Source organism: Phyllobates terribilis, unplaced genomic scaffold (assembly GCF_046119375.1).
Source record: "Phyllobates terribilis strain yellow unplaced genomic scaffold, ASM4611937v1 Scaffold_4__5_contigs__length_816908805, whole genome shotgun sequence".
Taxonomy (NCBI): domain Eukaryota; kingdom Metazoa; phylum Chordata; class Amphibia; order Anura; family Dendrobatidae; genus Phyllobates; species Phyllobates terribilis.
In genome coordinates, this window is record NW_027362764.1 from 551,251,584 (window position 1) to 551,395,762 (window position 144,179).

The window sequence follows — 144,179 nt, forward strand, 5'->3', positions numbered from 1 at the left end:
ATCCGTATTTTATTTATATAAAACATTAACAGAAAATGAATTATATGTTAACTTAACTTTATATTGTAAGCTCTATGTGTTCAACAAAATAGAAACAAATTGTTGAAAGCTACCTATGTACACTTAGCATCTATAAAATACATGCCAAAGGGAGTATTTTTTTTCAGCTTAGACATATTTAATGTTTAGGGCTATGGCTACTACTAAGAGAGCAGTTAGCACTTGAAGTGCATGGATTTGGGTTGCATAAGATTGAGCCTCCATTTCATCACTTGGATTTTTTTTAAGTCACTTTTTTATTTCTACTTGTATTCGTTGAAGTTTTTGTGCAAAATTCTTCAAAAGGGTGAACAATTGAATAGGTAAAAAAGATTTTTAAAAAATAGCACAAATGGAAAAATAATAAAATAGTTAAAAAAATAGGGCACAAATGGAAAAATTAATATGGTGCAATAAAAAAGGCACAAAACTCTAAAAACTAGACAAAAAGCAGACCCAGATGCAATAATGAATTGGGTCCTAAGCCATTTATATTTTCAATACAGAATGTAGAGCTACAGTGCTGGCCAAAAGTATTGGCACCCCTGCAATTCTGTCAGATAATACTCAGTTTCTTCCTGAAAATGATTGCAATCACAAATTCTTTGGTATTATTCTCTTCATTTAATTTGTCTTCAGTGAAAAAAACACAAAAAGAATTGTCCTAAAGCCAAATTGGATATAATTCCTCACCAAACCTAAAAAAGGGGGTGGACAAAAGTATTGGCACCCTTTGAAAAATCATGTGATGCTTCTTTAATTCGTGTAATTAACAGCACCTGTAACTTACCTGTGGCACCTAACAGGTGTTGGAAATAACTAAATCACACTTGCAGCCAGTTAACATGGATTAAAGTTGACTCAACCTCTGTCCTGTGGCATTGTGTGTACCACATTGAGCATGGAGAAAAGAAAGAAGACCAAAGAACTGTCTGAGGACTTGAGAAACCAAATTGTGAGGAAGCATGAGCAATCGCAAGGCTACAAGTCCATCTCCAAAGACCTGAATGTTCCTGTGTCTTCCTTGTGCAGTGTCATCAAGAAGTTTAAAGCCCATGGCACTGTGGCTAACCTCCCTAGATGTGGAAGGAAAAGAAAAATTGACGAGAGATTTCAACGCAAAATTGTGCGGATGGTGGAAAAAGAACCTCGACTAACATCCAAACAAGTTCAAGCTGCCCTGCAGTCCAAGGGTACAACACTGTCAACCCGTACTATCCGTCGACGTCTGAATGAAAAGGGACTGTATGGTAGGATACCCAGGAAGACCCCACTTCTTACCCCGAGACATAAAAAACCCAGGCTGGAGTTTGCCAAAACTTACCTGAGAAAGCCTAAAACGTTTTGGAAGAATGTTCTCTGGTCAGATGAGACAAAAGTAGAGCTTTCTGGGAAAAAGCATCAACATAGAGTGTACAGGGAAAAAAAAGAGGCATTCAAAGAAAAGAACACGGTCCCTACAGTCAAACATGGCAGAGGTTCCCTGATGTTTTGGGGTTGCTTTGCTGCCTCTGGCACTGGATTGCTTGACCGTGTGCATGGCATTATGAAGTCTGAAGACTACCAACAAATTTTGCAGCATAATGTAGGGCCCAGTGTGAGAAAGCTGGGTCTCCCTCAGAGGTCATGGGTCTTCCAGCAGGACAATGACCCAAAACACACTTCCAAAAGCACTATAAAATTTTTTTAGAGAAAGCACTGGAGACTTCTAAGGTGGCGAGCAATGAGTCCAGACCTGAATCCCATAGAACACCTGTGGAGAGATCACAAAATGGCAGTTTGGAGAAGGCACCCTTCAAATATCAGGGACCTGGAGCAGTTTGCCAAAGAAGAATGGTCTACAATTCCAGCAGAGCATTGTAAGAAACTCATTGATGGTTACCGGAAGCGGCTGTTGGCAGTTATTTTGGCGAAAGGTTGTGCAACCAAGTATTAGGCTGAGAGTGCCAATACTTTTGTCTGGCCCTTTTTTGGAGTTTTGTGTGAAATGATCCATGATTTGATTTTTGCTTCATTCTCTTTTGTGTTTTTACCTTGCAAGCAAATTAAATGAAGAGAATAATATCAAAGAATTTGTGATTGCAATCATTTTCAGGAAGAAACTGAGTATTATCTGACAGAATTGCAGGGGTGACAATACTTTTGGCCAGCACTGTATATTGTTCATTTGGATCTTCAGAATAATAATATTAATATAAATAAAAACAAAGAGTTATAGTCAAAAGTTTTACTATGGTATGCCTAATCATGGAATCATAGAATAATAGATGAGAACTGCTGTTCTAAATATTTTGTAAATAGTGATGAGCGAGTGTGCTCGCAACTGCTCGGTACTCGCCCGAGCATCTCACTGCTCGAGATGCTTGGCAAGTACTTCCTGGTTGCTGGGGCCGGAACTCGGGTTCCTGTCCTGCATGTTTGACGCTCTTTGAACAGCGAATAAACTTTCGGCGATTGCCTGCCACTCACTGTAATGTGGTAGCCATGTTGGTTGTGGCATTACAGTAATTGGCTAGTCGCATAGCGCCATCGGGTCTATATAAGTCCCTGTGACCCTATGCTCATCACAGTCTACCCCGGAAACAGGCAGAGTAGGGAGAGATGCTGCTGAGTGAGGGAGAGAATTGGAGGATAATTAGTTATGTTCAGGTATTCCACAGCAAGATACAGTGAGGGAAATAAGTATTTGATCCCTTGCTGCTTTTGTAAGTTTGACCACTGACAAAGACATGAACACTCTATAATTTTAAGGATAGGTTAATTTTAACATTGAGAAATAGAATATCCAAAAAAAATCAAGAAAATCACATTGTATAAATTTGATAATTTTTTTGCATTTTGCACTGAGAAATAAGTATTTGATTCCTCTGGCAAACAACACTTAATACTTGGTGGCAAAACCCTTGTTGGCAAGTACAGCAGTCAGACGTTTTTTGTAGTTGATGATGAGGTTTGCACACATGTCAGGAGAAATTTTGTTCCACTCCTCTTTGCATATCATCTCTAAATCATTAAGATTTTGAGGCTGTAGCTTGGAATCTCTGAGCTTCAACTCCCTCCATAAGTTTTCTATGGGATTAAGGTCTGGAGACTGGCTAGGCCACTCCATGACCTTACGGTGCATCTTATGGAGCCACTCCTTTGTTGCATTGGCTGTATGTTTTGGGTCATTGTCTTGCTGGAAGACCCAGCCATGACCCATCTTCAATGCTCTTATTGAGGGAAGGAGATTGTTGACCAAAATCTTGCTATACATGACCCCATCCATCTTCCCTTCTGTACGGTGCAGTCATCATGTCCCCTTTGCAGAAAAGCACCCCCAAATGTAATGTTTCCCCCACCATGCTTCACGGTTGGGATGATGTTCTTAGGGTTGCACTCATCCTTCTTCTTCCTCCAACCACGGCGAGTTGAGTTAATGCCAAAGATCTCAATTTTTGTCTCATCTGACCACAGCACCTTCTCGCAATAACTCACAGAATCATCCAGGTGTTCATTGGCAAACGGGCCTGCACATGTGCCTTCTTGAGCAGGGGGACCTTGCAGGCACTGCAGGATTTTAAACTTTTAAGGCTAGTGATGAGCGAGTGTATTCGGTACTATTCGCTATTCGTACGAATAGTACGGTATTCAGGTTAATAGTTATTCTAGGGGTATTTGTATACTCTCCTCGCTATATTCGGATGTCCTGCCCTGCAGTTTTGGCACCTCCTTTGCAGCCACTAAACATTCTGGGTTTCTTAACTAATCACAGTAGTGCCACAGACATCTTGACTGTGGCATTTCAGTGATTGGCTGGCCGTCCAACGTCATAGGGTCTATTTAAGCCCTGCCGCCGCCATTTTGTGCACATTGCGTCTGGAGCCTGCATTCTATAAGCATAGGGAGCGATCTCTGAGCTGCTAGGGAGAGTGTTTAGGCCTCTTGATCAAACAAAAGCCCTTGTAAGGGCTACCTGCAGTGTGTACTAGTTCTGTGTTTAAAGGAGCCTTTCACTAGCTCCATAATACCACAAAAAAATGCTCTTTTTAGAGCTGAAGTCTCACAACAAAGTCAGAGTACAGGGGAGAGCTTGTGTATTAGCTAGGGAGTGGATAAAATATTCTTCCAGTGTCCATCTTAAAACAGCTCTTGTTAGAGGCAAAGCAATATTTTTCCTGCACACACAGAATTAGCATTGTGTGCTGCCTTTTTTTTTTAAGCACTGGTCTATTTTCTCTGCTGTTTTAGGGGTCAAAGCCAGCCTTCTGTCCTAATTAGTGTACGTAAAAAATCTTTGATTACCCTGCACAAAGTAGTAGTCCAAACATTTCCTACTGCCTGCTACAACAAGCACCAGGCCATTTTAACCACTATTTTGGGGTGTCAGCCGGCCTTCTGTCCTTATTAGTGTACGTAAAAAAATTTTGATTACCCTGCACAAAGTAGTAGTCCAAACATTTCCTGCTGCCTGCTACAATCAAGCACCAAGCCATTTTAACCACTATTTTGGGGGTCAGCCTGCCTTCTGTCCGTATTAGTCCACTTAAAAAATCTTTGATTGCCCTGCACAAAGCAGTAGTCCAAACATTTCCTACTGCCTGCTACTCAAGCACCAGGCCATTTTAACCACTATTTTAGGGTGTCAGCCTGCCTTCTGTCTGTATTAGTCTGCGTAAAAAATCTTTGGTTGCCCTGCACAAAGCAGTAGTCCAAACATTTCCTACTGCCTGCTACAAACAAGCACCAGGCCATTTTAACCACTATTTTGGGGTGTCAGCCTGGCTTCTGTCCATATTAGTGTACGTAAAAAATCTTTGATTGCCCTGCACAAAGCAGTAGTCCAAACATTTCCTATTGCCTGCTACAAGCAAGCACCAGGCCATTTTAACCACTATTTTGGGGTGTCAGCCTGCCTTCTGTCTGTATTAGTCCACTTAAAAAATCTTTGATTGCCTTGCACAAAGCAGTAGTCCAAACATTTCCTACTGCCTGCTACAAACAAGCACCAGGCCATTTTAACCACTATTTTGGGGTTTCAGCCTGTCTTCTGTCTGTATTAGTCTGCGTAAAAAATCTTTGATTGCCTTGCACAAAGCAGTAGTCCAAATATTTCCTACTACCTGCTACAAAGCACAAACCAGGTAATTTCAAACATTATTTTGACTGTGACAGCTAGCTTGGCTTGTGCCATCAACATATGAAAATCTGTCAACAAAACCCAAAATGCCAAAAAAGCCTGTTGTTAAGGGACGTGGACGTGGTGTTGTCCGTGGTGCGCAAGATGGCACTCAGTCTGTGTCCGGTCAGAAGAAGCTTGATGCATCCACTATGTTCCTGGAAAAAATTCCCGGTCTCTAACGTAAACGTGTGTGAAAGCCTGAAGAGCGAAAGCAGATTTTGTCTTGGATAGCAGACAAGGCCTCTACGCATTTGTCAAGCAGCAACAAATCTTCCACGACCACACAGTCTACTGTGGATACACAGAAGGCTGGCCCATCCAATCCTGAAGCTGGTTCTCCTTCCTTCCACCATTATCAGTCACAGCAGACTTATGACCCCAAGCTTGGCCACTCCGAGGATCTGTTAGGCCAGAGCCAACCAAAGGATATTTACCAATCACCATGCAGCATTGAAGAGGGACAAGAGGAGGTGGTGTGTGCTGATGCTCAAGTATTTGAGAACCTACAGCCAGAAGAAACCAACTTGGCGGAACCTCATTTACTGTCTCCAGAGGTGGAGGTTGATGATGATGAGACACAGTTGCCATCAGGTCAGCCTACAATGTCAACTGGGAATGACGAGATGGAAGATGAGGTGGTCGATGATAAGTCCACTGATCCAACCTGGACCGTTGGCATGCATAGCCATAACAGCAGCACAGAGGAAGATGGATATGTAGCACCAACACAGGCACCAAGGGGTAGTGGTTTGCCCAGAGTGAAAACTGGGTCAACTTTTCCCAAGAGCAACCCCGCTGTGCACCAAGGCAGGGCAAGGGGGCGTTCAGCTGCTGTGTGGAATTTTTTTTCTGAAAGTCCTTCAGAGAAAAATATTGTAGTCTGCAGCATCTGCCATATCAAGTTGAGCAGAGGCCAGGGAAAAGGCAACCTAAGCACCACCAGTATGCAAAACCACATGGCAGCCAAGCACCCCAGAAGGTGGGCGGAACACCAGGGTACCAAATCTGCATCTGCGGGTCAAACCAATGCTGTGTCGCCTGGGCTATGTCCTTCATAATCTGCTGTTCAGGAAGTAGGCGCTCATACCTTCTGCCCACAAGCTGCGGTTGCTCAAGCACAACAAACATCAACCACATCCACTTCCTTGTCCCGGCAAAACATTCCATTGTCCGTGCCTGAGAGCTTGGAAAGAAAGAGTAAATACCCAGCCACGCACCCACAGGCACAAATGCTAAATTCGCAGATTGCCAAATTGCTAGCTGTGGAGATGTTGCTGTTTAGGCTTGTGGGAACATAGTCTTTCTGTGATCTCTTGGCTGTGGCTGCCCCACAATACAGTGCTCCCAGCCGCCACTATTTTGCCCGGTGTGCCGTACCTACTTTACACAAGCACATGTTAAACAATCTGAACTGTGCTCTCACCAACGCCGTAACCAGGAAGTTCCACATAACAATAGACTCCTGGACAAGTTGTTGTGGACAGGGATGATACATTTCTGTCATGGCATACTGGGTAAACCTGGTGGAGGGTGGGACAAAGACGCAAACTGGAACAACACGCATCCTACCTACGCCAAGAATAGTGGGCCCAACGTCTGTCAGGGTTTCCGCCTCTTCATATTCCACTTCCTCCTCCTGCTCATCATCCTCTGCTGAATTACCCTCCCCATCACTGCAATGCTGGGACCTGTGCAGCAGTGCATCGGCAAAGCGGCAACAGGCTCTGCTGAAGCTGATTTGTTTAGGTCAGAAAGCACACACTGCAGCACTGCTGTGGCAAGCTTTAAAACAACAGACCGATCAGTGGCTCTCCCCGCTGCACCTCCAACCCGGTCTGGTCATCTGCGATAATGGGCATAACCAGGTGGCGGCTTTAAAGGTTGGCAAGCTGCAAAAGCCTATCAGTGATGATTGCCCCAGCGGAACTAAAAACACGCTCAGACACCACACTAGCAGCCAGGGAGGCCAGCACCTCAAGGGCATATAAGGAGAGGTCGGGTCAAGTGTTCAGCTTAGACACCCAATAATTAAAGGGAACTGAAGCATCAAAAAGGATGCACGTATGGTCACTTAAGTACCCCTTGACCATGTCCTGCAACTTATCCCTCCTTGGCATTATTACAGGCACAGCTAGCCCTTGCTGTTGTGCTGGTTTATTGAAAATCACCCAATTTGTGCACATTTTCCCCCACCTCTGTTGGAGCTGGTGTTCGTGTCCCTCCCCATTATCCCTTGGTGTTGAAAAGAGCCGGTACCTCTGCCACCAGCATTGTCTGAGGGTGATGCTTTCAGCAACTGATCTACAACAATCCTCTTGAATGATCCCATTGTAAAACTATTTGGTGACTCCAAAAGGAGAGAAGGAAATTTCTTCTTGTACCAATATTTTTTATACTCATTTCACAAATGACCTACACTAAAGAGCAAGTGTCTCACATTGCCATTTAATTCTTAAGGAGTAGAAACAGCATCCTCAATAGTCAAAAATACTGACAGCCGCCACGCAGGAACCTATAACTTTTTTTTTCAGTTTACCCGGTAGCCCAATTAAAAAAAATACTGAACCGTATGAGAATGCAGAGCATGAAAATACTATGCAAACCAAAAATTTGCTTCTACAGTGATGGAAAATTCAACAAAAATAAATTACATAAACTGTGTCCCTAAAAGAATTTTGAGAGTCCAGATTACAGATTCAAACACATTGGAATATGGAGCTTAAATGTTGAGATCCCGGATATGAAGAAAGGTGAGTATGGAGGTCAGAGACACCAATTTTTATGTCACAGAACAATTCTTCAAAATAATTCACAACAAATATTACATGACACTGCAACAGGAAAACATCAAATCAAAACTGCTAAGTACATATTAGTAGTTGAGGCATCCAAAGAATCGCAAAATTCCTTTCTTGGTTTCTTTCAACTTTGCAAAAAAAAATGTAACATTGTACCTAATTCTGTCATAGGAAATTGCACAAAAATAGTTTCCTATCTGTAATTTGTATTCAATCAGTAAAAAACTGATTTGTAAATGAGGTCTCCTCTAGGTTATGAGAGCATCTTAGTGTGGTACACTGATTATTCCCCAACAGTCAGGATTAGAGATGAGCGGTGTTCGACTCGAACTGTTCGCCAATCTCAAATTCGAGCTGTTTTGGGCGGTATTCGAGCCGTTCGACGAACCCGAACGATTTGCAAAAAATCCGGCTGTTCGAGGTTATGTTCAATAACTGTTCGTGCACCAAAATCGTAACTGGATTTTTTCACAGTAATACTGTTAATTAATGTTAATACACATTTTCAGTGTACAGCTGGTGGGGTGAGGGGCAGGGGATGGATCTCTGCAGAAATAATGCCGATCTCCATTTTTTTTCTTTCCCGCATTTACAGTGGGGCAGTGCAGTCTGTCAGCCTATCAGCAGCACACACACGCAGCAAAGTGCTTTTTTTTACACAAGCAAGGGCATGTGTCATTGGCTGTGTATGTCACATGTCCTTGCCCTATAAGACCCAGCCATTTTCCCCATTGCCACCATTTTCTCACTGCTGCAGCCTAGTGTTAGATGGCACCGCTGCTGCTGTTAGCGCTATATTGTGTAACTGTGAATTGCAAGCAAATTTTCTCTTAAATAGACAGATGGGTTTAGGGAGTAGGGACAAGTTTGTAATTGCAGCCCTATTAAGGGCTAGGTTACAGCAGTTCCTAGCACTTTTTGCCAGGCAGGTCTGTGCCAGTGCTGTGCAAGTGTTTTTCACAGCATTTGGCTAAATCTAACTAAGCCAATCCTTTTGGGCCTCTAGCAGTGTGTGTTAGTCAGTGGAGTAGTCTATCGGTGTTGCAAGCTACACCACCTGTGTATCTAATACCATTTTTTTTACTGCACCTAGCCAAGTAAAACCTTTTGGGCATAGTAGCAGTGTCTGTTACTCATTGTAGTAGCCCATCTGTACCAAGCTCCACCTTTGAATTTAATAACATTTTTTTACTGCATCTAGCCAAGTAAATAATTTTGGGCCAGTAGCAGTGTCTGTTACTCATTGTAGTAGCCCATATGTACCAAGCTACTCCACCTTTGAATTTAATAACAATTTTTTACTGTATCTAGCCCAGTAAATAATTTTGGGCCTGTAGCAGTGTCTGTTACTTATTGTAGTAGCCCATCTGTACCAAGCTACACCACCTGTGTATCTAATAAAATTGTTTACTGCATCTAACCCAGTCAATCCTTTTGGACTAGTACCACAGTTTGGCCACTCAGCTCTTCTCGGTTTCCATCCATCGTTTTTGGTGCAAACAACTACAGAGTTGTCAATTAGTTAACCACCAAAATGAGTGGCAAATGGCCTGCTGCTGGTGGAAAGGGGAATAGGCGTATTGGAAAGAGAAAAAAAGGTTGTGTCCATGGGGTAGGTGTTAAAGCAACAGTAACATCTGCAGAAGAAAGACCATCTTTCAGCCAAATTAAGATGTCTACTTCTTTTCGTGGACAATGTGATACGATCCCTTTCTTACGAACACGCCCATCGCTACAAACTCCAGATGAGCCACAAAAACAGCAGGTGCTCCTTCAAGTAGGCTCTCATCCACCTCAACTTCAACATCACAAATACTCCAGTCCTCAGAGGTGTCATCCCAATCACACTTGCTTCCTCACAGCTCCCAAGTCTCCAGCTGCCTGTCTGAGTATGGGGTAACACAGATGGTTGAGTCTGCAGAGCTGTTTATTCATACTATAGCCTGGGAATCGGAGGTCTGCTCCAGAGCTTCTGTAAATCCAGACGAGGAAATGATCTGCACTGATGCCCAGAATCTTTATGAGTCGGATCCAGGACCAGATGAAGAAGGTTCTGAGCAAAATGTAGACCCTCGTTCCCAAACTGTAACTCCTGTTGGTGAAGACAATGATGAAGACGATGATGAGACTCAAATACCTGATTGGAGCGACAACTTGACTTTTCGGTCAGGGCAGGAAGAGGTTGGCTCTGAGGACGACGGGTGTGAGAACACACAGGGTGATGATGACGAGGTTGGAGATCCCACTTACTGTCAGCCCACAGTCAGCCAGTCGATGAGGTCAGCAGAGGAGGTGGAAGAGGATGATACTGACGATGAGGTTAGGTTGCGCCTTCCTGGACAGAGACGGAGTACTGGAAGCATGTCAACAACTGCATCCTCAACCACAACTCTGCCTCTGACCACGAGTCGTGGTGGCTCTTCAGGTCGCATGGGCTCAAAGCCTTGCATAGCTTGGGCATTTTTTCAGATCGATAAGGATGACCCAACTCGTGTTATCTGTAATATTTGTCACCAAATACTAAGTAGAGGCCAAAAAATCCATAGTTTGAGTACTTCATGCATGAACCATCACATGTATATGAAGCATAAGTTGCAGTGGGAAGCTCACTGTGCTAGAATGCGGCCTAGCGGGCCGGGCCAACCACCGTCTGCCCCATCTTGTACATCCGTGGCCTCTTCATCCTCTGTGATTGGGGGAACAGCAGTCACTCATGTTTTTGGACGCAGACCTGCCACCTCAATACCCGCAACAGCCAGTGTCATTGGCAGGTCATCATTACGTTTGGAAGTGGAAACACCAGCTGCTGTTGAGCGCTCTCTGACATCGATAGCACCACCTTTGGATCAAGGCAACCTAACATGTCCGCCTGCATCTTCCTCACAGACCGGCAGTTTGCCGGGGACACCCTACTCAACCCCGTCTAAGCACAACAGCCAGCCCTCGGTCCCACAGATGTGGACAAGTAAAAGACCATTTCCTCTAAGCCATGACAAAGCTAAAAGGTTGAATTTCACCATCTACAAGCTGTTGGCTACAGAAATGCTGCCTTTCCGCCTGGTGGACACAGAGGATTTCGAGACCTTATTTCCGTCGCAGTGCCCCAGTACCAGATGCCCAGTCGGCACTACTTCTCAAAGAAAGGTGTGCCTGCGCTACACCAGCATGTCACACACAACATCACCGCTTCTTTGAGAAACTCTGTGTGTGACAGGGTGCATTTCACCACAGACACTTGGACAAGTAGGCATGGACAGGGGCGTTACATGTCGCTGACAGGGTACTGGGTAGCTATGGTGACAGCAGGACAAGGGGCTGCTGTCCAAGTCTAGCCGTCCCCATGAGTTGTGCGTCAATCCTCTTTATCTAGAAGTTCCTCCACTGCTTCTGCCTCCTCAACCTCCTCTCGGTCCTCCACCTGCACCCAAAGCCTGTCTGGTAATGCCACCCGCTTTCTAACTGCGCAGAAGGAATCATGCACACCTCCTTACTATGCTGGCAGCAGGGCTCAATGGCATCAGGCGGTGTTTACTTTGAAATGTCTGGGAAATGTGAGTCACACAGCTAAGGAGTTGTGGTCAGCTCTGGAGACCCAGTTTCATGAATGGTTGTCTCCACTGGACCAGCAACCAGGGAAGGCCGTGTGCGACAATGCTGCAAACCTCGGTGCAGCCCTTCACCGGGGCAATGTCACACACGTACCTTTTATGGCTCACGTGTTGAACCTGGTTGTCCAGAAATTTTTAGCCCACTATCCTGGACTAGATGGCCTTCTGCAGAGGGCACGGTCGCTGTGTGCTCACATCCGCCAATCGCATCCCGCAGCTCACCGACTTACATCTCTACAGAAGTCATTGGGCCTGCCAGTTCAGCGGCTGAAATGCGATGTGCCGACACAGTGGAATTCAACTCTGCACATGTTGCAGCGACTGTGGCAGCACCGACAAGCCCTGGTGCAATACGTTCTGACGTATAGCCTGGGCCAACGAGATCCAGAGGTGGGGCAAATCACGCTGCAGGAGTGGTCTCAGATCAGGGACCTATGCACCCTTCTGCACAGTTTTGAAATGGCGACGAACATGTTTAATGCTGACGATGCCATTATCAGCATGACTATTCCGGTGATTTACATATCTGGAGCACACGTTAAACAGAATTCTGAGTCAGGTGGTGGGACACGAGGAGGTGGAGGAAGTAGAGGAGGAGTTGTATGCGGAAGGGATAGCATCTCCAAGGTCCAGACGGTCGGCAGCACCAAGGTGGCAGGCATGGGAGGGTGGGGGAGAGGGATTAACCAGGGCGCATGGTAGCAGCCAAACTGTTGAGGAAGGTGCAGGAGCCCAGGAAGAACTGGAGGACGAACTGCCAATGGGCATGGAAGACTCATCAGATGAGGGAGACCTTGATCACATTTCTGTTGTGCGAGGTTGGGGGGAGGGGGCAGAGGAAGGAAGCATGATTCTTACCTCACCACCAACACAACAAGGACTTGGTGCTCCTGGATGCGCAAGACACATGAGTGCCTTCTTGCTGCACTACCTGCAACATGACCCTCGGATTGTCAGAATTCGAAGTAATCCTGACTACTGGGTTGCCACACTCTTAGATCCCCGGTACAAAAGTAAATTTGCCAAAATAATTCCTGCCATAGAAAGGGATTCACGCATGCAGGAGTATCAGCAGAGGCTGCTGCAGAATCTTACATGTGCTCTTCCACAAAACACCAGTGGTGCACGTAGTGAATCTCACAGTTCTAACTTGCCAACCGTGGGACTGTCGAGTCTTCACAAAAACCGTAACAGTAACACAGTATCTGCTGGTAACAGCAATTTTTTGGAATCATTTCACCACTTTTTTAGACCATCCTTTGCAAGGCCACAGGAGACAAGAAGTCTGACACATAGTCAACGCCTAGAGAGGATGGTACAGGAGTATTTCCAAGTGAACATTGAAGCCATGACTGTGTCACTGGACCCTTGCTCATTTTGGTCTTCCAATCTGGAAAAATGGCCTGAGCTCGCCACTCACGCCTTGCAGATCTTGTCATGCCCCGCAGCCAGCGTTCTCTCTGAACGTGTGTTCAGCACTGCTGGTGGTGTGCTGACAGATGAGCGCACGCGGCTGTCCACTGAGAATGTAAACAGACTCACGTTCATAAAGATGAGCAAATCATGGATCCGCAAGGACTTTTCGACCCCTGTGTCATCCTGGGAAGACTAAAAGCTTGAGGATTTGGTAAAATCACCTCAACAACCGTTTTAAGCAACTCTGGGGCAATTGATGCCACTTAAGTGTTGCCTGTGCCACAATTTTTGGAAAAAATGGAGACTCTTTTTGGAGTCCCCTTGCTGTGTTTTACGTGACGTTGGCAGCGTCAATTCCAGGTGGGTTGGGTCGCCCCCCCCCTTTTAACCGTAAGAAAATACATACAGTATGGCTTGGGGTAACACAGATGGTTGAGTCTGAAGAGCTGTTTACTCAGAGGTCTGCTTCAAAGCTTCAGTGTCTGCTAGTCAGCGTAGTAGCCCAGCTGTGAAGCAAGCTGCACCGCCTGTGTTTCTAATAAGAATTTTTAACTGCATCTAGCCCAGGCAATGCTATGGGCGTAGTAGCTCAGCTGCCAAGCAAGCTGCACCGCCTGTGTATCTAATAAGAATTTTTAACTGCATCTAGCCCAGGCAATACTTTGGGCGTAGTAGCCCAGCTGCCAAGCAAGCTGCACTGCCTGTGTATCTAATAAGAATTTTTAACTGCATTTAGCCCAGGCAATACTTTGGGTGTAGTAGCCCTGCTGTGAAGCAAGCTGCACCACCTGTGTTTCTAATAAGAATTTTTAAATGCATCTAGCCTAGGCAGACAGTGGGGACCCCCAACCAAACCCAGACGCTCAGTCCCCCTACTGCCCCCCTTTCCTTGACAGTACAATAATGTAACTCTTACAACTGGATGGGTGAGGATCGGTCACAGCTTTATTAACTCTTTATACACATTCCATAAGAAAGGCATTTTATTTCTAAAATAATTCAGCTTGTTGCAGCATGCCCTGTGTCTCCACACCGGTATGTTGGCCAACAAGTGTAACTCTCCAACATGTCCTTTCTATTTCCAGGCCACGGAGGATCCTGCGTACTCGTATGCAGGACTCTGACCCCCATCCATCACTCTTAACGCTTGTTCCACTCCGTCCTGGAGTCCTGACCGGAATATGTCCAGTCCAATATCCATTAAGTGAACACCATCGGGCCGTATGAGGCCTGCTTTATCTCCTTCCAGTTGTCGGTGTCGTATCACTACACCGCCTCTGTCTCTTATACATTTTGCCATCCGAATATTTATTACCTGCCTTGTCCGTTCGATGGCCGTGATGTCTCGCGCATCTTGCCATACCGCTATCGGCACAATCTCGGACCATACTATAGTTAGTTTTGTGAAAATTTCTCTGAAGCGCTCAGTGTCTAGTTTCATTATTGCCATTAGTTCTGCGCTCTTGTGATGACCTAGGTCGTTTCCCCCGGCCTGTATAACTAAGATAACCAGACCTCTTGCCTCTTTCCCTACCTTGATTACTTCCATTAGTACCAGTGGCCATTGCAGGCTTCTAATACCTCTCCAGTTGAAATATGTGTTATGAAACTCTAATTTCCTCCCGCCTGGACGGACTTTCTCCCTTTTTTCTGCCCAATATATATACGAGTGGCCTATCACCCACACTGTTGGCTTAGCGTAACCTGCAAAAGAAACAAACCACGTTAGGATAACAAGTCCGGTCTTATGTATCTCACCAAACACGTGGATCGCCATCTCCCTATCCTCTGAACTTCCGTTTCTGACAGTCCTGCTCTTGCTGCTTCCATGGCCACGCCTATGCGGAATCAGTATGTCCCGTAATCTTTGGGGTGGTTCCCTGCTGATGTTAGGTATTTATTAAATATAGCTTGGAACTGGCATCTTGATAATGGCATTCCATCAATGTGTGATAGGAAGAAATTACTTTGTGATCTGATGGTTATATATGTTTTTACTATTGTTACCTGACTCAGTGTACTGTTTGTGGGTTGTAGAAGAACCCAAGTGCCACTGCCCGCTGGAACCGTTTTCGATTTGCGCATGCTTAGACGTATTGCATTATTGGCTATGACTACGTCCTGGTGTAATAAGCCTCCACTGGTGGTAATTTTGGTTTGAGGGACTAATTTGCTTATGCATAGCGCCCCAAAGAAGGTGATCGCAAATGCAGTAGACAGTAGTGTTGCTTCAAATTGTGAGTGTCATGTTAATGGTGTTAGGGATATGATGTGAGAAATCAGTTTTAGTGACACGGGACGTCTACACTCCTGACTTGGCTGACCCCTTTTCCACCCTTTTATGGAATGTCTGATGATGAATCTCTTTGTCACATCTCCCCAATTCAGTAGTTGGAAGTGAAATGCTACTCCGGTCAGACACCGCTGCGCTGACGCCCCTGATATGCCCCTCATCATTAGCTGATGGAGAAATTCTATGGTGACTTGTAATTAGTGTTGAGCCACCCCCGTAGTGTTCGAGTTCGGTTCGGTTCGTCGAAAACCCGTGTGTTCGCCGAACTGTTCGTCGAACTGTTCGTCGAACACCTTCGAACACCGTTAAAACCAATGGCAGGCAAACAAAAACACATAGAAACACATAGAAAACACCTTCAAAGGTGTCCAAAAGCTGACAAACTGCTCAGAAGACACAACTAACACATGGAAAAGTGACAAGTACATATAGTCATGCGAAAAGAAAAGAGGTGGAGGAGTAAAAGGAGGGGGAGACACAGATATAGGCATGTCATGCCCTTCTAAAATCCAAAAAGTGAGAAGCCGAGACGGCCAGTCCGCTCCTGCCCGTGCCACCTCCGTGTCGCCGGGTTTGTGCCAGAGCCGCGGTGAACCCTGACGGCCAGCCCCCCTCTCCCAATACTGGTGCCTGTCCGCTGGTGGGTCGAGAGAGCCCCCCTGTGGTGGAGGCAGCTCTAAGCTTTTTAATTTAAATTGTCCCTCTAATTTGAATGAATACACTTTAAATCCATTTACAAGGATCTATTGGAGGGCAAGTCTCATGCCAGCAGCCGCGTAATTCCAGCTCCAGTAGCGTCCACTAAAGCTGCTGCAGTTAAAAATCTTTTATAAGGATCGAGCTCGGCTGTCCACCGCAAGGCATCCTAGTGCCAGTCCCTGCCCCTATGCCTTGGGGTGCCTCCTGATGCTCTTCACTAAGTATCCCGTGGTCCCGAAGCATTTCCTTTGAAAAAATTAAGTGTCCAAACTACAGGTGGTGTAGCTTGCTTAACAGCCGGGATAATCCGCTGACTAGCAGACACTGCTACTAGGCACAAAGTATTTCCTGGGCTAGATGCAGTTAAAAATTTGTAAGTAGATACTCTCGTTGGATGCTGAGAAAGCATTCCATAGAGTCTCCTGGCACGCCATATATAATTCTCTTAAAAAGCTTGGGGTAGGGGTCTAGGGGACCCTTTTATAGCCAAAATCACGGCCCTGTATCACAATACGTCACCTAGGCTGAAGATAAATGGAACTGTAGCACCGAGGGCTCGGTTGCTACAGACGTATTGCACCTCACCCAGAGGTGTGATATCTCACTCTCAGATAAGGATGGAGTGTGGATCAGGACCCGACACCTGCATGCATTACACCACATTGCCGTGGGGCAGGGCGACCAATATGCCCCTGAGATGGGCACGACAGTCCCTGTCCCTGGCTGGAGTGGGGGGAGGGAACACTGAGGAAGGGGAACCCTGCAGTGCAGGAGCAGGGAGGAAGCAGTGCCTGGGTGCATTGAGAAGGGAGTATAAAAGGTGGGCACCATCTTAGTTCAGTGCAGAGAAGTCTGAGCAGAAGTGGCAGGGAGCAGGGGCTCTGCATGAGCTCTGCTCCGGAGGCGGGCCTAGTAACAGGCCCAGGCCTGCAAGAGGGAGAAGGAAGGAAGAGGAGCGGAGAAGGCTCCAGGAACGAGGAATGAAGGGATCCCAGGGGTGCGGACGGGCGAGTCGCCACCGCACGCCCGAATCCACCTGCGTGGAGGGGTCAGGCCAAAGGGGGAGACCGGTCCCCGAACTAGTGGAGGCAGGAAACGACCCTCAGCTAGAAACCGGAGGCTCTGACATTTTATGTGGCGCAGCCCCTTGCTCCACCCGCTAGGAAGGCACCACATAGGGTCAGGGAAACTGGCGCCAAGTTTACCAAGAGGAGGCCCGAGGCAGCCGGACAGAAGTGTTGGTAAGAAAGGCCAGACAAAGGACACACAAAGGGGGTCCTATGAAGCGCTCCAAAGTTATCTGGGAGTTGTCTGAGCCCCTCACCTGGTGAGCACAGTACGACGTGGGCAGCCGTTACCTGCAGACGTGGTCTGGATAATAAGAACTGTGAGTAAAGGCCCTGAACTGCATCACTGACTCCGTGTCGTTACTGCTGCTGCCCTGCACCATCACCCCCATCCTCCGCATACACTGCCCTGAGGCTATACTCCTCCCGTGGGGAGTTATGCTACGCTCTGCTGCACCCACAACACCAGCCTTAGCGGTCTGCCCTGTAGCGGCGGTTCACTCTGACCGCAATCCACGGGTGGCGTAGTCGGACATTTAAACATCAAAACCACATAAATAGTTCCGCCACTGGTTTGACCGCCCTGAGCCACGGAACCGGATCGCCGCCACGAAGACTACAACCACCAGCATCCACCAAAAAGTGTCCGGCTCCGGGTGTCCCAAGGCCCAGGGGGTGCGTCAGAACATTTTCATCACCTTTCACAATCACCAATGGGACAAGGCAGGGATGTCCTCTGTCCCCTCTCTTATACATCCTAGTGACGGAGCACCTGTTCTCATCAATTCGCCATAACCCCAATATTAGGTGGATTGAGGTGGGAGGCACCGAGTACAAGTGCTCTCTATTTGCTGATGATGTCCTAGTATATATCACTCAATCACATATATCCATCCCTGCTGTTATGGCTGAAATAGATCACTTTGTTACATGGTAAAATTTTAAAATCAATGCAGCGAAGTCTGAGGCCCTCGATGTCTCCCTCCCTAAATCCATATAGGATTCCATCCAGTCCAACTTTCCCTTTGCCTGGCCCTCACAGGGTATCAAATACTTAGGAATTCCTATTCATAGAGACCTCTCCCATCTATGTTATCTTAATTTTGGGCCCTTTATTGAACAATTCCATACAGACCACGGTTGGCAAGTTAGAACTGTAAGATTCACTACGTGAACCACTGGTGTTTTGTGGAAAAGCACATGTACACCGCGTTCCAAATTATTATGCAAAAAGTGTTTAGGAGTGATAAGGGAAGAATTTGTTTGTTTGTCAGTTAAACTCATTGATGGTGATGTGTGTCAGGGCTCTTTATATCACTGTAAGCAATTGCTGACACCTGTGCTAATTAGTTTGGCAGGTGTGTCCAATGAAAGGCAAGACTACTTAAGAAGGCTCTCTCACATTATTAAGCAGCCTACATTTTCTGCCAAAATGGGAAAGAAAAAGGATGTGTCGGCTGCTGAGAAGCAACAAATTGTGGAGTGTTTAGGTCAAGGCATGACTACAATCAACATTGTGCGATGATCAGGATGAAGTGTCTTGGCAATCAAGAAGTATGTAGCTGATTCACAGTACACACGTGTGCGTGCTGATAAGGGCAAATTGAGGACTCTTTCCTACAGGCAATTACGTCAGGTTGAAACAGCAGCGGCAAAAAAGCCTTGTCATAGCAGCAGACAAGTTTTTGAAGCTGCTTGTGCCTCCAACGTCCCCCGAACAACAAGATGCAGGGTCCTTCAGAGGTTTGCAGCTGTGCATATGCCATCCTGTCGACCTCCTCTATCCACTTCACACAAGCAGAAACGGCTCCAGTGGGCCAAACATTACATGAAGACTGATTTCAAAACTGTTTTGTTCACGGATGAGTGCCGTGCAGCGCTCGATGGTCCAGATGAATGGAGTGGAGGATGGCTGGTTGATGGACACCCCACGCAAACACGGCTACAGCGCCAACAAGGAGGAGGTGGAGTAATGTTTTGGGCTGGAATCATGGGGAGAGAGATTGTCGGCCCCTTTAGGATCCCTGAAGGCGCTAAAGATGAACTCCATAATGTATGTGGATTTTCTCAAACAGCACTTCCTGCCATGGTTCAAGAAGAAGAACCGTGTATTTCACAGCAAGATCATTTTTCTGCATGATAATGCACCATCTCATGCTGCACATAAAACATCTGCATCTCTGGCTGATATGGGCATAAAATGGGACAAACTTATGGTGTGACCCCCATGCTCCCCTGACCTCTACCCCATTCAGAACCTTTGGAGCATCATTAAAAGGAGTGTCTATGATGGCGGGAGGCAGTTCACATCTAAGCAACAGCTCTGGGAGGGTATTCTGTCCTCATGCAAAACAATTGAAGCAGAAACCATCCAAAACCTGACAAATTCAATGGACGAGAGAGTTCAGAAGCTCCTTTCGAACAAGGGGTCCTATGTGAAAATGTAACATCACCTAGAATAAAGTTTTGAGTTGAAAACTGTTTGATTTCAGTTTCTAACAACCTGCTAATGCTTATAATTTCAAAAATGACCATTTTTTTGGTCTTTATTAAAATGAAAAGGTTGATCGAAAAGTTTGGGGGATCTAAGAGTGTGGCAACCCAGTAGTCATGATTACTTCGAATTCTGACAATATGAGGGTCATGCTGCAGGTAGTGCAGCAAGAAGGCACTTATGTGTCTTGCGCATCTCGGAGCCCCAAAATTATTTTCCGGGCTAGATGCAGCTAAAAATTATTTTTAATTTTAAATCTGGTGAAGCTTATTATAGATGGCCTAATAGGATCAGTGCTGCACACTGCTACAAAGCCCAAATTATTTTCCAGTCAAGATACAGATAAACATGATTAGTAATTTGAAAGCTTAAAACGGTTGGTAGGGTGATTTTAACCAATCATCAAGCTTTTACTCTCCCCAGGATGACACAGGGGTAGAAAAGTCGTTTCGGATCCATGATTTGTTCATCTTTATGAACGTGAGTCTGTCTACATTATCAGTGGAGAGCCGCGTGCGCTTATCTGTCAGCACACCACCAGCAGCGCTGAACACACGTTCAGACAGAACGCTGGCTGCGGGGCATGACAAGATCTCCAAGGCGTAAGTGGCTAGCTCCGGCCATTTATCCAGATTGGAAGCCCAAAAAGAGCAAGGGTCCAGTGACACAGTCGTGGCTTCAATGTTTACTTGGAGATACTCCTGTACCATCGTCTCTAGGCGTTGACTATGTGTCAGACTTCTTGTCTCCTGTGGCCTTGCAAAGGATGGGCTAAAAAAGTGGTGAAATGATTCCGCAAAATTGATGTTACCAGCAGATACTGTGGTTCTGTTACGGTTTGAGTGCTGAACACTTGACGGTCCCACGGTTGGCAAGTTGGAACTGTGAGATTCACTACGTGCACCACTGGTATTTTGTGGAAAAGCACATGTAAGATTCTGCAACAGTCTCTGCTGATACTCCTGCATGCGTGCATCCCTTTCTATGGCAGGAATAATTTCTGCAAATTTACTTTTGTACCGGGGATCTAACAGTGTGGCAACCCAGTAGTCAGGATTATTTCTAATTCTCACAATTCGAGGGTCATGTTGCAGGTAGTGCAGCAAGAAGGCACTCATGTGTGTTGCGCATCCAGGAGCACCAAGTCCCTGTTGTGTTGGTGGCGAGGTAACAATCATGCTTCCTTCCTCTGTCCTCTCCCCCCAACCTCGCACAACAGAAATGTGATCAAGGTCTCCCTTATCTGATGAGTCTTCCATCAGTTCGTCCTCCACTTCTTCCTGGGCTCCTGCACCTTCCTCACTAGTTTGGCTGCTACCATGCGCCCTGGTAAAACCATCTCCCCCACCCTCACATGCCTGCCGCCTTGGTGCTGCCGACCGTCTGGACCTTGCAGATGTTAGCCCTTCCGCATACAACTCCTCCTCCTCTACTTCCTCCACCTCCTCTTGTGCCACCACCTGACTCCGAATTCTGTTTAACATGTGCTCCAGCATGTAAATCACCGGAATAGTCATGCTGATAATGGCATCGTCAGCACTAAACATCTTCGTCGCCATTTCAAAACTGTGCAGAAGGGTGCATATGTTCCTGATCTGAGACCACTCCTCCAGCGTGATTTGCCCCACCTCTGAATCTCGTTGGCCCAGGCTATACGTCAGAACGTATTGCACCAGGGCTTGTCGGTGCTGCCACAGTCGCTGCAACATGTGCAGAGTTGAATTCCACCGGGTAGGCACATCGCATTTTAGCCGGTGAAGTGGCAGGCCCAACGACTTCTGTAGAGATGTAAGTCGCTGAGCTGCGGGATGCGAACGGCGGAAGTGAGCACACAGCGACCGTGCCCTCTGCAGAAGGCCATCTAGTCTGGGATAGTGGGCTAAAAATTGCTGGACAACCAGGTTCAACACGTGAGCCATACAAGGCACGTGTGTGACATTGCCCCGGCGAAGGGCCGCACCCAGGTTTGCAGCATTGTCGCACACGGCCTTCCCTGGTTTCAGGTCCAGTGGAGACAACCATTCATGAAATTGGTTCTCCAGAGCTGACCACAACTCCTCAGCTGTGTGACTCACATTTCCCAGACATTTCAATGTAAAAACCGCCTGATGACGTTGAGCCCTACTGCCAGCATAGTAAGGAGGTGTGCAGGATCCCTTCTGCGCAGATAGAAAGCTTGTGGCATGACCAGACAGGCTTTGGGTGCAGGTGGAAGACCGAGAGGAGGTTGAGGAGGCAGAAGCAGTGGAGGAACTTTGACATAAAGAGGATTGACGCACAACTCGTGGGGACGGCAAGACTTGGACAGCAGCCCCTTGTCCTGCTGTCACCATAGTTACCCAGTGCCCAGTCAGCGAGATGTAACTCCCCTGTCCATGCCTACTCGTCCAAGTGTCTGTGGTGAAATGCACCCTGTCACACACAGAGTTTCTCAAAGAAGCGGTGATGTTGTGTGCGACATGCTGGTGGAGCGCAGGCACACCTTTCTTTGAGAAGTAGTGCCGACTGGGCATCTGGTACTGGGGCACTGCGACGGACATAAGGTCTCGAAAATCCTCTGTGTCCACCAGGCGGAAAGGCAGCATTTCTGTAGCCAAGAGCTTGCAGATGGTGAAATTCAACCTCTTAGCTTTCTCATGGCTAGGAGGAAATGGTCTTTTACTTGTCCACAACTGAGGGACCGAGGGCTGGCTATTGTGCTTAGACGGGGTTGATAAGGGTGTCCCCGGCAAACTGCCGGTCTGTGAGGAAGATGCAGGCGGACATGTTAGGTTGCCTTGATCCAAAGGTGGTGCTATCGATGTCGGACAGCGCTCAACACCAGCTGGTGTTACCACCTCCAAAGAAAATGATGACCTGCCAATCACGCTGGCTGTTGCGGGTAAAGAGGTGGCAGGTCTGCGCCCCAAAACAGGTGTGGCTGCTGTCCCCCCAGTCACAGAGGATGAAGAGGCCGCGGATGCACAAGATATGGCAGACGGTGATTGGCCCAGCCGGCTAGGCCGCATTGTAGCACACTGAGCTTCCCACTGCAACTTATGATTCATGTCCATGTGCCGGTTCATGCATGAAGTACTCAAACTATGTATTTTTTGGCCTCTACTTAGCTTTTGCTGACAAATGTTACAGATAACATGAGTTGGGTCATCTTTATCGATCTGAAAAAATGCCCAGGCTATGCAAGGCTTAGCACCCATGCGACCTGAAGAGCCACCACGACTTGTGGTGAGAGGCAGAGTTGTGTTTGAGGATGCAGTTGTTGACGTGCTTCCAGTACTACGTCTCTGTCCAGGAAGGCGCAACCTGACCTCGTCGTCACTAGCATCTTCCTCCACCTCCTCTGCTGACCTCATCTCTTGGCTGACTGTGGGTTGACAGTAAGTGGGATCTCCGACCTCATCATCATCACCCTGTGCGTTATCACACCCGTCCTCAGAGCCAACCTGTTCCTGCCCTGACAAAAAACTAAAGTTGTCACTCCAATCAGGTATTTGAGTCTTATCATCGTCTTCCTCATTGTCTCCACCAACAGGAGTTACAGTTTGGGAATGAGGGTCTACATTATGGTCAGAACCTTCTGCGTCTGGTCCTGGATCCGACTCATAAAGATTCTGGGCATCAGTGCAGATCATTTCCTCGTCTGGATTCACAGAAGCGCTGGAGTCGACCTCTGATTCCCAGGCTATAGTATGAGTAAACAGCTCTGCAGACTCAACCATCTGTTCTACCTCATACTCAGACGGGCAGCTGGAGATTTGGGAGCTGTGAGGAAGCAAGTGCGATTTGGGTGACACCTTTGAGGACTGGAGTATTTGTGATGTTGAAGTTGATGTGGAGGAGAGCCCACTTAAAGGAGCACTTGATATCCGTTGAAGCACCTGCTGTTTTTGTGCCTCATCTGGAATTTGTAGCGATTGGCGTGGCCGTAAGAAAGGGATCTTATCACATTGTCCGCTAAAAGAAGTAGACATTTTAGTTTGGCTGGAAGATGGTCTTTCTTCTGCACCTACCCCACGGACACAACCTTTTTTCCCCTTCCCAACACGCCTATTCCCCTTTCCACCAGCAGCAGGCCTTTTTCCACTCATTTTGGTGGTTAACTAATTCACAACTCTGGAGTTGTTTGCACAAAAAAACAATGGATGGTAACCGAGCAGAGCTGAGTGGCCAAACTGTGGTATTAGGCCAAAACTATTGGCTGGGCTAGATGCAGAAAAAAATTATTTTTAATTTGCAACCTGATGGAGGTCAGTATAGATGGACTAATAGACCAAGTCCCACACACTGCTAGAAGCCCAAATATTTTTTCAGAGCTAGATGCAGAAAAAAATTATTTTTAATTTGCAACCTGATGGAGGTCAGTATAGATGGACTAATAGACCAAGTCCCACACACCGCTAGAAGCCCAAATATTTTTTCAGAGCTAGATGCAGAAAAAAATTATTTTTAATTTGCAACCTGATGGAGGTCAGTATAGATGGACTAATAGACCAAGTCCCACACACTGCTAGAAGCCCAAATATTTTTTCAGAGCTAGATGCAGAAAAAAATTATTTTTAATTTGCAACCTGATGGAGGTCAGTATAGATGGACTAATAGACCAAGTCCCACACACTGCTAGAAGCCCAAATATTTTTTCAGAGCTAGATGCAGAAAAAATTATTTTTAATTTGCAACCTGATGGAGGTCAGTATAGATGGACTAATAGAACAAGTCCCACACGCTGCTAGAAGCCCAAATATTTTTTCAGAGATAAATGAAGAAACAAATTATTTTTAATTTGCAACCTGATGGAGGTCAGTATAGATGGACTAATAGACCAAGTCCCACACACTGCTAGAAGCCCAAATATTTTTTCAGAGCTAGATGCAGAAAAAAATTATTTTTAATTTGCAACCTGATGGAGGTCAGTATAGATGGACTAATAGACCAAGTCCCACACACTGCTAGAAGCCCAAATATTTTTTCAGAGCTAGATGCAGAAAAAAATTATTTTTAATTTGCAACCTGATGGAGGTCAGTATAGATGGACTAATAGACCAAGTCCCACACACCGCTAGAAGCCCAAATATTTTTTCAGAGCTAGATGCAGAAATTTTTTTTATTCAATTTGCAACCTGATGGAGGTCAGTATAGATGGACTAATAGACCAAGTCCCACACACTGCTAGAAGCCCAAATATTTTTTCAGAGCTAGATGCAGAAAAAAATTATTTTTAATTTGCAACCTGATGGAGGTCAGTATAGATGGACTAATAGACCAAGTCCCACACACTGCTAGAAGCCCAAATATTTTTTCAGAGCTAGATGCAGAAAAAAATTATTTTTAATTTGCAACCTGATGGAGGTCAGTATAGATGGACTAATAGAACAAGTCCCACATGCTGCTAGAAGCCCAAATATTTTTTCAGAGATAAATGAAGAAAAAAATTATTTTTAATTTGCAACCTGATGGAGGTCAGTATAGATGGACTAATAGACCAAGTCCCACACACTGCTAGAAGCCCAAATATTTTTTCAGAGCTAGATGCAGAAAAAAATTATTTTTAATTTGCAACCTGATGGAGGTCAGTATAGATGGACTAATAGACCAAGTCCCATACACTGCTAGAAGCCCAAATATTTTTTCAGAGCTAGATGCAGAAAAAAATTATTTTTAATTTGCAACCTGATGGAGGTCAGTATAGATGGACTAATAGACCAAGTCCCACACACCGCTAGAAGCCCAAATATTTTTTCAGAGCTAGATGCAGAAAAAAAATATTTTTAATTTGCAACCTGATGGAGGTCAGTATAGATGGACTAATAGACCAAGTCCCACACACTGCTAGAAGCCCAAATATTTTTTCAGAGCTAGATGCAGAAAAAAATTATTTTTAATTTGCAACCTGATGGAGGTCAGTATAGATGGACTAATAGACCAAGTCCCACACACTGCTAGAAGCCCAAATATTTTTTCAGAGCTAGATGCAGAAAAAAATTATTTTTAATTTGCAACCTGATGGAGGTCAGTATAGATGGACTAATAGAACAAGTCCCACACGCTGCTGGAAGCCCAAATATTTTTTCAGAGATAAATGAAGAAAAAAATTATTTTTAATTTGCAACCTGATGGAGGTCAGTATAGATGGACTAATAGACCAAGTCCCACACACTGCTAGAAGCCCAAATATTTTTTCAGAGCTAGATGCAGAAAAAAAATATTTTTAATTTGCAACCTGATGGAGGTCAGTATAGATGGACTAATAGACCAAGTCCCACACACTGCTAGAAGCCCAAATATTTTTTCAGAGCTAGATGCAGAAAAAAATTATTTTTAATTTGCAACCTGATGGAGGTCAGTATAGATGGACTAATAGACCAAGTCCCACACACCGCTAGAAGCCCAAATATTTTTTCAGAGCTAGATGCAGAAATTTTTTTTATTCAATTTGCAACCTGATGGAGGTCAGTATAGATGGACTAATAGACCAAGTCCCACACACTGCTAGAAGCCCAAATATTTTTTCAGAGCTAGATGCAGAAAAAAATTATTTTTAATTTGCAACCTGATGGAGGTCAGTATAGATGGACTAATAGACCAAGTCCCACACACTGCTAGAAGCCCAAATATTTTTTCAGAGCTAGATGCAGAAAAAAATTATTTTTAATTTGCAACCTGATGGAGGTCAGTATAGATGGACTAATAGAACAAGTCCCACACGCTGCTAGAAGCCCAAATATTTTTTCAGAGATAAATGAAGAAAAAAATTATTTTTAATTTGCAACCTGATGGAGGTCAGTATAGATGGACTAATAGACCAAGTCCCACACACTGCTAGAAGCCCAAATATTTTTTCAGAGCTAGATGCAGAAAAAAATTATTTTTAATTTGCAACCTGATGGAGGTCAGTATAGATGGACTAATAGACCAAGTCCCACACACTGCTAGAAGCCCAAATATTTTTTCAGAGCTAGATGCAGAAAAAAATTATTTTTAATTTGCAACCTGATGGAGGTCAGTATAGATGGACTAATAGACCAAGTCCCACACACCGCTAGAAGCCCAAATATTTTTTCAGAGCTAGATGCAGAAATATTTTTTATTCAATTTGCAACCTGATGGAGGTCAGTATAGATGGACTAATAGACCAAGTCCCACACACTGCTAGAAGCCCAAATATTTTTTCAGAGCTAGATGCAGAAAAAAATTATTTTTAATTTGCAACCTGATGGAGGTCAGTATAGATGGACTAATAGACCAAGTCCCACACACTGCTAGAAGCCCAAATATTTTTTCAGAGCTAGATGCAGAAAAAAATTATTTTTAATTTGCAACCTGATGGAGGTCAGTATAGATGGACTAATAGAACAAGTCCCACACGCTGCTAGAAGCCCAAATATTTTTTCAGAGATAAATGAAGAAAAAAATTATTTTTAATTTGCAACCTGATGGAGGTCAGTATAGATGGACTAATAGACCAAGTCCCACACACTGCTAGAAGCCCAAATATTTTTTCAGAGCTAGATGCAGAAAAAAATTATTTTTAATTTGCAACCTGATGGAGGTCAGTATAGATGGACTAATAGACCAATTCCCACACACTGCTAGAAGCCCAAATATTTTTTCAGAGCTAGATGCAGAAAAAAATTATTTTTAATTTGCAATCTGATGGAGGTCAGTATAGATGGACTAATAGACCAAGTCCCACACACCGCTAGAAGCCCAAATATTTTTTCAGAGCTAGATGCAGAAAAAAATTATATTCAGTTTGCAACCTGATGGAGGTCAGTATAGATGGACTAATAGAATGATGCTATGCCCAAAAGATTTTACTTCACTAGGTGCAGTAAAAAAATTGGTATTCTATACACAGGTGGTATATCTTGCAACACATATAGGCTACTCCACTGACTAACACACTCTGCAATAGGCCAAAAAGGATTAGCTTTGCTAGATTCAGCCAAATGCTGTGAAAAAAACTTGCACAGCACTGGCACAGACCTGCCTGGCAAAAACTGATAGGAACTGATGTAACCTAGTCCTGAAAAGGACTCCAATTACAATTAGTCTTTAGTCCCACAATCTATCTATTTAAGAGCACAGACCTGCCTGATAAAAGTCGTAGGAAATGCTGTAACCTAGTCCTTAAAAGGACTGCAATCACAACTATTCCCTACTCCCAAGCTATCTGTATATTTGTGCGAAAATTGGCTTGAAATTAACAAGGTATAGCGCACACAGCAACAGCGGTGCCGTCTAACACGCAGCTGCAGCAGTGAGAAAATGGTGGCGACGGGGAAAATGGCTTGGTCTTATAGGGCAAGGACATGTGACATACACTGCAAATCACACATGCCCTTGCTTGTGTGAAAAAAAGCACTTCGCTCCGTGTGTGCGCTGCTGATAGGCTGACAGATTGCACCTCCCCACTGCAAATGCGGGAAAGAGAAAAAAAAATGGAGATCTTCATTGTTCCTGCAGAGATCCATCCCCTGCCCCTCCCCCCGCCCCGCTGTACACTCAAACTGCGTATTAACATTAATTTTCATCATTACTGAGAAAAAATCCAGTTATGATTTTGGTGCACGAACAGTTATCGAACATAACCTCGAACAGCCGAATTTTTCTCAAATTGTTCGTGTTCGCCGACCGGCTCGAACACCGCCCAAAACAGCTCGAATTTGAGATTGGCGAACAGTTCGAGTAGAACAACGCTCATCTCTACTTGTAATCTGGCTTGTTCACATTGGTCAAATCAACTGCCTGCTACTAGCCGTGTCCACTGTTCCCATGCCTTACCGTATGCTTGCCACGTCGACGGGGCAACTGACGCTCTGATTAATGGCATCAACTATTCGCCACTAGATCCCATAGGGAGGGTGGGCAACTATTGCCCAATGGGTGGGCGTTGGGGAGGAACTCTGTGAAAATCTGCCAATTGAATTGTGATAAAGCGTTAGCAGCAGCGTTAGACCCCTCAGCCTCGAGGCTAGCGCGGACCCATATATTGTGTTTTTGGCACAGGAATGCTAGCCGGCGTAGTAGGCCTAGCACTGGGAGAGACGATGATGCCATCTTATTAATGCAATGCGCTAGGCTGGTGTTTTTTGTTATGTAGAGTATATTTTTGTTAGCCAGGCGCGTGCCCCATATTTCTATTGCTACCACTATTGGGAAGAGTTCCAGGAGTGTCTGCTTTTATGTCAGCACTTGTTCTGCCCAATACGGAGGCCATAAGCTTGTGCACCATTGGTTATTTAGTATCGCTGGATATCCGCCTGATTCCGCCTCCCTGGTGAATAATCTTAGTTCAATGTTGGACTGTTCTTCTGACATAAATATCGTGTGACCATTGAATGATTATAAGAAGGTTTTCCACACCTCTAAGTCCGCCCGTAGCTGCCTGCTGATTCTGATGCTATGACTCGGTTTTGATGCCTCTTTTTTGCGGGCGATAAATGACGAGAAAAAACCCTTCCGACTGCCATCACCCGGTTCGCAAACACGAGGAGACCTAGTAATACTTGCATCTGCTGTATTGTTACTTTCCATACTGCGCAAAAACCCTCGACCAGGTGTAATGTTTTGGTATTTTTTCCCATGGGAGGCGGAACAACCTTGCTGTGGTGTCGATTTCGATGCCTAAGAATGATAGCTTTGTTGTGGGGCCTATGGTTTTTGTTGGGCATAATGGGACTCCAAACCGACGGGAGATGTTTGTGAATTCGTTGATTAAGGAGCAGCGAAAGGGGATGACCAATCGCCACGGCCCGCGGCGGGGCCACCACAGTCAGTGAATCCTTCCTTATTTAGTATAGAGTCTACCAATACTTTGGGCGTAGTAGCCCAGCTGTGAAGCAAGCTGCACCGCCTGTCTATCTAATAACTGATTTTTACTGCATCTAACCCAGCCAATCATTTGCTAGTATTGCTAGTAGCAGAGTCGCATGGGCTCTAAACCTTGCATAACCTGGGCATTTTTTGAGATCGCTAAAGATGACCCAACTCATGTTATCAGTAACATTTGTCACCAAAAGCTAAGCAGAGACCCAAAAAACAATAGTTTGAGTACTTTATGCTTGAACCGTCACATGGATATGAAGCATAAGTTGCAGTGCGAAGCTCACTGTGCTACAATGTGGCCTAGCGGGCCAGACCAACCACCATCTGCCCCACCTGTGTCATCCAGGGGAGACTAAAAGCTTGAGGATTTTGGAAAATCACCTCACCAACCATTTTAAGCAACTCTGGGACAATTGATGCCACTTAAGTGGTGTCTGTGCCACAATTTTTTGAAAAAATGGAGACTCTTTTTGGAGTCCCCTTGCTGTGTTTTACATGACGTTGGCATCATCAATTCGAGGTGGGTCGGGTCTCTCCCCCCCTTTTAACCGTGAGAAACTACATACACTATGGCTTGGGGTAACACAAATGGTTGAGTCTGAAGAGCTGTTTACTCATACTATAGCCTGGGAATCAGAGGTCTGCTCCAAAGCATCAGTGTCTGATAGTCAGTGGAGTAGCCATCGCCTGTAGATCTAATTTCAAATTTTTAACTGCATCTAGCCCAGGAAATACTTTGGGCCGAGTATCAGTGTCTGCTAGTCACCGGAGTAGCCCAGCTGTTAAGCAAGCTACACCACCTGTGGTTTCGACACTTAATTTTTTCAAAGGAAACACTTTGGGCCCCCGGGACACTCAGTGAAGAGCATCGAGGAGGTGCCCCAAGGCAAGGGGGCTGGGACTGGCGGTATCACGCCTTGCGGTGTTCCGCCAAGCTCGATCCTTATAAAAGCTTTTTAACTGCAGCAGCTTTAGTGGACGCTACTGGAGCTGGAATTACCGTGGCTGCTGGCATCAGACTTGCCCTCCAAAAGATCCTTGTAAAAGGATTTAAAGTGTACTCATTCAAATTAGAGAGCAAATTTAAATTACAGAGATTAGACCTGCCTCCACCGTGGGGGGTCTCGTCCCACCAGCGGACAGGCACTAGTTTTGGGAGAGGGGGGCTGGCCGTCAGGGTCCACCTCGGCTCTGGCACAAACCCGGCGACACGGAGGTCGCACGGGCAGGAACGGACTGGCCGTGTCAGCTTCGCACTCCAGCATAGTCCCTCTGCCCGCTCACGCCCATTACCTCAAAGGGATGCGCAAGCGGCTTTTCTTCCAAGGGCTGTTCCCCGTCCAGCAGGAACGTGGGGGAGCTCAGGTCGGCCTTCCACCATACTCACTTACCTCCCTCGCCCTCTTTCCTTCTTCCGTTCTCCATCTAACCCCTCGGCTCTGTGGTGTCCGCTCTCCCTCCAGCTCTCTCCTTCTCACAGGTGGACTACCGCGTGTATTCACACTGTGGCGAATCTTTTGGGCCCAGGCATAAGAAGTTGTAATGGATAATCTGTGGCCCCTTAGAAACATCCATGACAACCCATTCGAGGAAGCAACTAAACACCTCAAATAGTGAGCAGGATCTGGAGCACCCCATGGGCAAACAGCGATCTGTATAGTATGCCATAAGGGTGCCCCTTCCTAACGTCTTGACCCGCCTGATTGCCTTGTCAAAGGATGTACAGTATATACTACTCTACTTGGTTCCGCGTCGATGTTGTCGTTTACTGACCTGCCCCTTGGATATGACTATTGGTGAATTAGTCCGAATGTATTGGGTTTCATTTTTGGCACGACTCCCAATGGGGATACCACAACTAGAGATGAGCGGTGTTCGACTAGAACTGTTCGCCAATCTCAAATTCGAGCTGTTTTGGGCGGTGTTCGAGTTGTTCGACGAACCCGAACGATTTGCAAAAAATTCGGCTGCTCAAGGTTATGTTCGATAACTGTTCGTGCACCAAAAGCGTGTCCTGCATGTCTGGCGCTATTTAGAGCACCAATCATGCAGGGATTGTCTGCCACTCACTGTAATGCCACAGCCATGGTGGTTGTGGCATTACTGTGATTGCCCAAATCGATGGGAACAGTGCTCACAGTGAAACATGAAAAGCCGGCAATTCAGCAGCGGCATACACCGGTACCCGACAATTTAGAACAGAAAGAATAGAGAATCACACATAGATTAGATAGATAGAAACATATCAGTCACATATATATGAAGTACAGTGATAGTGTTGCTTACTGTACTTGTCATTTAGTGTAAAGGATTTATCAAAAAAAATAATAGTGTTTTCATGCACCGTCTCTTTAAAAAAGCCGGCCGGCAATTCAGCATCTGTACCCGACAATTTAGAATAGAAGGAATAGAGAATCACACATAGATTAGATAGATAGAAACATGTCAGCCACATATATACGAAGTACAGTGACAGTGTTGCTTACTGTACTTGTCATTTAGTGTAAAGGATTTATTAAAAAATATAATAGTGTTTTCGTGCACCGTCTCTTTAAAAAAGCCGGCCTGCAATTCAGCAGCGGTACCCGACAATTTATAACAGACAGAATAGAGCTTCACACATAGATTAGATAGATAGAAACATGTCAGTCACATATATATGAAGTACTGTGACAGTGTTGCTTACTGTACTTGTCATTTACTGCAAAGGATTTATTAAAAAAAATAATAGTGTTTTCATGCACCGTCTCTTTAAAAAAGCCGGCCGGCAATTCAGCATCTGTACCCGACAATTTATAACAGACAGAATAGAGCTTCACACATAGATTAGATAGATAGAAACATGTCAGTCACATATATAATAAGTACAGTGACAGTGTTGGTTACTGTACTTGTCATTTAGTATTAAAATAAAGGATTTATTATTAAAAAAAATTGGCGTGGGGTTCCCCGTAATTTTAGTCTCTAGCGGAGGTTAAGCAGACAGCTGGGGCAGATGTTTGAAGCCTGTGAAGGGGGTAATACCCACGGAGCTTCCCAGGCTACTAATATCAGCCCCCAGCTGAATACCTAGCCTTTACTAGCTATTAAAATGGAGGACCCCCCCAAAAAAATGACGTGGGGGTCCCCCCTAATTTAATAGCTAGCAAAGGCTAGGCAGACAGCTGGGGGCTGATATTAATAGCCCAGGAAGGGAACCATGAATATTGGCCCCCTCCCAGGCTAGAAACACCAGCCGTCAGCCGCCCCAGAAATGGCGCATCCATAGGATGCGCCAATTCTGGCACTTAGCCTCGCTCTTCCACGCTGCCCTGGTGCGGTGGCAGGGGGTAATAGGGTTGGGGTTGATGTCAGCTTATAATGCCAGCTGACATCAAGCCCAGGTTAGTAATGGAGAGGCGTCTATAAGACACCCCCATTACTAACCCCATAGTCAAAGTTAAAAGAAAACACAAACACCCAGAATAAAGTCCTTTAATTGAAATAAATACACATTCCTTTATTGTTCTAAATTAAACCATACTTACCGTCACGCCCATTCCAGCTGAAGCCAACGATCTCCTGCAATAAAAGAAAAATAATAAAGCAACCTCATCCTTACCTTTCCATGGTTCCCACGACAGCTTCAGCTCTGCTACATCGAGATAACAGGCTGGACCGCAGCAGAACGCTGCCATCCAGCCTGTCGTCCCGCAGACACTGAGAAGCGCAGGCATGCTTGCGCTCTGCAGTGTCTGGCTGTGACGGCATAAAGATGAGACGAGTTCATGTCCAATGAACTCGGCGCACCTCATGCACGTCACTGACAGCGTGGGAGAATTCTCCTGCACTCAGCACTTCAGCGTGAGAATTCTCCCACGCTGTCAGTGACGTGCATGAGGTCAGCTGAGTTCATTGGACATGAATGAGCTCACCTCATGCACGTCACTGACAGCGTGGGAGAATTCTCACGCTGTAGCGCTGAGTGCAGGAGAATTTTCCCACGCTGTCAGTGACGTGCATGAGGTGAGCTTAGATCATTGGACATGAATGAGCTCACCTCATGCACGTCACTGACAGCGTGGGAAAATTCTCCTGCACTCAGCGCTTCAGCGTGAGAATTTTCCCACGCTGTCAGTGACGTGCATGAGGTGAGCTCATTCATGTCCAATGAACTCAGCTGACCTCATGTACGTCACTGACAGCGTGGGAGAATTTTCACGCTGAAGTGCTGAGTGCAGGAGAATTCTCCCACGCTGTCAGTGACGTGCATGAGGTGCGCCGAGTTCATTGGACATGAGCTTGTCTCATCTTTATGCCGTCACAGCGAGACACTGAGGAGCGCAAGCATGCCTGCGCTTCTGAGTGTCCGCGGGATGACAGGCTGGATGGCAGCGTTCTGCTGCGGTCCAGCCTGTCATCTCGATGTAGCAGAGCTGAAGCTGTCGTGGGAACCATGGAAAGGTAAGGATGAGGTTGCTTTATTATTTTACTTTTATTGCAGAAGACATTGGCTTCAGCTGGAATGGGCGTGACGGTAAGTATGGTTTAATTTAGAACAATAAAGAATTGTGTGTTTATTTCAATTAAAGGACTTTATTCTGGGTGTTGTGTTTTTTTAAATACTTTACTAGAAATTCATGGTGGTCATGTCTAATATTGGCGTGACCCCATGAATTTCGGGCTTAGGGCCAGCTGATAATGCCAAGCTGGCCTTAACCACTTTATTACCCAGTGAGCCACCGCACCAGGGCCCTGGATGAGTTGGGTACAGCGCCAGAAGATGGCGCTTCTATGAACGCGCCATTTTCTGGGGCGGCTGCGGACTGCAATATGCAGCGGGTGGGGTCCAGAAAGCTTGGGCCTCCCTGCGCTGCAGATTCCAGCCCCCAGCTGCCTAGTTGTACCTGGCTGGGCACAAAAATAGGGCGAAGCCCCACGCATTTTTTTTTTAAATTATTTCATGAAATTCATGGAATAATTAAGAAAAAAAGGGCTTCCCTATATTGTTGTGTCCAACCAGGTACAAATAGGCAGCTGGTGGTTGGGGGCAGCCCGTCCCTGCCTGCTGTACCTGGCTGGACACAAATATAGTGCGAAGCCCCACGTCAATTTTTTTTTAATTATTTCATGAAATAATTTTTTGAAAAAAGGGCTTCCCTATATTGTTGTGTCTGGCCAGGTACAAATAGGCAGCTGGTGGTTGGGGGCAGCCCGTTCCTGCCTGCTGTACCTGACTGGACACAAATATAGGGCGAAGCCCCACGTCAATTTTTTTAAAATTATTTCAGGAAATTCATGAAATAATGAAAAAAAAATTGATGTGGGGCTTCGCCCTATATTTGTGTCCAGTCAGGTACAGCAGGCAGGAACGGGCTGCTCCCAACCACCAGCTGCCTATTTGTACCTAGCCGTACACAACAATATAGGGAAGCCCTTTTTTTCTTAATTATTCCATGAATTTCATGAATTTAAAAAAAAAATACGTGGAGCTTCGCCCTATTTTTGTGTCCAGCCAGGTACAACTAGGCAGCTGGGGGCTGGAATCTGCAGCGCAGGGAGGCCCAAGCTTTCTGGGCCCCACCCGCTGCAAATTGCAGTCCGCAGCCGCCCCGGAAAATGGCGCGTTCATAGAAGCGCCATCTTCTGGCGCTGTACCCAACTCATCCAGGGCCCTGGTGCGGTGGCTCACTGGGTAATAAAGGGGTTAAGGCCAGCTTGGCATTATCAGCTGGCCCTAAGCCCGAAATTCATGGGGTCACGCCAATATTAGACATGACCACCATGAATTTCTAGTAAAGTATTTAAAAAAAACACAAACACCCAGAAAAAAGTCCTTTAATTGAAATAAACACACAATTCTTTATTGTTCTAAATTAAACCATACTTACCGCCACGCCCATTCCAGCTGAAGCCAATGATCTCCTGCAATAAAAGTAAAATAATAAAGCAACATCATCCTTACCTTTCCATGGCTCCCACGACAGCTTCAGCTCTGCTACATCGAGATGACAGGCTGGACCGCAGCAGAACGCTGCCATCCAGCCTGTCATCCCGCAGACACTGAGAAGCGCAGGCATGCTTGCGCTACTCAGTGTCTGGCTGTGACGGCATCCAGATGAGCCGAGGTCATGTCCAATGAACTCGGCTCACCTCATGCACGTCACTGACAGCGTGGGAAAATTCTCACGCTGAAGCGCTGAGTGCAGGAGAATTTTCCCACGCTGTCAGTGACGTACATGAGGTGAGCCGAGTTCATTGTCGGCTCATCTGGATGCCGTCACAGTCAGACACTGAGGAGCGCAAGCATGCCTGCGCTTCTCAGTGTGTGCGGCATGGCAAGCTGGATGGCAGCGTTCTGCTGCGGTCCAGCCTGTCATCTCGATGTAGCAGAGCTGGAGCTGTCGTGGGAACCATGGAAAGGTAAGGATGAGGTTGCTTTATTATTTTTCTTTTATTGCAGGAGATCGTTGGCTTCAGCTGGAATGGGCGTGATGGTAAGTATGGTTTAATTTAGAACAATAAAAAATTGTGTCTTTATTTCAATTAAAGGACTTTATTCTGGGTGTTTGTGTTTTTTTTTTAACTTTGACTATGGGGTTAGTAATGGGGGTGTCTTATAGACGCCTCTCCATTACTAACCTGGGCTTGATGTCAGCTGGCATTAAAAGCTGACATCAACCCCAACCCTATTACCCCCTGCCACCGCACCAGGGCAGCGTGGAAGAGCGAGGCTAAGTGCCAGAATTGGCGCATCCTATGGATGCGCCTTTTCTGGGGCGGCTGAGGGCTGGTGTTTCTAGCCTGGGAGGGGGCCAATATTCATGGCTCCCTTCCTGGGCTATTAATATCAGCCCCCAGCTGTCTGCCTAGCCTTTGCTAGCTATTAAATTAGGGGGGACCCCACGTCATTTTTTTGGGGGGGTCCTCCATTTTAATAGCTAGTAAAGGCTAGGTATTCAGCTGGGGGCTGATATTAGTAGCCTGGGAAGCTCCGTGGGTATTACCCCCTTCACAGGCTTCAAACATCTGCCCCAGCTGTCTGCTTAACCTCCGCTAGAGACTAAAATTACGGGGAACCCCACGCCAATTTTTTTAATAATAAATCCTTTATTTTAATACTAAATGACAAGTACAGTAACCAACACTGTCACTGTACTTATTATATATGTGACTGACATGTTTCTATCTATCTAATCTATGTGTGAAGCTCTATTCTGTCTGTTATAAATTGTCGGGTACAGATGCTGAATTGCCGGCCGGCTTTTTTAAAGAGACGGTGCATGAAAACACTATTATTTTTTTTAATAAATCCTTTGCAGTAAATGACAAGTACAGTAAGCAACACTGTCACAGTACTTCATATATATGTGACTGACATGTTTCTATCTATCTAATCTATGTGTGAAGCTCTATTCTGTCTGTTATAAATTGTCGGGTACCGCTGCTGAATTGCCGGCGGCTTTTTTAAAGAGACGGTGCACGAAAACACTATTATATTTTTTAATAAATCCTTTACACTAAATGACAAGTACAGTAAGCAACACTGTCACTGTACTTCGTATATATGTGGCTGACATGTTTCTATCTATCTAATCTATGTGTGATTCTCTATTCCTTCTATTCTAAATTGTCGGGTACAGATGCTGAATTGCCGGCCGGCTTTTTTAAAGAGACGGTGCATGAAAACACTATTATTTTTTTTAATAAATTCTTTGCAGTAAATGACAAGTACAGTAAGCAACACTGTCACAGTACTTCATATATATGTGACTGACATGTTTCTATCTATCTAATCTATGTGTGAAGCTCTATTCTGTCTTTTATAAATTGTCGGGTACCGCTGCTGAATTGCCGGCCGGCTTTTTTAAAGAGACGGTGCACGAAAACACTATTATATTTTTTAATAAATCCTTTACACTAAATGACAAGTACAGTAAGCAACACTGTCACTGTACTTCATATATATGTGACTGACATGTTTCTATCTATCTAATCTATGTGTGATGCTCTATTCCTTCATGTCTAAATTGTCGGGTACCGGTGTATGCCGCTGCTGAATTGCCGGCCGGCTTTTTTTAAAGAAAGCGTCTTCTGAGCAGTTTGTCAGCTTTTGGACACCTTTGAAGGTGTTTTCTATGTGTTCCTATGTGTTTTTGTTTGCCTGCCATTGGTTTTAACGGTGTTCGACGGTGTTCTAAGGTGTTCGACGAACAGTTCGACGAACAGTTCCTCGAACATCCCGGTGTTCTACGAACCGAACCGAACCCGAACACTACGGGGGTGGCTCAACACTAACCACAACGTCTTGTAAGGAAAGTGTTCTGAATGGAACTGCCATACTACCTAAAGATATTTCTTTTTTTAATTTTCTTGTCACGACGTCTGGGTGTTGGTAGGCTGATTTTAGATTTTTACTCCAGCCTTTCTTGGTTTTAGAAGGGCATGACATGCCTATATCTGTGTCTCCCCCTCCTTTTACTCCTCCACCTCTTTTCTTTTCGCATGACTATATGTACTTGTCACTTATCCATGTGTTAGTTGTGTCTTCTGAGCAGTTTGTCAGCTTTTGGACACCTTTGAAGGTGTTTTCTATGTGTTTCTATGTGTTTTTGTTTGCCTGCCATTGGTTTTAACAGTGTTCGACGGTGTTCAACGAACAGTTCGGCGAACATACCGGTGTTCGACGAACTGAACCCGAACACTATGGGCAGGTGGCTCAACTCTAGTCAGGATCCATATCTGTGACGTAGAAAGGCGCAGTGATTCTAAGGCCCCAGGGACATAAATCAACAAATTAACAGGAATCCTGCAGAGCCAGAGTGTTGAGAGGTGAAAGAAACATATAGTTAAAACGTTGGGCAAAAGGAAACGGTTAGGTGAAGGGCAACACTGTTTCGGGAATTAATGGGTCCTTTCTGAAATTTTATCAATGATTTCCAGTGTAATAATCCCCTCATCACAAAAAAAGTGGCTATTCTTGTCCTTATTTTATCACCGAGAAAAACGGTTCTTGAAAGCTTTTATTGTTTTGGCATCATGAGAGCGACCTTTTTCATTTGTGGTTTATGTGGATCATGTCCGGGCTGGACAACACTGCTTGGTGTGGATACTGTACTACTAGTACTTGGTCTGTCAAATGAGCGGAGTTCCTCAGATGTCATACTTCTTTAACTGCTAGTGACCTGCATGAAGGGTTTAATCCTTGATTTTTCACTGACAACTGCTGCTCCTGTTCGAAACTTTTCTTGCCTTCTATGTACATCATGTGGAAGTTTCACTTCTGTATTCACAAATGTCATCTTGGCTTGTAGGACTTTAGGCTTGTTTGCATATGAAGAGCGAATATTCTGAGTTAGCATGACCAGCCGGTGCTCTCAAGCTTTTTGGAGCATAAGATACAGCTCTCTCCAGTTCTCATACTCATCTGGAATCTCATTTCTGAAATCTCTTTGACAGTGATTTCTCCAGAGTTGATCTGAGTCCTCAATCAGTACATGATTACAATCTTCTATCCGGTACAACTGCTCTGGTGTGCATTTCTCCAAAACTGGCTCAAGCAGTGAATAAGGTATACCTCCTACCTCATAGATCGAGTCTATGTTGTTAGCCAGGACTCAGATGCACTGCTTGTAGAGGGACATCATCTATGGCAAGTAAGTGCATTTAGATCCAGAATACACTTGCATCTTGGAGTTTAATCTGCATCCAGTAAATCCATTACCTTCATCCTCCTCTTGAGAGTACAGTGGAGATTTCCTCTTATGAGGCATGGAGGGAACAGTGTCAATAGATGGAAGAGGTCAATAATTTGGCTGGATAGTTGGCAATGGTATATCAGGTAGAACAGGGACTTGGTCTATCTTGGACTCTTTCTTTTCCTTTTTTTCAAGCATTTGCTGTTTTGCTGTGCTTTTCTCTTTAAGATCTACTTTACTCTCACTGTTTCTTGTTGCTCTTTTCAGGTGTAGAAGTCGATGTAGATGTTAGCTTTACAGTAGGTTTATTCTTTTTCTTATGGTTTTGGGGCTGGTCATAGCTCAGATAGGACTCAAAAGACATTGTTGGCTGCTTAAATTCATCTTCATCAGGTTCAGTTTCTGGAGGTGGCAGAGAGAACTTAGTAGATTTCTTATCTTGTGTTCCTGAGTCATTTGAATGAATTTTGCTCTTGACTTTTTCTGATTCTTCCTTTTTTACCAGATTTTTTTCAGATACCTTTCCCTTCTCAACAGGATCAAAGCCTATTTTATGTTTGTCAGGTTTTGATTTCTAACTACTATTTGTGATTGGAGGCCCTTGTGATGATGGCTTCCTGCTTCAACCATGACTTAGCCCATAGGGCTAATTTTTAGAAACTCTATGCACATTGTGCAGTGGACAAACCAGGATAGTATTCCTACTCCAGCCTAACTACTATTTGTGATTGGAGGCCCTTGGGATGATGTCTTACTGCGTCAACCATGACTCAGCCCAGAGGGCTAATTTTTAGAAACCCTATGCACATTGTGCACTGGACAAATCCGAAATGTACAGTGGTCCTACCAAACTAATATTTGTCATTGAAGGTCCTTGTCATAGGTTATGCCACATTGTGACTGAGATAGGGATACATATTCAATAGAAATTTACACTGACTGTTGATGACCGACTGATGGCCCTCTGAAAACTTGAATTGAGGGCCACAACTACTACAGTACTCCATCGTACATAATGTTTGACAAGTGAGGCCATTGTCATGGAGTCTCCCTGCACCTATGACACAGCCCCCAGGAGTAATATTTGGAAATACGATGCTGCACATTCTGCACTGGACCAAGTAGTACAGTATCAAGAAGTCTTCTCTTCCAATATATTCAGTGGAATATTGACAATCAAAATCTCTGAGCCATTCATTTGTAACAAATACGCGATTATTACAAAGTACTCGTTACGAGCATAGCGATTAGGAATATTACATTACTCGCTCATCACTATTTAAGGCGTAATGTGTTACCAATGGTTTTCTTGGTGACTGTGGTCCCAGCTGCTTTGAGATCATTAACAAGTTCCCACAGTGTAGTTTTAGGCTGATCTCTCACCTTCCTCATGATCAAGGATACCCCGGGAGGTGAGATTTTCCATGGTGCCCCAGATCGATGTCGATTGACAGTCATTTTGTATTTCTTCCATTTTCTTACTATTGAACCAACAGTTGTCTCCTTCTCACCCAGTGTCTTACTTATGGTTTTATAGCCCATTCCAGCTTTGCGCAGGTCTATGATCTTGTCCCTGACATCCTTAGAAAGCTGTTTGGTCTTTCCCATGTTGTAGAGGTTAGAGTCTGACTGATTAATTGAGTCTGTGGACAGGAGTCTTTTATACAGGTGACTATGTAAGACAGCTGTCTTTAATGCAGGTAACAAGTTGATTAGGAGCGTCTAACTGATCTGTAGGAGCCAGAACTCATAATGGTTTGTAGGGAATCATATACTTATTACTCACTGCAAAATGCAAAAAAATAATTATCTAATTTATACAATGTGATTTTCTTGATTTTTTGGGGGTTATTCTATCTCTCAATGTTAAAATTAACCTACCCTTAAAATTATAGACTGTTCATATTTGTGTCAGTCGGCAAACTTACAAAAACAGCAAGGGATCAAATACTTATTTCCCCCACTGTATATATCCATCCGAACTAAAAGTCCTTTTAAGGACTAATCCAGCTGCATATATTACTGATAATAGCAAGAGATAGGCAGGCAGAGTTTGTGGACACTTTATACAGCAGAATATGGTCCATTGTATGTTCTGTCTGCTGCTGCTGTTACAGATATCCATGGCTAATTTTTTTTGCTCTTAATCCTGATTATTTGCTAAAAAAGCAATACAGTTCACCATTTTACTGCACCATTTGCTTGTTAGCAGAATACAGCCAGATTTTTTTTATTTTATTCGCATTGCTGTATTGTGGAAGCAGAGAAACTTGTCCATCAACAGAAGTAATCCCATATTACTGCGGTAATAATGGTGACATTTCTTGGAGCGTGCCAAATATTACACTTCAGTTGAAGTATGCCAGTTGTGTGTAGTTCAACCTATTCACACTTGGTAGCTGACCAATATTATACTAATAGGCCACTGCCTGAAACCGGGGTCATCAGACAGGATCAGATATTACTGCTCTAATAATCCAGAATTTTTTGGGAGCATGCCAAATATTACACTTAAGTTAAAGTCTGCCAGTTGTGTATAGTTCAAACCTATTCACACTTGGTTTCTGACCAATATCATACTAATAGACCACTGCCTAAAACCGTGGTCATCAGACGTGATCAAAAAACACTGCGATAATAATCGTCAAAGTTTTTGGAGCGTGCCAAGTATTACACTCCAGTTAAAGTCTGCCAGTTGTGTGTTGTTCAACCTATTCACAATTGGTCGCTGACCAATACCATATTTCTAATGCCACTGCCTAAAACCATGGTCATCACACGTGGTCCCATATTACTGCGGTAATAATACAGACAATTAGTGGAGCGTGCCAAATATTACACTCCATTTCAAATCTGCTAATTGTGTGTTGTTGAACCTATTCATACTTGGTCGCTGACCAATCCCACAGTACAAGGCCACTGCCTAAAACCATGGTCATCACATGTGATCCCATATTACTATGGTAATAATAAAGACATATAGTGGAGTGTGCCAAATATTATACTCCATTTTAAATGGACAAGGCATGTGGCAAGAGACAGGGAAGTGAACGTGATGGTGCACGCAGAGGCCGAGGCTATTGGGCAAGATGAACCTGTGCCTGCTGAGGAAGCACAACAAACACCCACATCATGTTGAACTTCCTTTCTGTCCCAATTAATAGGGGGCCGTGGAACACCACTCTTGAAGCCATAGCAGTGTGAAAAGGTTGTTGGTTGGATAGCAGATAATGCTTTCAGTCAGTTTGCCACCACCACCACCCTGTCTTCCACACGGTCAAGTCTCTGTAGCCATTAGTCTGGGCCACATATTCTTCACCCTTATCCTCCTTCCTCCCACCATGCCAAGTGCCTGGAGACAACTGATCCCACACTTGGACACTCTGAATAGCTGTTCACTTTTCCATTCATAGATTCGGGCCTCTCATCCGGCCCGCTTCAAGCAGGGCAAGAGGAGATCGCATGTAGGGATGCTGAAATATTTGATCAGCCACGGTCACACGAAGGCGATGGTGGGAAACTGACACAAGAGGTGGATGATGATTAGGAGACACAATTGCCACCAAGGCAGGAGGAGGCCCAGGGTGCGGAAGTGGAAGATGAGGTAGTGGATGATGAAGTCACTGACCCAACTTTGCACGGTGACATGCATAGCGAGGACAGCAGCACAGAGGGGGAGGGAGGCGTAGCACCACAAAAGGCAGGAACAAGCAGTGGGGTGGCAACAGACACAAGGCGAGCAACTGTTCCCTGGAACACAAACATGAGGGATGTTGCCAGTCATTCTGTTAGGTCTTCCAGAGTCTGGCTCTTTTTTAAAGATAACCACAAAAAGGCCATTTGCAACCTCTGCCATGCCAGCATCAGCAGTGGCAGCAAAACTACAAGCCTGACCACCACCAATATGCTCAGGCACATGACAGAAAAGCATCTGACTAGTTGGGCTGAATGCCAGGGTCCAGAAACAGTGTCTGTGGGTGACACCACTGCCTGTTCTGCTGTTGTGCATGCACCCCAATCCTCTGTCCATGGCACAAGCGAAGATGCCTCCTGCCCTGCACCTGTCGCTGCACACTTGCAACCATCACCGACAGCAACCACGTCTTTGTCCCAGCGCAGCGTTCAGTTGTCCCTGCCCTAGTCCTTTGAACGTAAACGCAAATACGCTGCCAACGCCCCACAGGCCACAATACTAAACTCCCACATTTCTTGACTGCTTGCTCTTGAAATGCTGCCTTTTAGGCTCGTGGAGATGGAATCTTGATATAATGTGAGGACTACTTCAAGAGTCATCATACAGTGTGGGGGCCACTGTGGGGGTCATCAAATTGTGTGTGGGATACTAAGAAGGACATTACATAGTGTGAGGGCTACGTTGGGGATATTATGCAGTTTAATGGGCTTTATACTGGTTCTAGGGGAGGTGTGGTGTCATCATACTGTGCATACGGGAGCTGTGGGGCATTATACTGTGTATTGGGGAACTGTGGGGGCTTCATACTGTATATAGGACGGGGTGTGTTCATCATACTGTCTATAGGAGAGCTGTAGATGGGAGACTCGGGACAATAATGAGGGCATTTATTATTATAGGGGCACAAAGGATATTGTGCGTTTTAAAGGGGCACACGGGAGACTTATTAATTTTTTGGGGGGGAAATGAGGGCACGGTTTTCAAGGGCACTTGAACAGGGAATTATTTTCTATGGGTCCATTTGACCATTTGGAGGGCACAAAGGAAGCATTATACTTTGTAAGGGCACAGTGGTGGGCATTATTATCTGGGGCACTAAGAAGGACACTTTTTTTGTGCCACACAGCAGGTACAGTAATAGGAACACATATGGCTGCAGTGGATCAGCATTGGGGTATCAGTAGAATGAGGAGTTTGTGCATGTTGGGAATAGATGGGGGCGGTGCTGAAAATGAAAGAAATCAAATGTGTCTTTGTTGTAGTAGCCAGATCGAAACGATGGTCAAAGTGAATGACTCCATCAAAAAAAACATTAGCTGTAAGTCCCTATATATAACTGTACTGTAATCTCTTATATGTTCTGCAGGGCCAGTATCTACCATTATATAGCACCATATGATACTAGTATTGGTAGTTGCATAGAGATTTATTTTCAGTATCAGCATGGTCATTTGCTGAGGTTCTTATAAATCCATTGTTTGGGTGCGCCCCGTAATTGTATACATGGTTACCTGGTCAGGAGCACACTCAGAAGATTTGCCCCTTCTGAGCTGAACCCTAAGTTACGTAATTTGTGTGGGCCACACCAAATACTAGAAGCAAGGATACACATACTTTTGTCCCTCAAATAAATGTGATATTGGATTTTTTTCTCTTTCTCAATTTTTAAGACTTGTACAAAAATCTGATGAAGTTTCAGAGGTTAAAGGTTTCCTTTATATATAAGACTTTTATTAGGTCATTCCAAAACTTTAATTTTATTTTGTATGACTTCTGTGCTTTGGGCTATAGTCTTGCCCCTTCTTGCTAATAAGCTCATGGATAGATGTCATGACATTTTCCTTTAGGATTTGGTAGTATCATTCAGAATTCATTGCTCCATTAATGATGGCAAGTTGTTCCGGTCCAGATGCAGTAATGTAATGTTTTCCTTTCGCCAAACTTAAAAGTGATTGTCCAGGAATTTAAATTGATAGCCTATGCTTGGGATAGGACATCAATATCTTATCAGTGAGGGCTTGACATTCGGCACGCGCCTTAAACAGCTCTTCCAGGTGCCGGTAGATGCTGGAAATGCACAGTAGTGGTATATCAGTCCCCCATTGAAATCAATAAGAGCAGTACCTAACTGCGGACACTATACAGATGATGGAACTATGCTGTACAGCTCCTCAACTGAGCACTTCTGGGAACATCTGATCAGTGGTGGTGCTAGGTGTTGTACCCCCACTGATAAAATAGTGATGGCCTATCCTTGAATAGGGATGAGCAGACCTATGGATGCTTAGATTTGGTGAGTTCAGCCGAACTTTAAAAAAAAAAAAATTGGCTTGGGTACCAGAATGGAACCCGAACTTTATCCGGAACCCCATTCAGGTCAATGGGGGTCCAAACATCCGGCGGTTCCCACGCTTTCCTCTGTGTGACAGCGTAGGAAACAGCAACTCTGATGGTGGCAACCTTACTAAAGTCACAGCCGGTGACAGCCGCTGGGTATCGCGGTTCTCACGCTGTCACACAGAAGACAGCGTGAAAGCCAGTGGCTGTGACCAGCGGTGACAAGGTTACCGCCGGTCAGGTGCTGGCTGATGGCTACTACTGACAGCTGACAGCAGCGAGAGTTGGTGACACTGATGAGAGTAATCGTCAGCCGGCGCCTGTGCATAGTGGTAGCTTTGCTGCTATCCACAGGCACTGGGAACAAAGTAGATGAACTTGGATAACTTTGTGGGGTCATTTTATTAATAAATGGGTGAACGAGGGCTAGTGTGAGGGAGTCTTTATTCAATTAAAGTTTTTTTTTTCCCTGTGGATGTGTGTTTATTTATTGTGACTACTAGCACCTCTCCATTATTAACCTGAAAAATAATTACCCTGATTGCCAACGCACCAGGGCAATCGGGAAAAGCTGAGGCTAAGTGCCAGAAATATGATGCGCCACTTCTGGGGAGGCTGATATTTGCAGGTTCGGAATGACCCAATAATCATGGGCCCAATAATCATGGGCATTCTCAGCCTATTTTTTTCATGTATTTATTACTAGTAAATAAATGAAAAATAGTAATAAGCAAATAATTAAAAGAAAAACCTATGCCATAGGAAAGCAGACAGTTGTGAGCTGGTCTTATTATTCTGGGAAGAAGCCAACATCCATAGACCTTCCCAACCTATTAATATCATCCCCCAGCTGTCTGTTTTGCCTTTGCTGGTATTTAAAAATGGGTGACCCTAAAAAATATGACATGGGGCTCCCCCTATTTTTAATAACCAGCTAAGGCAAAGCAGACAGCTTGGGGCTGATATTAATAGGCTGGGAAGGATCATGGATATTAGCCCCTTCCCAGCCTAATAAGACCAACCCTCAGCTGCCTCAGAAATGGCGCATCCATTAGATGCGACAATTCTGGCGCATAGCCTCGGCTCTTCCTGATTGCCCTGGTTAGGTGTCAATTGGGGTAATGGGATGTGGGGTTGATGTCAGCTGTGTAATGTCCTATTGTCCGCTGACATCAACCCTACGGATTGGTAATAGAGAGGTATCTATCAAACACCCCCACTACTAACGCAGTAAGAAAAAAAGAAGAAAATACTGAGAAAAAAATCTTTATTTGAAAACGAAAACTCTCCAACAATTTCCCTCCTTCCAACATTTATTAAAAAAAAAATAAAAAAAATAATCAACAGGGCCCCACGATGATCCCAGTCGTCTTCATCCAGTCTTTAGAGCTCCGTTCAGAGAACACAGCTCCATAGACTGGAGCAGCAGCCACTGCCGGTTCTCGCGCTGCACTTCACAAGACCTGGCTGCTGTGAACTGAGATGAAGTCAGTAATGTTATCTCAGGTCACAGTGGCCGGTTATCACGAGGGCAGCGCAGCTGTGAACTAAGGTAAGTTACTGATGTCACCTCAGTTCACAGCGGCCAGTTCTCATGAGGGCAGCCAGTTCTCATGAGGGCAGCACGAGTGCTGGGACTCTGGCACTCATCTGTCCAGCACTCGCTTTGCCCTCATGAGAACCGGACACTGTGAACTGTGGTAAACTGAACTGAGACCCTTTAGGTTACCAGAGATTACAGTCGCAGGGTTTCCAGACAGCTGTGAGGCCCAGAAACCTTAAGGTAGCCTTTAAAGGAGACTTTAAGGTTGCTGAAGTTTCCAGCTGCTGTGAACGCTGGTAACTTTAGGATTAATAGGGTTACTCGTAGTCAGCAGCAGGCAGGAGCGTGATAATTTCCATGCCTGTGTGTGAACAGCAGTGAACTATGAAGTCTCATTCTGAGAACGTTCTCACAATGAGACTCCATAGGATTTGATGGACGTCGGGGAAAAATTTCCCTATAGGATTACAGTTTGAACTTCCTGAATTTATTTTTAATTAATAAATGGGTAAATAAGGGAGTATGGGGGAGCATTTATTCAAATAAAGTATTTTTTTCCTGTATGTCTGTATTTTTTTAAACTATTTACTTAGCGGGTTATTAATGGGGGTGTCTGATAGATGCTGCCCCATTACTAACCTCTGGGCTTGATGTCAGCGGACATTACACAGCTGACATCAGCCACAAATGTTATTCTGCTTGCTAATGCACCAGGGCAAGCAGGAAGATCCAAAAATGAGGGGACCCGAAGCTGTTTTTTTAATTATTTATTTTTAAAAAATGGCGTGCGGGACCCCTCTATTTTTTATAACAAGTCAAGATAAAGCAGACAGCTGAGGACTGCAGCCCACTGCTATCTACTTTACATACACTTTTTATCAAAAATAGGGAGGACCCCACATCTATTTTTTTTATTATTATTTATTTTTTCTCTCATGTTTCGCTGGCCAATCACAGCCAAACCATTACTTTGGGGGGGATACATTGGGGGGGGGGGTAATATAAAGTACTTAACAGCTTCTTTAAGTTCCTTTGTGTGTTCAACGACTATTATACACAATGCTCTTGGAGTGATCTTTGTTGTTTAACCACTTCTGAAGAGAATGATAATGGTATGGAATTTCCTTAATTTGTACACAATCTGTCTTAATGTGGATTGGTGGAGTCCAAGCTCTTTAAATAAGGTTTTGTAATTTGTTTCAACTGATAAGCATCAACAACTCAGTTTCTGATTTCCTCAGAAATCTCCTTTGTGCCATGATACTCATCCACAAACATCTGTTGTGAGGATCAGAAATTGATATATCTCTGTTTATAAAATAATATAGAATAAAACATGCTGCCTACTCACATCCAATTGTCATCCCATTGATTGAAAACACCAGACTTTAATTTCACTTTTATTTTATTTGCTAATGTGATGTTAAAGCATTTTCCTCATTTAAAAAAAATTACAAAGTCTAATATTCTTGACTAATTTCTTTTATTTGGTTCTCTTTTTCCACTTTCAAAATTTGTATGACAATCTGACGTAGTCTTAGCTCATATTAATGCAGAAAATTGGAAAATTCTGAAGAGTTTAACAACTTTCAAGCACCATTGTATATTAGAGAAAACCTGACACCAGCATTTTAGGAAGAGAAGAAGAGGTAATGATAACTGTTCAACAATTAAAAAGATATTTATATTGTCCTAAGAGAAAACCATACTTTTATCCATCCTCTTATGAATGCTTTTATGTGAATCAGCCTGCACTTGCACTATGTGTATTAAGAGCACTTGCAGACCATAGTTCTTCTTTGGTTCTCCCCACCAAACACCACCCCCAGCTGCTCTATTGGAAGCAGAGACAAAGGCAGTTGTCTGAACATCATATCACAGACAGCAGTTTCCGTCTCAAGTGCAATCTAATTTACATATGAATAAAACTATTGATTTCTCTTCAATTAGTTAACTGATCAGGATGCTAAAAGTATTCTTTTAATTGTTGAACATTGATCTATACATCACTACCTCTGGTTGAGCTCCTAAAACACTGCTTACAGGTTCTCTTTAAACAACCGTTTTTATTATAAATAATGTACTGCAAATTATTTACAATAAAATGTTACAGATTCATTTTTCCTGTCTGCTTTATGTGGTATAAATACAGGAATGCATCTATATAGGAGTAAAAGAGTGAAAATGTAACTATGGTATATTCCAATAGCTATTTTCCTAACAAAAATACGTTCATGTCTGAGAATCACTTAAGCAAATTTTATTCAAATTATATGTAACAGCTTCGTTTTTATTATGGAATGTACTTTGGAAACTCAGTGCTGTCCTTACTTTGCTTTTTATTACAAAGTGAATGTTAGAAAGTCAAAGCTGTATTTTACGTTTTACTCTCTTCATGAAGCATAAATGAAGTGACATATCTGGATCTGTGAATTGCTTGAGGGTATTAAAGACTAAGGTATTTCTGCCTTATATGTTAGGTTGATTTGGTGACCTGTCCCATCAATGCTACTGTAGATAATGTCCAACTCCTGGTCTAGTATATGAATCTATAGTAATGTTTCTGAACTGCGAATCCAAGGCTTACATTATGACATTTGATTCATTCAATAAGCAATATTGCATTTTTCTTGTAATATTCAAGAAACTCTTTTAAAGCAAAAACATATGTTATTATTAAAACTAATTTAACAATACAGTAAAGGGTTATTTGAATGAATCTGCCATTAGTTTTTTTTACCCCATCTGAGAGCATGACCCACAGTAGAAAAACAGCAGAGAAGGAACAATAGCCATGGGAAGACCATTTTCCTAAGATGGCGCCGACGATCAACACTCCCGCTCGTGGCAGAGCGATGGATGCGGCTGCACAAAAAGAGACATTTGCTAGAGTCTTCGGGACCCCTCTGCAGTCATTCACCTGGGAAGGAGCAGACTCTGCATTATATGGAATGGAACTGCAACTGGGGACAGGTGACGCCACTGACCCAGGCAATATCGCACTTGCTCACAAGACGTCTGCAGCTATCCACTCATCTGCACAGATGGAAGAAACAGATGCAGACGTATGTGCAGATGCCCTAATGTCTGTAGACTCACCTGCAAAACCATCCCTGAGAGATGTGTTCACTGCAGTAACTATGTCTAATAAAATGTTAGTTACACTCAGTGATAAAAGAGCTGGAAAGCAAGACAAGCGCAAAATAGGGCTTTAGCTGATTAAAACTTGAATAAAATGAAAGCGATTACACTCTCCTTGTAAAGTTGCAGTCCGCAACAATATAAAAGACCTATGCCAGCTGCTGCAGTACCATGGGTCAAGTAGACCGGAATAAAGAACATGTATATTCAAAGCGTCTTATTCCTGCGCTGCTGGTAAGTCCACCATGTCCATGTGGAAAGATGAACCCGGGATAAGAAATTCCTATGAAGGATTTTTTATTAAGGTTATAAAATTAACACGTTTCAAAGTTAATCTAACTTCTTCATCAGAATATATCCTTTCCTGATAAAAAAAAAAAAATCCTTCATTGGAATTTCTTATCCCGAGTTCATCTTTCTACTTGGACTTACCAGCCACGCAGGGAAAAGCCGCTTTGAATCCGAAAGTTACACTCAGTGAGCATATGGGAGGCTTAAAATAAGACACTTGTCTTATTAAGCATTGTCTCCACAAAGTGAATGAAAATGTGGAGGAGCATTAAGGAAGAATCAGCTATATGGAAGACAAAATGCCACAGAGAAACAGCGATCTCAGTTGTGGACCCAGAGCGCCGATCTGTTTCTATACATTGTTCTATATATAACATCTCAGTTATCATAGTGGCACTGTACATCCCCCCACCTTACTAAACAAGGTGTTAAAGGGGATAATTTCCTTCATATCTACTTTTCCAGATGTTTGAACTCTAGGTGATTTTAATATGTATCTTCACCTACATTGGGACTAGTTCCAGACAAGGATTATACTATAAACATCAGCACAAACTTCTTTATGGAGGGATTTTTCAGAAATGGGATTAGCAAATATTTGGGGAGTCAGACACCCTACTACTAAACAATAATCTTGTTTTTCAACATTATATCATACATTATCCAGAATAGACCTTGTTGCTGGGAACACACATATGCTGCCTTATGTAAAAACTATTGAATACTCACCATGAGGCATGTCGGAACACTCCCCCTTTACGGGTACAATTACCATTTGATACGGACAGGACAAATACTGAGAGAATGTGTCTGTTAAATCTATTCTGGATTCAAGTTATTGGAGGGTCCTTGCTTGAGAGTATGCTTGAATACTTTACAGCAAATATACTCTCAACCTCCATACTAACAGTCTAGGATGCAATAAATGCATAATCCAGAGGATTATTGTGACGAAATAGCTTCTTATCTTAATCAGCCAGACATCTAGATTTGTTAAGCCAAGAGAAATACACTATTATTTTTGTTGACTTGTGAATGTATGTGTATTTTTATGGCTGGTCAAGAAGGACAGACCAGTATTTATATAACCTTGATTGTTGTCTTCTCTTGGTTCTGAAACAATGATGTTTGTTACTATGCTAATTGCATATTGTACTAAAGCCAGCTAGATGTTTATTTACAAGAGCCCCATGCAATACCAACTATGTAAATATATTAAAGGCTCAAACAATGAGACCTGAGCCCTGTGGAATAATACCCTCCCTAACCCTTGCCCTGTGGATGTGTACTTGGAAGAACAATTGTGAACTATTTAAGGTACATATGTCTCTACAGCAGGCAGATTTGAAATAGAGAGTTGAAAGAGACGTTTCAAGGAGAATCAAATATGATACTCTCCTTAGACCATCAGCTTGGTAGCATGGTTTTATCCAAAGAGACACAGATTTGGATTCTACAGGATTCCAGCCTAAGGGTATATGACACTGACTTGAAATATATGGATCTGCTCCATTGACCATCAGAGAGCCCATGGATACATTTGGGGAGACCAGGTTGGGACGATGAAGTCACCTGGCCCCATGGATATGTTGTTTGGGGTTGCCAGGTGGGAACCTTCGGTCATCTGGAACCTATGGAGACATTCAGAGAAGCCAGATTGGGACCAGCCGGTCACCTGGCCTCATGGAAACTGTCGGAAAGGCTAGGGTTGGACCCTCAGGTCTCCTGGCCTTGTACCTCGATGGACTGTCAGCTTCCTAAGCTTGCCGCTATCTCCTCTCAGTGGGGGCCCGCCAAAAGCAGGAGGCCACTGGTTGAGGTAGTTGGCCCTGGAACTCCCAAAGTTGTAGTTGTTCTATCCCAGGTGGGCAAGCGAAAAGTTGAGACTGTGTAATGTTGTATCATCTTGGGTATGTGCTGGGACTGTTTTGTTTATTGCCCATTTTGTGGTTCAATAAAATAATGCCACACTGTTTTACCCTCACCCTCTGTTGTCTGAGTTGTATTATGCCCAAGAAAGACCCTGTGTCTTCACAATTATACATAAATAAGATTAATAAAACAAAATCTAAATCAAGGAACTCACACAAAAAATACAAGGGTGGGTTTGCCAATCTGAGCTAATATTTATTACGGATCCCTCAATACATAAAGCTAATGATCTGAAGAAAGCTTAGAAAGTGTTAAAGGACCATTTATTTGATTTAACTATGCAAAAATATTCTTTATGAAGCAGCAGTAACGTAGCTACCAGGGGGGGCAGAGGGGTCAGAGGGGAAGGTGGCCCTGGGCCCCGTGCTCTCAGGGGCCAAACTGGAGCCATGCTAGTGCAACTGTATAGGCATGTGCAGCACGCTGATACAGTTACACTCTGGGGCAGGGCAGGGAGACATGTCCCTGCACTGCCAGGCGGCCACTATGGGGCCCTTGAGCATGAGAGGAGGCCCTCAGTGCCAGCATCGGGCCCCCGTCAGTCACCCCAAGTTCAATGATGAAAGAGGGAGCACAACGCTCCCTTTCCCTTCAGTCTGTTGATGCAGACACTGACCGGGCGTGATGACATCATCACTTGGCACCTGTTGTTCTGAGATGTGCGGGAGCTCGGGGCAGCCCAGGATGCAAGGAGGAGAGGTGAGTATTGTATTTATTTTTTATGGGGGTGCATTATACTATATACTCAGCCTATTGGGGTGCATCATGCTATTTACTTTGCCTATGGGGGTGCATTATACGGGTGCATTATACAACAGACTCCCTATGGGAGTGCATTATACTGTATACTCTGCCTATGGGGGTGCATTATACTATAGACTATGCCTAAGGGGTGCATTATACTATAGACTCTGCCTATGGGGGTACATTTTACTATATACTCTGCCTATGGGGGGCATTATACTATAGACTCTGCCTATGGGGGTGCATTATACTAGAGACACTGCCTATTGGGGTGCATTACACTATAGACTCTGCCTATGGTGGTGCATTATACTATATACTCTGCCTATGGGGGTGCATTATGCTATATACTCTGCCTAAGGGGGTGTATTATACTATAGACTCTGCCTATGGGGGTGCATTATACTCTAAATTCTACCTATGGGGGTGTATTATGCTATATACTCTGCCTATGGGGGTGCATTATACTATATACTCTGCCTGTGGGGATGCATTATACTGTAGACTCTGCCTATGGGGGTGCATTATACTATATACTCTGCCTATGGTGGTGCATTATACTATAGTCTCTGCCTATGGAGGTGCATTATACCATACATTCGGCCTATGGGGGTGCATCATACTATATACTCTGCCTATGGGGGCGCATTATACTATAGACTCTGCCTATGGGGGTGCATTATACACTATATGGAGGCCTATGAGGGTGCATTATACACTATATGGAGGCCTATGGTGGTGCATTATACTATATAGAGTCTGCCTATGTGGAGGGTATTATACCATAGAGGCCTATGGGTAGTGCATTATACTATATTGGGGACTATCTGGTGCATTATACTATATGTAGGCTATTTAGGGGGCCATCTTACAGTACGGGAGATAATGTGGGGTCTTTGTATAGTGTGGGGGCCATCATACAGTGTTGAAGCCATCAGTTTGGAGGCTACTAACGGGTCAGTATACTGTGTGGGGTGTACTATACAGTGAGGGGGCATTATACTATGTATAGGAGAGCATCATACTGTGTAGAGGGCAGCTATACATGGGGGAGACTCAGGACATTATCAAATGTTAAGTGGGCACTTATCGTTATTGGGGAACTCAGGTTATTTTTACTGTCAAAGGGGCAGAGGGCACTATTACTTTCTAGGGGGCAAAATGTGGGCTTTGTTTTCTAGGGCATTTCTATAGTCTAGAGGTTTGTTTTACCATTTAGAGGGCACACAGTACCACATAGCAGGTGCAGTAATAGGGACACGGCAGCAGCGGCTCAGTATTGGGGTATCAGCAGGATGAGGAATTTGTGCAGGTTGGGAATAGATGGGGACTGAGTCAAAAGTGTCTTTGTTGTAATCTCTGTAGACGAGTCCTGGATGGAGAAGTTGTCGTGTGGGTCTGGGCAGTATGGATAAGATGGGAAAAGTGAACGGTTTCATCAGAAAGAGCGTCACCTGTCAGGTACTATATATAACTGTACTGTAATCTCTTTAGTGTTCTGCAGGACTGGTATCTACCACTATATGGTCCCATGTAGCAGTAATATCAGTGTTGGTCTTTGTATACAGATTTTTTTTAGTAATAGTGCGGTCATCTGCTGAGGTTCTCCTACATCCACTATTAAGGTGCTCCACCATAGTTGTAATCAAGGTTACCTGGTTGAGGCCCACTCAGAAGTTTTGCTCCCCCCTGAACCAAAACCCTAGCTATGCTGCTGTGAAGCAGGCATTCTTTACAGAAGGTGAGCGTGCCGGACACCTTTTGGCAACTATTGTTAAGAGTCCAAAATGGAAAAATGGAACATCATATACTGTATATCTAGATTAATATCTGAAAACGGTGTAGTGGTTATGGGGGTTGAGGATATTCTTAAAACTCTGTATAGATATTATTCCATATACTCAACCAAAAGTAGTGGCCAAAATAAAGGTATCAAACAGTTCTTAAGGATCATCCCACTAATGCAATTACCGATTGAAGATAGAGATCTGTAAGAGAAACTCTTCACCTTAGACGAACTAGAGTGGATGGGTTACAGGTGAAATTCTTTAAAATGTACCGAAACATGTTACTCCCTAAATTGTTAAATGTCTTTGAAGAATCGGTTAGAATTGGTTCTATTCTGGACTCAATGAAGCTGTGATAATCCTATTATTAAAACCTGGGAAACACCACTGAAAGCCTGACTCTTAATTAAAGGACAATTTCACTTCTTCCAACTGATATCAAGTTGCTGACAAAAGTTTTGACCAACAGATTGTCAAAAGTAATTACTAAAGTGATCCATGATGATAAACAGACTTTATGCCGAACAAATCCACATCAGTCAACTTGAGACATGTTTATATGGAATTGAAATTAAGCTCAGAGTCCACCAGGACCAGAGCGGTTCTTTCCCTCAGTGCTGCCAAAACTTTTGACAGCATCGCATGGTAATTCCTATGTGCAGTGTTGAGGGGTAAGGGATTCGGTGATAAAGTTATTTCATATATACAATTGTTGCATGTATCATCTAGGGCGAGACTGACAGTAAATGTTCATATGTCTGGGTCGCAAAGTGATAGAAAGTGGAACTAGACAGGAGTGCCCCTTGTCACCCCTTCTCTTCGTGATTGTCATTGGACCACTGGCCTGTTTGATATGCACCTTTACCAAAATAACTGGCTTCCATTGTCAGTCACTGAACATGAGGATCTCCTTCCACGCAGGTGACATGCTCCTCTTTTTGGGCGGACTCGTAGATGTTTAGGTTCGTCTGGTTCGGTTGAACTGTAGTACAAAGTTTGGTTTGGGCATCAGAACTTGACTCAAACTTGACCCTGAACTCGAACCCAATAGAAGTCAATGGGAACCCGAAATTTGATGCTGTAAAAAGGCTGTATAATGGTCATAGTAAGGGCTAGGGCGCTACAAAAGGAAGCAAAATGGGGTTAAGGGCAGGATAATTATGGATAGGAAAATGACTTAAAACAATATAGAATAAAAAAAATAAAAATAATAAATAATGAAGCAGGAGGCAGAGGTCCAAGTGGAGGAGGAGATGGACGTGACATTTTAGAAGAGGAGGAGGAGGTAGCCAATACTGTTTTGTGGGGTTTTTTTTTGCTGTTTTTTATTGTATTATTTTTAGGGAAATTACTAAAATTAAGAGAGCAAAAAAAAAATATAACAATCGTGAACCAGGATGCGGAGGTCCAAGTGGAGGAGGATATTGAGGAGGAGGTGGAGATGGATGTGTTGTTGTCGGTGAAAGAGGCGGAGGAAGAGGTAGCCAACACTGTTTTTGTGTTTTTTGTTTTTAATAAAATGAACAAATAGAACGAACAAACTGCAGTTGGGTATAACAATGGCTGGGTGCAGCTGGTCTGCTTCTGTGGTCAGCCAAAGGTATAGACAAGTGAGATTCATGCCTGGTTCATTTTTATGAAAGTGAGTTTGCCCATGTTGGCTGTGGACAGGCGGATCCGCCGATCTGTGATCACACCCCGTTGTGCTAGACACACGTTCCGACAGTACAGTTGCCGCAGGGCAGGCCAGCACCTCTAAGGCATAAAGGGCAAGTTCAGGGCATGTGTCCAATTTGAAAACCCAGAAGATAAATGGGGCAGACCCTCCACTCGGTACATGGAGACGTATGGACATGTTCTCTTCCACCATGTTGTCGAAACGCTGCTTTCTGCTAATGTGGACCATATCAGATGGTGGTGCCGGATGTTGTGGCATGCTGAGAAAGATTTTTCACATTTCGGCCATGCTAATCCATTCTTCTGAGGTGGTGCCGATGCCCCAGCTGCGTTGGCGACATCCTCCTCTGCATTGTTCTTCCACTGTCTGAGCCCCCACTGTCAGGTGGGAATGCCGTCAGCTTTGCGTCTATTGTATTCCCGCATTTTCTGATCCTGTTCCAGTGACAGTAGTAAGGATGGCACGTTGTGCTTGTTGCAGGGATACAGCAGGGTGGCCACCCAGTAATCAGCACTGGTAACAATCGGAACAACTCGGCGGTCATTGTGCAGCAAAGCAGCATGTATTGGCTCATGTGTGCCAGGCTGCCCAGAGGCAATGACAAGCTGTCCTCGGTGGGAGTTGTATCATCTGGGTCCTCTGTATCCCCCCAGCCATGCTCCAGTAATGCCCATGAGCTGCTTTAAGTGCCACACTGCTGTGAACATGGTTCCTCCTCCTCATCCTCATCCTCAAAAACTATCCCCTGCCTGGACAGTTGGATGACTGGTGTGATAATGGTGTGAATGGTCCCTGTTTCTCCTCCTCTTCCTCCTGTGCCACCATCTCATCCATCATCGCCTAAAGCATTTTTTCAAGCAGGCATAGAAGTCGGATAATAACGCTGATGATGGCATCATCAACACTAGCCATGTTGGTGGAGTACTCGAAGCAGCCCAACATGACACACATCCTGCATGGAGGCCCATTTATTGGTGGTGAAGTGGTGTTGTTCTGCACAGTCACTCACCCGTGCGTGCTGCAGCTAAAACTCCACTATTGCCTACTGCTGCTCTCCCAGTCTCTCCAACATATGCAAGGCGGAGTTCCACCTTGTGGGTATGTCGCATATGAGGCAATGAATAGGAAGGCAGAAGTGATGCTGCAGCGCAGATAGATGAGCAGCAGCAGAATGAGAATGCCGAAAGCAAGCACAGAATTCTTGCACTTTCAGCAGCAGCTCCGACATATTGGGGTAATTTTTAAAGAAGCTATGAAACACCAACTTTGGCATATGCACCAGGCAAGGGATGTGTGTCAAACCAAGTAGGCCCAGAGGTGCTACAAAATTTTGCCCAATATTGCACACCACCAGGCTGGGCTTGATATTTAGCGGCATCAACCACTCATCAGTCTGTTGTTTGATCCCCGTCCACAGCTCCTGCATGGTATGGGATCTTTCCCCCAAACAAATGAGTTTCAGATCAGCCTACTGTCATTGCTGAAGTTGGTGGTGCAGGTGTTACGCTGATCAGATGAGAAAGACAGTGGAGGAACTGGAGGAGGAGGAGGAGTCAAAATTGACAGAGAAATTTCCAGCAATCCTCGGTGGTGGTAGGACATGCACCAGAATGCCTCCTGCTTCAGGCCCAGCCAGCACTACATTTACCCAGTGGGCAGTTAGGGAGCTATAACATCCCTGGCCATGCTTACTTGTCCGCATATCGGTGGTTATGTGGTCCTTGCCACTTGCGCAGTGCACACCTGATTTTGTCTGCAACATGTGTGGGCAGGGATGGACTGCCAGGAGAAGTAGTGGTGTGTGGGAACTACATACTGTAGGACAGCCACCGCCATCTGTTTTTTAAAACTGTCTGTATCCACGAGCTGGAATGTCAGCATTTTAAAGGCCAGGAATTTTGGAATACTCTCTTTCAGGACCAGGGCTCGTGCGTTGGCAGGGGGAAGTTTGCCTTTTTCTCCAGTGTTTGGGGGATGGATAGCTGATCATTTCCATGGGACGGTGTGGAGATGCTCGATGACACTGCTGGTGATGGTGGTGCTATCACTCTCTTTGCGGGAAGCCAGGTGGCCCTGTTGATTGGGTGCAGGAGGAAGAGGTCAAAACTGCAGCAGAAGAGGGAGCAGAAGCCGCCTCAGATCTTCCCTTGTTTTTAGGTGTGTACTCCACTGCAGCTCGTGCTTTGAATGCAGATGCCTCGTCATGCAGATAATGCTCAGGTCCAGAACATTTATGCCTCGCACAGCATGCAAACTACCCATCTCTTGTCGTCACCATATTGCCTAAAGAAATGCCACACCAGGGACCTCCTTTGAACTGGCTTTGGTGTGTTCCGTTCCTCGGCGCGGTGGGCAGTAGCAAATAATGAACTGGCTATGGGTCTGCTGCTGTGCCTTTGCAACCTGCTCCCTATTTTACTGTGTAACTGGGGCAGCATGGCTACCCCCTCTTCCTTCAAACTGCGCACATCACATGGATGGCCTTCACTCCATGTGGGGTCAAGGCTTCATCATCCCCGCATCTTCCACCCACTCCTCACCATTGCCCTCCTTGTCAGTCAGCACACTACAGAAAGATGCAGCAATTGGCACCTGTGCTTTGTCATCATCAGAGATGTGCTGTGGTGCTCCACTGACCGTGTGCACTAACCCTCTCACATACTCATCCTTCAACTGAACAAGTGGTTGGGCATCAGTGCTCTTAATCTCTTCCACTTCTAGGGCAGGGCTAGGTGGATGGCCCTCAGCCAGACAAGTCATCAAAAAGTAGAAGTGACTGCTGCATGACTTGTGGCTCCTACTGCTTGGCTGATTTGCATGGGGGTTAGATGGAAGCCAGATGACCATGGTCTGCAGGTGCCAACGCTGCACTTTCATCAGGGGACCATTTGTAAGATAATGCAAAGGAACAGGAGGCACTCTCAGCCATCCAATATAAAACCGCCTCAACATGTTTGGGCATCACCATTCATCCAGCTGTACTCGGACCTACGAAATTATGCAGAACGTCCTGTCGCCTGCGTGCACCAGAGGAAGGTGTTTCATTTAGGTACGTATGAGGCACAGAACAACCAAGTCCTATCACTGCAACAGCTACACAACCAGCAGCGCCTCGTCCAGGTCTAAGGCTCCTATTTGATGCTGTCCTCATTATTTCCACCACAAAAAAGTGCACAGTAGAAAGTAGAAAGTGCTCAGCAGATTATTACACTGTTAGGGTACTCTGCACCTGGCTGTTATGGCACTGTACACAAAGCTGTTATGGCATTGTGCACAAGGCTGTTATTGTGCTTTGCACCAAACTGTTAGGCCAGGCTGCATCAAGCTGTTATGGCACTCTACACCTGGCATTTATGACACTGTGCACCAGGCTGTGACGGGACACTGCACCAGGCTTTAAGAGCACACTGCACCATGCTGTTAGAGCACTCTGCATCACTCTGTTCGAGCACACTGCACCAGACTATTATGGCATGCTGCAATAGGCTGTTTTGGTACTCTACACCAGGCTATTATGGCACTGTGCACCAGGTTGTTATGGCACTCTACACTAAGCGTTATGGCACTCTACACCAGGCTGTAATGGCACTGTGCACCAGGCTGTTATGGCACCGTGCACCAGGCTGTTATGGCACACTACACCAGGCTTTTATGTCAGTGTGCACCAGGCTGTTAGGGCACCCTGTGCCATGCTGTTGGAGCACATTGCAATAGGCTGTTAGATCACGCTTCACCAGGCTGTTATGGCACACTACACCAGACAGTTTTGGCACTATGCACCAGGCTGTTAGGGTACTCTGCACCAAGCTGTTAGGGCTGGCTTAACCAAGCTGTTATGGCACTCTACATAGGCTGTTATGGCACTGTGCTCCAGGCTGTTAGGACACTCTACAACAAGCTGTTATGTGACTCTACACCAGTCTGTTATGACACTGAGCACCAGGCTGTTAGGGAAACCTGTGCCACGCTGTTAGAGCACACTGCATCAGGCTAATAGAGTATACTTCACAAAGCTGTTATGGCAAACTACACCAGGCTGTTATGGCACTGTGCACCAGGCTGTTACGACAGGCTGCACCAGGCTGTTAGGCCAGGTTGCACGAGGCTGTTAGGGCAGGCTGCACCAGGCTGTAAAGGCACTGTGCACCAGGCTGTTAGGGCAGGCTGCACCAGGCTGTTATGGCACTCTACACTAGGCTGTAAAGGCACTGTGCACCAGGCTGTTAGGGCAGGCTGCACCAGGCTGTTAGGGCAGGCTGCACAAGGCTGTTAGGGCAGGCTGCACCAGGCTGTTAGGACACTCTGCACTAGTCTTTTAGGGTAGGCTGCACCAAGCTGTTATGGCACTCTACACTAGGCTTTTATGGCACTGTGCAGCAAGCTGTTAGGGCACTGTGCTCCACGCTGTTAGGGTAGGCTGTACTAAGCTGTTATGGCACTCTACACTTGGCTCTTATGGCACTGTTCACCAGGCTGTTATGGCACAGTGAACTAGGCTTTTAGGGCAGGCTGCACCAGGCTGTTAGGGCACTCTACACCAGGCTGTTATGCTACTGTGCACCAGGCTGTTAGGGCAGGCTGAACCAAGCTGTTATGGCACTATGCACCAGGCTATTAGGGCAGTCTGCACCAGGTTTTTAGGGCAGGTTGCATTATTTTGTTAGGGCACTCTACACAGGCTGTTATGGCACTGTGCTCCAGGCTGTTAGGTCAGGTTGTACCAGGCTGTTATGGCTCTCTACTAGTGTTGAGCCACCCCCGTAGTGTTCGGGTTCTGTTCGGTTCGTCGAACACCGGGATGTTCGAGGAACTGTTCGTCGAACTGTTCGTCGAACACCTTAGAACACCGTCGAACACCGTTAAAACCAATGGCATGCAAACAAAAACACATAGAAACACATAGAAAACACCTGCAAAGGTGTCCAAAAGCTGACAAACTGCTCAGAAGACACTCTCTTTAAAAAAGCCGGCCGGCAAATTCAGCAGCGGCATACACCTGTACCCGACAATTTAGACAAGAAGGAATAGAGCATCACACATAGATTAGATAGATAGAAACATGTCAGTCACACATATAAGAAGCACAGTGACAGTGTTGGTTACTGCACTTGTCATTTAGTGTAAAGGATTTATTAAAAAAAATATTAGTGTTTTCATGTACTGTCTCTTTAAAAAAGCCGGCCGGCAATTCAGCATCTGTACCCGACAATTTAGAACAGAAAGAATAGAGCTTCACACATAGATTAGATAGATAGAAACATGTCAGTCACATATATAATAAGTACAGTGATAGTGTTGCTTACTGTACTTGTCATTTAGTGTAAAGGATTTATTTAAAAAAATAATAGTGTTTTCATGCACTGTCTCTTTAAAAAAGCCGGCCGGCAATTCAGCAGCGGTACCCGACAATTTAGAACAGAAAGATAGAGCATCACACATAGATTAGATAGATAGAAACATGTCAGTCACATATATATGAAGTACAGTGATAGTGTTGGTTACTGTACTTGTCATTTAGTATTAAAATAAAGGATTTATTATTAAAAAAATTGGCGTGGGGTTCCCCTTAATTTTAGGCTCTAGCGGAGGTTAAGCAGACGGCTGGGGCAGATGTTTGAAGCCTGGGAAGGGGGTAATACCCACGGAGCTTCCCAGGCTACTAATATCAGCCCCCAGCTGAATACATAGCCTTTACTAGCTATTAAAATGGGGGACCCCCCCAAAAAAAATGACGTGGGGTCCCCCCTAATTTAATAGCTAGCAAAGGCTAGGCAGACAACTGGGGGCTGATATTAATAGCCCAGGAAGGGAGCCATGAATATTGGCCCCCTCCCAGACTAGAAACACCAGCCGTCAGCCGCCCCAGAAATGGCGCATTCATAGGATGCGCCAATTCTGGCACTTAGCCTCGCTCTTCCACGCTGCCCTGTAGCGGTGGCAGGGGGTAATAGGGTTGGGGTTGATGTCAGCTTATAATGCCAGCTGACATCAAGCCCAGGTTAGTAATGGAGAGTCGTCTATAAGACACCCCCATTACTAACCCCATAGTCAAAGTTAAAAAAAACACAAACACCCAGAATAAAGTCCTTTAATTGAAATAAAGACATAATCCTTTATTGTTCTAAATTAAACCATACTTACCATCACGCCCATTCCAGCTGAAGCCAACGATCTCCTGCAATAAAAGAAAAATAATAAAGCAACCTCATCCTTACCTTTCCATGGTTCCCACGACAGCTTCAGCTCTGCTACATCGAGATGACAGGCTGGACCGCAGCAGAACGCTGCCATCCAGCCTGTCATCCCGCAGACACTGAGAAGCGCAGGCTTGCTTGCGCTGCTCAGCGTCTCTCTGTGACGACATCCAGATGAGCCGAGTTCATGTCCAATGAACTCGGCTCACCTCATGCACGTCACTGACAGCGTGGGAAAATTCTCACGCTGAAGCGCTGATTGCAGGAGAATTTTCCCACGCTGTCAGTGACGTGCAGGAGGTGAGCTGAGTTCATTGGACATGAGCTCACCTCATGCACATCACTGACAGCGTGGGAGAATTCTCCTGCACTCAGCACTTCAGTGTGAGAATTCTCCCACGCTGAAGCGCTGAGTGCAGGAGAATTTTCCCACGCTGTCAGTGACGTGCATGAGGTGAGCCGAGTTCATTGGACATTAACTCGGCTCATCTGGATGCCCTCACAGAGAGACACTGTGGAGCGCAAGCAAGCCTGCGCTTCTCAGTGTCTGCGGGATGAGAGGCTGGATGGCAGCGTTCTGCTGCGGTCCAGCCTGTCATCTCGATGTAGCAGAGCTGAAGCTGTTATGGGAACCATGGCTCCCTTCCTGGGCTATTAATATCAGCCCCCAGCTGTCTGCCTAGCCTTTGCTAGCTATTAAATTAGGGGGGACCCCACGTCATTTTTTTTGGGGTGTCCCCCATTTTAATAGCTAGTAAAGGCTATGTATTCAGCTGGGGGCTGATATTAGTAGCCTGGGAAGCTCCGTGGGTATTACCCCCTTCCCAGGCTTCAAACATCTGCCCCAGCCGTCTGCTTAACCTCCGCTAGAGCCTAAAATTAAGGGGAACCCCACGCCAATTTTTTTAATATTAAATCCTTTATTTTAATACTAAATGACAAGTACAGTAACCAACACTATCACTGTACTTCATATATATGTGACTGACATGTTTCTATCTATCTAATCTATGTGTGAAGCTCTATTCTGTCTGTTATAAATTGTCGGGTACCGCTGCTGAATTGCCGGCCGGCTTTTTTAAAGAGACGGTGCATGAAAACACTATTATTTTTTTTGATAAATCCTTTACGCTAAATGACAAGTACAGTAAGCAGCACTTTCACTGTACTTCGTATATATGTGGCTGACATGTTTATATCTATCTAATCTATGTGTGAAGCTCTATTCTTTCGGTTCTAAATTGTCGGGTACAGGTGTATGCCGCTGCTGAATTGCCGGCTTTTCATGTTTCACTGTTGGCACTGTTCCCATCGATTTGGGCAATCACTGTAATGCCACAACCACCATGGCTGTGGCATTACAGTGAGTGGCAGACAATCCCTGCATGATTGGTGCTCTAAATAGCGCCAGACATGCAGGACACGCTTTTGGTGCACGAACAGTTATCGAACATAACCTCGAACAGCCGAATTTTTTGCAAATCGTTCGGGTTCGTCGAACAACTCGAACACCGCCCAAAACAGCTCGAATTTGAGATTGGCGAACAGTTCTAGTCGAACACCGCTCATCTCTACTCTCTACACCAGGCTGTTATGGCACTCTACATCAAACTGTAATGGAACTGTGCACCAGGCTGTTAGGGCACGCCGCACCAGGCTGTTAGAGTCTGCTGCACCAGGCTGTTGGAGCAGGCTGCACCAAGCTGTTATGGCACTTGCACTCTACACCAGGCTGTTATGGCACTGTGCTCCAGACTGTTAGGGCAGGCTGCACAAGGCTGTTATGGCACTCTACATCATGCTGTTATGGCACTGTGCACCAGGCTGTTAGGGCACATTGCACCAGGCTCTTAGAGCATGCTGCACCAGGCTGTTATGGCACTCCTCGCCACGCTGTTATGACACTGTGTACCAGGCTGTTAGAGCAGGCTGCAGCAGGCTGTTATGGCACTGTGCACCAGGCTGTTTGGGCAGGCTGCACCAGGCTGTTAGGGCAGGCTGCACCAAGCTGTTAGGGAAGGCTGCACCAGGCTTTTATGGCACTCTGCACCAAGTTGTCAGGGCAGGCTGTACCAGGCTGTTTTGGCATTCTACATCAGTTGGTTATGGCACTCTGCATCAGGCTATTAGGGCACTGTGCACCAAGCTGTTTGGCACTCTGCACAAGCTGTTATGGTACTGTGCACCAGCCTGTTAGGGTAGGCTGCACCGGGCTCTTATGGGACTCTACACCAGCCAGTTATGGCAATCTGCATCAGGCTATTAGGGCACTCTACTCCAGACTGTTATAGCACTCTACACCATGCTGTTTGGGCACTCTACACCAGACTGTTATGGCACTCTGCACCAGGCTGTTAGGGCAGGTTCCACTAGTCTGATATGGCACACTACATATGCTGTTAAAGCGCTGTGCAACAGGCTTTTATGGCACTCTACACCAGGCTGTTATGGCACTCTACATCACGCTGTTATGGCACTCTGCAGCAGCCTGTTACAGCATGCTGCATCAGGCTCTTATGGCACTGTACACCAGGCTCTTAAGGCACTGTACACCAGGCTGTTAGTGCAGGCTGCACCATGCTGTCAGGGCAGGCTACACCAGGCTTTTAGGGCAGGCTGCGCCAAGCTGTTAAGGCAGCCTGCGCCAGGCTGTTAGGGCTGGTTACACCAGGCTGTTAGGGCACGCTACACCAGGCTGTTAGGGCACGCTACACCAGGCTGTTATGGCATTATGCACCAGGCTGTTAGAGTAGGCTGCACCAGGCTGTTTTGTCACTCTACACCAGGCTGTTATGGCATTCTACATCAAGCTATTGTGGCATTATGCACCAGGCTTAGGGTTGGCTGCACCAGGCTGTTTTGGCACTGTGCACCAGGCTGTTATGGCAGGCTGCACCAGGCTGTTAGAGCAGACTGCACCATACTGTTAAAGAACTCTGCACTAGGCTGTTACAGCAGGTTGCACCAGTCTGATATGGCACTATACACAGGCTGTTATGGCACTGTGCTCCAGGCTGTTAGGTCAGGTTGCACCAGGATAAGGTAAGAATTTTTTTGTTTGTCAGTTAAACTCATTGATGGTGATGTGTGTCAGGGCTCTTTATATCACTGTAAGCAATTGCAGACACCTGTGCTAATTAGTTTGGCAGGTGTGTCCAATGAAAGGCAAGACTACTTAAGAAGGCTGTCCCACATTATTAAGCAGCCTACATTTTCTGCCAAAATGGGAAAGAAAAAGGATGTGTCGGCTGCTGAGAAGCAACAAATTGTGGAGTGTTTAGGTCAAGGTATGACTACAATCAACATTGCCAAGACACTTCATCCTGATCATCACACAATCAAGAAGTATGTAGCTGATTCACAGTACCCATGTGTGCGTGCTGATAAGGGAAAATTGAGGACTCTTTCCTACAGGCAATTACGTCAGGTTAAAAGAGCAGCGGTAAAAAAGCCTTGTCATAGCAGCAGACAAGTTTTTGAAGCTGCTGGTGCCTCCAACGTCCCCCGAACAACAAGATGAGAGTCCTTCAGAGGTTTGCAGCTGTGCGTAAGCCATCCAGTCGACCTCCTCTATCCACTGTACACAAGCAGAAACGGCTCCAGTAGGCCAAACAATACATGAAGACTGACTTCAAAACTGTTTTGTTCACCGATGAGTGCCGTGCAATGCTCGATGGTCCACATGGATGGAGTGGAGGATGGCTGGTTGATGGACACCCCAGGCAAACACGGCTACGGTGCCAACAAGGAGGAGGTGGAGTAATGTTTTGGTCTGGAATCATGGGGAGAGAGATTGTCGGCCCCTTTAGGATCCCTGAAGGGGTAAAGATGAACTCCATAATGAATGTAGAGTTTCTCAAACAGCACTTCCTGCCATGGTTCAAGAAGAAGAACCGTGTATTCCGCAGCAAGATCATTTTCATGCATGATAATGCACCGTCTCATGCTGCACATAACACATCTGCATCTCTGGCTGATATGGGCATAAAAGGGGGCAAACTTATGGTGTGACCCCCATGCTCCCCTGACCTCAACCCCATTGAAAACCTCTGGAGCATCATTAAAAGGAGTGTCTATGATGGCGGGAGGCAGTTCACATCTAAGCAACAGCTCTGTGAGGGTATTCTGTCCTCATGCAAAACAATTGAAGCAGAAACCATCCAAAACCTGACAAATTCAATGGACGAGAGAGTTCAGAAGCTCCTTTCGAACAGGGGTCCTATGTGCAAATGTAACGTCACCTAGAATAAAGTTTTGAGTTGAAAACTGTTTGATTTCAGTTTCTAATAACCTGCTAATGCTTATAATTTCAAAAATGACCATTTTTTTGGTTCTTTATTAAAATGAAAAGGTTGATCGAAGAGTGTGGGGGGTCTAAGAGTGTGGCAACCCAGTAGTCAGGATTACTTCGAATTCTGACAATCTGAGGGTCATGTTGCAGGTAGTGCAGCAAGAAGGCACTCATGTGTCTTGCGCTTCTAGGAGCCCCAAAATTATTTTCCGGGCTAGATGCAGCTAAAAATTATTATTAACTTGAAAGCTGGTGGAGCTTAGTATAGATGGTCTAATAGAATCAGTACTGCAAACTGCTACAAAGCCCATATTATTTTCCAGCCAAGATACGGATAAACATGATTAGTAATTTTAAGTCTGGTGGAGTTTAGTATAGATGGCCTAATAGAATCAGTACTTATCTGTCAGCACACCACTAGCAGCGCTGAACACACGTTCAGACAGAACGCTGGCTGCGGGGCATGACAAGATCTCCAAGGCGTAAGTGGCGAGCTCCGGCCATTTATCCAGATTGGAAGCCCAAAAAGAGCCAGGGTCCAGTGACACAGTCATGGCTTCAATGTTTACTTGGAGATACTCCTGTACCATCGTCTCTAGGCGTTGACTATGTGTCAGACTTCTTGTCTCCTGTGGCCTTGCAAAGGATGGGCTAAAAAAGTGGTGAAATGATTCCGCAAAATTGATGTTACCAGCAGATACTGTGTTTCTGTTACGTTTTGAGTGCTGAACACTCGACGGTCCCACGGTTGGCAAGTTGGAACTGTGAGATTCACTACGTGCACCACTTGTGTTTTGGGGAAAAGCACATGTAAGATTCTGCAACAGTCTCTGCTGATACTCCTGCATGCGTGCATCTCTTTCTATGGCAGAAATAATTTCTGCAAATTTACTTTTGTACCGGGTATCTAACAGTGTGGCAACCCATAATACATACTAATCATGACCAGGTAGTATATATCATATCAAATATTTATAGACCTAAATTATTATTGTATTCAATACTACCCTATTACGGACCTCATAAGGCCCCATCGTCATAAATTTACAAACCAAACCAGAAAAAAACAAAAAGGAGCCCATAGTATTGCAAAAATAGTATATATTTTAAAATTTATTAATTAATACATAAATGATCAGACAAATACAGGAATCAGTGCGGAAAATGAATGAGGTCATAAAAACCGCAACAACCCTCTACACACGGCAGACCCAATTTAGGACACAAAAAGTATTCAATTGTATATATAAAATATCCAAGTACACAGAAGATAATCCCCATACAAGAGATACTGTTATCTATCCTCTCTATAGAATTTGCAGAGAGGGTAATCTATAGATACATAGTTTCATAGTACAGCATGTATGCAGGACTGCATCCCTGCTCCGCATGTGCCGACCCCAGACGGACCTATAACCTTTTGACTACCCCCTGGTACGTATACAGTGGTGACTCTAGCAAGTCACTCTTAGCTACATCTAGTACATGATAGGGAATTTACATCCAACACACATAGGACAGTGTGGGTAGTCGTCCATACATGCTGTACTATGAAACTATGTATCTATAGATTACCCTCTCTGCAAATTCTATAGAGAGGATAGATAACAGTATCTCTTGTATGGCGATTATCTTCTGTGTACTTGGATATTTTATATATACAATTGAATACTTTTTGTGTCCTAAATTGGGTCTGCCGTGTGTAGAGGGTTGTTGCGGTTTTTATTGCCTCATTCATTTTCCGCACTGATTCATGTATTTGTCTGATCATTTATGTATTAATTAACAAATTTTGATACAACCGATTTTTGCAATACTATGGGCTCCTTTTTCGTTTTTTTCTCGTTTGGAGTGTGGCAACCCAGTAGTCAGGATTATTTCTAATTCTCACAATTCGAGGGTCATGTTGCAGGTAGTGCAGCAAGAAGGCACTCATGTGTCTTGCGCATCCAGGAGCACCAAGTCCCTGTTGTGCTGGTGGCGAGGTAACAATCATGCTTCCTTCCTCTGCCCTCTCCCCCCAACCTCGCACAACACAAATGTGATCAAGGTCTCGCTCATCTGATGAGTCTTCCATCAGTTCGTCCTCCACTTCTTCCTGGGCTCCTGCACCTTCCTCACTAGTTTGGCTGCTACCATGCGCCCTGGTAAAACCATCTCCCCCACCATCACATGCCTGCCGCCTTGGTGCTGCCGACCGTCTGGACCTTGCAGATGTTAGCCCTTCCGCATACAACTCCTCCTCCTCTACTTCCTCCTCCTCCTCTTGTGCCACCACCTGACTCCGAATTCTGTTTAACATGTGCTCCAGCATGTAAATCACCGGAATAGTCATGCTGATAATGGCATCGTCAGCACTAAACATCTTCGTCGCCATTTCAAAACTGTGCAGAAGGGTGCATAGGTCCCTGATCTGAGAACACTCCTCCAGCGTGATTTGCCCCACCTCTGGATCTCGTTGGCCCAGGTTATACGTCACAAAGTATTGCACCAGTGCTTGTCGGTGCAGCCACAGTCGCTGGAACATGTGCAGAGTTGAATTCCACCAGACAATGAGGAAGACGATGATGAGACTCAAACACCTGATTGGAGCGACAACTTTAGTTTTTTGTCAGGGCAGGAACAGGTTGGCTCTGAGGACGACTGGTGTGATAACACACAGGGTGATGATTATGAGGTTGGAGATCCCACTTACTGTCAACCCACAGTCTGCCAAGAGATGAGGTCAGCAGAGGAGGTGGAGGAGGATGCTAGTGTAGACCCTCATTCCCAAACTGTAACAGCTAGAAGCCCAAATATTTTTTCAGAGGTAGATGCAGAAAAAAATTATATTCAATTTGCAACCTGATGGAGGTCAGTATAGATGGACTAATAGAACAAGTCCCACACATTGCTAGAAGCCCAAATATTTTTTCAGAGGTAGATGCAGAAAAAAATTATTCTCAATTTGCAACCTGATGGAGGTCAGTATAGATGGACTAATAGAACAAGTCCCACACACTGCTAGAAGGCCAAATATTTTTTTCAGAGCTAGATGCAGAAAAATATTATATTCAATTTGCAACCTGATGGAGGTCAGTATAGATGGACTAATAGAACAAGTCCCACACACTGCTTGAAGGCCAAATATTTTTTCAGAGCTAGATGCAGAAAAATATTATATTCAATTTGCAACCTGATGGAGGTCAGTATAGATGGACTAATAGAACAAGTCCCACACACAGGTAGAATCCCAAATATTTTTTCAGAGGTAGATGCAGAAAAAAATTATATTCAGTTTGCAACCTGATGGAGTTCAGTATAGATGGACTAATAGAACAAGTCTCACACACAGCTAGAAGCCCAAATATTTTTTCAGAGCTAGATGCAGAAAAAAATTATATACAATTTGCAACGTGATGGAGGTCAGTATAGATGGACTAATAGAACAAGTCCCACACACTGCTAGAAGGCCAAATATTTTTTCAGAGCTAGATGCAGAAAAATATTATAATCAATTTGCAACCTGATGGAGGTCAGTATAGATGGACTAATAGAACAAGTCCCACACACTGCTAGAAGGCGAAATATTTTTTCAGAGCTAGATGCAGAAAAAAATGATATTCAATTTGCAACCTGATGGAGGTCATTATAGATGGACTAATAGAAAAAGTCCCACACACAGCTAGATGCCAAAATATTTTTTCAGAGGTAGATGCAGAAAAAAATTATATTCAATTTGCAACCTGATGGAGGTCAGTATTGATGGACTAATAGAACAAGTCCCACACACTGCTAGAAGGCCAAATATTTCTTCAGAGCTACATGCAGAAAAAAATTATGTTCAATTTGCAACCTGATGGAGGTCAGTATAGATGGACTAATAGAACAAGTCCCACACACTGCTAGAAGGCCAAACATTTTTTCAGAGGTAGATGCAGAAAAATATTATATTCAATTTGCAACCTGATGGAGGTCAGTATAGGTGGACTAATAGAACAAGTCCAACACACTGCTAGAAGGCCAAATATTTTTTCAGAGCTAGATGCAGAAAAAAATTATTTTCAATTTGCAACCTGATGGAGGTCAGTATAGATGGACTAATAGAACAAGTCCCACACACAGCTAGAAGCCCAAATATTTTTTCAGAGCTAGATGCAGAAAAAAATTATATTCAATTTGCAACCTTATGGAGGTCAGTATAGATGGACTAATAGAATGATGCTATGCCCAAAAGGTTTTACTTCACTAGGTTCAGTAAAAAAATTGGTATTCTATACACAGGTGGTGTAGCTTGCAACACAGATAGGCTACTCCACTGACTAACACACTCTGCAATAGGCCAAAAAGGATTAGCTTTGCTAGATTTAGCCAAATGCTGTGAAAAAAACTTGCACAGCACTGGCACAGACCTGCCTGGCAAACACTGATAGGAACTGATCTAACTTAGTCCTGAAAAGGACTGCAATTACAATTAGTCTTTACTCCCAACCTATCTATTTAAGAGCACAGACCTGCCTGATAAAAGTCGTAGGAAATGCTGTAACCTAGTCCTTAAAAGGACTGCAATCACAACTATTCCCTACTCCCAAGCTATCTGCAGATTTGTGCTAAAATTGGCTTGAAATTAACAAGGTATAGCGCACACAGCAACAGCGGTGCCGTCTAACACGCAGCTGCAGCAGTGAGAAAATGGTGGCAACGGGGAAAATGGCTGGGTCTTATAGGGCAAGGATATGTGACATACACTGCCAATGACACATGCCCTTGCTTGTGTGAAAAAAAGCACTTCGCTCCGTGTGTGCGCTGCTGATAGGCTGACAGATTGCACCTCCCGACTGTAAATACGGGAAAGAGAAAAAAAAAATGGAGATCTTCATTATTCCTGCAGAGATCCATCCCCTGCCCCTCCCCCCGCCCTACTGTACACTCAAACTGCGTATTAACAATAATTTTCATGATTACTGAGAAAAAATCCAGTTATGATTTTGGTGCACGAAGAGTTATCGAACATAACCTCGAACAGCCAAATTTTTTTCAAATCGTTCGTGTTCGCCGAACGGCTCGAACACCGCCCAAAATAGCTCGAATTTGAGATTGGCGAACAGTTCAAGTCGAACACCGCTCATCTCTATTTAACACCTACCCCACGGACACAACCTTTTTTTCCCTTCCAAACACGCCTATTCCCCTTTCCACCAGCAGCAGGCCTTTTTCCACTCATTTTGGTGGTTAACTAATTGACAACTCTGGAGTTGTTTGCACAAAAAACAATGGATGGGAACCGAGCAGAGCTGAGTGGCCAAACTGTGGTATTAGCCCAAAAGTATTTGCTGGGTTAGATGCAGATAAAAATTATATTGAATTTGCAACCTGATGGAGGTTAGTATAGATGGACTAATAGAACGAGTCCCACACACTGCTACAAGACGAAGCCCAAATATTTTTTCAGAGCTAGATGCAGATAAAAATTATTTTGACTTCGCAACCTGATGGAGGTTAGTATAGATGGACTAATAGAACAAGTCCCACACACTGCTACAAGCCGAAATATTTTTTCAGAGCAAGATGCAGAAAAAAATTATATTGAATATGCAACCTGATGGAGGTTAGTATAGATGGACTAATAGAACAAGTCCCACACACTGCTGCAAGCCGAACTATTTTTTCAGGGCTAGATGCAGAAAAAAATTAGATTGAATTTGCAACCTGATGGAGGTTAGTATAGATGGACTAATAGAACAAGTCCCACACACTGCTAGAAGCCGAAATATTTTTTCATAGCTAGATGCAGAAAAAAATTATATTGAATTTGCAACCTGATGGAGGCTAGTATAGATGGACTAATAGAACCAGTCCCACACACTGCTAGAAGCCGAAATATTTTTTCAGCGCTAGATGCAGAAAAAAATTATATTGAATTTGCAACCTGATGGAGGTTAGTATAGATGGACTAATAGAACCAGCCCCACACACTGCTAGAAGCCGAAATATTTTTTCAGAGCTAGATGCAGAAAAAAATTATATTGAATTTGCAACCTGATGGAGGTTAGTATAGATGGACTAATAGAACGAGTCCCACACACTGCTAGAAGCCGAAATATTTTTTCATAGCTAGATGCAGAAAAAAATTATATTGAATTTGCAACCTGATGGAGGTTAGTATAGATGGACTAATAGAACAAGTGCCACACACTGCTACAGCTGAACTATTTTTTCAGAGCTAGATGCAGAAAAAATTAGATTGAATTTGCAACCTGGTGGAGGTTAGTATAGATGGACTAATAGAACAAGTCCCACACACTGCTAGAAGCCGAAATATTTTTTCAGAGCAAGATGCAGAAAAAAATTATATTGGATTTGCAACCTGATGGAGGTTAGTATAGCTGGACTAATAGAATGATGCTATGCCCAAAAGGTTGTACTTCACTAGGTGCAGTAAAAAAAATTGCATTCTATACACAGGTGGTGTAGCTTGCAACACAGATAAGCTACTCCACTGACTAATACATTCTGAAATAGGCCAAAAAGGATTTGCTGTGCTAGACTTAGCCTAATGCTGTGAAAAAAACTTGCACAGCACTGGCACAGACCTGCCTGGTAAAAAGTGATAGGAAATTATGTAACTTAGTCCTGAAAAGAACTGCAATTACAATTAGTCTTTACTCCCAACCTATCTATTTAAGAGCACAGACCTGCCTGATAAAAGTGATAGAAACTGATGTAACTTAGTCCTGAAAAGGACTGCAATTACAATTAGTCTTTACTCCCAACCTATCTATTTAAGAGCACAGACCTGCCTGATAAAAGTCGTAGGAAATGCTGTAACCTAGTCCTTAAAAGGACTGCAATCACAACTATTCCCTACTCCCAAGCTATGTGTAGATTTGTGCAAAAATTGGCTTGAAATTAACAAACTATAGCACACACAGCAACAGCGGTGCCGTCTAACACGCAGCTGCAGCAGTGAGAAAATGGTGGCGATGGGGAAAATGGCTGGGTCTTATAGCGCAAGGACATGTGACATACACTGCCAATGACACATGCCCTTGCTTGTGTGAAAAAAAGCACTTCGCTCCGTGTGTGCGCTGCTGATAGGCTGACAGATTGCACCTCCGCGCTGTAAATGCGGGAAAGAGAAACAAAAATGGAGATCTTCATTATTTCTGCAGAGATCCATCCTCTGCCCCTCCCCCCGCCCCGCTGTACACTCAAACTGCGTATTAACATTAATTTTCAGCATTACTGAGAAAAAATCCAGTTATGATTTTGGTGCACGAACTGTTATCGAACATAACCTCGAACAGCCGAATTTTTTTCAAATCGTTCGAGTTCGCCGAACGGCTCGAACACCGCCCAAAACATCTCGAATTTGAGATTGGCGAACAGTTCGAGTCGAACACCACTCATCTCTACTCATCATACACTTACACTATGCTAACAAAACTGTTCAAAAAGTGGTTGCACTGTATTCGTGGTCCCATGCAAATTCGCCAAGCATTTTTGATTTTAAGAAAATTTTCTCGCCTTTGCGATCAGGAATCTGAATGTGCCATATTTGTGCCTAATTTGAAACTTTCGAACATTCACCAAGCAAATTCACTCAACACTAATAGCATTTGCTATTCCAAGCTAGAAAATTATTGGTAGTGCACTGGATAGAGCACTCCTCCCCAACAATAAAATAATTGATATCCAAAATATATAACATTTGATGTATGGAAAGGGTAATTTATATTAAAAACATGGCCTAAAAAGATTGTAAATACAGCAGGTGAATTACTGTAAGTATTGAACATGTCACCAAATTTCTAAGTAAATATATTTCTAAAGGTGCTATTAACATTAAATTTTCACTAGATGTCTGTAGCAACCCATCCAATCAACACAGGCAGAGAAATCAAACCATATCTGTCCATAAATTAAGTTATGTGTATTAGTGAGAAATGACACAAGGAATGGTATTGAACACATGAAGAAAGAGAAGTGCAAAAAACCATGTAAATTCATAATACAAGCTGAAATCTATCAGCATATAGAAAGCAATACTGCCACTTAGTGAAAAATTATATTAGCTGATTCAACTAATGGCATATAAAAAGGTGTCTGATTACCAAGGAGCCACACAAGAAACATCTCATTATGTGTAAAACCAGTGAGCTCTCTCAAGACCTTTGCAACCTTATTGTTTAGAAACATACAATTCAGTTCAAAATACAGTGCAAAAGTATAATTTCAGAGATTCCATAGATGCATTATTTACTTTACTGGACTGATGCTTCCCTCTGAAAGATATTTAACAATTTTTGACTTTTCAGAGTTAGTGAAATCTTTATTCCATTTTGTCTGAGGAAAACTAAGCTGCTGAATAAATTTTACTTGCATATTATTTTCATGAAAGACACTGAAAGAATTGACATGCTGCAGATTTGTGAAAAATGTGAGGCACCATATGAGAGGGCAGCAACGGCAGTGGTGTCTGCCTGCTTTCAGTAAGAGCCAAGAGGTTAAAGAAATTGAAAGGAAAAAGTCATGAATGTAGGAGAGTTTATTTCACGCTGAGTGTGAGTTCCAGAGGGTACAGTTAAATGAAACAGAATGCATGCAAAGAATATTAATGTGATTCACAGGGTTTCTGATTGTAACAGGGAAGCAGTTAAACTTACTATTACAAGAAGGGTCAGGGTTAAGGGAGATATTTCCTGAGACTAGGGGAAGGAAAATAGAGGGAGTGAGCAGATGGTTAAGTGATTTGTGAAAGCATCTCTTGTGTTGTATAGTGGTGGTGAATGCATCTGTGAGATTTAAGATTGTGTAAAGAGTGTGGTAGCTGTACATAGGAGAGTGTAAGAGAGATGGGCAGGTATTGATGGAGTACGCAGAGTGTATGAAAGGGTGGTAGATATGTGTGACCACAGCAGCTAGAACATAAAAGATTCAAATACATAGGGTGAATACATTTTGTAGTACAAATGTGTACATATCTTACCTGTCTACTGCCCTCTCCAACTTCCATATGTTGCATGTCTTACCTGTCTAATGCCCTGTTCAACTGCCATGTTTGTCATGTTTGCGCTCTTAGGCCCTTGGATTGTCTATTATTTCTACTGCAGATTGGAAGCTGATTCAAAGCTCGCATCACAGTCTGGATGTTTTGTTCACAAGTGGTGATTATTATAATTATTTGCAAATATTAAAGACTTTTCAATATATGGAAATGAAAATGAAAATAATATGGATAAAGAAAGATAATGAAAATTTTGTTTTGTGCTGTATTTTTTACATTATGGATTAAGTCAGTTTTGAGGAACAACTGTACTACAGTGTGAGACAAAATACTCTTTAAGTAACTTCATTTATATATTAACTCCCATGTTTAACTGCCCTGGCACTTTGAAAAATATGGCACTTCAACAAAATCTCCAGACGTGCTTCCCTGCAAAAGTGCTTTCCCCTTAGATCTGTCTAAATATATTGGAAAGTTTGTTCTTAGATCTAGCACTAATTTTACCATTTTCTTGATTTGTAGAGGTCTAAGAAAAAATGAAAAAAATAATTGACTTTCTCCTTTCCTGCTGTCTCAGCCAAACATCTGACCCTTCTTATAGATCCCTACATCCTTTTTTATTGGTGAACAGTGTACAATGCCTTCTTCCTTAACTATCATTTTGTGCTGAGGAGCACATTATCAACAAAACATCTACTCCTACACAGTGGTTCCTTCATAATATGGCTCCCTGATGAACCTACATCCTGAAGGGGAAAAGTGCCTAGTAGTGTTGAGCCACCCCCGTAGTGTTCGAGTTCGGTTCGGTTCGTCGAACACCCATGTGTTCGCCGAACTGTTCGTCGAACTGTTCGTCGAACACCTTCGAACACCGTTAAAACCAATGGCAGGCAAACAAAAACACATAGAAACACATAGAAAACACCTTCAAAGGTGTACAAAAGCTGACAAACTGCTCAGAAGACACAACTAACACATGGAAAAGTGACAAGTACATATAGTCATGCGAAAAGAAAAGAGGTGGAGGAGTAAAAGGAGGGGGAGACACAGATATAGGCATGTCATGACCTTCTAAAATCCAAAAAGTGAGAAGCCGACACGTTCAGTCCGCTCCTGCCCGTGCCACCTCCGTGTCGCCGGGTTTGTGCCAGAGCCGCGGTGAACCCTGACGGCCAGCCCCCCTCTCCCAATACTGGTGCCTGTCCACTGGTGGGTCGAGCGAGCCCCCCTGTGGTGGAGGCAGCTCTAAGCTTTTTAATTTAAATTGTCTCTCTAATTTGAATGAATACACTTTAAATCCATTTACAAGGATCTATTGGAGGGCAAGTCTCATGCCAGCAGCCGCGTAATTCCAGCTCCAGTAGCGTCCACTAAAGCTGCTGCAGTTAAAAAGCTTTTATAAGGATCGAGCTCGGCTGTCCACAGCAAGGCATCCTACTGCCAGTCCAAGCCCCTATGCCTTGGGGTGCCTCCTGATGCTCTTCATTGAGTATCCCGTGGTCCCGAAGCATTTCCTTTGAAAAAATTAAGTGTCCAAACTACAGGTGGTGTAGCTTGCTTAACAGCCGGGATAATCCGCTGACTAGCAGACACTGCTACTAGGCACAAAGTATTTCCTGGGATAGATGCAGTTAAAAATTTGTAATTAGATACTCTCGTTGGATGCTGAGAAAGCATTCCATAGAGTCTCCTGGCACGCCATATATGATTCTCTTAAAAAGCTTGGGGTAGGGGTCTAGGGGACCCTTTTATAGCCAAAATCACGGCCCTGTATCACAATACGTCACCTAGGCTGAAGATAAATGGAACTGTAGGACCCTGAGGGCTCGGTTGCTACAGAGGTATTGCACCTCACCCAGAGGTGTGATATCTCATTCTCAGGTAAGGATGGAGTGTGGATCAGGACCCAACACCTGCATGCATTACACCACATTGCCGTGGGGCAGGGCGACCAATATGCCTCTGAGATGGGCACGACAGTCCCTGTTCCTGGCTGGAGTGGGGGGAGGGAACACTGAGGAAGGGGAACCCTGTAGTGCAGGAGCAGGGAGGAAGAAGTTCCTGGGTGCATTGAGAAGGGAGTATAAAAGGTGGGCACCATCTTAGTTCAGTGCAGAGAAGTCTGAGCAGAAGTGGCAGGGAGCAGGGGCTCTGCATGAACTCTGCTCCGGAGGCGGGCCTAGTAACAGAGGCCAAGGCCTGGAAGAGGGAGAAGGAAGGAAGAGGAGCGGAGAAGGCTCCAGGAACGAGGAACGAAGGGATTCCAGGGGTGCGGACGGGCGAGTCGCCACCGCACGCCCGAATCCACCTGCATGGAGGGGTCAGGCCAAAGGGGGAGACCGGTCCCCGAAACTAGTGGAGGCAGGAAACGACCCTCACCTAGAAACCGGAGGCTGTGACATTCTATGTGGCGCAGCCCCTCGCTACACCCGCTAGGAAGGCACCACATAGGGTCAGGGAAACTGGCGCCAAGATTACCAAGAGGAGGCCCGAGGCAGCCGGACAGAAGGGTTGGTAAGAAAGGCCAGACAAAGGACACACAAAGGGGGTCCTGTGAAGCGCTCCAAAGTTATCTGGGAGTTGTCTGAGCCCCTCACCTGGTGAGCACAGTACGACGTGGGCAGCCGTTACCTGCAGACGTGGTCTGGATAATAAGAACTGTGAGTAAAGGCCGTGGACTGCATCACTGACTCCGTGTTGTTACTGCTGCTGCCCTGCACCATCACTCCCATCCTCCGCATACACTGCCCTGAGGCTATACTCCTCCCGTGGGGAGTTATGTTACGCTCTGCTGCACCCACAACACCAGCCTCAGCGGTCTGCACTGCAGCGGCGGTTCACTCTGACCGCAATCCACGGGTGGCGTAGTCGGACATTTAAACATCAAAACCACATAAATAGTTCCGCCACTGGTTTGACCACCCTGAGCCACGGAACCGGGTCGCTGCCACGAAGACTACAACCACCAGCATCCACCAAAAAGGGTCTGGCTCCGGGTGTCCCAAGGCCCAGGGGGTGCATCAGAACATTTTCATCACCTTTCACAATCACCAATGGGACAAGGCAGGGATGTCCTCTGTCCCCTCTCTTACACATCCTAGTGACGGAGCACCTGCTCTCATCAATTCGCCATAACCCCAATATTAGGTGGATTGAGGTGGGAGGCACCGAGTACAAGTGCTCTCTATTTGCTGATGATGTCCTAGTATATATCACTCAATCACATATATCCATCCATGCTGTTATGGCTGAAATAGATCACTTTGTTGCATGGTCAAATTTTAAAATCAATGCAGCGAAGTCTGAGGCCCTCGATGTCTCCCTCCCCAAATCCATATAGGATTCCATCCAGTCCAACTTTCCCTTTGCTTGGCCCTCACAGGGTATCAAATACTTAGGAATTCCTATTCATAGAGACCTCTCCCATCTATGTTATCTTAATTTTGGGCCCTTTATTGAACAACTCCATACAGACCACGGTTGGCAAGTTAGAACTGTAAGATTCACTACGTGAACCACTGGTATTTTGTGGAAAAGCACATGTACACTGTGTTCCAAATTATTATGCAAAAAGTGTTTAGGAGTGATAAGGGAAGAATTTGTTTGTTTGTCAGTTAAACTCATTGATGGTGATGTGTGTCAGGGCTCTTTATATCACTGTGCTAATTAGTTTGGCAGGTGTGTCCAATGAAAGGCAAGACTACTTAAGAAGGCTGTCTCACATTATTAAGCAGCCTACATTTTCTGCCAAAATGGGAAAGAAAAAGGATGTGTCGGCTGCTGAGAAGCAACAAATTGTGGAGTGTTTAGGTCAAGGCATGACTACAATCAACATTGTGCGATGATCAGGATGAAGTGTCTTGGCAATCAAGAAGTATGTAGCTGATTCACAGTACACACGTGTGCGTGCTGAGAAGGGCAAATTGAGGACTCTTTCCTACAGGCAATTAAGTCAGGTTAAAAGAGCAGCGGCAAAAAAGCCTTGTCATAGCAGCAGACAAGTTTTTGAAGCTGCTGGTGCCTCCAACGTCCCCCGAACAACAAGATGCAGGGTCCTTCAGAGGTTTGCAGCTGTGCATACGCCATCCTGTCGACCTCCTCTATCCACTTCACACAAGCAGAAACGGCTCCAGTGGGCCAAACATTACATGAAGACTGATTTCAAAACTGTTTTGTTCACAGATGAGTACCGTGCAGCGCTCGATGGTCCAGATGGATGGAGTGGAGGATGGCTGGTTGATGGACACCCCACGCAAACACGGCTACAGCGCCAACAAGGAGGAGGTGGAGTAATGTTTTGGGCTGGAATCATGGGGAGAGAGATTGCCGGCCCCTTTAGGATCCCTGAAGGCACTAAAGATGAACTCCATAATGTATGTGGATTTTCTCAAACAGCACTTCCTGCCATTGTTCAAGAAGAAGAACCGTGTATTTCACAGCAAGATCATTTTTTTGCATGATAATGCACCATCTCATGCTGCACATAAAACATCTGCATCTCTGGCTGATATGGGCATAAAAGGGGACAAACTTATGGTGTGACCCCCATGCTCCCCTGACCTCTACCCCATTCAGAACCTCTGGAGCATCATCAAAAGGAGTGTCTATGATGGCGGGAGGCAGTTCACATCTAAGCAACAGCTCTGGGAGGGTATTCTGTCCTCATGCAAAACAATTGAAGCAGAAACCATCCAAAACCTGACAAATTCAATGGATGAGAGAGTTCAGAAGCTCCTTTCGAACAAGGGGTCCTTTGTGAAAATGTAACATCACCTAGAATAAAGTTTTGAGTTGAAAACTGTTTGATTTCAGTTTCTAATAACCTGCTAATGCTTATAATTTCAAAAATGACCATTTTTTTGGTCTTTATTAAAATGAAAAGGTTGATCGAAAAGTTTGGGGGATCTAAGAGTGTGGCAACCCAGTAGTCATGATTACTTCGAATTCTGACAATATGAGGGTCATGTTGCAGGTAGTGCAGCAAGAAGGCACTTATGTGTCTTGCGCATCTCGGAGCCCCAAAATTATTTTCCGGGCTAGATGCAGCTAAAAATTATTATTAATTTTAAATCTGTTGGAGCTTAGTATATATGGCCTAATAAAATCAGTGCTGCACACTGCTACAAAGCCCAAATGTTTTTCCAGCCAAGATACAGATAAACATGATTAGTAATTTGAAAGCTTAAAATGGTTGGTAGGGTGATTTTAACCAATCATCAAGCTTTTACTCTCCCCAGGATGACACAGGGGTAGAAAAGTCGTTTCGGATCCATGATTTGTTCATCTTTATGAACGTGAGTCTGTCTACATTATCAGTGGAGAACCGCGTGCGCTTATCTGTCAGCACACCACCAGCAGCGCTGAACACACGTTCAGACAGAACGCTGGCTGCGGGGCATGACAAGATCTCCGAGGCATAAGTGGCTAGCTCCGGCCATTTATCCAGATTGGAAGCCCAAAAAGAGCAAGGGTCCAGTGACACAGTCATGGCTTCAATGTTTACTTGGAGATACTCCTGTACCATCGTCTCTAGGCGTTGACTATGTGTCAGACTTCTTGTCTCCTGTGGCCTTGCAAAGGATGGGCTAAAAAAGTGGTGAAATGATTCCGCAAAATTGATGTTAACAGCAGATACTGTGGTTCTGTTACGGTTTGAGTGCTGAACACTTGACGGTCCCACGGTTGGCAAGTTGGAACTGTGAGATTCACTACGTGCACCACTGGTGTTTTGTGGAAAAGCACATGTAAGATTCTGCAACAGTCTCTGCTGATACTCCTGCATGCGTGCATCCCTTTCTATGGCAGGAATAATTTCTGCAAATTTACTTTTGTACCGGGGATCTAACAGTGTGGCAACCCAGTAGTCAGGATTATTTCTAATTCTCACAATTCGAGGGTCATGTTGCAGGTAGTGCAGCAAGAAGGCACTCATGTGTGTTGCGCATCCAGGAGCACCAAGTCCCTGTTGTGTTGGTGGCGAGGTAACAATCATGCTTCCTTCCTCTGTCCTCTCCCCCCAACCTCGCACAACAGAAATGTGATCAAGGTCTCCCTCATCTGCTGAGTCTTCCATCAGTTCGTCCTCCACTTCTTCCTGGGCTCCTGCACCTTCCTTACTAGTTTGACTGCTACCATGCGCCCTGGTAAAACCATCTCCCCCACCCTCACATGCCTGCCGCCTTGGTGCTGCCGACCGTCTGGACCTTGCAGATGTTAGCCCTTCCGCATACAACTCCTCCTCCTCTACTTCCTCCATCTCCTCTTGTGCCACCACCTGACTCCGAATTCTGTTTAACATGTGCTCCAGCATGTAAATCACCGGAATAGTCATGCTGATAATGGCATCGTCAGCACTAAACATCTTCGTCGCCATTTCAAAACTGTGCAGAAGGGTGCATAGGTCCCTGATCTGAGACCACTCCTCCAGCGTGATTTGCCCCACCTCTGGATCTCGTTGGCACAGGCTATACGTCAGAACGTATTGCACCAGGGCTTGTCGGTGCTGCCACAGTCGCTGCAACATGTGCAGAGTTGAATTCCACCGGGTAGGCACATCGCATTTTAGCCGGTGAAGTGGCAGGCCCAACGACTTCTGTAGAGATGTAAGTCGCTGAGCTGCGGCATGCGAACGGCGGAAGTGAGCACACAGCGACCGTGCCCTCTGCAGAAGGCCATCTAGTCTGGGATAGTGGACTAAAAATTGCTGGACAACCAGGTTCAACATGTGAGCCATACAAGGCACGTGTGTGACATTGCCCCGGCGAAGGGCCGCACCCAGGTTTGCAGCATTGTCGCACACGGCCTTCCCTGGTTTCAGGTCCAGTGGAGACAACCATTCATGAAATTGGTTCTCCAGAGCTGACCACAACTCCTCAGCTGTGTGACTCACATTTCCCAGACATTTCAAAGTAAAAACCGCCTGATGACGTTGAGCCCTACTGCCAGCATAGTAAGGAGGTGTGCAGGATCCCTTCTGCGCAGTTAGAAAGCTTGTGGCATGACCAGACAGGCTTTGGGTGCAGGTGGAAGACCGAGAGGAGGTTGAGGAGGCAGAAGCAGTGGAGGAACTTTGACATAAAGAGGATTGATGCACAACTTGTGGGGACGGCAAGACTTGGACAGCAGCCCCTTGTCCTGCTGTCACCATAGTCACCCAGTGCCCAGTCAGAGACATGTAACGCCCCTGTCCATGCCTACTCGTCCAAGTGTCTGTGGTGAAATGCACCCTGTCACACACAGAGTTTCTCAAAGAAGCGGTGATGTTGTGTGCGACATTCTGGTGGAGCGCAGGCACACCTTTCTTTGAGAAGTACTGCCGACTGGGCATCTGGTACTGGGGCACTGCGACGGACATAAGGTCTCGAAAATCCTCTGTGTCCACCAAGCGGAAAGGCAGCATTTCTGTAGCCAAGAGCTTGCAGATGGTGAAATTCAACCTCTTAGCTTTCTCATGGCTAGGAGGAAATGGTCTTTTACTTGTCCACATCTGAGGGACCGAGGGCTGGCTATTGTGCTTAGACGGGGTTGATAAGGGTGTCCACGGCAAACTGCCGGTCTGTGAGGAAGATGCAGGCGGACATGTTAGGTTGCCTTGATCCAAAGGTGGTGCTATCGATGTCGGACAGCGCTCAACACCAGCTGGTGTTACCACCTCCAAAGAAAATGATGACCTGCCAATCACGCTGGCTGTTGCGGGTAAAGAGGTAGCAGGTCTGCGCCCCAAAACAGGTGTGACTGCTGTTCCCCCAGTCACAGAGGATGAAGAGGCCGCGGATGCACAAGATATGGCAGACGGTGGTTGGCCCGGCCGGCTAGGCCGCATTGTAGCACACTGAGCTTCCCACTGCAACTTATGCTTCATGTCCATGTGCCGGTTCATGCATGAAGTACTCAAACTATGTATTTTTTGGCCTCTACTTAGCTTTTGCTGACAAATGTTACAAATAACATGAGTTGGGTCATCTTTATCGATCTGAAAAAATGCCCAGGCTATGCAAGGCTTAGCACCCATGCGACCTGAAGAGCCACCACGACTTGTGGTGAGAGGCAGAGTTGTGTTTGAGGATGCAGTTGTTGACGTGCTTCCAGTACTACGTCTCTGTCCAGGAAGGCGCAACCTGACCTCGTCGTCACTAGCATCTTCCTCCACCTCCTCTGCTGACCTCATCTCTTGGTTGACTGTGGGTTGACAGTAAGTGGGATCTCCAACCTCATCATCATCACCCTGTGCGTTATCACACCCGTCATCCTCAGAGCCAACCTGTTCCTGCCCTGACAAAAAACTAAAGTTGTCGCTCCAATCAGGTATTTGAGTCTCATCATCGTCTTCCTTATTGTCTCCACCAACAGGATTTACAGTTTGGGAATGAGGGTCTATATTATGGTCAGAACCTTCTGCGTCTGGTCCTGGATCCGACTCATAAAGATTCTGGGCATCAGTGCAGATCATTTCCTCGTCTGGATTCACAGAAGCGCTGGAGTCGACCTCTGATTCCCAGGCTATAGTATGAGTAAACAGCTCTGCAGACTCAAACATCTGTTCTACCTCATACTCAGACGGGCAGCTGGAGATTTGGGAGCTGTGAGGAAGCAAGTGCGATTGGGGTGACACCTTTGAGGACTGGAGTATTTGTGATGTTGAAGTTGATGTGGAGGAGAGCCCACTTAAAGGAGCACTTGATATCTGTTGAAGCACCTGCTGTTTTTGTGCCTCATCTGGAATTTGTAGCGATTGGCGTGCCGTAAGAAAGGGATCTTATCACATTGTCCGCTAAAAGAAGTAGACATTTTAGTTTGGCTGGAAGATGGTCTTTCTTCTGCAGATGTTACTGTTGCTTTAACACCTACCCCACGGACACAACCTTTTTTCCCCTTCCCAACACGCCTATTCCCCTTTCCACCAGCAGCAGGCCTTTTTCCACTCATTTTGGTGGTTAACTAATTCACAACTCTGGAGTTGTTTGCACAAAAAAACAATGGATGGGAACCGAGCAGAGCTGAGTGGCCAAACTGTGGTATTAGGCCAAAACTATTGGCTGGGTTAGATGAAGAAAAAAATTATATTCAATTTGCAACCTGATGGAGGTCAGTATAGATGGACTAATAGAACAAGTCCCACACACAGCTAGAAGCCCAAATATTTTTTCAGAGGTAGATGCAGAAAAAAATTGTATTCAGTTTGCAACCTGATGGAGGTCAGTATAGATGGACTAATAGAACAAGTCCTACACACAGCTAGAAGCCCAAATATTTTTTCAGAGGTAGATGCAGAAAAAAAATATATTCAGTTTGCAACCTGATAGAGGTCAGTATAGATGGACTAATAGAGAAAGTCCCACACACTGCTAGAAGGCTAAACATTTTTTCAGAGCTAGATGCAGACAAAAAATTATTTTTAATTTGCAACCTGATGGAGGTCAGTATAGATGGACTAATAGAGAAAGTCCCACACACTGCTAGAAGGCCAAATATTTTTTCAGAGCTAGATGCAGAAAAAAATTATATTCAGTTTGCAACCTGATGGAGGTCAGTATAGATGGACTAATAGAACAAGTCCCACACACAGCTAGAAGCCCAAATATTTTTTCAGAGGTAGATGCAGAAAAAAATTATATTCAGTTTGCAACCTGATGGAGGTCTGTATAGATGGATTAATAGAACAAGTCCCACACACAGCTAGAAGCCCAAATATTTTTTCAGAGGTAGATGCAGAAAAAAATTATATTCAGTTTGCAACCTGATGGAGGTCTGTATAGATGGATTAATAGAACAAGTCCCACACACAGCTAGAAGCCCAATACTTTTTCAGAGGTAGATGCAGAAAAAAGATATATTCAGTTTGCAACCTCATGGAGGTCAGTATAGATGGACTAATAGAGAAGGTCCCACACACTGCTAGAAGGCCAAATATTTTTTCAGAGCTAGATGCAGACAAAAAATTATTTTTAATTTGCAATCTGATGGAGGTCAGTATAGATGGACTAATAGAGAAAGTCCCACACACTGCTAGAAGGCCAAATATTTTTTCAGAGCTAGATGCAGATATAAATTATTTTTAATTTGCAACCTGATGGAGGTCAGTATAGATGGACTAATAGAGAAAGTCCCACACACTGCTAGAAGGCCAAATATTTTTTCAGAGCTAGATGCAGAAAAAAATTATATTCAGTTTGCAACCTGATGGAGGTCAGTATAGATGGACTAATAGAACAAGTCCCACACACAGCTAGAAGGCCAAATATTTTTTCAGAGGTAGATGCAGATAAAAGATATTTTTAATTTGCAGCCTGATGGAGGTCAGTATAGATGGACTAATAGAGAAAGTCCCACACACTGCTAGAAGGCCAAATATTTTTTCAGAGCTAGATGCAGACAAAAAATTATTTTGAATTTGCAACCTGGTGGAGGTCAGTATAGATGGACTAATAGAGAAAGTCCCACACACTTCTAGAAGGCCAAATATTTTTTCAGAGCTAGATGCAGACAAAAAATTATTTTGAATTTGCAACCTGATGGAGGTCAGTATAGATGGACTAATAGAGAAAGTCCCACACACTGCTAGAAGGCCAAATATTTTTTCAGAGGTAGATGCAGACAAAAAATTATTTTTAATTTGCAACCTGATGGAGGTCAGTATAGATGGACTAATAGAGAAAGTCCCACACACTGCTAGAAGGCCAAATATTTTTTCAGAGGTAGATGCAGATAAAAATTATTTTTAATTTGCAACCTGATGGAGGTCAGTATAGATGGACTAATAGAGAAAGTCCCACACACTTCTAGAAGGCCAAATATTTTTTCAGAGCTAGATGCAGAAAAAAATTATATTCAGTTTGCAACCTGATGGAGGTCAGTGTAGCGCCGGCGTCCCTGCCCTCTGCTAGGCAGGGACGCTGTTCCCCTCACCTCTCTGCTCCGTGCCCGGCGTCCTCCTCCCGCTCTGCTGGCAGCCCGCGCTCCTTCCCGGCCACTGTGCTTAGGGCGCGCGCGCTCTCCCTCCCTCTTAAAGGGGCCGCGCGCGCCGTCCTAAGGAGTCCCCGGCCAATGGCCGGAGGACTGCACCATATATAAGGCACCTCCTCCAAAATGGAGGTGCCCGAGCAATGTTGTTGCACTGTTCACTACTCTGCTTCAGCCCTCAGGTCCCGTTGCCAGTTACCTGCCAGATACCTGCCAGATTCCTGCCAGCTTGCTGTCTTATTCCTGCCTGATATTCTGCTACCTGCCTGCCAGCCTGAGGTCCGACGGTCTGCCTTACTACTCCTGTCAGTCTGTCCAAGGACCAGCTTGCCCGCTCACCTGGGAGCGCACATCAACTACCTGCCTGCTTGCCTGAGGTCCGACGGTCTGCCTTCCAACTCTTGTCAGTCTGTCTATGGACCAGCTTGCCTGCTCACCTGGGAGCGCACATCTGCTACCTGCCTGCTAGCCTACCTGGAGGCTCTGCCGTCACGTGCTGTGACCACCTGCCTGTCCAGTGACTCCTGCCCGCTCACCTGGGAGCGCTCATCTGCTGCCTGTCTGTTAGCCTACCTGGAGGCTCTGCCGTCACGTGCTGTGACCACCCGCCTGTCCAGAGACTTCTGCCCGCTCAACTGGGAGCGCTCATCTGCCGCCTGTCTGTTGGTCTTCCTGGAGGCTCCGCCGTCACATGCTGTGACCACCCGTTTATCCAGAGACTCTCGCCTGCTCACCTGGGAGCTCACGTCTACCATCAGCCGCCACAGGTCGTACCAACCCTTTACCCAGAGACTGCCCCGGTCACTTGCCGTGACCATCTGCCCATTCACCCAGAGACTGCCCCGGTCACTTGCCGTGACCATCTGCCCGTTCACCCAGAGACTGCCCCAGTCACTTGCCGTGACCATCTGCCCGTTCATCCAGAGACTGCCCCGGTCACTTGCCGTGACCTCCTGCCCGTTCTTCTAGAGACTGTCCCGGTCACCTGCTGTGACTGCCTGCCTGGTCGCCACCCGCTCCCTTACAAGGACCGCCCCCTTGTATAGTAGCTCAGAGGTTCCGCCTCCCAGACCCATTACAGTCAGTATAGATGGACTAATAGAACAAGTCCCACACACTGCTAGAAGCCCAAATATTTTTTCAGAGCTAGATGCAGAAAAAAATTATATTCAATTTGCAACCTGATGGAGGTCAGTATAGATGGACTAATAGAATGATGCTATGCCCAAAAGATTTTACTTCACTAGGTGCAGTAAAAAAATTGGTATTCTATACACAGGTGGTATATCTTGCAACAAAGATAGGCTACTCCACTGACTAACACACTCTGCAATAGGCCAAAAAGGATTAGCTTTGCTAGATTCAGCCAAATGCTGTGAAAAAAACTTGCACAGCACTGGCCCAGACCTGCCTGGCAAAAACTGATAGGAACTGATGTAACCTAGTCCTGAAAAGGACTGCAATTACAATTAGTCTTTACTCCCACAATCTATCTATTTAAGAGCACAGACCTGCCTGATAAAAGTCATAGGAAATGCTGTAACCTAGTCCTTAAAAGGACTGCAATCACAACTATTCCCTACTCCCAAGCTATCTGTAGATTTGTGCGAAAATTGGCTTGAAATTAACAAGGTATAGCGCACACAGCAACAGCGGTGCCGTCTAACACGCAGCTGCAGCAGTGAGAAAATGGTGGCGACGGGGAAAATGGCTTGGTCTTATAGGGCAAGGACATGTGACATACACTGCCAATGACACATGCCCTTGCTTGTGTGAAAAAAAGCACTTCGCTCCGTGTGTGGGCTGCTGATAGGCTGACAAATTGCACCTCCCCACTGCAAATGCGGGAAAGAGAAAAAAAAATGGAGATCTTCATTATTCCTGCAGAGATCCATCCCCTGCCCCTCCCCCCACCCCGCTGTACACTCAAACTGCGTATTAACATTAATTTTCATCATTACTGAGAAAAAATCCAGTTATGATTTTGGTGCACGAACAGTTATCGAACATAACCTCGAACAGCCGAATTTTTCTCAAATCGTTCGTGTTCGCCGAACGGCTCGAACACCGCCCAAAACAGCTCGAATTTGAGATTGGCGAACAGTTCGAGTCGAACAACGCTCATCTCTAGTGCCTAGGCATTTTCATGCGGACTAATGGATATCATTGAAGGCATCATGTGGACTGATAATTATTAATTTGACACATGTCTGCTGTTGTATAGATTATACATTTTTGGAGGTATAAATTGCTTTTATAGTTTTATATGTGGACCTTTTCAAACTATGAGGATGTGTGAAATTTCCCTATATATTATTGTACGGATATTTTTGTAAAAAATATTGGCAGGAAATATTATCCTTGCATATCTCCAATTTTTTGGAGTTGACCCTTGTTTTGCTTTGTCCATTTAGTGATATATTGGTTTAAATAATTCTCACAATTCCCCCCCTTTATTAGGAAACATTAGGGAGAGCCACAGTAGTTTAGTGGGGGCGCAATTTAGCGATTTTTCTATTAAGGTGCCAACCTCCGCGGCTTAGGCAGGCAAACAGCCAAGGGATAAATCAGGTTACATAAAAGATATCCTTATCAGCGCCATATTTTATGGTATAAGTCCTCAATGTGGGATGATTACTGCGGCTTTCAATTTTTATTTAGGTTGGATAATATATAGGGATTTTTTCTTTTTGTTACTTTATGTCTTTGTCTGTTTACTTTTTGCAAGGGGTGTTTTAAATATATCTGATAAATATTGTATTTTTAGGGGATATTTTTGTTAGCATTCCTGTGCCGAGGCTTACAGCGCAGGGTAGACCTCTGACATTACAATGTGCTTTACCAAAGGACTAGTGAGCCGATTTCAGAGTTTCTGGAACCAAGAATACCTCTAACATTACAAATCCCTGACATAGAGTGAAGTTGGATGAAAAGAACATTGTGCGTGGTAGAGCAGTAAAGAAAAGGCCAGATGAAGCTATGGTGACAGGACAGGTGAGCAGTGAGGTTTGATTTATTTTTTTTATCTGTTTGGAGACACTCCAATAGTATAATAAAGCACATTGAATTTGAAATAAATAAAATCAATACAAATAAAATTTCCTAGCCAAATTTGAGCAAACTGATTTCGAATTTCCTAACATTCTCTCATCACTAGGCTCTGTAGTTAAGTGTGCAAGCAACGTAACTGATAAATAGGCTGTAGAAAACACTGCTGTCACAAGCTTTGAGTTGAGGGAGGTGTGGATCACATAATTTGATCTACTCCTTTATGTGTATCTTCTACGAATCTTAAATGGCCATTGTGAGCAAATATAACAAATGAGTCGTCAAATATATAGATTCATTCCCACCCACAATATACATTGAAACAAATTTAAAACCTCCTAAACAGATAAGTCAATAAGTAAAGAAATGATCTTGCTCTTGTCACCTGGTTGTTAGTATGCTTTCAGGTAATCATTCCACTGCATAGCTGAATATCTTATGGAAGGTGACTGATTTATCTATTATTTGCTTTTTTCTCCCAGTGGAATAAAATACGGTGTGTTTTCAAAAGCTGAATTATCACATCAGCCTCATACTGGAACAGAACCTGTAAGTGACTTGAAACATTCTGTTTGACAAAATTGAATCTGTCAAGCATAGTAACATTTACAGCTCTTGAAAGCACTATCCATTAATTTATATGGGTGACTGATGATGACATGGCAGCGCTGATCACACTTTTCACTGAGTGCTTTAACACTGTATGCTTCCCATATGAGTTAATACCAAAGGACTCAGCTACAACTGTAGTTATACATAACCAACACATATGAAAATTATTAACTATAGAATATATTATGAATACAAATATGTATAAACATAGTGTAGGAAAGGCAAGTGACGAGAATTACTTCTTCAAAGACAAAGAGAATGGGTCCCAAGTGCAGTGTAAAAATACACCAGGTTCAAGAAAGAAAGTATATATACAGCTTTAACTTCAAAGTCACTGTACAGCTTTCAAAGACAGATTCCCTCTGCCAATTCCCAAGGCAAGCCTGTTTTAGCAAGAGAATTGAATCTCCCAAGAGTAAAGCCAGACAAGAGAAAACTCATTGTTTAAGTCAAGCGGCGATGCTCAAAGCTTTAAAATAAAATGGAAAAAAAAACCTTCAGCAAAATCAGAGGTCTATGTTCCATCTCAAAAGAATCATATTCTTGACAACAGTGGTAAAGTAACACGTATTTATATCTAGAATGACAAATACACCTGCTGTTCCTACAAACCTAACAAAACATATTAATTTGAATAGTCAGAATTCTAAATGGTCAGAATAGAAGCACCCAAATTAGACGACAGTTAGAAAAAACATTGTCTTTATGAAGAAGCTTTTGAGTTTTGCCCATACCATCCGCCGTTTGTCTACATCTGAATTGCAGCAAACTTGGACAAGAAATTCGTTTCGTTTTTGTTAGCATTTTCTCCGCATATTGTTTTTTTATAGTGTGTATATTAGGTAAAACTCAAATCGGGTTGTCAAAATTCTGCAGGTATTAAATTCTAATATATACATAAAGCATAACAATTGACTTTTTATTCAGTCTACATTTTAAGTGTCTCCACAATTTTTTACTGTTCAATGTGAAGACTGATTTATGATTTTTTACTAGGTTTGTTACTAGTAGAGATGATGTATGAAATTGAGCCACTGCAAATCAACTTTGAGAAGAATTTAATGAAATTTGCAGGTTCTAGTAAACTCAAACAATTTGAAATTTGATTTACAGTAGGTAGATCACGTAAAAAATGTCCAGCTACATTTCCTATATTTTTGAAGATTGCATTAGTCAGAGAGCAAGCCCAAATGACATCAGGCGCGACCGCACAGGATTCCCCTGAATGTCTTTGCAGTAAAGATGATCAAATCTTTGGAAATTACAATTCATCACATTAGGCAAAATTCTCCTAAATTTTTGCTGTGAATTAGAGATACTCTAATTGCTCTAAAGACATGTGAATAACACTCAGAGAGGTCTTCAAATGCAAACACAACCTTAGTAATGTCAGTGACCTCACAATAGAAATGGATTGTAACCCAGCAGGAACTATCAGTTTATTGAAAAACAGAGTGCACTGACAGACTTTTATGCTTTTTAAAGATAAAATATAGTACAAAAGTTATCCCTCTAAGTTGATTGCGATCATGCAGACCGTTCTATGCAGAACACTAATTCAGACTAATTATGTAACTGTTAGGGCTCAATCGTACATCAGTTTTTTACGCACAAGGGCTATTCGTTTTTTTCATTGATAGGTATGAGTGCTATGACAATCAATAGGGCTGTTCATATGTATGTAAATTTTTGCAGACCAAGTGGTCCGTGCAAAATCACGGAGACATGTCCGGTATTGATCTGAGTGTCGGATCAACTTCAATAATGAAAGCCTATGGGTCCGTTAAAATATTGGAAAGCATCCAGATGCTTATTGCTGTCTATTTTTCACTGACAGATAGTAAAAGGTAGAGAAACTTATTTCTCACATCAGTGAAAAAAACTGATGAAAAGCTGACCAAACTCTGATGAGACTCTGATGAAACTCTAATGAAAATTACTGATGAAACTCGGTCCGTTTTTCTCAAATTCTAAAAAAAAATTATGTGTGAATGGGTCCTTAGGCCACGACCTCAGTTTTTGGTCAGTATTCGGTCAGCATTTTTTGTCAGGAGTGGGAGCTAAAACCAGGTGAGGAACAGAGAAAAGGTATGATAGAAACAAGTGCACCAATTCTGCATTTATCATCCACTCCTGGCTTTGGCTCCCACTCCTGAGAAAAAATACTGAGCAAATACTGACCAAATACTGATAGTGGGGCCGTGGCCTTAGAGGTAAAATCACCCTGCTGTGACTGAGGTGAATGATGTGCCATAGATGCTCTCTGCTTCCTTTGCACTAACATGCTTAAAAAAAGCAAATGAGACCAATTACCTGCTTTCATTAATACTACTGCCTGTACAGGTGGGGTTAATGGTCCTAATGGTAATATTGTTTCTGCTGTTGCTAATGTCTCTCAAATTCTTAACCATCATTTTAAGATTTTTTTTTTCTTTTACACTACCCTGTCCATTGCCAATGCCACTTGGCACTTTTTTCTTTTACAATACCATTTGTACAACACTAAATTTGGCAGTTTTTCAACCCTAATTATTAAACCCTTGTCAAAAAGCAAAATATGGAAATAGGACACGGTATTGGTGTTGTGTGTATGGTTGGCAAACCGCAGTGAAAGCGCTCAGCGCAGAGCAAAGGGTAAAAGTGCACCGAGCCTAGCTGCGATATTTGGGAGGCAGAATGAACAAATCAACAACAGGTGAAGAATTGGTGTTATTTATTTTTATGCCATTCCTTGTGCGGTATAAGTGATTAGACAACTTTATTCTTCGGGTTGATGCAATTACAGCAATAAAAGATTAAAAACATTTTTTTATGTTTGACTGCTATCACACACTAAAAGACGCTTTTATTTTGCAAAAACTAGTTTTTGCGTCACCATATTTTGATAGCTATAATTTTTACATACTTCTGCAAAGTCATGTGAAAGCTTGTTTTTTGATAGATGAGGTGTCGATTTTATTGGTACCATTTTCGGGCACATACCATTTTTTATAGCTTTCTATTTCAGAATGGAAAAAAAACAGCAATTCAGGATTTTTTTTGAGGGGTGTTCATGCCATTCCGTGGGTAGAAAAATTTAGAAGGCAGCTTTATTCTTCAGGTCAGTATGATCACAGCGATACCACATTTATATGATTTCTTTATGTTTTGCGCATTTAAAAACTATTTTCTCGAAAAAAATAATTATTTTTGCGTCTTGCATCGTATTATTCTGAGAGCTATAACTTTTTTTTTCACTAATGGAGCTGTATGGCAGATTGACATTTTTAGCTATACCATTTTATTTACATTTGATTTTTGTTCACGTTTTATTTCACTTTATGTTTGGCAGTATCATGAAAAAGCATAGTTTTTTGCCTTCTTTTTAACTCTGTTCGCTGAAGGTGTTAACTAGTGCAACAGCTTTATAGGTCATTCCGGATGCAGTGATACCAAATATGTGTACTTCCTTTGTTTATTTTATATTTTTCATAAAAATATTTTTTCATGGGTACAACATATATATTTTTTATAACTATTTTGTGGTTTGCCTTTTAATATCTTCATATATTTTTTTTACTTTTTGTTTACTTTCTTTACCTAGTCCGATTATGGGACTTTCACTTTCACAGCTCTGATCACATGAAGCATAGCAATGCACTGCGCATGATCTAACTAGCTTGCTAGACTTGGTGACCCAGATGTCGTCATTACGATATCGGGTCACAATGAGAACGATTTACCCCTCGAGATTACGTTGCGGGGCACCGATCGGAGGGGAGAGGAAGCATTTTACTTTTTTTCTCGCGTTTAACAATCAGGTTTATTCATTTTATGTTTTGACAAATCAGACAGTTGTGAATGCAGTGACGCATGTTTATATTTTTATTTTTTTACAGTTCTTTATTTTTAATGGAGGAAAAGGTGGGTGATTCAAATTTTTATATATATTTTTTATATTTAAATACTTTTTTCATTTTTTACTTTATTTGTAGGCTTCTTAGGGTTCTTGAATCTTTAATCTTTGCAGTATGTAATACTGCAATATTGAGGCATTGCAGCATGGTAAAAATTGTGGTCTTCTTTGAAGATCCCACATCTTTCACTGCACATGATGACTTTTTAATGAGCCATCATGTGCCTTCAACAGTCACAGCCAGAGCGTGAAACAATTCTCCACCAGCGGCTGTTAATCACTGACAGCAGTATTTAACATGCACCGGCTGGAAGCGCATCATTCATTCTTCCCATTGGCGCCCCTGTCACATGATTCCGGGGTGTCAAAGGGTTGCCATGACAGCCGGGGGGCCTGCTGATGACGCTTGAGCCTGTCATTACAATCCTCCTGTGAACGCCGGTCTGTGGCCAGCATTTATAGGAGATTGTGATTTCTACAACACAGTGGGAAAAATAAGTATTTGATACACTGCCGATTTTGTAAGTTTTCCCACCTACAAAAAATGGAGAGGTCTGTAATTTTTATCGTAGGTACATTTCAACTGTGAGAGACAGAAACTAAAATAAAAACCAGGAAATTACATTGTATGATTTTGATTTTTAAATAATTTAATTACATTACATTTTATTGTACTGAATAAGAATTTGATACAATAGAAAAACAGAACTTAATATTTGGTAGAGAAACCTTTGTTTGCAATTAGTTCTTGACAAAGTTTGCCCACACTGTAGCAGGGATTTTGGCCAACTACTCCATAAAGATCTTCTCTAGATCTTTCAGGTTTCAGGGCTGTCGTTAGGCAACATTGAGTTTCAGCTCCCTCCAAAGATTTTCTATTAGGTTCAGGTCTAGAGACTGGCTAGGACCTCTAGGACCTTGAAATGCTTCTTATGGAGCCACTCGTTAGTTACCCTGGCTGTATATTTCGGGTCATTATCATGCTGGAAGACCCAGCCATGACCCATCTTCAATGCTCTTATTGAGGGAAGGAGGTTGATGGCCAAAATCTCTGGATATATGACCCCATCCATCCTCCCTTCAATACGGTGCAGCCGTCCTGTCCCCTTTGCAGAAAAACACCAAAAAAGTATGATGTATCCCACACCATGCTTCATGGTTGGGACAGTGTTCTTAAGGTTGTACTCATCCTTCTTCTTCCTCTAAACATGGCGAGTGGAGTTGATACCAAAAAGTTCTATTTTGGTCTCATCTGACTACATAACCTTCTCCCATGCCTCATCTGGATCACCCAGATGGTCACTGGTGAACTTCAAATGGGCTTGGACACGTGCTGGTGTGAGCATATACACATATTTGGCATTGCTGCATTCTTAAAAGTCCGAACTATCAACAAATATAACAAATTAACTTGATCAATAAACAGCGTAAAGAGAAAACATTTTTTACTTTTTACTTTTTTTTGGCCCCTGCAACATTGCAATAAAATATAATAAGAGGCGATCAAAACACAGCCCCATAGCCCCGAAAATGAAAACGTTATGGGTCTCATAAAATGGCAACATAAGCAAAAAAAAATTTCTGACAAATTTCCACATTTTTTTTTCAACACTTAAGTAAAAAAAATATATAAACATGTTTGCTATCTGGAATTAGTAATGACCTGGATAATCACATTGCCTGGTCAGTTTTAGCATATAATAAACATGGTAAATAAATAACCCAAAAAACAATTGTGGAATTGCACTTGTAATGTAATTTTATTGCACTTGGAATTTTTTTCACACTTTGCAGTGCATCACATGATAAAATGAATGGACAACTCGTCCCGCAAAAAATCAGCCCTCATACAGCTATGGGGACAGAAAAATAATGAAAAATATTGCTCTTGGAATAAGGGGAGGAAAAAACAAAAGTGTAAAAATTGAAAATCACAAGGTCATGAAGGGGTAAAATAAAAAAAGTATCTGCATTTTGTTTACTTTTCCATATTCAAAGTCTTTGGAAAAATATTAAACAGGTATAAATCAACTCCAGTTATGAGACGTTAATAGAGAAGAATGGATATGACAAGATTCAAATCCAATAAATCGTGGAGATTTTACTGGAAAATTACAGCAAAGTTATTCTTCGCAAATTGAATGTTTCTTATTATGATATGCTGTCTCCCAGGTCCCCAAAGCATAATAAAGTAAGGTTTAAATTTTTTTATAAATACTTATTCTTATCTTTTCATTCATCTCTCTGGCCCCTCTGCTCATCACCGTCCCCTCAGTGCATCTTACTAACAACTCTGCTGAATGCTGAACCCAATGCCTTTTCATGATAAACTGATACTTCTAGCTATAAAGAGGGTCAGGATTTTTTTGAAAAAATGAGTATAAGGTGATCCCATGCCTCATCAGAGCCAGAGGTCATGCCCGAGAATTCAATGCTAGGCAGAGGTGATAAGGAGGTGCGCTAAAGACCGGACAGGGAATGGTGAGGAGTAGAAGGGAGAGAGAGGTGGGTGGTAAGGTGAATATAATATATATTTTTTATTCTTAACTTTTATTGGGAGCAGTTTACAGTTCAACAAAATGATGGTCAGCTGGCTGCCATTTTGTTGAATCCACAAGGAAGCAAGTTACAAAAAATCCATATTTTGATAAATATGGATTTTTGTAATATTTGAGTACAATTCAATTCCATTAGATTATTTTTGCTCATCTTTAGAAAGTAAAATGAAAGTATTTGTCTAAATGTTTCTTTTTTAATAAACAGTTCTATAAAAAAAGCAAGTAATTATAACTTTTATCGTAGCCATAATAATTATATTTAGAATATCACACTTCTTTTTAAAAGTTTGACATTATGTTACCAAAAAGAACTTTATCTTGTGGTGACCCTTTTCTTGCAATCTACCTCTTTATTCAGCAAATGAATTAACAAAAAGAAAAGCAGCTGTATATACAAACATTTTTGCAGATGTCCATATTATAGCCCAAAGTCAGCAATTTGCATATTCATCTTTATCGTAATACTCCAATGTATTATATGAATGAAAAGTAAAGATTGCCTTTAGTTTGTCAAACAGAATTCATAAAGAGTACACAGCTGAACATCAATTTCCCCAAAACATATGGATATACAAATGAAAAATGCTTTATCCTATATTCATATTTCTTATGGTATATTTTTTAAAGCATTTTGTTTTTTCTTAAACCCCTTCTTGTAATGTACATTGACTCATTGTTGATGCATAGGTCAAGCTTGGGAGTTGAACATGCTCCATAAGTAGTGAATGCCACCTGTGGCTGCAGCGATTAAAGATGACCCGTAAAATAAATTTAGCATGGAATTTTCATTGCGTAGAGAATGTGGTAAAAAAGAGGCCCAAACAATTGTGGTGAAATTGCATCTTTTAATTTCTACATTCCACTCTGGAAATTTTTTTTCTCTATTTTTCAGTTTATGTTATATTGTGAATTAAAGGGTATCATTCAAATCTTTAACTCATCTCTCACAAAACACGTTCTAGAAAATTTGACATAAATATGAAAAAAAGGCTCTTTGAAGACAGGGATTTAAAAAAAAGGTTGAAAAATGACAATAGGGAGCAGTAGGAAGGGTTTTAGCTGTTCTTCAGGATTTTTCAGTTTATTTCTTAAATAGACACTATGAGCCATATACACATTTGTCTCATGGCTTTAACTTATAAAAGAAGCTGCCATAAAGTACCAAGTCCATCATTCGAGAGACCCCAATGGTTCCCAACAATCCCCGTTGAATTGCAAGAATGGCCTGTGAGGGTTTTGTGATGTTTTCTATAATTTTGATTGAAAAACTGCAGCATATCAAAAGTCCAAAAATGTACAATCAATCCAACACTTTATGTTAAAATCTGACTATTTAAGTTAAAAAAGTGTGTTAAAAGTTAAAGAGGTTCTCCAAGAAATGTGCTAAAATAAATAAATAAAATAAATAATACACATTTAAATATTAATATTTTTTCTAAATACTGTGAGGTAGAGATATTGATCATGATGAGGGGCACTCACTTCACCTGGTCAATTAAAGTACACAAGCAATGTTTTCCAGTAAACTAAAGCCCAGTAGTTTATTACTCATCATAAACTGCTTATAACATAGTCCATCTCAGTGGCTAGCAGGAATGTTACACATGTAATATCCTAAAGCCTTTCAATGGCACCTGTGCCCGCTTGACTTCAGATACAGTTTTCAGCAAGGTAACAACACTAATGTCCATATCAAGCACCGTCTTTTACCTTTGCCGGGTCTAGCTGCTTCTATCAGCTCTGTTCTGCCAAAGCTGTGGTTTAAGGCTCACCAGACATGGCCTCCAGGCCTCATGCCTTCCAGGGCTAATGGTGTCCCAGATGGTGTCTTGCCTCCCTGTGTTTCAAAACCACCCGATATATATCTCCTCTGTGCGCACAGGACCTGTGATGATGTCACAGTCATTTGATCAGTCACCTGAAGGGGAGGTACGTGATCAGCCAGAACACACCCCCTCAGACATTTTGGCAATGCAGCAAGCCACTGCATTACATATCCTCCCCCTCTTGTTCAAGCCCATGGTATTGAACACATGATATACACAATCATATTATAACCCACAGTTCACACAGAGTCCATGTACTTGACGTTTGCGCTGCTCAGCCCCTAGAACATTAGTCATCAACATGAGCCCATTCCTTAGGGACCTACTATCTGTCATTGTCACTAACTTTGTCAAGTCACATTTCCGAGTTGTAACCTTGTCAGACCTCCCTCGCTCCCAGCGGTAAATACAGCAGTGCGACTCACTTTCCCTTGTATCTAAGGTCAGGTCCGACTCCGTACTCTCTCCTACTCTATTGGTTCATTTGTATCGGCCTCTCACACCTGAGTTACTGAAGGACTCACTACCTCTAAACTCACGCACACTATTCTCAGGACAAAGTGAAAGGTCTCTAACTTCTGCTGTAGCCATTCTATTATTTGGAGGGCCCTTTCTCTGTCTGGTCTCACAATTTATAGATGGCTGCCATCTACTGCTGCTCAGGCGACGCTGTCTTTCCATTCGCAGTCTGGCGAGATTCAACTGTTCTTCCTCTTCCAGGTAGGTCACTCGGTACTCCATCAGCATTCGTATATATGCAAGATTTTCTTCCGTTCCTACAGCTGAGGATGACAACATGGCGTTTCCATCTGGCATCCAGTCCTAATGATCATGTGGACGGTTACGCTCACGCCCGGACTTACTGGCGTGAGCGTGATTAGGGATCCCACTCTACCCTGAACCGAGGAGTGCCTGGAGGGGCGTAACTAAGTATCAACCCGATCCTACCAAGGTTGCACGGCAGCTTAGTCGACTCCGTGGACCAAGGAGTAACTGAGCAGAGGGACCAGGTGCGACTCCAGGTCAGAACCCGATCACAGTTGTTGACCCACACCGGGGAATGCAGGAACAGGCAGGTTAGACTGGCGTACAGGCAGGTGGGTATTAGCAAGTAAGGCTGGTATGCAGACAGGTGGGCACTGGCAAGCATGGCTGGTATGCAGACAGGTGGGCACTGGCAAGCACGGCTTGTATGCAGACAGGGAGATACTGGCAAGCACGGCTGGAGTGCAGACAGGGAGATACTGGCAAGCATGGCTGGAGTGCAGACAGGGAGTTACTAGCAGGTTGGAGCGCAGGCTGGATAGGGTCCAGTACAGATTGGGAGACAGGTACAGAGCCGCAGATGCGGTAGACAAGCAGAGTAAAGTGAAACCGCCGGAGCGGAGGACAAGGCAGAGCAGAGAGGAAGTGTTGGTGCGGTGAACAAGCAGAGCGGAGCGAAAACCGCAGGTGCGGTGGGCAAGGCAGAGCAGAGTGGAAGCGCTGGAGCGGTGGACAAGGCAGAGCAGAGAGAAACCACCGGAGCGGTGGGTAAGTCAGAGCAGAGAGAAACCGCCGGAGCGGTGGGTTAGGCAGGGCAGAGAGAAACTGCCGGAGTGGTGGGCAAGTCAGAGCAGAAAGAAACTGCCGGAGCGGTGGGCAAGACAGAGCCGAGCGGAACCGCCAGAGCGGTGGGAAAGTCAAAGCAGAGAGAAACCGCCGGAGCGGTGGACAAGACAGAGCGGAGCGAAACCGTAGATGCGGTGGACAAGGCAGAGCAGAACAGGGCTGAAGGTGCAGGCAGAGAGGACAGGGCTCTGTTCACATGGAACAGACTGGAAAATGCAGAAAGATGGCTAGAACACAGGAGGTGGATACGGAAGAAGGGAAAAGGGACAAGCAGAACCAGATACACACAAGGTACTTACCATGAAGTAGCGAGTGAACACAAAACTCACAAACAGAAGTACAGAGACAACGAGTTGGAGTTAGGTGCAGATTCAGATACTGCAGGAAAAGGGAAGGTATGGACATAGAGTAAAACAGGTAACAGACTAGGATACAGTTCAGACAGGAACTGCTACTGCAATGAGATACAGGAATGAGCCTGGGTATTCAGCCCCAAGAGAGGCAGAACAGACTGGAAGTAAGAGATAACAGGCCTGGGTATACAACCTACAGACATGGCAGAAATGGACAAGGAGTCACAGATAGCAGGTCTGGGTATGCAGCCCCCAGAGATGGCAGAAACAGACAAGAAGCAGAGCTGGACCTGGCAGCTTCAGAGTCAAGGAGCACACTGAATGTTAGTGTTGCTCAGGCCCCTCCTATTGGGTGAAGGGGGTTTAAATATCCAGTGACTCACAGCAATAGGCTGGAGACGCATTAGGGGTGTGCCCAGAGCAGCTAGAAGAAACAGGAAGTAACCGGGCCGCCGCCCTAAGCAGTCAGTCAAGAGACATGCACACAGCATGAACTGGAGCAAGATTTGTAGGCTGAACTTACAGGTAAGATTGCGGTCTTGCATAGTGGGAGGTGGTGCTCTATGCAAGAACGCCGCCAGGGATGTTACATGGACTGCTTACATTCATCACACCAGACTTCTTTACCATCATTTGCATGGCTTGGCCATTTCTCCCAATGAGATTTCTTACCAGAGCATGAGGCACCCAGATCACTTCTTCCCGCAGACTTTGAACTTTTCTCATAAGCTCCAGTTCTCTAATGGCTTGTTCCAACTTCAACCGGACAATTTGCTTTGTGCTAACACATCGCCGGTGCATGTCACTTAGGACAGCCACACTCTTCACTGTGACTGCGGTTGTGGACAGGACCACAAGCTGTTTAGCTTTTGAGGTCGAGTACACCTTACAGGCTCCCACGGCCTTCTTAAACTCTTCATGCACTGACTCTCTGGTGCATTCTCAAATCTTCGGGTACATCTATGAGGCACTTGTACCGAGAAGTTTCTGTCTCACCAGTGGTCTACAAACGATCATCTGGCTCAGGTTTCAGGGACAACTGACTGTCAGCTTCTTCACCCTGTATGCTTCCCCTGAGCTGACTCCCAGCTATGAGCTCAAGAATTCTCCTCTTGACTTCTTCCATCCCATACTGATCTTCTTTTAACACTTCCTCAGCTCTCCTCAGGTCCACCTTCTCATGGTATAAAGGATTAAGAGCAACTTGTTTGCCCTTTTCCTTCTCCAAGTCGGCCTCGTTCACTGATTGGTACTTTGCCAGGCGACCTTTGAGCTCGAAAACTTCTTACTCTAGCTCAGCTACTTACCTCTCAGCGGCCCATCTCTGAAGCTCTTCCTGCTTCAACTGCTCCTTTATCAGCAGAATTCTCTCAGCCGTCTGTGTCTCCAATGCACCCACTCGGCTCTTGACAGCCAGTCTCTCAAGCTTCTCTTGCTTCAAATGGGCTTGTAGCGTCTCCTTGAGCTCCTTGATCTCGGCTCTTACATCCACCAAATCATTCAAGCTCGCACTATTCGAGGTGGTATTTGCTTCATACCTCCCTTCTCCAGTGGCAAACTCCTGACCCTGGTCTGTGGCTTCTCTGATAGACTCCTCCATCTTTTTCCACTCAGCTTCCATCCTGCCGATTCTATCCTTAAGGCACGTCTCTGCCCTCTGGAGATCATCACAGAACGTCTGTAGCTCCTTCACCTGAGCTTTCAGTCCTAGGATCTTTCTGAGGAGATCATCATTTTCAGCATGGGGGTCCTGTAGAGTAGTCTCAATCACTTGGCGCATGTGCTCTGCATCCGCCTTATCATCCTCTTGTTTTTTCTTAACCTTGAGGAGATCCTCATAGTCTCTCTTGGTTTGTTGCAGTACTCTATTGAATTTTTCACACATCTTTTCTGCCTCACGGTAGTGACCAGACACTTTATCTTTAAATGCCCCTTTCAGGGCAGATAGCTCCCGGTTTTGCTGGTACAGAGAGTCCCCCAGCCGCTCATTCTCCTGCATTAGAGGCTTCACTTGGTCTTGGAATTGCTGCAGCTCCCTCATGTGTTCATCATACTCCTTCTTGGATTCACACAGATTCTGGTTGAATTGCTTGCGCAGTTGTTCTAGGTCTTGATTAGTGTTGAGCCACCCCCGTAGTGTTCGGGTTCGGTTCGGTTCGTCGAACACCGGGATGTTCGAGGAACTGTTCGTCGAACTGTTCGTCGAACACCTTAGAACACCGTCGAACACCGTTAAAACCAATGGCAGGCAAACAAAAACACATAGGAACACATAGAAAACACCTTCAAAGGTGTCCAAAAGCTGACAAACTGCTCAGAAGACGCTTTCTTTAAAAAAGCCGGCCGGCAATTCAGCAGCGGCATACACCGGTACCCGACAATTTAGACATGAAGGAATAGAGCATCACACATAGATTAGATAGATAGAAACATGTCAGTCACATATATATGAAGTACAGTGACAGTGTTGCTTACTGTACTTGTCATTTAGTGTAAAGGATTTATTAAAAAATATAATAGTGTTTTCGTGCACCGTCTCTTTAAAAAGGCCGGCCGGCAATTCAGCATCTGTACCCGACAATTTATAACAGACAGAATAGAGCTTCACACATAGATTAGATAGACAGAAACATGTCAGTCACATATATATGAAGTACTGTGACAGTGTTGCTTACTGTACTTGTCATTTACTGCAAAGGATTTATAAAAAAAAATAATAGTGTTTTCATGCACCGTCTCTTTAAAAAAGCCAGCTGGCAATTCAGCATCTGTATCCGACAATTTAGAATAGAAGGAATAGAGAATCACACATAGATTAGATAGATAGAAACATGTCAGCCACATATATATGAAGTACTGTGACAGTGTTGCTTACTGTACTTGTCATTTAGTGTAAAGGATTTATTAAAAAATATAATAGTGTTTTTGTGCACCGTCTCTTTAAAAAAGCCGGCCGGCAATTCAGCAGCGGTACCCGACAATTTATAACAGACAGAATAGAGCTTCACACATAGATTAGATAGATAGAAACATGTCAGTCACATATATATGAAGTACTGTGACAGTGTTGCTTACTGTACTTGTCATTTACTGCAAAGGATTTATTAAAAAAAATAATAGTGTTTTCATGCACCGTCTCTTTAAAAAAGCCGGCCGGCAATTCAGCATCTGTACCCGACAATTTATAACAGACAGAATAGAGCTTCACACATAGATTATATAGATAGAAACATGTCAGTCACATATATAATAAGTACAGTGACAGTGTTGGTTACTGTACTTGTCACTTAGTATTAAAATAAAGGATTTATTATTAAAAAAAATTGGCGTGGGGTTCCCCGTAATTTTAGTCTCTAGCGGAGGTTAAGCAGACAGCTGGGGCAGATGTTTGAAGCCTGGGAAGGGGGTAATACCCACGGAGCTTCCCAGGCTACTAATATCAGCCCCCAGCTGAATACCTAGCCTTTACTAGCTATTAAAATGGAGGACCCCCCAAAAAAATGACGTGGGGTCCCCCCTAATTTAATAGCTAGCAAAGGCTAGGCAGACAGCTGGGGGCTGATATTAATAGCCCAGGAAGGGAGCCATGAATATTGGCCCCCTCCCAGGCTAGAAACACCAGCCGTCAGCCGCCCCAGAAATGGCGCATCCATAGGATGAGCCAATTCTGGCACTTAGCCTCGCTCATCCAGGGCCCTGGTGCGGTGGCTCACTGGGTAATAAAGGGGTTAAGGCCAGCTTGGCATTATCAGCTGGCCCTAAGCCCGAAATTCATGGGGTCACGCCAATATTAGACATGACCACCATGAATTTCTAGTAAAGTATTTAAAAAAACACAACACCCAGAATAAAGTCCTTTAATTGAAATAAACACACAATTCTTTATTGTTCTAAATTAAACCATACTTACCGTCACGCCCATTCCAGCTGAAGCCAACGATCTCCTGCAATAAAAGTAAAATAATTAAGCAACCTCATCCTTACCTTTCCATGGTTCCCACGACAGCTTCAGCTCTGCTACATCGAGATGACAGGCTGGACCGCAGCAGAATGCTGCCTTTCAGCCTGTCATCCCGCGGACACTCAGAAGCACAGGCATGCTTGCGCTCCTCAGTGTCTCGCTGTGACGGCTTAAAGATGAGCCGAGGTCATGTCCAATGAACTCGGCGCACCTCATGCACGTCACTGACAGCGTGGGAGAATTCTCCTGCACTCAGCACTTCAGCGTGAAAATTCTCCCACGCTGTCAGCGACGTACATGAGGTCAGCTGAGTTCATTGGACATGAATGAGCTCACCTCATGCACGTCACTGACAGCGTGGGAAAATTCTCACGCTGAAGCGCTGAGTGCAGGAGAATTTTCCCACGCTGTCAGTGACGTGCATGAGGTGAGCTCATTCATGTCCAATGATCTCAGCTCACCTCATGCACGTCACTGACAGCGTGGGAAAATTCTCCTGCACTCAGCGCTACAGCGTGAGAATTCTCCCATTCTGTCAGTGACGTGCATGAGGTGAGCTCATTCATGTCCAATGAACTCAGCTGACCTCATGCACGTCACTGACAGCGTGGGAGAATTCTCACGCTGAAGTGCTGAGTGCAGGAGAATTCTCCCACGCTGTCAGTGACGTGCATGAGGTGCGCCGAGTTCATTGGACATGAACTCGTCTCATCTTTATGCCGTCACAGCCAGACACTGCAGAGCGCAAGCATGCCTGCACTTCTCAGTGTCTGCGGGATGACCGGCTGGATGGCAGCGTTCTGCTGCAGTCCAGCCTGTTATCTCGATGTAGCAGAGCTGAAGCTGTCGTGGGAACCATGGAAAGGTAAGGATGAGGTTGCTTTATTATTTTTCTTTTATTGCAGGAGATCGTTGGCTTCAGCTGGAATGGGCGTGACGGTAAGTATGGTTTAATTTAGAACAATAAAGAATTGTGTCTTTATTTCAATTAAAGGACTTTATTCTGGGTGTTTGTGTTTTTTTTTTAACTTTGACTATGGAGTTAGTAATGGGGGTGTCTTATAGACGCCTCTCCATTACTAACCTGGGCTTGATGTCAGCTGGCATTATAAGCTGACATCAACCCCAACCCTATTACCCCCTGCCACCGCACCAGGGCAGCGTGGAAGAGCGAGGCTAAGTGCCAGAATTGGCGCATCCTATGGATGCGCCATTTCTTGGGCGGCTGACGGCTGGTGTTTCTAGCCTGGGAGGGGGCCAATATTCATGGCTCCCTTCCTGGGCTATTAATATCAGCCCCCAGCTGTCTGCCTAGCCTTTGCTAGCTATTAAATTAGGGGGGACCCCACGTCATTTTTTTGGGGGGGTCCTCCATTTTAATAGCTAGTAAAGGCTAGGTATTCAGCTGGGGGCTGATATTAGTAGCCTGGGAAGCTCCGTGGGTATTACCCCCTTCCCAGTCTTCAAACATCTGCCCCAGCTGTCTGCTTAACCTCCGCTAGAGACTAAAATTACGGGGAACCCCACGCCAATTTTTTTTAATAAGAAATCCTTTATTTTAATACTAAATGACAAGTACAGTAACCAACACTGTCACTGTACTTATTATATATGTGACTGACATGTTTCTATCTATCTAATCTATGTGTGAAGCTCTATTCTGTCTGTTATAAATTGTCGGGTACAGATGCTGAATTGCCGGCCGGCTTTTTTAAAGAGACAGTGCATGAAAACACTATTATTTTTTTTAATAAATCCTTTGCAGTAAATGACAAGTACAGTAAGCAACACTGTCACAGTACTTCATATATATGTGACTGACATGTTTCTATCTACCTAATCTATGTGTGATTCTCTATTCTTTCTGTTATAAATTGTCGGGTACAGATGCTGAATTGCCGGCCGGCTTTTTTAAAGAGACGGTGCATGAAAACACTATTATTTTTTTTGATAAATCCTTTACACTAAATGACAAGTACAGTAAGCAACACTGTCACTGTACTTCGTATATATGTGACTGACATGTTTCTATCTATCTAATCTATGTGTGAAGCTCTATTCTGTCTGTTATAAATTGTCGGGTACAGATGCTGAATTGCCGGCCGGCTTTTTTAAAGAGACGGTGCATGAAAACACTATTATTTTTTTTGATAAATCCTTTACACTAAATGACAAGTACAGTAAGCAACACTGTCACTGTACTTATTATATATGTGACTGACATGTTTCTATCTATCTAATCTATGTGTGAAGCTCTATTCTTTCGGTTCTAAATTGTCGGTACTGGTGTATGCCGCTGCTGAATTGCCGGCTTTTCATGTTTCACTGTGAGCACTGTTCCCATCGATTTGGGCAATCACTGTAATGCCACAACCACCATGGCTGTGGCATTACAGTGAGTGGCAGACAATCCCTGCATGATTGGTGCTCTAAATATCGCCAGACATGCAGGACACGCTTTTGGTGCACGAACAGTTATCGAACATAACCTCGAACAGCCGAATTTTTTGCAAATCGTTCGGGTTAGTCGAACAACTCGAACACCACCCAAAACAGCTCGAATTTGAGATTGGCGAACAGTTCTAGTCGAACACCGCTCATCTCTAGTCTTGATCGCGTCCTGAAACTTCATCCTTCAGTGCCCCTTTTAAGGCAGATAGCTCCCTATCCCTCTGATGTAGACCCTCATCCAGCCTTTGCTTCTCCTGCATCAGCTGCTTCACCTGCTCCTGAAATCTCTGCACTTCCTTTCTTGTGACCTCTGCTTCCTCAGCATCCACAGAGCCTTTCTTCACTTAGTTCATCTCTGACTGCACCAGGGAGAAATCGTTCAGCTCATCTTCAGACTCTTCTTTCTCAAGCTTCAGCTGTAAAACCTCTTCCTTGGTTTTGCGGAGGTCCTCTTTATTTTTCTGGAACATTTCCTTCCATTGGTTGATTTCCTCGCTGCTTTCCTCCAGTTCTCGCTGCAGGTTCCTCACAACCTGGTTTATTTTCTGCCGTTCAGACTCCTGGGACACGTTCTCCATGTTTTTCCTCAGTTGCTGCACGTCACTCTGAAACTGCTGACTGACACGCTCCAGCTCTTCCTCCTGGTCTTTTTTGTTGTCTAAAGGAGGATCCACACTCAGAATCAAGGCACATAGGATTGCATTTTCTTTATTTACCCATTCAGCAAAGGCTACAGAAGCAACTTTTTTGTGGCCCTTGTGCCTTCGATGACGAGAGTGCGACTTTCTCACCTCATTTAATTCCTCCTGACTGAACTCTCTTTCTACTTTCGTAGTGTTACTGTCAACTGTGGGGTCTGAGTGACTTCCCATGGTGTTGTGGACCAACAAGTCACCTCCCACTTTGATGTCAACCCCTTCTACTGGAGCTACCCAGTTTTCAATGGTTGAATTGTCATTTTTAGGCGGTACCCACACACGACCAGTAACCAATTCTGGTTTTGTATGCTCCACCCCCTTTTGAGACTCCACCCCCTTTTGGACAACTGCACCTGTAGAGGGTACTTTAAAAAAAAAACCTGCAATAGTCTTAGGACCCAGTTCCCAACATATCTTTCTACCTCCCTGGGCACTCTGGGACAATGCTAGCGCCACAGGAGAACTAAAGGAACGGTCCGCTGCCGCCATTCTGTAACGTGCCAACTGCTCCTGCCGTTCCTGCACCATGTCCAGTTGTCATTTTTCAAATGCCTGCTGCTGCGATTTTAACATGCACTTTAATTGCTCAATAGCTTCAGTCTCATTTTCTGCTCCCTTCACAGCCATCTTTATCAGCTCCTGCATTTCTTCAGAACACTATATTTTGCTGAAGAACGTTTGCAGCCGATCATCTAACCACTTCTCCATACCATCTGGGGATACTGCTCCATTCATAGCCATCACGGTACGCTGTTCACACTAGACACTTCACACCGCTCTCCCCGGAAAAATTTTTGCGGCCCCACCAAGCCACAGCAAACAAGGTTTGAGTGCGATGACAATTTTTGTAACCTTGCGTAATTACAGCCAGATGATTTAATCTTCGTGGCCCCGCCAAGCCACAGCCAGATGCTTGCATCCACGTTCGTCGTCCTGTGCCATTACCCCTTGCAACCAGGCTGCAGTTTCCCGCAATCTCTACGAATTGTGAGGTAGAGATATTGATCATGTTGAGGGGCACTCACTACACCGGGTCAATTAAAGCACACAAGCAATGTTTTCCAGTAAACTAAAGTCCAGCAGTTTATTACTCATCATAAACTGCATATAACATAATCCATCTCAGTGGCTTGCAAGAATGTTACACACATAATATCCTAGAGCCTTTCAGTGGCAGCTGTGCCTGCTTGGCTTCAGATAGAGTCTTCAGCAAGGTAACAACACTAATGTCCATATCAAGCACGGTGTTTTACCTTTGACTGGTCTAGCTGCTTCTATCAGTTCTGTTCTGCAATAGCTGTGGTTTAAGGCTCACCAGATGTGGTCTCCAGGCCTCGTGCCTTCCAGGGCTAATGGTGTCCCAGACTAAGGGATCAGGTCTCTTGCCTCCCTGTGTTTCAAAACCACCCGGATATATATCTCGTCAGTACGCACAGGACCTGTGATGATGTCACAGTCATGTGATCAGTCACCTGAAGGGGAGGTATATGGTCAACCAGAACACACCCCCTCAGACATTTTGGAAATGCAGCAAGCCGCTGCATTTCAATACCTTACAAAAAGGTATGCTTTATCTGGTGTACTCTATCATGATTTCAAGATGGCGATGGCAGCTACCATCAATCACAAGCCGACCTAGATTTCAGGCTGCGTGAAGCCTGGGAGAGAGGTCATATCAGAGCAACATCCAGTCAGGCATCTGAAAGGGCAGGGCCACCAAATTCTTAGGGGCCGACCAGCATCTACAGCAGGAGCTACACTGATAGCATTATCAGTGACACTTCCGATGTTTAGACTGCTTCATGTCCAGACATGTTACCATGATGTCACCACAAGTCTTGTACTCTGTGGGAGTCAGATAAGCTGAAGATTAGATGGAGGTAAATTTGTGTGTGAGTCTGCAGTTGCTCTCTGACATCCATCTATTGCATTGTTGCTGCCTCTAGCTATGACCTGGGCACACCCCCAGGTAATAGGTGTGTAAGGAGATGGGTGCCATTTTTTGAAGCCTGCAGTTATGTTAGTGGTGACAAGAGATGCTGGGTTGAGGCGACTATAGGAGGCAGCGAGAGGTGATCAGCAGTCTGACGTTAGTAGAACAATACCTGACTACTGATAACCACTCCTGCAGCTGTCACTGAAATGTTCACAGCACTGCAGGGTAATCATCACGCTACTGTGCTCCAACCACTCACACAACTCTACGATATCAGTGTAATGCCTCCAAAGGAGGCTTACACTGGTATAGCAAACCTATGTATCGAATCTCATCCTGCATGATCTTGTATCGAATCCCATCCTGTGTGGTACCCCACAGAGCCATGTATCTAATCCTATCCTGCGTAATACCTGAGAGCCATGTATGCAATCCCATCCTGAGTGATAACCCAAGAGTCATGTATCTAATCCCATCCTGTGTGACCACCAAGAGCCATGTTTATAATCTCATCCTGCATGATACAACCCAGAACCATGTATGTAATCCCATCATATGTGATACACTACACTGAGCCATTGAGCCCTGTATCTAATTCCAGCATGTGTTACACTCCGGGTATCTAATCACAGCATGTGATACACTCTGCATATCTAACCCCAGCAAACGATTTGGCAAGCAGCACCAAATAACAGAATTAGCTGTGCCAGTATTCTTTGGTGATGCTGTCCACATGTCAGTAACAATTTTCTGTAACTACCAAACTGGATCATTAGTGTGATCCAGGATATTGTTTAATAATTCAAATGCAATTTTTTAATGTAAAATAGACTTTAGTATTAAGTATATACAAGCTATTTATTAAAAATTACATTTAAGTTGACGATCCTATGAAAATGTTTTTCTTACTGACTCTAGTTTGTAAAACTAATTTTATTAGCCATTTTTAGGTAATTCTTAATAAATATAAGGAATTCTGTGCTCAGCACCCTCATCGCCTGGCCAGAGTATAAGTGGTTATAAAGAGCATCCATTTCAGGAGAACCAGTCCTGTATAACACAAACAGCCCAATGATGTGAGTGGACATATGTGTGTGTGTGTCTGTCTGTGTAACATAGTAACGCAGGTTGAATAAAGACCTAGGTCCATCAAGTTCAACCTTTCTCCCCCAATTGTACTCCCTACACTAACACTACACTAATTTACGCACTTACTGGGACTAGACCACACAAATGTATTATTACTATTTTTATTATTGCTGCACTATAACAATTAAAATAAACCTGTTTATATTTTTTTTAATTAGTTTTATATTTTGTATTACTCTTATGATTCTAATAATGGTATTACTAAAATCCCTATGCATAAATCTGTTGATCCAGAAGAAGGCAAAAACCCCAGGACACATTCAGCCAATTTGCGTCACAGGGAAAAATTCCTTCTTGACCCCGAGAAAAGGCGATCAGTCCTAGAACCCTGGATCGAACCTAATTATGATTAATTAGTTATGTAATTACTATTACCATATTAAATGTACTACTATAGATGTAACATTTTGTCTAATTTAACTGTAACTCACAATGTTACCTGTATCGAGGAAATCATCCAGCCCTTTTTTGAAAGCTGTTATAGTGTCGGCCATTACTACCTCTTGTGGTAGGGCATTCCACAGTCCAACTGCTCTGACGGTAAAGAACCCGTTCCTGCTTAGGTGCCGGAATCGCCTTTCTTCCACCTGTAATGAGTGCCCCCTGGTCTTTAGTATGGTCTTTGGAAGGAATAAGTCATGTGCTAGTCCTTTGTACTGACCATACATATATTTATTTATACATGTAAATGAGATCCCCTCTGAGGTGTCGTTTTTCTAAGCTAAACAAGCTCAACTTTTTCAGCCTCTCATCATATGAGAGGTCTTCCATCCCTTGTAATAATCTAGTTGCCCACCTTTGAACTGAATCTAACTTCTTTAGCTTGCAAAAAAGAAGACTGAGAGGAGACTTAATAGCTGTCTACAAATATGTCAAGGGCTGTCACATTGTAGAAGGATCATCTTTATTCTCATTTGCACAAGGAAAGACTAGAAGCAATGGGATGAAACTAAATGGGAGGAGACACAGATTAGATATTAGAAAAAACTTTTTGACAGTTAGGGTGATTAATAAGTGGAACAGGCTGCCACGAGAGGTGGTGAGTTCCCCTTCAATTGACGTCTTCAAACAGAGGCTGGACAGACATCTGTCTGAGATGATCTAGTGAATCCTGCTTTGAGCAGGGGGTTGGACCAGATGACCCAGGAGGTCCCTTCCAACTCTACCATTCTATGATTCTATGATTCTATGATTCTTTATATCTTTTTTAAAATGTGGAGCACAAACTTAATCCCATATTCCAGATGTGGCCTCACCAGTGATTTATAAAGAGGTAACAATACCTTGGGATCACGGGATTTTATTTCTCTTTTTATACATCCTAAAATCTTGTTTGCTTTTGTGGCTGCTGCTTGACATTGAGTACTGCTGCTCAGCTTACTTGTAACCAGAATACCCAAGTCCTTCTCCTGTTCTGTAGTCTCGAGTATACTCCCATTTAATGTATATGTAGCAATAGGATTACTCTGTCCAAGTGCATTACTCTACATTTATCTCCATTAAACCTGATCTGCCAAGTTTTTGCCCATTCAGTCATCTTATCCAGATCGTTCATCAATATCATAATGTTAAGATCAGATTTTAATATCCTACATAGCTTGGTATCGTCAGCAAAAACTGACACTTTACTCTCAATTTCATCCCTAAGGTCATTAATAAAGAGGTTGAAAAGAATCAGTCCTAGCACAGATGCCTGTGGCATCCTACTGCTGACTATGTCCCATTTAGAGAATGTACCATTTATGATGACTCTCTGTTTCCTATCATGAAGTCAATTCCTTACCCATCTACATATAGTTCCTTCAAGTCCATTCTTCTGTAACTTCAGTATAAGTCTGTGTGTGTATATGTGTGTGTTCTTGAGCATAGAATATGTGGGCTCTCTGGTGATATATACTAATGAAGACACTAGAATGCATGGGCTTAGTGCATACACATAAGTCCCTATGTATGTATGTCATCTGTGTATATGTGTCTGTATGTGTCACGAGTGTGTCAGGTGTAATAGACAGTCACTCTGGATTTAGCTGTAGAAGGTCACTGCGCTTGGCATTGCAGACATCTTCTTAATCCTTCTTCCTTTAAGACCCAGCTTCGACCTCCCTCCTGCTGCTGATTGACACACCTTTGCATGGGAGTTAAAAACCCTCAGTTTGCTCCAAGCAATCACCGGTAATACTTATATGTACAGGCTTGGAGCACTAGCAGTCGGCTAGCGTCTTCTCTGGTGCCCTTGGAGGACAGTTGCTGTTACTCCTCTGGGGTCAGCTCAACCTAAGTTAATCCCATTTGTTTGTCTACTTGTTGTCTTTAGTATGTAGTGGGGTCTGACCAGTGGTCACCTCTCCCCCTCCCTATCTAGGGCCAAGCTCTAGGGCCATCCAGGATTTAGGGTCCTGCTCAGCGATAGGTGTGGAACATATATAGTGATAGTAGGGTGCATATTAGATCTGGTTTGGGGTCTCCACTCCCCCTTTCCCTAGTGTTTGGGCTTCCTCCCCATCTTCCCTTTGTGTTGCACTTAGTCTTTCCCACACATTGCTTGAGAGTACGTTTGCATGTGCTCCATGTATACATGTGTCTGTCTGTATGTACATGTGCATCTCACTAAATTAGAATATCGTCAAAAAGTTAATTTATTTCAGTTCTTCAATACATAAAGTTAAACTCATATATTATATAGAGTCATTACAAACAGAGTGATCTATTTCAAGTGTTTATTTCTGTTAATGTTGATGATTATGGCAAACAGCCAATGAAAACACAAAAGTCATTATCTCAGCAAATTAAAATAATTAACAAAAACCACACCTGCAAAGGCTCCCTAAGCATTTAAAAAGGTTCCTTAGTCTGTTTCAGTAGGCTCCACAATCATGGGGAAGACTGCTGACTTGACTGATGACCAGAAGGCAGTCATTGACACACTCCACAAAGGTCCCAGAGTTCCAATTTTCATTTGGAAATCAAGGTCCCAGAAAGTGGAGGAAGAGTGGATGGGCACACAATCCAAGCTGCTTGAGGTCTAGTGTAAAGTTTCCACAATCAGTGATGGTTTGGGGAGCTATGTTATCTGCTGGTGTAGATCCACTGTGTTTTATCAAAACCAAAGTCAGCGCAGTCGTCTACCAGGAAATTTTAGAGCACTTCATGCATCCCTCTGCTTTTTGGAGATGGAAATTTCATTCTCCAGCAGGACTTGGCACCTGTCCACACTGCCAAAAGTATCAATACCTGGTTTAAAAACAACAGCATCACTGTGCTGGATTTGCCAGCAAACTCGCCTGACCTTAACCCCACAGAGAATCTATGGGGTATTGTCAAGAGGAAGATGAGAGACACCAGATCCAAAAATGCAGATGAGCTGAAGGCAGCTAGCAAAGCAACCTGGACTTCTATAACACCTCAGCAGTGCCGCAGGCTGATCGCCTTCATGCCACGCCGCATTGATGCAGTAATTGATGCAAGTATTAAGTGCATTTATTGAACATACATTTCAGTAGGCCAACATTTCGGATTTTAAAAACATTTTTCAAGCTGTTGCTATAAAGTATTCTAATTTACTGAGATAATGACTTTTGTGTTTTCATTGGCTGTAAACCATAATCATCAATATTAACAGAAATAAAACATTTAAATAGATCACTCTGTTTGTAATAACCCTATATAATATAGGAGTTTCACTCCTTTTTGATGATATTCTAATTTAGTGTGATGCACCTGTATGTGCTTTGTGTATATATGTGTGTGTGTGTGTGTGTGCTGTGTATTCATGTATCTATATACAGTATACGCTGTGTGTAATCATGTATTTGCATGTATGTGCTCTTTATATACATGTTTCTATATGAAGGTGCTCTGTATGTATATATATATATATATATATATATATGTCTATGTGTATATTTATGTATATTTGTGCTCTGTACATGCATGTGTCTGCACGTATGTGTTCTGTATACACATATATGTGAATATGAGCTTGACTTATGTATTTATGCATGTGTGCTATGTGTGTACATACATATGTGTGTGTAACATACAATGCTTGTGTGGCGCCCCTGAGGGTTCAGTCGCCACAGAGGTACTGCACCTCACCCAGAGGTGTGGTGTCTCCCTTCTCTCAGATAGGATGGGAGTGCTGCACAGAACCCGAAAAAAAAAGCATCCAACACTACACTACTCCAGGCCGGCTGGAGGGGCAAGACGCAATGTATGTTCCTGCTGAGCCCTGACCCTGGCTGGAGTGGGGGTACACAAAGGTAGGGGGAACCAGTAGTGGGTGTGGGTGGAGGAAGTAGTTAGAGGGAGCACTTTAGTAGGAGTAAAAATACGGAAGCAATCTTAGGGTGGCAGTTCAGTAGTGATGTGAGATCTAGGGAGCTGTTCAGGAGAACAGCTCGGGACTGTTCGGAGGAACAGTCCGGAAGCAGAGTCTCATTAGGAGATCTGCTCCGCAGTTAGGGCCAAGTGTGAAGGGTCCGGAGGGGAGTAGGGAGTAGGTTCCGTTATACAGAAAGGATCCCAGGGGGTACGGCGCGTGCAGGACGGCACCCGTATGCCCCGCATCTGTCAGAAGACAGAGGAATTGCTGCGGCATTCTAATCCCCCAGGAGGGTCAAGTAGGTCCCGGATCCGACATACAGGAAGGACTCTAGAGCACCCGAGCGAGATTGAGAGTGGGCAGCGCAGAGCAGGATGAAGAAGAACCAGAGTAAAGATGGTCAAAATAGGAACACAAGAAAGTGGGGTTCTGCCAGGTACTTCCAAGTTGCCTGAGGAAGGATTGAACCTCTGCCCGGTGAGTGCAGCGCCATGTGGGAGGCCTTTACCTGCACCATGCACCTGTGAAGTGTCTAAAGAATTGTGAGAAAAATCTTGGATGACTGCACCGCACTGCCTCCGTCCATTCTTTCAGCGGCACCATTGTTCCCCCTGCACTACAGAGTCCAGCGCAACCACCACTCTATCTTTCACTGCCCTGAGGCCTGCTCCACCTCTAGGAAGCTGTCCCATCACTTGCTGCCCTAACATCTGCCTCAGAGGACTGCTGCACCAGACACCACAGGTGGCGTCTCAAATAATCCCAAAAACCCCATATAATAGAAGTTCCCCTTTTCACTGACCGACCCTGGGTCACGGACCGGGCCAGCCACCGTGATATCCCCCCCGGCAACCAGAGGCCCAGCTGCCGAATACCCCACGGCCGTGGGGGCGCGTCCTGTTTCGGCGTCACGAACAGGATGCGTGACCAGCCCGTACCGGCGGGTGAAGTGTGCCTAAAGTATTGTGAAATGTTACTGAATGTGGCGCTCGCCCCAGAAGAATGGGCGCCATTATGTGCGTGATCAAAGACAACAATATGGAACCTCCCATCGTGGGCCGGGTCCCGGAATGGCACCAAAAGCATACCCTGCCCCTTGCAACAGTGACTGTCCGCATAGATGTGTCCATCAAGGCAGGAAGGCCGTCACAGGGAGTGACTGACAGCAAATCGCCATGGGACCGCCCTCAAAAGAAGAGAGGAGGCGGAGAGAAAGAATGGGGACAGGGTGTGGTCTCGACTCATCTGGCCAGACCGCACCCGGTAGCCAGGATGGAAGGAAGCAAGAGTCCTGCCTCCACCTCTGGCCTGCCGCAGCATCCCCTCACCCCCCTCACTATTGAGGGAGAAGTGGGAAAGTTGTCCACGGAGGACGTGGAGTTCCTCGAGAGCGAGGTTCTCGAGCTGGGCCAGCAGGTGGAACAAGCCCAGCAGGCAGCGGTCGCAAGATGGAAAAGCGAGCTGCTGGAAAAGTTAGTGGCACAATGGAAAGTGACCCCGGATGCCAGCAGCCGCACACCAGCCCCGGCGGAGCCTGCGGAGAACCAGGAGGCCATGTGGAGTACAGGAGCAGGTAGGAGAGAATCCCTAGTCCCGGGCGCCGACCTGCTCCTGGGCCTCTTCCCCCAGCCCTTGCCATACGCTACTGTACCCTGGCTGGATCAGCCATACAGCCCGGAACCTCCACCCCCAGGTGCTGAAACAGAGGGCCCCCCGTATAATGCCCCCCCGGAACCTCTAATACTGGGTGCTAAAGCTGCAGGCCCACTGCTGGAAGCCCTCCCGCCACCTCCGCCTCCGGCACCGGAGTGGATCTACGGCGCGGCGGTCTTTGACTGGTCCGCCCGCTTCGAGGATCAGCAGCCATTCCCACTCCTCTCAATACCAGCGCCCCTGGTTGCCTGCCCCGGCGGAGAGGAGTTATGCTGGGACAACCGGGGGGGACCTGATGGGGTTCTCCCAGGAAACCGAGGCCGCCGCCCAGCAGAGGAAAGAGTTCTGCAGGCGGGAGCTCCGGCAATTGGAAAAGGTGCGACGTGCACGGGAAGCATGCAGTAAACGCCTGGAGGCCCGAGATAAGGCCGCCAAGGCACAAGTCCACCAGGTGGATGAAGCCCACCCCAGCCCCCGCGAGGAAGGCCTCATCGTTAAATTCCATTTGAAGGCTGGGTGGGCTTCATCCACAGTCCCGAGTTCAACAGGGACATATTTGTCAACCGGCGGGATGTGGAGCCCGAGCTGGAGGAAGGCCATTCCGACCACAACCTGTATCCAGGAGATCATGTCACGTTCACGTGGCACCATGGAGAACGTGGCTGGTATGCCCTGCATGTGTACCATGTCAACAAGGATGCACCGCTGTAGGAAGTCCCTCGTGACCCGGGTGGGTCAGGGAAAAATGAGGAATACCCCAGGCGGGGTCCCCACTATTAAGCCGGCAAGTGGGACTGAACATTGTTGATCCAGTTAAAAAAAGTTGAATAATGTTTTCTAGAGTGTGTGTTTCTATTAGCCGTAAGGGTATACAGGCTGAGGACTGTGAGCAGCCGGACGTTGACATTGTACATAGTTCAGCACTTCTTAAAGTGCACCCTATTGGTTTTATAATAATGTCCATGACCACAGAACAAAAACCCGTTTGGCGTGGCAGAAGCCATGGTCCAACTCAGGATCGCCTATGCCCTGCAGCCACGCCCAGGGCCTACGTTGAGGGTTTGCGGTCGGGTCCCTCATGCTGCTACCTGTTGCACTTGGAAAAGAAAAATGTTATTTAAAAAAGTTTTTAAAATGTTTCTAAAAATGTAACCTGCAACCTTAAAGTGATGTGCCTCCCATAAAGGGAAGAATGTTTTTATAATCTTATATGCAGATGCATCTTAAAAATTTTGCATGTCATATATCCCTGATTTTGCTTTGTTCCAGCCCGCGGACATGCTGTGTTTTACCGAGGGGGAATGTGGCACCCCTGAGGGTTCAGTCGCCACAGAGGTACTGCACCTCACCCAGAGGTGTGGTGTCTCCCTTCTCTCAGGTAGGATGAGAGTGCTGCACAGAATCCCAAAACACCTGCATCCAACACTACACTACTCCAAGCCGGCTGGAGGGGCAAGACGCAAAATATGTTCCTGCTGAGCCCTGACCCTGGCTTGAGTGGGGGGTACCCAAACGTAGGGGGAACCAGTAGTGGGTGCGGGTGGAGGAAGTAGTTAGAGGGAGCACTTTAGTAGGAGTATAAATAGGGAAGCCATCTTAGGGTGGCAGTTCAGTAGTGGTGTGAGTTCTAGGGAGCTGTTCAGGGGAACAGCTCGGGACTGTTCGGAGGAACAGTCCGGGAGCAGAGACTCATTAGGAGATCTGCTCCGCAGTTAGGGCCAAGTGTGAAGGCCCCGGAGGGGAGTAGGGAGTAGGCTCCGTTATACAGAAAGGATCCCAGGGGGTACAGCGTGTGCAGGACGGCACCCATATGCCCTGCATCTGTCAGAAGACAGAGGGATTGCTGCGGCATTCTAATCCCCCAGGAGGGTCAAGTAGGTCCCGGATACGATGTACAGAAAGGACTCTAGAGCACCCGAGCGGGATTGAGAGTGGGCAGCGCAGAGCAGGAGGGAGAAGGATCAGAGTAAAGACGGTTAAAATAGGAACACGAGAAAGTGGGGTTCTGCCAGGTACTCCCAAGTTGCCTGAGGAAGGATTGAACCTCTGCCCGGTGAACGCAGCGCGACGTGGGAGGCCTTTACCTGCACCGTGCACCTGTGAAGTGTCTAAAGAATTGTGAGCAAAATCTTGGATGACTGCACCGCACTGCCTCCGTCCATTATTTCAGCGGCACCATTGTTCCCCCTGCACTACAATGCCCAGCGCAACCACCACTCTATCTTTCACTGCCCTGTGGCCTGCTCCACCTGAGGGGAGCCGTCCCATCACTTGCTTCCCTAACATCTGCCTCAGAGGACTTCTGCAGCGCTGGTGATCTTCACCAGACACCACAGGTGGCGTCACGAATAATCCCAAAAACCCCATATAATAGAAGTTCCCCTTTTCACTGACCGCCCCTGGGTCACAGACCGGGCCAGCCACCGTGATATCCCCCCCCCGGCAACCAGAGGCCCGGCTGCCGAGTACCCCACGACCCTGGGGGCGCGTCACTTGATTCACATACTCTATGGTTATCATTAAGATTTAAAAAGAGAAAACACAGTAGTTTGACAATAAATGGCTTCACCCTACCAATCATCATCAGTGGAGAAAAAGTTTTTTTGTCATTATTCATATTCTCTGAAACAAGGCCAAGAAAGGAAACATTCTGCCAGGGTATGTAATCTTTTGAGCACAACTGTAACTGTGTGGGGACAGAGACTGACAAGCCTCTGCCTGCATGAGCTTATAGGCCAAGGTTTGTCCATCACTGTAAGCGGACAAAAGAAGCCACTGGAGACCTGCCTGTACTAGTGAACTAGTGAATAACGTGGCTCTGACCCTGGAGGCTATTAAAAGTATGTTTTTCTTTGAAACACCGCAGTATTTTAGAGAAAAACATTTATGGCTGGGATACTACAGTCAGTGGCTGATACATGTTGCCCATGGTTTGGACATGGTTTTTATTTTTCCATCGACATAGCTATGGGAGGGTTTTTTTTGCAAAATGAGTTGTACTTTTGAATAACATAATTCTTTTATCATGTCATGTATTGGAAAGCAGGCAAAATTGCAAAACAAGTGCAATTTCACTATTGCTTTTTTTTATTTATCGTGTTCATATATAGTAAAAATTACCTGATAATATAATTCTCCAGGTCAGTACAATTCTGAACATACCAAATATGCATAGTTTTTTTTTTGTTTAAGTGGCGAAAAAATATTTGTAAGTTTGTAAAGAAAAACATTTTTTGTGTCGCCATTTTCCGAGACTTCTAATATTTTCAGTTTTTGGCCTATGGGCTGTATGAGGGCTTATTTTTTTAGCCCTAAGTTTACATTCTTTTATTTTAATTATATTTTTAAAAATATTTTGTCTTACTTTTCACTATATTTGTTAGTCCCCTAAGGGACTTGAACTTGTGTTCATCCGATTACTTGTACACCAACATCACAGTAATGCTGTATATAGCAAAAATCATGGTCTCCTCTGAACATATGCCAGAAGCTGGTATTTACAGGAGTACCATGACAGGCAAAGGGTTTTCATCAGACCCCCAGCTGTTATAGAAACTTATTGGTGCCCTATGTTAATGTCAGGGGGGCACAGATGGGCGCATGGTATGATGCTTCCTCCTTCTGGCTCGCTGTCAATGCCAATGTAAGATACTGACAGTGGCATTTAACAGGTTAACAGCCTTCGGCATAGCTCTGCTCCATGCATGGCTGTTAAAGGTGAATATCACAGCCATCTTCTGCCCTGAATCTTCATTAAAGTTAGGATGCCAGCATATGACTTAACTGTATGTCATATGTCAGTAAAGGGTTGTACTGAAAAATAGGCTGTTATTTTGGATTTCTTTTTTCTTCATGGAATTCTTTGCATAATTAAAATAACTAGGAAGCATAATTTATTTTTATATTATTTTAGCGGTTTCAAAAATTAGTTTTAGATAGTGTTTTCTGAGAGCCAAAACTCTATTATTTCTTGTTTTCACTTGGTTGAGTTGAATAAGGGCTTTTTTGTGAAATTAGTATTGATATCATTTTGGGGTACATACAATGCTTTGACATATTTTTGTGGTAGTGAAACAGCCAAAAACAACTGAGCAATTCTAGTATTTCAAATTTATTTTTGCGAAGTCTGCCTTGGCATGGACTTTTATAGATGCAGCAATATCAAATATGTTCTTTTCTTTTTTTTTTGTTCTTTACTTTTGAATTTTTAAAAAGGGGATGATGTACACTGCTCAAAAAAAATAAAGGTAACAGTCAAATAACATATCCTATATCTGAATGAATACAATATTCTCATTGAATACTTTGTTCTGTACAAAGTTGAATGTGCTGACAACAAAACCACACAAAAATCATCAATGGAAATCAAATTTATTAACCAAAGGAGGCCTGGATTTGGAGTCACCCCCAAAATGAAAGTGGAAAAACACACTACAGGCTGATCCAACTTTGATGTAATGTCCTTAAAACAAGTCAAAATGAGGCTCAGTATTGTGTGTGGCCTCCACGTGCCTGTATGACTTCCCTACAATGCCTGGGCATGCTCCTGATGAGGTTGCGAATGGTGTCCTGTGGGATCTCCTCCCAGACATGGACTAAAGCATCCTCCAACTACTGGACAGTCTGTGGTGCAACGTGACGTTGGTGGATGGTGCGAGACATGATGTCCCAGATGTGCGCAATCGGATTCAGGTCTAGGGAACAGACGGGCCAGTCCATAGCTTCAATGCCTTCATCTTGCAGGAAATGCTGACACACTCCAGCCACATGAGGTCTGGCATTGTCCTGCATTAGGAGGAACCCAGGGCCAAACCCATCAGCATATGGTCTCACAAGGGTTCTGAGGGTCTCATCTAGGTACCTAATTGCAGTCAGGTTATCTCTGGCGAGCACATGGAGGGTTGTGCGGCCCACCAAAGAAATGCCACCCCACACCATTACTGACCCACTGCCAAACCGGTCATGCTGAAGGATGTTGCAGGCAGCAGATTGCTCTCCACGGAGTCTCCAAACTCTGTCACGTCTGTTACATGTGCTCAGTGTGAACCTGCTTTCAGCTGTGAAGAGCACAGGGCGCCAGTGGTAACTTTGCCAATCCTGGTGTTCTGTGGCAAATGCCAAGAGTCCTGCACGGTGTTGGGCTGTGAGCACAACCCCCATCTGTGGACGTTGGGCCCTCATATCACCCTCATGGAGTCAGTTTCTAACCATTTGTGCAGACACATGCACATTTGTGGCCTGCTGGAGGTCATTTTGTAAGGCTATGGCAGTGCTCTTCTTGTTCCTCCTTGCACAAAGGCGGAGGTAGAGGTCTTGCTGCTGGGTTTTTGCCCTCCTACGGCCCCCTCCACGTATCCTGGTGTACTGGCCTGTCTCCTGGTAGTGCTTCCAGCCTCTGGACACTACGCTGACAGACACAGCAAACCTTTTTGCCACAGCTTGCATTGATGTGCCATCCTGGATGAGCTGCTCTACCTGAGCAACTTCTGTGGGTTGTAGAGTCCGTCTCATACTACCACGAGTGTGAAAGCACAACCAACATTCAAAAGTGACCAAAACATCAGCCAGAAAGCAATGGTACTGAGATGTGGTCTGTGGTCCCCACTTCCAGAACCACTCCTTTACTGAGGGTGCCTTGATAATTGCCAATAATTTCCATCTATTGTCTATTCCATTTGCACAACAGCATGTGAAATTGATTGTCAATCAGTGTTGCTTCCTAAGTGGACAGTTTGATTTCACAGAGGTCTGATTTACTTGGAGTTATATTCTGTTGTTTAAGTGTTCCCTTTATTTTTTTGAGCAATGTATATTCTTTAAACGTAATGCTCTCCAACATAGCAGTGATCGGAGCCTTCTATAGGCCTCTAACTGACATGGTAACACATGGACCTCTGGATTGCATGTATGCTCAAGAGTAGCCATTTGCAAGTAAGTGACTGAAAGCAGCACGTTAATGGTTACACAACAGCGTTCAGAATTAGTGCCAATTGCTGCAGTTATAGGCAGATGCTGGCTGTATAACACAGCCGGTATCTGTCCATTACGTCAAGCTTGTGAGCTTGCTCCATGCAAGCACACCCTGACTGGCACATAATGATATGACAGGGTACTGTAAGGGAATAATTCAGGCATGTAGCTCAGTTAAACATGACTCCACTTTTAGAAGTTGTCCTTCCAAAATGATTTTCTTGTTTACATTTATGGCACCATAAGTATCTGTTTCATATATTTAGAGTACAATTCCATCAATGTAATAACATATAATGCTGTAGTAGTACATCAATGAATGATTTCATATGATATATTTGTTTTTATAGCCCTAGATTTTTCAGCCAAAGTATATATTAACATACATATTTATAGTTTCCTATGGAACAGCTTGAACATGTTCAAACTACTTGTTAAATAATCAAGCTCAACTTTATTCAATAAAACTAGTTAACTAGCATGTTTGAAAGAAATGTATGGTATGTTCATCTGAATAAATGTTTCACTTCATCATCCTCCATCTGGACTTTTGTTATTTCACAGAAGACCAATTTTGAATTCTTGTCTGCTTTGATTATGATATTGCCATAAAGTCTCTAAATAGGTTTAATTTAAAATAAATGCTGATTAGCCATATTGTTTATCTAGACACTTCTGTTAGCCTATACAGATTTTCTGCATTAACATCTGAAATAAACTAAAAGAAAAAGCATATTAAAAATACTTCATAATGCCAGTAAATCACATGCTGCTTGATAACATTAGTTAAACTCAGGATATTTATGCAACAGCTTTGAATGCATTGTTCTTATATTTACTTCTAAGTTATTTTATAGAATTATTTGAATTTATGGAAAAAAACTACCAAAACCAAGTTCTCAATATGGAAACAATATAAAGAACAGACAATGGATGGGATTCAATTATGCTTTTTGCTTTACCCTAATGATTGCCCCTGAAAAAGATTTAATAACAAACTAATATCTTGCATTTTACCCATATTTTAGCCATCATAACTTTTTGAATTTTCCATTGATTTGACTGCCTTAGATTTTTTATATGTAGTAACAATTGTACTTTTTTTAGTACTCTATGGCTGTGTGCCCACTATGCATTTTTTAAGCATTTCTGCAATGGCAATTCCGCTGTAGAAACGCTTAAAAAACGCTTGGTAGAAGGTCTGCTATGTTTCCCAATGATAATGTGCATGTGCTGAGCACATGCTGCGGAAATTTCCGCTGCGGATTATCATTGCGGAAAAATCCGCAGCACTACCAATTCTTTTGCGTAATCGCGGCGTTTTCACCGCCATTGACTTGCATTGAATCGCTTAATATCCGCATGACTACATGTGCGGATGGTACCCGGGTTTGAAGATGAGGAGACTCTCCTCCAGAGCTGGATACTAGAGATGAGCGGTGTTCGACTAGAACTGTTCGCCAATCTCAAATTCGAGCTGTTTTGGGCGGTGTTCGAGTTGTTCGACGAACCCGAACAATTTGCAAAAAATTCGGCTGTTCGAGGTTATGTTCGATAACTGTTCGTGCACCAAAAGCGTGTCCTGCATGTCTGGTGCTATTTAGAGCACCAATCATGCAGGGATTGTCTGCCACTCACTGTAATGCCACAGCCATGGTGGTTGTGGCATTACAGTGATTGCCCAAATCGATGGGAACAGTGCCAACAGTGAAACATGAAAAGCCGGCAATTCAGCAGCGGCATACACCTGTACCCAACAATTTAGAACCGAAAGAATAGAGCTTCACACATAGATTAGATAGATATAAACATGTCAGCCACATATATACGAAGTACAGTGAAAGTGCTGCTTACTGTACTTGTCATTTAGTGTAAAGGATTTATCAAAAAAAATAATAGTGTTTTCGTGCACCGTCTCTTTAAAAAAGCCGGCCGGCAATTCAGCAGCGGTACCCGACAATTTAGAATAGAAAGAATAGAGAATCACACATAGATTAGATAGATAGAAACATGTCAGTCACATATATATGAAGTACAGTGATAGTGTTGGTTACTGTACTTGTCATTTAGTATTAAAATAAAGGATTTATTATTAAAAAAATTGGCGTGGGGTTCCCCTTAATTTTAGGCTCTAGCGGAGGTTAAGCAGACAGCTGGGGCAGATGTTTGAAGCCTGGGAAGGGGGTAATACCCACGGAGCTTCCCAGGCTACTAATATCAGCCCCCAGCTGAATACATAGCCTTTACTAGCTATTAAAATGGGGGACCCCCCAAAAAAAATGACGTGGGGTCCCCCCTAATTTAATAGCTAGCAAAGGCTAGGCAGACAGCTGGGGGCTGATATTAATAGCCCAGGAAGGGAGCCATGAATATTGGCCCCCTCCCAGGCTAGAAACACCAGCCGTCAGCCGCCCCAGAAATGGCGCATTCATAGGATGCGCCAATTCTGGCACTTAGCCTCGCTCTTCCACGCTGCCCTGGTGCGGTGGCAGGGGGTAATAGGGTTGGGGTTGATGTCAGCTTATAATGCCAGCTGACATCAAGCCCAGGTTAGTAATGGAGAGGCGTCTATAAGACACCCCCATTACTAACCCCATAGTCAAAGTTAAAAAAAACACAAACACCCAGAATAAAGTCCTTTAATTGAAATAAAGACACAATCCTTTATTGTTCTAAATTAAACCATACTTACCGTCACGCCCATTCCAGCTGAAGCCAACGATCTCCTGCAATAAAAGAAAAATAATAAAGCAACCTCATCCTTACCTTTCCATGGTTCCCACGACAGCTTCAGCTCTGCTACATCGAGATGACAGGCTGGACCGCAGCAGAACGCTGCCATCCAGCCTCTCATCCCGCAGACACTGAGAAGCGCAGGCTTGCTTGCGCTGCTCAGCGTCTCTCTGTGACGACATCCAGATGAGCCGAGTTCATGTCCAATGAACTCGGCTCACCTCATGCACGTCACTGACAGCGTGGGAAAATTCTCACGCTGAAGCGGTGAGTGCAGGAGAATTCTCCCACGCTGTCAGTGACGTGCATAAGGTGAGCTCATGTCCAATGAACTCAGCTCACCTCCTGCACGTCACTGACAGCGTGGGAGAATTCTCCGGCACTCAGCGCTTCAGTGTGAGAATTCTCCCACGCTGAAGCGCTGAGTGCAGGAGAATTTTCCCACGCTGTCAGTGACGTGCATGAGGTGAGCCGAGTTCATTGGACAATAACTCGGCTCATCTGGATGCCCTCACAGAGAGACACTGTGGAGCGCAAGCAAGCCTGCGCTTCTCAGTGTCTGCGGGATGACAGGCTGGATGGCAGCGTTCTGCTGCGGTCCAGCCTGTCATCTCGATGTAGCAGAGCTGAAGCTGTCATGGGAACCATGGAAAGGTAAGGATGATGTTGCTTTATTATTTTTCTTTTATTTCAGGAGATCGTTGGCTTCAGCTGGAATGGGCGTGATGGTAAGTATGGTTTAATTTAGAACAATAAAGAATTGTGTGTTTATTTCAATTAAAGGACTTTTTTCTGGGTGTTGTGTTTTTTTTAAATACTTTACTAGAAATTCATGGTGGTCATGTCTAATATTGGCGTGACCCCATGAATTTCGGGCTTAGGGCCAGCTGATAATGCCAAGCTGGCCCTAACCCCTTTATTACCCAGTGAGCCACCGCATCAGGGCCCTGGATGAGTTGGGTACAGCGCCAGAAGATGGCGCTTCTATGAACGCGCCATTTTCCGGGGTGGCTGCGGACTGCAATTTGCAGCGGGGGTGGCCCAGAAAGCTTGGGCCTCCCTGCGCTGCGGATTCCAGCCCCCAGCTGCCTAGTTGTACCTGGCTGGACACAAAAACAGGGCGAAGCCCCACGTCAATTTTCTTTAAATTATTTCATGAAATAATTAAGAAAAAAAGGGCTTCCCTATATTGTTGTGTCCGGCCAGGTACAAATAGGCAGCTGGTGGTTGGGGGCAGCCCGTTCCTGCCTGCTGTACCTGGCTGGACACAAATATAGTGCGAAGCCCCACGTCAATTTTCTTTAAATTATTTCATGAAATAATTAAGAAAAAAAGGGCTTCCCTATATTGTTGTGTCCGGCCAGGTACAAATAGGCAGCTGGTGGTTGGGGGCAGCCCGTTCCTGCCTGCTGTACCTGGCTGGACACAAATATAGTGCGAAGCCCCACGTCAATTTTTTTTAAATTATTTCATGAATTTCCTGAAATAATTTAAAAAAATTGAAGTGGGGCGTCGCACTATATTAGTGTCCAGCCAGGTACAGCAGGCAGGAACGGGCTGCCCCCATCCACCAGCTGCCTATTTGTACCTGGCCGGACACAACAATATAGGGAAGCCCTTTTTTTCTTAATTATTTCATGAATTTCATGAAATAATTAAAAAAAATTGAAGTGGGGCTTCGCACTATATTTGTGTCCAGCCAGGTACAGCAGGCAGGAACGGGCTGCCCCCAACAACCAGCTGCCTATTTGTACCTGGCCGGACACAACAATATAGGGAAGGCCTTTTTTTCTTAATTATTTCATGAATTTCATGAAATAATTTAAAAAAAAGTACGTGAGGCTTCGCCCTATTTTTGTGTCCAGCCAGGTACAACTAGGTAGCTGGGGGCTGGAATCTGCAGCGCAGGGAGGCCCAAGCTTTCTGGGCCCCCCCCCGCTACAAATTGCAGTCCGCAGCCACCCCGGAAAATGGCGCGTTCATAGAAGCGCCATCTTCTGGCGCTGTACCCAACTCATCCAGGGCCCTGGTGCGGAGGCTCACTGGGTAATAAAGGGGTTAGGGCCAGCTTGGTATTATCAGCTGGCCCCAAGCCCAAAATTCATGGGGTCACGCCAGTATTAGACATGACCGCCATGAATTTCTAGTAAAGTATTTAAAAAAAACACAACACCCAGAATAAAGTCCTTTAATTGAAATAAAGACACAATTCTTTATTGTTCTAAATTAAACCATACTTACCATCACACCCATTCCAGCTGAAGCCAACGATCTCCTGCAATAAAAGAAAAATAATAAACCAACCTCATCCTTACCTTTCCATGGTTCCCACGACAGCTTCAGCTCTGCTACATCGAGATGACTGGCTGGACCGCAGCAGAACGCTGCCATCCAGTCTGTCATCCCGCAGACACTGAGAAGCGCAGGCATGCTTGCGCTCCTCACTGTCTCGCTGTGACGGCATCCAGATGAGCCGAGGTCATGTCCAATGAACTCGGCTCACCTCATGCACGTCACTGACAGCGTGGGAAAATTCTCACGCTGAAGCGCTGAGTGCAGGAGAATTCTCCCACGCTGTCAGTGACGTGCAGGAGGTGAGCTGAGTTCATTGGACATGAGCTCACCTTATGCACGTCACTGACAGCGTGGGAGAATTCTCCTGCACTCACCGCTTCAGCGTGAGAATTTTCCCACGCTGTCAGTGACGTGCATGAGGTGAGCCGAGTTCATTGGACATGAACTCGGCTCATCTGGATGTCGTCACAGAGAGACGCTGAGCAGCGCAAGCAAGCCTGCGCTTCTCAGTGTCTGCGGGATGAGAGGCTGGATGGCAGCGTTCTGCTGCGGTCCAGCCTGTCATCTCGATGTAGCAGAGCTGAAGCTGTCGTGGGAACCATGGAAAGGTAAGGATGAGGTTGCTTTATTATTTTTCTTTTATTGCAGGAGATCGTTGGCTTCAGCTGGAATGGGCGTGATGGTAAGTATGGTTTAATTTAGAACAATAAAGGATTGTGTCTTTATTTCAATTAAAGGACTTTATTCTGGGTGTTTGTGTTTTTTTTAACTTTGACTATGGGGTTAGTAATGGGGGTGTCTTATAGACGCCTCTCCATTACTAACCTGGGCTTGATGTCAGCTGGCATTATAAGCTGACATCAACCCCAACCCTATTACCCCCTGCCACCGCACCAGGGCAGCGTGGAAGAGCGAGGCTAAGTGCCAGAATTGGCGCATCCTATGAATGCGCCATTTCTGGGGCGGCTGACGGCTGGTGTTTCTAGCCTGGGAGGGGGCCAATATTCATGGCTCCCTTCCTGGGCTATTAATATCAGCCCCCAGCTGTCTGCCTAGCCTTTGCTAGCTATTAAATTAGGGGGGACCCCACGTCATTTTTTTTGGGGGGTCCCCCATTTTAATAGCTAGTAAAGGCTATGTATTCAGCTGGGGGCTGATATTAGTAGCCTGGGAAGCTCCGTGGGTATTACCCCCTTCCCAGGCTTCAAACATCTGCCCCAGCAGTCTGCTTAACCTCCGCTAGAGCCTAATATTAAGGGGAACCCCACGCCAATTTTTTTAATAATAAATCCTTTATTTTAATACTAAATGACAAGTACAGTAACCAACACTATCACTGTACTTCATATATATGTGACTGACATGTTTCTATCTATCTAATCTATGTGTGATGCTCTATCTTTCTGTTCTAAATTGTCGGGTACCGCTGCTGAATTGCCGGCCGGCTTTTTTAAAGAGACGGTGCATGAAAACACTAATATTTTTTTTAATAAATCCTTTACACTAAATGACAAGTACAGTAACCAACACTGTCACTGTGCTTCTTATATGTGTGACTGACATGTTTCTATCTATCTAATCTATGTGTGATGCTCTATTCCTTCTTGTCTAAATTGTCGGGTACCGGTGTATGCCGCTGCTGAATTTGCCGGCCGGCTTTTTTAAAGAGAGTGTCTTCTGAGCAGTTTGTCAGCTTTTGGACACCTTTGCAGGTGTTTTCTATGTGTTTCTATGTGTTTTTGTTTGCCTGCCATTGGTTTTAACGGTGTTCGACGGTGTTCTAAGGTGTTCGACGAACAGTTCGACGAACAGTTCCTCGAACATCCCGGTGTTCGACGAACCGAACCGAACCCGAACACTACGGGGGTGGCTCAACACTACTGGATACCATAGTACCTGTAAAAAAAAAGAATTTAAAATAAAAATAAATATAATACTTACCTTCTGATGGCCCCCGGTCTCCTTATCCAATACGTCCGGTCTTCGCGGCAGCTCGCGATGGTATAAAAGGACCTGCCATGACGTCATTTAGTCATGTGACGGGTAACGCGACCACTGACCTCGGCGGTCGTGTAACCCGTCACATGACTAAATGACGTCATGCCAGGTCCTTTTACACAACCGCGACACACCGGGGAGACCGGACGCATCGGATAAGGACACCAGGAGCCATCAGAAGGTAAGTATTATATTTATTTTTTACCATTCTTTTACGGTCACACTATATAAATCCATGCCGGTTGCATGGATTTATATAGTGTGACCAAGTTGTCAAGCACTTTCCAAGTGATGCTAAAATCGTTTGGAAAGTGCTTGACAACCCGCATGTGGAAATGCATGTGAATAACGCTTCACTTCCGGATGTCCCTAACAGGAAAAGCACATGTACAATCCACATGCGTTTTTTCTACCAGGGAGATGCAGAAACGCTCAGGAAAAATCCGGAGCATTTCTGCATCATGGGCACATAGCCTTTGGGAGTACATATAAATTACTGTGAAATTTTTATAATTTGTGTTTATACTAAAACAAAGGGAAAATAGTTTTTTCTTATATAATCGTTTGAAGTAATTATTCAGGTTATTTTAGTCCCATGTATACCTAATATGTGCAATGTTTTGCTTTCATGTAATGTATGTACAAATAAAATTATTTTTAAATGAATAAACATACTTTTTACATTTTTTTGCTTGACAAGTGGCCTAATTTAAAGGATTTATCCACGCATTTTTTTTACTATGAGCCTAACTATAGACAGGTAGTCTACCCAGTGGAGACACAGTTCAGACACAGAGCGGTCATTTACCACTCCTGACAGCGATTCAGCAATTCAGTATCAACAGAGCTGCTCTTCCTCTTATATGCTGCTCTGTTGACAGGGCATGACCTCCATCAAAATGATGATTGACAGTTGTCTCCCAGGAGTTAGGCAGTGGGGAGCCGCCTGTCATTCATCATTCCATCGGCAATCACACCCTGTCAGAGCAGTGCGAAAAAGAAGCCAATCCACCAATCCTGTGCTTCTTCCATTCTAATGCTTCCTGGTGTCATGCTTCTGGATTCGAACCCTTGGTTCTGTGCTTTGTGGTTGGTGTCTCTTTCCGCAGAGCCACAACTGATGCACCTTTTCTTTGGGTGTTTGAATTCTGGTATCTTTGTTTCTGTTGGATTAAGGTGTTTTTTATTTATCTGTTTGTTTGTCCTATCACTATTCAAGTGCAGCATTAAATACCTTACCCTACTGGTGTTTCCTGATGGTGATAGACGTTGTTGGATTCATTCACATTGCTGTAGTTTGCGTTGGTTGCATTAGCTTTGTGTGTGATTCCTTTACTTCTTTTGTAACTGCTACTCTAGAGATCCTAAGAGCTGCTGTGCTAAGGCTGTGGAAAAAGATCTGTTAAGCCACTAAGAACTTTATTTTGATGACTGTCTAAAAAAACACCCTAGAAAAATGAAAATTTACATATAAGCAACAATTGCAAATAATGCTTTTAGTATAGCACTCATTTAGTAAGAATCATAACATATCAGCAATTAGTAATTTTCTTTAGACAAGTGACAATACATTTTGAGATAGAAAGAAGCAAACAAACCCCTACACACAAACTGTTGTTTCTGAAATACAATATTTTCTATCTACAGTTTCATTACTTAATGTGTTTTGCATTTTCTCAATTTATCTCCATAACGACAGAATTTTGAGCTTCGGTAATTATGATATTTAAATTTTGACAAAAGTAAACGTTGGCATTCCTTCTACGTAATGAGCGATGCTTCTTTAATGGACAATAGAAAAAAATACATGTGAAGCTTTGATCTATATATTTAGACCTTCATCAGGCATACAGTAAGATATACAAATATATACTGATAAAGTGTATATTTAGTGAATTGTAAAAAGTAGAAGGTATATAAATGAAAATGTCCAGATTTTTCTGTGAATAATCGAATTTGAGTTGAATTTCCTGAAAATTCAAGTTCCTGCAAACTTTATCACCTTGCAGCTCGATTCGAACTAAAAAAATATGTCCCACTGCGGGCCAGGTGGACTTCCCCATTAAGCCCTGCTCTATCAAATTACATTGTCAAGTGCAGCAAAAATGACAAGCTTTCCTTGTACCAATCTTTCTTTGGAAATTTATTAACAGGACACCCCATACCATACTGCATGTTGCTGCCATATTTTTGTTTCCAGATGTGATCGTACGTTTATTAACTTTGTAACATTTTGGCTTATGTTGCATTTTAGATCAATAGGGGGTTGAAATACTTAAAAAAATATATAAAATACGAAAAAAGGTTAGGAATCAGCTACTGTTTTGATAGTTAAATATAAAAACCATATGCGCCAGAACAATACTGCTGGCTGTTGATGCAAATCTCTTAACATGTGTATACCTACCTAGTAAAATAGTATTTTAGGGTTACATTGTGTAGTGCATTTTTTGGCAAGGTGTGATAACTTAATATACAGTGGCGTGAAAAGGGTTTGGCCCTTCCTGATTTCTTATTCTTTTGCATGCTTGTCAGACTTAAATGTTTCAGATCACAAAAAAAATGAAATATTAGACAATGATAACACAAGTAAACACAAAATGCTGTTTTTCAAAGAAGGTCTTTATTAGTGTTGAACCACCCCCGTAGTGTTCGGGTTCGGTTCGGTTCGTCGAACACCGGGATGTTCGAGGAACTGTTCGTCGAACTGTTCGTCGAACACCTTAGAACACCGTCGAACACCGTTAAAACCAATGGCAGGCAAGCAAAAACACATAGAAACACATACAAAACACCTGCAAAGGTGTCCAAAAGCTGACAAACTGCTCAGAAGACACTCTCTTTAAAAAAGCCGGCCGGCAAATTCAGCAGCGGCATACACCGGTACCCGACAATTTAGACAAGAAGGAATAGAGCTTCACACATAGATTAGATAGATAGAAACATGTCAGTCACACATATAAGAAGCACAGTGACAGTGTTGGTTACTGCACTTGTCATTTAGTGTAAAGGATTTATTAAAAAAAATATTAGTGTTTTCATGCACCGTCTCTTTAAAAAAGCCGGCCGGCAATTCAGCATCTGTACCCGACAATTTAGAATAGAAGGAATAGAGAATCACACATAGATTAGATAGATAGAAACATGTCAGTCACATATATAATAAGTACAGTGACAGTGTTGCTTACTGTACTTGTCATTTAGTGTTAAAATAAAGGATTTATTAAAATAAAAATTGGCGTGGGATCCCCCATAATTTTAGGCTCTAGCGGAGGTTAAGCAGACAGCTGGGGCAGATGTTTGAAGCCTCGGAAGGGGGTGATACCCACGGAGCTTACCAGGCTACTAATATCAGCCCCCAGCTGAATACTTAGCCTTTACTAGCTATTAAAATGGGGGACCCCCCCAAAAAAATGACGTGGGGTCCCCCCTATTTTAATAGCTAGCAAAGGCTAGGCAGACAGCTGGGGGCTGATATTAATAGCTCAGGAAGGGTGCCATGAATATTGGCCCCCTCCCAGGCTAGAAACACCAGCCGTCAGCCGCCCCAGAAATGGCGCATCCATAGGATGCGCCAATTCTGGCACTTAGCCTCGCTCTTCCCACTGCCCTGTAGCGGTGGCAGTGGGGTAATAGGGCTGGGGTTGATGTCAGCTTATAATGCCAGCTGACATCAAGCCCAGGTTAGTAATGGAGAGGCGTCTATAAGACACCTCCATTACTAACCCCATAGTCAAAGTTAAAAAAAACACAAACACCCAGAATAAAGTCCTTTAATTGAAATAAACACACAATTCTTTATTGTTCTAAATTAAACCATACTTACCGTCACGCCCATTCCAGCTGAAGCCAACGATCTCCTGTAATAAAAATAAAATAATAAACCAACATCATCCTTACCTTTCCATGGTTCCCAGGACAGCTTCAGCTCTGCTACATCGAGATGACAGGCTGGACCGCAGCAGAACGCTGCCATCCAGCCTGTCATCCCGCGGACACTGAGAAGCGCAGGCATGCTTGCGCTCCTCACTGTCTCACTGTGACGGCATCCAGATGAGCCGAGGTCATGTCCAATGAACTCGGCTCACCTCATGCACGTCACTGACAGCGTGGGAAAATTCTCACACTGAAGCGCTGAGTGCAGGAGAATTTTCCCACGCTGTCAGTGAGGTGCATGAGGTGAGCTGAGTTCATTGGACATGAGCTCACCTCATGCACGGTCACTGACAGCGTGGGAGAATTCTCCTGCACTCAGCACTTCAGCGTGAGAATTTTCCCACGCTGTCAGTGACGTGCATGAGGTGAGCCGAGTTCATTGGACATGACCTCGGCTCATCTGGATGCCGTCTCAGCGAGACAGTGAGGAGCGCAAGCATGCCTGCGCTTCTCAGTGTCCGCGGGATGACAGGCTGGATGGCAGCGTTCTGCAGCGGTCCAGCCAGTCATCTCGATGTAGCAGAGCTGAAGCTGTCGTGGGAACCATGGAAAGGTAAGGATGAGGTTGGTTTATTATTTTTCTTTTATTGCAGGAGATCGTTGGCTTCAGCTGGAATGGGTGTGATGGTAAGTATGGTTTAATTTAGAACAATAAAGAATTGTGTGTTTATTTCAATTAAAGGACTTTATTCTGGGTGTTGTGTTTTTTTTAAATACTTTACTAGAAATTCATGGCGGTCATGTCTAATACTGGCGTGACCCCATGAATTTTGGGCTTGGGGCCAGCTGATAATACCAAGCTGGCCCTAACCCCTTTATTACCCAGTGAGCCACCGCACCAGGGCCCTGGATGAGTTGGGTACAGCGCCAGAAGATGGCGCTTCTATGAACGCGCCATTTTCCGGGGTGGCTGCGGACTGCAATTTGCAGCGGGGGGGGGGCCCAGAAAGCTTGGGCCTCCCTGCGCTGCAGATTCCAGCCCCCAGCTGCCTAGTTGTACCTGGCTGGACACAAAAATAGGGCGAAGCCCCACATATTTTTTTTTTAATTATTTCATGAAATTCATGAAATAATTAAGAAAAAAAGGCCTTCCCTATATTGTTGTGTCCGGCCAGGTACAAATAGTCAGCTGGTGGTTGGGGGCAGCCCGTTCCTGCCTGCTGTACCTGGCTGGACACAAATATAGTGCGAAGCCCCACTTCAATTTTTTTAAATTATTTCATGAAATTCATGAAATAATTAAGAAAAAAAGGCCTTCTCTATATTGTTGTGTCCGGCCAGGTACAAATAGGCAGCTGGTGGTTGGGGGCAGCCCGTTCCTGCCTGCTGTACCTGGCTGGACACAAATATAGTGCGAAGCCCCACTTCAATTTTTTTAAATTATTTCAGGAAATTCATGAAATAATTAAAAAAAAATTGACGTGGGGCTTCGCACTATATTTGTGTCCAGTCAGGTGCAGCAGGCAGGAACGGGCTGCCCCCAACCACCAGCTGCCTATTTGTACCTGGCCGGACACAACAATATAGGGAAGCCCTTTTTTTCTTAATTATTTCATGAAATAATTTAAAGAAAATTGACGTGGGGCTTCGCCCTGTTTTTGTGTCCAGCCAGGTACAACTAGGCAGCTGGGGGCTGGAATCCGCAGCGCAGGGAGGCCCAAGCTTTCTGGGCCACCCCCGCTGCAAATTGCAGTCCGCAGCCACCCCGGAAAATGGCGCGTTCATAGAAGCGCCATCTTCTGGCGCTGTACCCAACTCATCCAGGGCCCTGATGCGGTGGCTCACTGGGTAATAAAGGGGTTAGGGCCAGCTTGGCATTATCAGCTGGCCCTAAGCCCGAAATTCATGGGGTCACGCCAATATTAGACATGACCACCATGAATTTCTAGTAAAGTATTTAAAAAAAACACAACACCCAGAAAAAAGTCCTTTAATTGAAATAAACACACAATTCTTTATTGTTCTAAATTAAACCATACTTACCATCACGCCCATTCCAGCTGAAGCCAACGATCTCCTGAAATAAAAGAAAAATAATAAAGCAACATCATCCTTACCTTTCCATGGTTCCCATGACAGCTTCAGCTCTGCTACATCGAGATGACAGGCTGGACCGCAGCAGAACGCTGCCATCCAGCCTGTCATCCCACAGACACTGAGAAGCGTAGGCTTGCTTGCGCTCCACAGTGTCTCTCTGTGAGGGCATCCAGATGAGCCGAGTTAATGTCCAATGAACTCGGCTCACCTCATGCACGTCACTGACAGCGTGGGAAAATTCTCCTGCACTCAGCGCTTCAGCGTGGGAGAATTCTCACGCTGAAGCGCTGAGTGCAGGAGAATTCTCCCACGCTGTCAGTGACGTGCAGGAGGTGAGCTGAGTTCATTGGACGTGAGCTCACCTTATGCACGTCACTGACAGCGTGGGAGAATTCTCCTGCACTCAGCGCTTCAGCGTGGGAGAATTCTCACGCTGAAGCGCTGAGTGCAGGAGAATTCTCCCACGCTGTCAGTGACGTGCAGGAGGTGAGCTGAGTTCATTGGACGTGAGCTCACCTTATGCACGTCACTGACAGCGTGGGAGAATTCTCCTGCACTCACCGCTTCAGCGTGAGAATTTTCCCACGCTGTCAGTGACGTGCATGAGGTGAGCCGAGTTCATTGGACATGAACTCAGCTCATCTGGATGCCATCACAGAGAGACGCTGAGCAGCGCAAGCAAGCCTGCGCTTCTCAGTGTCTGCGGGATGACAGGCTGGATGGCAGCTTTCTGCTGCGGTCCAGCCTGTCATCTCGATGTAGCAGAGCTGAAGCTGTCGTGGGAACCATGGGAAGGTAAGGATTATGTTGCTTTATTATTTTTCTTTTATTGCAGGGGATCGTTGGCTTCAGCTGGAATGGGCGTGATTGTAAGTATGGTTTAATTTAGAACAATAAAGAATTGTGTCTTTATTTCAATTAAAGGACTTTATTCTGGGTGTTTGTGTTTTTTTTTAACTTTGACTATGGGGTTAGTAATGGGGGTGTCTTATAGACGCCTCTCCATTACTAACCTGGGCTTGATGTCAGCTGGCATTATAAGCTGACATCAACCCCAGCCCTATTACCCCACTGCCACCGCTACAGGGCAGTGGGAAGAGCGAGGCTAAGTGCCAGAATTGGCGCATCCTATGGATGTGCCATTTCTGGGGCGGCTGACGGCTGGTGTTTCTAGCCTGGGAGGGGGCCAATATCCATGGCACCCTTCCTGGGCTGTTAATATCAGCCCCCAGCTGTCTGCCTAGCCTTTGCTAGCTATTAAAATAGGCGGGACCCCACGTCAATTTTTTGGGGGGTCCCCCATTTTAATAGCTAGTAAAGGCTAGGCATTCAGCTGGGGGCTGATATTAGTAGCCTGGGAAGCTCCGTGGGTATTACCCCTTCCCAGGCTTCAAACATCTGCCCCAGCCGTCTGCTTAACCTCAGCTAGAGACTAAAATTATGGGGGATCCCACGCCAATTTTTTTTAAAATAAATCCTTTATTTTAACACTAAATGACAAGTACAGTAATCAACACTGTCACTGTACTTCATATATATGTGACTGACATGTTTCTATCTATCTAATCTATGTGTGATGCTCTATTGCTTCCATTCTAAATTGTCGGGTACAGATACTGAAATGCCGGCCGGCTTTTTTAAAGAGACGGTGCATGAAAACACTATTATTTTTTTTAATAAATCCTTTACACTAAATGGCAAGTACAGTAATCAACACTGTCACTGTACTTCTTATATATGTGACTGACATGTTTCTATCTATCTAATCTATGTGTGATTCTCTATTCCTTCTATTCTAAATTGTCGGGTACCGCTGCTGAATTGCCGGCCGGCTTTTTTAAAGAGACGGTGCATGAAAACACTAATATTTTTTTTTAAAAATCCTTTACACTAAATGACAAGTACAGTAATCAACACTGTCACTGTACTTCTTATATATGTGACTGACATGTTTCTATCTATCTAATCTATGTGTGATGCTCTATTCTTTCGGTTCTAAATTGTCGGGTAACGGTGTACCGCTGCTGAATTGCCGGCTTTTCATGTTTCACTGTGAGCACAGTTCCCATCGATTTGGGCAATCACTCTAATGCCACAACCACCATGGCTGTGGCATTACAGTGAGTGGCAGACAATCCCTGCATGATTGGTGCTCTAAATAGCGCCAGACATGCAGGACACGCTTTTGGTGCACGAACAGTTATCGAACATAACCTCGAACAGCCGAATTTTTTGCAAATCGTTCGGGTTCGTCGAACAACTCGAACACCGCCCAAAACAGCTCGAATTTGAGATTGGCGAACAGTTCTAGTCGAACACCGCTCATCTCTAGTCTTTATTATTAAGGGAAAAATAAATCCAAACCTACAGAGCCCTTTGTGAGATATATATATGTAAAACACAAAAGTTAGGTAGGATGTTTTTTTTAATTGTTTTAGCTGTCGAGTTCAAAAGCTGTAGGGGACACAACAATACTGCTGACTGTTACAACAAATTACTTTTCCATGCCTACAATGCAACATAGTATTTTAGAGTGACATCATACATTGCATTTTTTGGCACAGTGGGTGGGGTAAATAAAAAATAATGTTACAGTTTTACAATTATTTTAGGAATCAAATTTAACAAACATACAAGATATAACCATACAGCTGGCTGTTGCCGCAAATTACTTACCTTGTGTGTATCTAAAAATCAATAGCATTCTGTGTTAGATTTTTTTGCCAGGTGGGATAATAGTATTTAATAAAACAAAAAAATTTTAAAACATCAGACGCATGATTTACCTTTTGCATAAATGTTTGACTTTTCCAATTTAACAACTGTACTGTTAGCAATTATTCTGTTCGCTGTTGCTGCATTTTGAGGCTTTGTTCCTACCTCCTGGCATCTGCTTCTGTTACGTGTTTCATTTTGGTCATCATGTGAACTCTGTCTTGCTTTTGCCATGTTTCAAGGGTTGGTTAGGTGAGCTTGGTATCAAATTTGAATGTAAACATTATTTTAGAGTTCAGAATGTATTCTAAAACAAAACAAGACATTTGCAACAGACGCGGTACAGTGAGATGAAAAACTATCCACACTATAGCAAAGCATGTGGTAGAAATTTTCCTGGCACTAGTGGCACCAAACACTGGTCATTATTGGCTTATTTTTGCCTCTGGCAGCATATTAGTGGCGAGAAAGTGAAGGGTGTGTAAAATACATGTCACAGCACTTTTGTCAGTCACAGCAGAATGATGTAGCATCTCACAGTGAGACAATCAGCTTGAGTCAGTGTTCTGTACAGTTCACCTCCTCCAATACCATAGCACTTAATGTTCTACAAAATAAAATTTCCATTCCATCAAAGACACATGTTTCTGTCATGCCTTTTAGTCCCCTAATTCACAGCACCCCAGGGCCTAGGGAGCATACTACAACTGTACAACTTCTTCCAGATGATTTATTGGAAGTGATTAAGTAGTTACATAGTTACAGTATATAGGTTAAAAAAAGACTTAAAGGGGTATTCCCATCTCAAAGATCCTATCCCAATACAGTACAGACCTAAAGTTTGGACACACCTTCTCATTTAAAGATTTTTCTGTATTTTCATGACTTTGAAAATTGTACATTCACACTGAAGGCATCAAAACTATGAATTAACACATGTGGAATTACATACTTAACAAAAAGTGTGAAACAACTGAAAATATGTCTTATATTCTAGGTTCTTCAAGGTAGTCACCTTTTGCTTTGATGACTGCTTTGCACACTCTTGGCATTCACTTGACGAGCTTCAAGAGGTAGTCACCGGAAATGGTTTTCACTTCACAGGTGTGCCCTTTCAGGTTTAATAAGTGGGATTTCTCGCCTTATAAATGGGGTTGGGACCGTCAGTTGTCTTGTGCAGAAGTCAGGTGGACACACAGCTGATAGTCCTACTGAATAGACTATTAGAATTTGTATTATGGCAAGAAAAAAGCAGCTAAGTAAAGAAAAACGAGTGGCCGTCATTACTTTAAGAAATGAAGGTCAGTCAGTCCGAAAAATTGGGCATACTTTGAAAGTGTCCCCAAGTGCAGTTGCAAAAACCATCAAGTGCTACAAAGAAACTGGCTCACATGAGGACCACCCCAGGAAAGGAAGACCAAGAGTCACCTCTGCTTCTGAGGATAAGTTTATCCGAGTCACCAGCCTCAGAAATCGCAGGTTAACAGCAGCTCAGATTAGAGACCAGGTCAATGTCACACAGAGTTCTAGCAGCAGACACATCTCTACAACAACTGTTAAGAGGAGTCTTTGTGCAGCAGGCCTTCATGGTAAAATAGCTGCTAGGAAACCACTGCTAATGACAGGCACTAAGCAGAAGAGACTTGTTTGGGCTAAAGAACACAAGGAATGGACATTAGACCAGTGGAAATCTGTGCTTTGGTCTGATGAGTCCAAATTTGATATCTTTGGTTCCAACCACCGTGTCTTTGCGCGACGCAGAAAAGGTGAACAGATGGACTCTACATGCCTGGTTCCCACCGTGAAGCATGGAGGAGGAGGTGTGATGGTGTGGGGTGCTTTGCTGGTGACACTGTTGGGGATTTATTTAAAATTGAAGGCATACTGAACCAGCATGGCTACCACAGCATCTTGCAGCGACATGCTATTCCATACGGTTTGCGTTTAGTTGGACCATCATTTATTTTTCAACAAGACAATGACCCCAAACACACCTCCAGGCTGTGTAAGGGCTATTTGACCAAGAATGAGAGTGATGGGAGATGATCTGGCCTCCACAGTCACCAGACCTCAAACCAATCGAGATGGTTTGGGGTGAGCTGGACAGCAGAGTAAAGGCAAACGGGCCAACAAGTGCTAAGCACCTCTGGGAACTCCTTCAAGATTATTAGAAGACTATTTCCGTTGACTACCTCTTGAAGCTCATCAAGAGAATGCCAAGAGTGAGCAAAGCAGTCATCAAAGCAAAAGGTGGGCCGGTTTTAAGGTGTTGCATATGCGTTTTTTTTATCCCCCCCCCATTGAATCCTATGGCGTTTGGTAACATTTGGCGGTCATTCGACGAATAAATCGGCGAATATCACAAATTCCGCGATCGTAATCTGAATTGAATATTGAAACATTCGCTTATCTCTACTTGACATGCTCAGCACTCGGCGAGTATTTTCGGGATTCTCGGGTTGGTGCTCGGGTCCCCTCCCGGTGTGCTTGGCTCTTTAGACAGCCAATGAACATGAAGGGATAGCCTGCCACTCACTGTAATGCTGTAGCCATGTTGGTTGTAGCATTACAGTGATTGGCTGGCCGCATAGCGTCATTGGGTCTGTATAAGACCTGGTGACCCTATGCTCATCACAGTCTAGCCTTCAGAGTAGGGAGAGATGCTGCTGAGTGAGGGACAGAATTTGCGGTTAATAGTTAGATATACAGGTGCATCTCACAAAATTAGAATATCATCAAAAAGTTAATTTATTTCAGTTCTTTAATACAAAAAGTGAAACTCATATATTATATAGAGTCATTACAAACAGAGTGATCTATTCCAAGTGTTTATTTCTGTTATTGTTGATGATTATGGCTTACAGCCAATAAAAACCCAAACGTCATTATCTCAGTAAATTAGAATACTTTATAATAACAGCTTGAAAAATTATTTTAAAATCCAAAATGTTGGCCTACTGAAATGTATGTTCAGTAAATGAACTCAATACTTGGTTGGGGCTCCTTTTGCATCAATTACTGTATCAATTTGGCGTGGCATGGAGGTGATCAGCCTGCAGCATTGCTGAGGTGTTATGGAAGACCAGGTTGCTTTTATAGCAGCCTTCATCTTGTCTGCATTGTTCGGTCTGGTGTCTCTCATCTTCCTCTTGACAATGTCCTATAGATTCTCTATGGGATTAAGGACAGGCGAGTTTGCTGGCCAATCAAGCACAGTGATACTGTTGTTTTTAAACCAGGAATTGGTACTTTTGACAGTGTGGACAGGTTCCAAGTCCTGCTGGAGAATGAAATTTCCATCTTCAAAAAGCTTGTTAGCAGAGGGAAGCATGAAGTGTTCTAATATTTCCAGGTAGACGGCTAGGCTGACTTTGGTCTTTATAAAACACAGTGGACCTACCATCAGCACATGACATGGCTCCCCAAACCATTTTCTGATAGTGGAAACTTCACACTAGACCTCAAGCAGCTTAGATTGTGTGCCTCTCCACTCTTCCTCCAGACTCTGGGACCTTGAGTTTCAAATGAAATGCATAATTTACTTTCATCTGAAAACAACACCTTGGACCACTGAGCAACAGTCCAGGTCTTTTTCTCCTTGGCCCAGGTAAGACGCATTGTCTATTGGACATGATTGGCCTGACACAAGAAATGCGACACTTGTAGCCCATGTCCTGGATACGTCTGTGTGTGGCGGCTCTTATAGCAATGACTTCAGCAGCAGTCAACTCCTTGTGAATCTCCCCCAAATTTTTGAATGGCTTTTTCTTAACAATTCTTTCAAGGCTGCGGTTATCCCGGTTGCTTGTGCATCGTTTTCTACCACACATTTTCCTTCCACTCAACTTTCCATTAATATGCTTTGATACGGCACTGTGTGAACAGCCAGCTTCTTTAGCAATGACCTTTTATGGCTTACTCTCCTTGTGGAGTGTATCAATGCCTGCCTTCTGGACGTCTGTCAAGTCATCAGTCTTCCCCATGATTGTGGAGCCTACTGAAACAGACTAAGGGACCTTTTTTTAAATGCGTAGGTAGCCTTTGCAGATGTTTTTTGTTAATTATTCTAATTTACTGAGATAATGACTTTTGTGTTTTCATTGTCTGTAATCCATAATCATCAACATTAAAAGAAATAAACACTTGAAATAGATCACTCTGTTTGCAATGAATCTATATAATATATGCGTTTCTCTTTTTGTATTGAAGAACTGAAATAAATTAACTTTTTGATGATATTCTAATTTAGTGAGAAGCACCTGTAGGTATTCCCAACCAAGATATTTATATCCATCTTAACTAACAGTCCTTCTGAGGACTAATCTAGCTGCATATATTAGTGGTGATAGCAGGCATTAGGCAGGGTTTGTGGACAGTGTATGCAGCACAATTGGGTCTTCTGCTGTTACAGATATCCATAGCCCTACATATCAGGGTTATTTTTTTTTGCTCTTAATCCTGATAATTTGCTTAAAAAGCAATATCGTACACCATTTTACTTCTCCATTTGCATGTTAGCAGAATACAGCCAGATTTTTTCATTTTATTCGCATTGCTGTATTGTGGAAGCAGAGAAATTTTTCCATCATCAGATGTGATTCCATATTACTGTGGTAATAATACAGACATTTTGTGGAACATGCCAAATATTACACTCCATTTAAAGTCAGCCAGCAGTGTTTTGTTGAACATATTCACACTTGGTCACTGAAGAAAAACCACATCTATAAGGCCACTTCCTAAAACCGTGTCATCAGGCGTGATCCCATATTACTGCCATAAAAATCCTGACTTTATTTGGGAGCATCTCAAATATTATACTCCAATTACAGTCTGGCAGTTGTGTGTTTCTCCAAACTACTCACTCTTGGTCGGCTGACCAATATCATACTAATAGACAACTGCCTAAAACCGTGCTCATCAGACGTGATCCCATATTACTGCAGTAATAATACAGAATTTTTGGGGAGCGTGTTAAATATTCTACTCCATTTAAAGTCTGGCAGTTATGTGTTGTTCCAAACTATTCACACTTGGCCGCTGACAAACACCATACTGTATGTCTTGTAAGGCCAGTGCCTAAAAGTGTGGTCATCAGACGTGATCCCATATTACTGCCGTAATAATCCTGAAATTTTTGGGAGCATGTAAAATATTATACTCTATTTAAAGTCTTGCAGTTGTGTGTTGTTCAAACCTTTTCACACTTGGTTGCTGACCAATACCATTCTAATTGGCCACGTCCTAAAACCGTGGTCATCACACGTGATCCCATATTAATGTGGTAATAATACGGACATTTTGTGGAGTGGGCCAAATATTACACTCCATTTAAAATGGTAAAGGTGCATGGCAAGGGACGGGGAAGTGGACTTGATGGTGATGGTGCACGCAGAGGCTGAGGCCATGGGCAAAATTAAACTGTGCCATCTGAGGGAGCACAGCAAACACCCACATCATGTTGAACTACCTTCCTGTCTCAATTACAAGGGGGCTGCAGGACACCACTCTTGAAGCCAGAGCAGTGTGAAAAGGTTGTTGGTTGGATAATGTTACCAGTCAGTTTCCTGTCTTACACGACGTCAAGTCTCAGTAGCCGTGAGTCTGGTCCACATATTCCTCATCCTGATCCTCCTTCCTCCCACCATGCCGAGTGCCCGGAGACAACTGATCTCACACTTGGACACTCCGAAAAGCTGTTCACTTTTCCATTAATAGATTCGTGCCTCTCGCCCGGCCCGCTTCAAGCGGGAAAAGAGGAGATACGCA

At 44.2% G+C, this 144,179-nt stretch overlaps 1 pseudogene; it reads right to left on the reverse strand.

Moving 5' to 3' along the window:
- Positions 1-38,373: 38,373 nt before the first annotated feature.
- On the reverse strand, positions 38,374-107,841 carry LOC141264683 (elongin-A pseudogene; annotated as a pseudogene).
- Positions 107,842-144,179: the final 36,338 nt, after the last annotated feature.